Source organism: Setaria viridis, chromosome 1 (genome assembly GCF_005286985.2).
Source record: "Setaria viridis chromosome 1, Setaria_viridis_v4.0, whole genome shotgun sequence".
Lineage (NCBI taxonomy): Eukaryota > Viridiplantae > Streptophyta > Magnoliopsida > Poales > Poaceae > Setaria > Setaria viridis.
Window position 1 is genome coordinate 1,313,124 of NC_048263.2, and position 133,923 is coordinate 1,447,046.

General features: G+C 46.1%; 13 protein-coding genes, 2 long non-coding RNA genes, 7 other non-coding genes and 1 pseudogene across 31 annotated transcripts; 13 read left to right on the forward strand and 10 right to left on the reverse strand.

Moving 5' to 3' along the window:
* Window positions 1–6,848: 6,848 nt before the first annotated feature.
* LOC117849113 (uncharacterized) lies at window positions 6,849–11,619 on the reverse strand. Of its 3 annotated transcripts, none has more exons than XR_004638982.2 (4): window positions 10,956–11,619; window positions 8,529–10,836; window positions 7,951–8,102; window positions 6,849–7,273 (listed from the first exon to the last, which is right to left on the reverse strand). It is a non-coding gene; the product is annotated as an uncharacterized lncRNA (long non-coding RNA). The 3 variants fall into 3 exon arrangements; XR_004638981.2 differs by having other exon boundaries at window positions 8,529–8,632; window positions 9,451–11,016; XR_011897981.1 differs by having other exon boundaries at window positions 8,529–11,016.
* A 2,266-nt stretch (window positions 11,620–13,885) lies between these two features.
* On the reverse strand, window positions 13,886–18,551 carry LOC117850587 (RHOMBOID-like protein 9, chloroplastic). Of its 5 annotated transcripts, none has more exons than XM_034732448.2 (7): window positions 18,245–18,551; window positions 17,478–17,968; window positions 17,282–17,396; window positions 16,347–16,512; window positions 15,233–15,403; window positions 14,663–14,817; window positions 13,886–14,326 (listed from the first exon to the last, which is right to left on the reverse strand). In XM_034732448.2, the coding sequence occupies exons 2-7, from the start codon at window positions 17,959–17,961 to the stop codon at window positions 14,101–14,103; spliced, it is 1,317 nt and encodes a 438-aa protein (XP_034588339.1). In that variant the 5' UTR covers window positions 17,962–17,968; window positions 18,245–18,551; the 3' UTR covers window positions 13,886–14,100. The 5 variants fall into 5 exon arrangements, with proteins under 5 accessions (XP_034588339.1, XP_034588363.1, XP_034588357.1 ...); XM_034732472.2 differs by having other exon boundaries at window positions 17,478–17,919; window positions 18,245–18,508; XM_034732466.2 differs by lacking the exon at window positions 18,245–18,551 and adding an exon at window positions 18,059–18,225 and having other exon boundaries at window positions 17,478–17,919.
* An 11,005-nt stretch (window positions 18,552–29,556) lies between these two features.
* On the forward strand, window positions 29,557–32,348 carry LOC117854891 (uncharacterized). Its single transcript, XM_072293202.1, has 2 exons — window positions 29,557–31,999; window positions 32,139–32,348. The coding sequence occupies exon 1, from the start codon at window positions 29,711–29,713 to the stop codon at window positions 30,065–30,067; it is 357 nt and encodes a 118-aa protein (XP_072149303.1). The 5' UTR covers window positions 29,557–29,710; the 3' UTR covers window positions 30,068–31,999; window positions 32,139–32,348.
* A 294-nt stretch (window positions 32,349–32,642) lies between these two features.
* Window positions 32,643–35,367, reverse strand: LOC117854685 (uncharacterized). 2 transcript variants are annotated; one of them, XM_034736940.2, is made up of 5 exons: window positions 35,057–35,367; window positions 34,077–34,178; window positions 33,804–33,871; window positions 33,240–33,720; window positions 32,643–33,151 (listed from the first exon to the last, which is right to left on the reverse strand). In XM_034736940.2, exons 2-5 carry the CDS (start codon window positions 34,165–34,167, stop codon window positions 32,997–32,999), a joined length of 795 nt encoding a protein of 264 aa, XP_034592831.1. In that variant the 5' UTR covers window positions 34,168–34,178; window positions 35,057–35,367; the 3' UTR covers window positions 32,643–32,996. The 2 variants fall into 2 exon arrangements, with proteins under 2 accessions (XP_034592831.1, XP_034592901.1); XM_034737010.2 differs by lacking the exon at window positions 34,077–34,178 and having other exon boundaries at window positions 35,057–35,292.
* Window positions 35,368–36,136: 769 nt separating this feature from the next.
* Window positions 36,137–43,825, reverse strand: LOC117854830 (uncharacterized). Its single transcript, XR_004640387.2, has 5 exons — window positions 43,170–43,825; window positions 42,964–43,066; window positions 37,985–42,463; window positions 37,783–37,879; window positions 36,137–37,170 (listed from the first exon to the last, which is right to left on the reverse strand). It is a non-coding gene; the product is annotated as an uncharacterized lncRNA (long non-coding RNA).
* TRNAQ-UUG (transfer RNA glutamine (anticodon UUG)) lies at window positions 36,880–36,951 on the forward strand. Its single transcript has one exon. It is a non-coding gene; the product is annotated as a tRNA-Gln (tRNA).
* TRNAQ-UUG (transfer RNA glutamine (anticodon UUG)) lies at window positions 37,805–37,876 on the forward strand. Its single transcript has one exon. It is a non-coding gene; the product is annotated as a tRNA-Gln (tRNA).
* On the forward strand, window positions 38,897–38,968 carry TRNAQ-UUG (transfer RNA glutamine (anticodon UUG)). Its single transcript has one exon. It is a non-coding gene; the product is annotated as a tRNA-Gln (tRNA).
* TRNAQ-UUG (transfer RNA glutamine (anticodon UUG)) lies at window positions 39,855–39,926 on the forward strand. The gene has a single exon. It is a non-coding gene; the product is annotated as a tRNA-Gln (tRNA).
* On the forward strand, window positions 40,837–40,908 carry TRNAQ-UUG (transfer RNA glutamine (anticodon UUG)). The gene has a single exon. It is a non-coding gene; the product is annotated as a tRNA-Gln (tRNA).
* Window positions 41,817–41,888, forward strand: TRNAQ-UUG (transfer RNA glutamine (anticodon UUG)). The gene has a single exon. It is a non-coding gene; the product is annotated as a tRNA-Gln (tRNA).
* Window positions 43,826–43,965: 140 nt separating the features above from the next.
* On the forward strand, window positions 43,966–46,195 carry LOC117854528 (uncharacterized). Of its 2 annotated transcripts, none has more exons than XM_034736780.2 (2): window positions 43,966–45,619; window positions 45,709–46,195. In XM_034736780.2, exons 1-2 carry the CDS (start codon window positions 44,108–44,110, stop codon window positions 45,892–45,894), a joined length of 1,698 nt encoding a protein of 565 aa, XP_034592671.1. In that variant the 5' UTR covers window positions 43,966–44,107; the 3' UTR covers window positions 45,895–46,195. The 2 variants fall into 2 exon arrangements, with proteins under 2 accessions (XP_034592671.1, XP_034592740.1); XM_034736849.2 differs by having other exon boundaries at window positions 45,698–45,824.
* A 6,614-nt stretch (window positions 46,196–52,809) lies between these two features.
* LOC117847038 (uncharacterized) lies at window positions 52,810–56,149 on the forward strand. The gene is given in 5 exon segments (XM_072290780.1): window positions 52,810–53,966; window positions 53,969–54,985; window positions 54,988–55,452; window positions 55,563–55,654; window positions 55,656–56,149. Coding segments are annotated over 5 exon segments (3,030 nt in total). The 5' UTR covers window positions 52,810–52,831; the 3' UTR covers window positions 55,977–56,149.
* A 3,999-nt stretch (window positions 56,150–60,148) lies between these two features.
* Window positions 60,149–63,547, reverse strand: LOC117858512 (GDSL esterase/lipase At5g45910). Its single transcript, XM_034741584.2, has 5 exons — window positions 62,939–63,547; window positions 62,631–62,846; window positions 62,363–62,511; window positions 62,001–62,274; window positions 60,149–60,699 (listed from the first exon to the last, which is right to left on the reverse strand). Exons 1-5 carry the CDS (start codon window positions 63,204–63,206, stop codon window positions 60,464–60,466), a joined length of 1,143 nt encoding a protein of 380 aa, XP_034597475.1. The 5' UTR covers window positions 63,207–63,547; the 3' UTR covers window positions 60,149–60,463.
* Window positions 63,548–67,857: 4,310 nt separating this feature from the next.
* LOC117848865 (uncharacterized) lies at window positions 67,858–74,806 on the reverse strand. The gene is made up of 5 exons (XM_034730438.2): window positions 72,807–74,806; window positions 72,655–72,712; window positions 72,455–72,577; window positions 72,304–72,366; window positions 67,858–68,242 (listed from the first exon to the last, which is right to left on the reverse strand). Exons 1-4 carry the CDS (start codon window positions 74,601–74,603, stop codon window positions 72,311–72,313), a joined length of 2,034 nt encoding a protein of 677 aa, XP_034586329.1. The 5' UTR covers window positions 74,604–74,806; the 3' UTR covers window positions 67,858–68,242; window positions 72,304–72,310.
* Window positions 74,807–80,909: 6,103 nt separating this feature from the next.
* On the reverse strand, window positions 80,910–87,809 carry LOC117851589 (uncharacterized). The gene is made up of 5 exons (XM_034733432.2): window positions 85,839–87,809; window positions 85,709–85,748; window positions 85,500–85,622; window positions 85,333–85,395; window positions 80,910–81,295 (listed from the first exon to the last, which is right to left on the reverse strand). Exons 1-4 carry the CDS (start codon window positions 87,687–87,689, stop codon window positions 85,340–85,342), a joined length of 2,070 nt encoding a protein of 689 aa, XP_034589323.1. The 5' UTR covers window positions 87,690–87,809; the 3' UTR covers window positions 80,910–81,295; window positions 85,333–85,339.
* A 2,374-nt stretch (window positions 87,810–90,183) lies between these two features.
* LOC140221288 (uncharacterized) lies at window positions 90,184–93,910 on the forward strand (annotated as a pseudogene).
* Window positions 93,911–97,646: 3,736 nt separating this feature from the next.
* On the reverse strand, window positions 97,647–97,785 carry LOC117841763 (small nucleolar RNA Z247). Its single transcript, XR_004637350.1, has one exon. It is a non-coding gene; the product is annotated as a small nucleolar RNA Z247 (small nucleolar RNA).
* Window positions 97,786–100,790: 3,005 nt separating this feature from the next.
* LOC117861967 (acyl transferase 1) lies at window positions 100,791–102,695 on the forward strand. Its single transcript, XM_034745478.2, has 2 exons — window positions 100,791–101,312; window positions 101,402–102,695. The coding sequence occupies exons 1-2, from the start codon at window positions 100,791–100,793 to the stop codon at window positions 102,302–102,304; spliced, it is 1,425 nt and encodes a 474-aa protein (XP_034601369.2). The 3' UTR covers window positions 102,305–102,695.
* An 839-nt stretch (window positions 102,696–103,534) lies between these two features.
* On the reverse strand, window positions 103,535–105,136 carry LOC117861978 (cytochrome b6-f complex iron-sulfur subunit, chloroplastic). Of its 2 annotated transcripts, none has more exons than XM_034745494.2 (4): window positions 104,976–105,136; window positions 104,313–104,536; window positions 103,950–104,250; window positions 103,535–103,829 (listed from the first exon to the last, which is right to left on the reverse strand). In XM_034745494.2, the coding sequence occupies exons 1-4, from the start codon at window positions 105,018–105,020 to the stop codon at window positions 103,725–103,727; spliced, it is 675 nt and encodes a 224-aa protein (XP_034601385.1). In that variant the 5' UTR covers window positions 105,021–105,136; the 3' UTR covers window positions 103,535–103,724. The 2 variants fall into 2 exon arrangements, with proteins under 2 accessions (XP_034601385.1, XP_034601378.1); XM_034745487.2 differs by having other exon boundaries at window positions 104,313–104,587; window positions 104,976–105,133.
* A 12,100-nt stretch (window positions 105,137–117,236) lies between these two features.
* LOC117843498 (RING-H2 finger protein ATL39) lies at window positions 117,237–118,593 on the reverse strand. The gene has a single exon (XM_034724108.2). It carries the CDS (start codon window positions 118,163–118,165, stop codon window positions 117,599–117,601), a length of 567 nt encoding a protein of 188 aa, XP_034579999.1. The 5' UTR covers window positions 118,166–118,593; the 3' UTR covers window positions 117,237–117,598.
* Window positions 118,594–123,342: 4,749 nt separating this feature from the next.
* LOC117844434 (RING-H2 finger protein ATL80) lies at window positions 123,343–124,520 on the forward strand. Its single transcript, XM_034725142.2, has one exon. It carries the CDS (start codon window positions 123,473–123,475, stop codon window positions 123,962–123,964), a length of 492 nt encoding a protein of 163 aa, XP_034581033.1. The 5' UTR covers window positions 123,343–123,472; the 3' UTR covers window positions 123,965–124,520.
* Window positions 124,521–129,285: 4,765 nt separating this feature from the next.
* On the forward strand, window positions 129,286–130,238 carry LOC117835891 (RING-H2 finger protein ATL67). Its single transcript, XM_034715219.2, has one exon. The coding sequence runs from the start codon at window positions 129,396–129,398 to the stop codon at window positions 129,936–129,938; it is 543 nt and encodes a 180-aa protein (XP_034571110.1). The 5' UTR covers window positions 129,286–129,395; the 3' UTR covers window positions 129,939–130,238.
* The last annotated feature ends 3,685 nt before the right edge of the window (window positions 130,239–133,923 follow it).

Consider the following 133,923-nt stretch of genomic DNA (forward strand, 5'->3'; position numbering starts at 1 on the left):
TAGACCCCTGGCGCCAAGCTTACACATCTCGGTGCTAGAGGGTTTGGCGCAAGGTCGTTGCGCCGTTAGTAACGTGGGTGCTCACATTTTGGGCTGAAAAGCTGCCGTCAAAAGTTTGTCTGCGACCTGTATTTATTACATGCTGAATACATGCTGATTTTATGCTTCTCCAGGTAAATTGGACTCGGTTTTGCTAGCCAAAAGGAACTGACGAGGTGCTAATTGCGTTCCGGTAGGTGCAGGTGCACCACCAGACCCTTCGTCGCCGCGCTCGCGGAGCGAGGGAGAAAAAAATGTAGCAAAACAGATTCAATGCTGGGGTTCAAACCCAAACCTTTGGGATAAGATGCGCGCATCCTAACCAACTGAACTGCAAGGTGGTTTGTTGCATGCTTCTTGAAATAATTATACTTGTTTCATTCGAAATGCCAAGAGCAATAATAGCTCAGCGCCAAGATCTATGGCGCCAAGCTTGACACCATCGACGCTGGTGGCGCCAAGCCCCCTGCCATGTCAGCATCCACATCACCGATGGCGCAACGACTTTGGCACCGAGATGTGTAAGCTTGACACCAGCGTGGATGGTGTCAAGCTAAAGGTTCAGATTTTGAAATATTTTCGTCAGGAATCTACGTGTGAGAATCTTAAAAAAAAGTAAAAAAAAAAGTCGGGCACCTGCACGTACGTCAACTAATTACGGCGAGTCGGCGACGCGTCGTGCAAAGGCATCGCGGTGTACACACGTATCGCGTGGATCCATGCCGTGTTCTTAGCCTCGACGCCTGTGCCGCGCACACGATAAAAAGCACAGGATATACGTGTGGTCGTCATCCACACCTCGAGATCGGGGGCTCGTACGTGTGGAGAGCTAGGGTTTCGTTTCTGCTGACGCACACTGCCACACAGGTATATAGGAGTATATCTGTATATGTATCTTCAGAACAAAGCAACATGCATATCCTTGCTCTCGTTCTGATCGATGCGTTGCTCCGTTCGATCCGATCGAGGGGACATCATCAACGACCAATTGCATCATCAATCGTATTGAGTGAATTCCACTCAAAAGAAGGATTCCATCATTATTCCATGATGTCTAAGCCAAGTTTTTTTTAGGAAGTGGCCAGGTTAGATTTTTTTTTAGGGCGGGGAGTCCTATATGACTTCCGGAAGTTGTATAGACCACGTAGCTACAAAGCCTACACTGGTGAAAAACCCACCATTAGTCCCAGGTGGTAAGTCAAATATCTCTCCAGGAACCAACCGGGACTAACTATTCGGGACAAAAGGTCCCCCTCTTTAGTTCCGACTCATCCCTTTAGTCCCGGTTGGTATTACCAATCGGGACTAAAAAGGTTAAAAAATAAAAAAGTGTCCGCTCCGCCTACTCCGTGCCAGGCCCTCACCCGCCGGCGCAGCGGCGGTGCCGCTTCGTCTGCGCCGGCTGCCCGCCGCTCGCCTGCACTGCCGGTTGCCCCGACCACCTGCCCGCCGCTCCGTCCGCCGCTCGCCCAACCACCTCTCCGTCCGCCGCTCGCCCGCCCGCCCGCTCGCTTTGTCCGCCACTCTCCCACGCTGCCCGGCCACCGCCCTCCGCTCGCTCGCGCCAACCGCCCGCCGGTGCCGCCCGCCCGCCCGCCCTCCGCCCGCGCCGCCGCCCACCCGGCCGCCGGAGGTCGGCTCGTGCCGCTTGTGCCCCCCGCCGATGAGGAGTGTGCGGCTCAAGGCCTGCGCGAGATAAGGAGGGGAGAGGAAGGGAGAAGATAAGCGAGGGGAGAGGAGGAGATAAGTAGAGAGAGGAGGGGAGACTAAAGGCCCCGGGGAGGCATTTAGTTCCAGTTGAAAACACAACCGGGACTAAAGGCACCTTTAGTCCTGATTGGTGTTTTCAACCAGGATAAAAAGCCCTATCATCCCACTAGCCGTTACAATCAGGATTAAAGGGGGCTCTTTAGTGCTGGTTGATATTACCAACCGGGACTAAAGAGTCCTCGTCGGTGGTGGATTTTTGACTCGGGACTAAAGGCTCTTTAGTCCTGATCCAAAGATAACCGGGAAAAAAACGTTAGATGGAAGGTGAGTTCTCTATCACTCCTACCACGGCCCAATTACGACTAAACAGTTAGAAGCCCGGCAGCGACAGCACAACAGCGAGCAGCGCAGGAAACACAGCTATGCAGCAACAGCAGCATGCAGAAGCACAGGCCGGTGGCAGGTAAGTTTCTTTTGTTTTGCATTTTCTAATATGCGTTAATGATTCATTGTTTTTGCTAAATATTAGTAACACTGCATGTTCAAAATATCAAACTAACAGAGCCACCAATTTAAACTACTAAAGTCAACATTTAATACAACTAAGTTCAACAATTCTAATAAACTATTTCAACATTTTGTATGGAAATGTTGAACATATATATCGAAAATGTTGAAACGTATATATTCAAAATGTTGAAGCAGCATGTTCAAAATGTTGATTTTTTAAAAAATTAAAATATAGTCATATTGGATCTTATCTTATTTTGTTGTATAAATTTTAAATAACATTGTGGTTATACGGTTTGAAAGAGAATTGGAGCCAAAGTTCTAAAACCGAAAAGGAATCCATCCGACCGTTGCAAAGTGAGGTGGCAGCAGCATGCGTCCTTCCACCTCTTACAGCTAGCGCCTGTATGCTTGCCAGCTGCCCCGCTCGTATTGTAAACGTTGGATGTATACATCCGCACGGATCTCAAAGTGGAAGTTAATAAGAAAAAATTTTCCAGAAGCAATATAGGTTTGCCGGGAGTCGCCATCGCTGTATACGTGCGCTTTCCGAGCGCCTCATGGGCCCAGTAGGACCCAGACTGAACCGTGCGGCCTTTGACAAAAAATCGAGGAATAACTAACGTCTCATTTTGATTTTAACCATCAAACTGCAAAACCAAAAATCCTTAACTATTCAACTATTAAAATCGTTCATATTTGGCCATCAGGTAGTTTTGGTGAATGATTTCGCTGACGTGATCGACACATGACGGTGTGACCCACATGTCAGGACCCTCTCTCTTCTCTCCCTCTCCCTCACCCTTCCCTCCCCTCTTTCCTCTCCCTGATGAGCACAGTCTTGGTCCGCCCCATGAACCTCGTCCCCCGCGCACGTCTCGAGCTCGGTGCCGGCAACCTCGGCGTTGAGGAACTCCCACACGAACTCGACGTCGTAGACAGGACGCCGCTCGGTGCTGGGATGGGAGTAGATTTTGGGGGAGGGGTGGCGGCGTGGCGGCGAGATAGGGGTGGTGGGGTCGGGGAGATGGGGTGCCGGTGTGGGAGCAGATGGGGGAGGGGGCAGCAGCGGGATAGGGGTGCCGAGGTGGGAGCAGAGAGAGATGCGGCATGGTGGCCGCAACAGCGCCGCCTCGTCTGAGCTCCTCACTGCACCTCGCCGTCCTGTTCTCTGCCATCGCTGCACGCACGGTCGCCCACTCCCCACACCCTTTGCCCTTATTTTCCACGGAGCAGCCGGCCCTATCTCCTTCTCAATCTCTCTTTTTTTATTTTCCTTGCTCCACCGCCTAGAACAAAACTGATTGGACCTCGCCTGTCGTTTCACTTAGCGTCGGCCACCACCCACAAATCACCGCCACAATCATCTCCTACACTTCCGAGCTACAATCTCGACCATCTCTCACCCTGATACATGGCAGTTCCGGCCGGGGATTAAAGAAATCCGAGCTGGCCAGGGCAGCAACTCAGCCGCCCTTTCTTCCACATCAACTGTTCCTCCACTACTGGCTATGGCCTGAGCAGAGCACCGGCAAGTGGAGCCACAGCATGCCGATTGGCCCTGTGACGACCAGCACCTCGTGTTCCTCGACGTCAAGCTGCTACCTTTCATCTACTACAACGCAACAAGAGAGAGGGGCACTAATAGAAATTGAAGCTTCCATGATATTTTGCGCGTGACGTTCTAAAACTTCGCCATTGAATCGACCATATCTATGACGAAAATCCCAGGTTTGTCATAGTTCATCGGCGGCGGCCCTCAGGCACTACGGAAGTATGACGAAAGTAAAACGTGCGTCAAAGAACAACGTCTCATATCGTCATTGAATGGTGCACCACCAGCATCTCGTATTTGTGATGCCAGCAACTCGTCATAGACCCGGTGGGCCACATGTGGCAGTGGGACCCATAGGTCCACATGTGATGATAGAGGGTCCAGCGTGTCTTCGTGGCTGCCACGTGTAGCAACCAGGACCGCCAGTCCACGTGTTAGGGTTGTGGTAGAGGTGGGACCCAGCCATCCACATGTATGACTGCGGGCCCAGCGAGTCGACGTGGCTAACACGTGTAACTGTGAGTCCCTGTTGACTGGTTCAACATGTCTATTTGGCTGCCACGTGAAGCGATGAGGACCCGCTGATCCCTGTGTCAGGCCGTGGGTCAAATATGTCAACGCGGGGACTACTATAGAGGTGGGACCCGGTCGTTGACATGTACGAGTGCGGGCCTAGCAGGCTAACGTGGCTAACACGTGTAACTGTAGGTCCCGGTTGACTAGTCCAACATGTCTACTTGGCAGCCATGTGTGGTGACTGGGACCCAACGGTCAACGTGTCAGGGGTGTGAGTCAAATATGTCAACGCGGGGTCCACTGGGGAGGTGGGACCCAGCTGTCCACATGTACGAGTGTGGGCCAGTAGGCTGACATGGCTACCACATGTAAATGCTGGTCCCGTTGGGTGGGCCCCGGTGGTCCACGTGTACGCGCAGTTGGTGCAGAAGGTAGTCGTGGCAGCCACGTGTAGATATGGGGCCTGCCTGCCCGGTCCAGCATGTCCACATCGTGGCCACGTGTGATGATGGAGCCTGCAGATAGTAAGGCCTCGGCCTGTTTCAAAGTTAGGTCCGAGATGAAATTTTGGTGGATCCGGTCAAGGTCTAGGAAGACAAATAGGCCCACATTTAGGAGGTATTTGGTTCCACGCACTAAAGTTTAGTGACTAAACATGAGCTAATTATAAAACCAATTGCACAGATGGAGCCAAAGGCAGTGCGGCAGTTGTTGTCCACCACTGTGCTACTCAAGTGTTTTCGACTAACTCCACACTTGCATTCTTTTTGAACACTTGCATACTGACACACGGGTGCGACGGTTCCTATTCCCGTGCACGCTCATCGAGAAGACGGTTGCCATTCCTGAGACATGGTGCCGCCTTAACTTCCCAGTGGTCGGCGGCAGTTCCAAGAGGGGTTTTCAAGAACTCATCATCATCGTCGCCAGTTCCTACGCCAGTTCGCAGAGGGGATTTCAAGAACTCCTCCTCTCATCGTCCTTGTCATTTCCCAAAGAGGGGTTTTCAAGAACTGCTATTGTAGCCCTTGCTCGGATCCCTCCCCTACCTCCCCTCAATCAACGTATGTCACACCGCTCCACCACTCCAGCCCTCTGGCTCACCGCCGTCCATGCACTGCAGCTCCATCCACACTGTCGCGCGAGCCCTCAGGTGGCCTCGCCGCGCTCCATGTCACGTGACGTCAACGCCGGCAATCATGGCGGCGAGGTGGCACCCCCGTCGCTGGCGACGCTCCCTACTGAGGTGGCCATTGAGATCGCCGACCACCTTGCTACAACCTCGGAGCAGCCCATTGACGACCTCCGCAGCCTACAGGCAACCTACTCATTCATGCACCGTGTGTGCGGCGACCGTGCCATCGGCCGATGCATGGCACTAGAGTGGTTCCGACCCGCGATGTTGTGGAACGAGCCTGACGGCTACAACACCCTCCTTGCTAGCGTGACTGAAGTTGGCAACCCGGAGTTTGCTTCCTCACTAGGATCTAAGTCGTATTCGGGGAAGACCGCAGCCCCTGGCCATACCTCGATGATCTCGCCCGCGCTGCCGCAGGTGGGCACAATGTGGCGGCCTATCTGGTCGCCCTCTTCCTCTACAGGGACAATGGCAGCACCGGCGATGACGACACTGCGAGGCGGTACATGAGACGGGTCGAGGGTGAGGAAGAATTGCGGGTGGTGGTGGCGCACCAACAAAGATGATGATACTGAGCAACATGGGATGTCAGCTGTGCCGCGAGCAGGCCGCGATTGTGATCCACCAAACAACGTGGTGCAAGTAGGGCGAACCGCTGCCACTGGCAGCGGTGCGTGGTGATCTTCCATGCGCAGGCAGCTACTACGGCGTTGCAAAAGGATGGGAACAAAGGACTCTATTTTGCAGCAAGGACTGTAGGATTCGCCGCGAAATGATTTTGTTCGAAAGGGCAATTGGAATAGGAAACTAATTCACTCTTTACATGCAACTGTGAATTAGTGTAGCTTTTGCTTTTCTGTTGCTTTTGCTTGATAAGGTCCCGGACCGGTTGGTGGACCTAGTAGCCAATATTGCCAATGTTTAGCCCTCTTTTTATTTTTCCTGAAATTTTCTTTTCCTCCCAATATTTTTAGTTCTCAGAATAATTCCTATCTTTATCGAAATGTTGTTATTTTTTACCCTAAACTTTTTTTGGAACGATTTTCTTTGTTCTAGATTAGTTTACAATTGTTTATCAAGATATGTTTCCATAAAAAAATTTCTTGTGCTCATTACAACAGGAAATGATTATGTAATTAATTGAACTACTACTTGAACTGTGAGACTTTACTATATTGTGAATGTGCTATTGTTTCAAGACTTGGTGAAATGAAATGATAAATTGGACTACAGAGCTGTTTGGTAGAACTTTTACTTTGGATTCTGTGACTGAAAGTGAATTATATGGTTGTCTAGGTTAACTGATTGACTGATTGTGGTTTTATCTTTAACTTTCACAAACATTTTATGAGACCACAGGAGCCGTTCGTAAGACATGTATGTGCAAACTTCCCTCTGTTTACGTTTAACCACTTTGCAACCCTCAATTACATCCAAAGATATTGTAGTATGAAACAAAATACAAGTTCCAAAAACCTGGCTACATATCCAATTGGTCCATACCACAAAACCAACTATATATTTACATCTCGTGCTCATTTCACATTATAGAATACATAGCTGACGAGCTACCTATTCCAGATCCATCAACACTCCTATTGAATTGTGCCCCATAAGCGAAGGTGAGCACGGCAAATGCTAGTAAGCTTATGACAAAGACTGCAGCGGATTTGCATGGATGAGCTTGTCGCCTAACAAGAGCCACAGCCTCCTTTTGACCGTTCTTAGCAGCATTGGCCAATTCCATACTTGGGCAAGTAAGATAACCAAAGAAATGTCCAGAAATAGTTGCCACAAGATGCGCCCTGCAATTAATTTTTTAAAAAAGAAATATTAATAACGTTTGAAGCCATTGGTTTCTGAAGCAACAAAATGGTTAGGACAAGACAAAGCATAAGCGCTACAATATTTAGTTGCCCCTAATGTAGTTCTGTATATTTCAGCTCCTGTACTAGGCTACTAGATCAGACTACGACTGGTCCTTGTTATCTCAATTTGTAAATGCCTAATATTGTTTTCAGAGTACATGGCTTGCAGTTGCTAGGACAAAATACTCTGTAGTTCTAACCTTTTAACACACTTTCATTGTTAAGGTGGGAAAGACTATCATGGCCTCCCAATTATGATAATGACAAATAATATAAAATTATATCAAAGATTTAGTACATTTCAGGAACAACCTAAAATTGAAGGGAATACTTATTGCTCTCATTCAATGTTCTGGTCAAGTTTAATGTTTCAAATTTCAATATACACTAGTTCTGATGGCAATAGTTGCATCAAGACTACTTCTTACCAGTATGGTGTGGGGGATTCTCGGGACTAAGTTAAATAAAATACAAAGGTTTTCTAACTGCATAGAAGGTTATTCTCAGATTAATTGGGACAGATAAAAGTTGTAGAGGTTCTTGAATCATAAAAATGACCTGGAAAGAACTTAATTGCTGTTTTAATAATACAAATGATAGCACAATTACGTTACCAGTTGTCAATTCCCCCAAAAATGCTCAGTAAGCTCAAAGCTGCAGCTATTACGGCCTGCAAGAACATACTTTCTGAAACATCCCTGTCAATGACTTGCTTGTTTTGATTCTGATACACCAGCCATGCTCCAATTAGAGAAAATACTGGGCCCTGGTTTGAGTTTATGAAAGGAACATTAGTGTCTCCAAGATATATTCTTTTCACTTAACAACATGCTATATTGCTACAACCATTCTAACATTTACCTAAAATAAATTAAGTTAATTATACAAGTATGAAGTACTCCTAATAACCATCTGGAGTCAAATAACTCCAGAAAGAAAACTTTGATTCCAAAGATGCTAACAGTATGATCAAATATTGGATAGAAAGTTCAATCTGATTTCTGTTTTCCATTTCTTCTGTAAATTGCATCCGTTAAAATTTTGTAATCAAATATAGATTACTTTTCTTTCCTGCTTTAGTTCAAAAGAATAAATGTCAAGAAAGGGATTAGAGTGAAAAATGAAAATAATAAAGAAAGCATATGGGCTTTTTTTTCATCTAAAATATATACTAGGTAGGTGTGCAACTTACTGTGCCACAAACAGTTATCTCTGTAGTGTGAACAAAACTTGTCACATTTACCGCAGATTCCTCCAAGTATGTATATAAGAAAAAATGCCATTTGACCACATGCTCTGCATACACGAGGTCCAAACGTAAGCAACACCCAACAACCAAGGGCTACATGTAAGAAACCAGAGTGCTGCAGAAGTCAAATTACAGAAACAGTTGAGATAAGCTGAGTAAGTTACAGGGCTGCCTAAATGGCAAAGAATATCACTCCGACACCCATGCTTTGCCAACTTGCAGATATTGCTCCACCACTATTGATGATCACCGAACACTACTCCAATGGTAGTGCCCATTTGAGAATCGAGACATGACTCATACCTGATGGAATCTATTGGCTAGGGTAATTGTTTTATGCAAATAGACTAGACTGTAAACAGCATCCTCTAACATGCAAACAGACAATGAAATTTAAAACCAGACACTTTAGAATTGTATTGTCATGTTCCCAAACTTACAAAATGTTAATTATCAGAATCCTAAATCCTAATTACTAATTGAGTAACAAACTAACAAACCTCAGGAGCTTTTACTTCTTTTTTCAAGAGTTTCCTCCTAAATCAAAAGGTACACTTTGACCTCACAACTTCTCATAATCAATCTGGCATATTGTCAGGTAATTTGCATACTACCAAATTTTCGCACTTTTTTAACAAATCATGAGCTTCAGCTCTTAAACTATAAATAATGAACACGTTGTGAATGGAAAATACAAATATAAACCTGACTAGCTTTAGTTTTCTTCTCTCTCGAACATGCAAGAGACGGTGCGTATAAATTGCGTTATAAGAAAAGAATATAAGAATGCAACACACACACATGAAGACTCTAGATTATATTAGTGCCAGTTGCAGAGAAAAAGACGACAAAAGAACAAACCAACCCTAGATCAAATATGAAGCTGCAAGAGGCCCCAGCAAAGCCCCAAAGCTGTCCTTCTCTACCAAGCATAGACTGGCTGGACACTAGGAGATGCGCACTGAAGCAACCATTTCTATGTTTCCAAATTATCCAGGCACCAAGGGCTATCAGAAAGTTCAACCCTTTTTAGTTGCCGAGCCACCAGAGTTAACCCCAACCCCCCAAGCACTGAACACAACATCTTCTGATGTTGGCGCCAAATCCTGGAGACCAACTTGTAGCAAAGAAGACCAAACTTGTCTGGAGAAGACACGGGTGATAAGCAAGTGTTGCATGTTTTCCTGCTCCTGGTTACAAAGAGGGCATCTCTCCAGGTGTGGTAAACCTCTTTGAGCTAGCCGGTCTGCTGTCCAGCATCTATTATGGACAGCCAACCATAGAAATAATTGAGATTTTTTTTTTAGGGTCAAGCTTTCCAAATCAACTTCCAATGTTCAAAGGAAGCCGATTCTATGAAAAAGGCTTCATAAGCCAATTTAGCTGTGTACTGTCCTGATGAAGAGAGTTTTCACCAGCACTCATCCTGATGCTCGGGCTGGAGGACCACCTCAACCAGAAGGTCCCTTATGTCCAAATATTCAGCCAATTCCACCACTGACAGTCTGATAGAGCCCCTTGTAAATCTTGTATCCAAGTAAGTCTATGCATCCCTCAAAATGTGCACTTTTTAGCTCACACTAGAGCAAACAAATGGGGAGTCAGATCAGTAATTGAATTATTGTTCAGCCACCTGTCTGTCCAAAACAGTGTGTTGGCTCCATTACCCACATTGATCTCCATAGTCACCGAAAACGAAACCCTGGCATTTGCATGTAAAGAGATCGAAGACAGTGCCCAAGGTTTATCCGGATTGGTTTTCTACAACCACGGCCATCCCATTCTCCAGTTCCTTTGGCTGGCAACATTTAGTCATGCAATCAAGCAATGATCTTCGTTAGCTTATTTCCATCCTCAACATAAGAAACTCCGTCAAATCTTGTCAATCACCTTAAGAGCCCAGGTATTCATACCAATTGCAAGATACACTACCACCAAGGTGAGTGCATACTTGACTTCAACTAATCTGCCTACCTTGGACATTACAATCAGCTTTCCACCCTAGGAGTTGGTCAGAGATACTATCAGTGATTGGTAGAATTTGTGCCCTTGTCAGCTTCTAGATAAAGAGTGTCACACCAATATATTTACAAGGAAAATCATTATGTCGCATAGGAGGTGCTGCTGGAAAACTACCACATCTTCTAAAAATGTTTGTTTTGAGTCCTGAAGCTTTCACCAAACAGCTGCCATATATCCAAGATTAATTCCAAATCAGAAGCCACTCGTCTCAGAAATAGAACCGCATCATCTACATAGAGAGACATGCGATGATAAAGCAGTAGGTGAGATAAAGGTTGCAGTAAACTTTCATCTTTCGCCTTCCAAATTAGGCTATTTAAACATCCATAATGATCAGAAATAGCATACCCTCCTCCTTTACCCGGGCTTGGGACCGGCTATGTTGAAACAACATAGGCGGAGTTAGTAGCTAACCTAAACTAGTCAAACCTGAAAAACATAAAGAAAATTGAGATAAGCAATTAAACAACCTAAAAAGAAAAAGCATAGCAATTTATACATAAAGACTAAAACTTAAATGATTAAACAACGCATAGCAAATTACTATATTAAGACAATAATCTAAAATGCTAAAACATTGAGAGCTGGGGCTATAAATTTGTTGCGACGCATCATTAACGATATCGGAATCGGGAGAGAACTAGCAGGAGGGGCGTTACGAAACGCTGGACCGGCGTAGAACTCCAGCTCTGAATCAGAGCTGGAGTCCTCTGACGAAGGTGGAGATTCATACCTCATTTTCTTACCGATGTTATCAGCAGGCGACGTCAAATTCCGCTTGCGACAACCGCTGTTCGCCAGCACATCGGAGCCAGCGACCCTATCCTTCACCCAGCTGAGCGAGACACGGCCGGGGACCTTGAACCCCTTGATCCTCTTCGGCAAGGACGGCAGCGCAAGATTGGCATTCCTCTCCAGCGAGGACGGCAGCGCAAGATCGGCACGGGCCACCTTGTCCCGGAACCAGCTTTTGCTGGCGGACGTGCGGCCCGGGTTGGACGTAGAAGGAGCGGCGGGAGCGGGTGAGGGGGCGAGGCGGGGCGCCGACGGCGCGGGGGAATCCGGCGAGCAAGCCGCGAGGCGGCGGGATGGCGGGACGTACACCAGCGAGGGGGGCAAGCGATGGATCGGCGGCGCGGGGGAAGCCGGAGAGGCGAATAGGCGGCGGGTCAGCGGCGGGCGAACTGCGCGCGGAAGCCGTGGCGGGAGCGGGTGAGGGGGCAAGGCGGGGTGCCGACGGCGCGGTGGAATCGGGCGAGCAAGCCGCGAGGCGGCGGCACGGCGGGACGTACGGGGCCGAGCGGGCATGGATCGGCGGCGCGGGGGAAGTGCGCGCGGAAGGCGTGGTGAGAGCGGGCGAGGGGGCGAGGTGGGGCGCCGCCGGCGCGGGGGGAATCAGGCGAGCAAGCGGCGAGGCGGCGGCACGGCGGGATGTAAGCGGGCGAGGGGGACAAGCGATGGATCGGCGGCGCGGGGGAATCCGGGGAGGGGATGAGGCGGCCGGTCGGCGGCGGGGTGGGGAGCAAGGCGGCGGGCAAGCTGCGAGCGGTCGGGATGGGGAGGAGCGGCGGAGCAGCCGCGGCGGCGACGGCCATGGCGGCGGCGCGAGACGAGAGATCCAATCCAAAACAAAGCGAATCGAAATCGGCAAGAAATCTTACAAACCGAAGCGATCCGCCGGAGGCAGCAGACTTCCGCCGGGAAGAGCTCGAAAGCTAGCTGACGCGGGACGGCGGGAGTGCGCTTTGGACGAAGCGTTTGAGGATGCGTGTACAGATCTACGGCGCAGGGTTGTTTTTACGGACCCGTACGTGGAGGCGGTATCCATACGGTATCGTCGCACCGGGAGGCCGAGAAATTTTGTGGGCCGCTCATTATTGTTGTTACTGTTTGACGGCCCAATACTAAGCCCATTACTGAACAACGTCCTTTCCTTTCCAGTCCAGTCCACCCTGCCTGGTGGTCCTGAAACTGGGTCTTTCAACAGATTGACAAACGCCGGCGAGGGTTCCTTTGGGCTGCAAAACAAACAGCTAATGGGGGCAAGTGCTTAGTAGCTTGGACTACTTCTTGCAGACCCACAAACTTAGGAGGACTAGGCATTATAGACCTCAGGATTGCATCTTATGCACTAAGGATGAGATGGCTTTAGCTCAAGAAAACCGACGCCGACAGATCTTGGAGAAAACTGCATTTTCAGTTAGGCAATGACTCAATACTGCAGCAAATGTTCCAGGCTTCAATTCAGGTACAAATTGGCGATGGAAATTTGACCCTCTTCTGGATTGACACATGGAACGGAGATTCATCCCCACGCATTGTGGCTCTTGATCTGTGCAAGCTCGTCAGGACGCGGATAAAGAACAGGCAGACAGTGGCTGACGGTTTACAGCACAAGCGGTGGATAAGTGCTATTGTTGGACCGCTAACAGTGACGGCCATTCACCAATATGTCCAGCTTTGGCACCGAATGCAGCAGGTGCAGTTAACAGCGGGAGTTGAGGATTTGGTCACATGGAGATGGGAACCATCCGGCACCTTTTCATCCAAATCCGCGTACAGAGCTTTCTTCCTCGGTGCAGCTAGCTCGGCCGTAGGAAAACTCATATGGAAAGCATGGGTGCCTCTTGAAGTGCGTTTCTTCATGTGGCTCGCCACCAGAGAAAGGCTCTGGACAGCTGTTAGGCGCCATAGGCGAGGATTGCAGTCTAACACAACCTGCACACTTTGCAACCAACAACCAGAAACAGCTGATCACCTCTTCGCCCGCTGTCCGTTCTCACAACAAATTTGGCACTCTGTCAGCTCGATCTTGCAACTCCAGAACCATGCGCCGTCTCATGAAATGAAACTGATTGACTGGTGGATTCAAAAGCGCCAAGGGCTAACCAATCCACAGCGAAAAGGGATGGATTCAAGTTTTATGCTTATCTCATGGAAGAATGGAAGGAGCGTAATGATCACGTCTTTGACAAAGGAGCCCCAAAGACGCTGGCGGTCCTACTGCAAGATGTTCTTATTGAAGCAGCGTCATGGTCACAAGCAGGAGCAAGGCACCTAGTTAGTTTAGGATGGCCGCTACCGGTTGGTGTGCAGCAGCATATCTGATCAGTGTTTGGCATCTTTTGTTTTCTTTTCTTTCTCTCGGTTGCTGATTTCCTGTGTAATCTTCCCTAACTCTCGAAACCGTGTGCGTGTGCCCGGTAAGGGCCGCGTTGTAACAACTTTGTTATTTGTTATTTTTCTCCTAAATCCTGCGTATTCACGAAAAAAAAAAGTTTACGTGTAACCACTTTGCAAGCCTCAATTACATCCAAAGATATTGTAGTATGATATACAAAATACAAGCTCCAAAAATCTGGCTAAATATGTAATTGATCCATACCACAAAACCAACTATATATATATTTACATCTCGTGCTCATCTCACATTATAGAATACATAGCTGGCAAAGCTACCTAAATATAGCAAGGAACTATGAGAAACACCTAGCTATTCCAGATCCATATTATTGAATTGTGTCCCATAAGCGAAGGCGAGCGCGGCAAATGCTAGTATGCTTATGCCAAAGACTGCAGCGGATTTGCATGGATGGGCTTGTCGCCTAACAAGAGCCACAGCCTCCTTTTGACCATTCTTGGCAGCATTGTGCAATTCAATACTTGGGCAAGTAAGATAACCAAAGAGAAGTCCAGAAATAGTTGCCACAAGATGCGCCCTGCAATTAATTAAAAAAGGAAATGTTAATAACGTTTTAAGCCAATTGGTTTCTGAAGCAACAAATGGTTAGGAAAAGACAAAGCATAAGGACTACAATATTTGGCTGCCCCCAATATAGTTCTGTATACTTCAGCCCCTGTACCAGGCTACTATCTAAGAATCTAAGATTGTATGACTGTTAAATAAAATACAAAGGTTTTCTAACTGCATATAAGGTTATTCTCAGATTAATTGGGACAGATAAAAGTTGAAGAGGTTCTTTAATCATAAAAATGACCTGGAAAGAACTTACAATGCTGTTTTAATAAGAAAAACGACAGCACAATTGCATTACCAGTTATCAATTCCCCCAAAAATGCTCAGTAAGAAGCTCAAAGCTGCAGCTATCACGGCCTGCGAGAACATACTTTCTGAAACATCCTTGTCAATGACTTGCTTGTTTTGACTCTGATACACCAGCCATGCTCCAATTAGAGAAAATACTGGGCCCTGGTTTGAGTTTAAGAAAGGAACATTAGTGTCTCCAAGATATATTCTTTTCAGTTAACATGCTATACTGCTACAACCATTCTAACATTTACATAAAATAAATGAAGTTAATTATACAAGTATGAAGTAATAACCATCTGGAAATGACTCCAGGAAGAAAACTTTGATTCCAAAGATGCTACAGTACGATCAAATATTGGATAGAAAGTTTAATCCGATTTCTGTTTTCCTTTTCTTCTGTAAATTGCATCCATTAAAAATTTTGTAATCTGTTATAGATTATTTTTCTTTCCTGCTTTTAGTTCAAAAGAATAAATGTCAAGATAGGGATTAGAGTGATGAATGAAAATAATAAAGAAAGTATATGGGCATTTTTTTTCATCTAAAATATATTCCAGGTAGGTGTGCAACTTACTGTGCCACAAACAGTTATCTCTGTAGTGTGAACAAAACTTGTCACATTACCACAGATTCCTCCAAGTATGTATATAAGAAAAAAAGCCATTTGCCCATATGCTCTGCATACTCGAGGTCCAAACGTAAGCAACACCCAACAACCAAGGGCTACATGTAGGAAACCAGAGTGCTGCAGAAATCAAATTACAGAAACAGCTGAGATAAGCTGAGTGGGTTACAGGGCTGCCTAAATGACAAAGAATAGCTAATGTCGAAAACTAAGATGAAAAAGAGCAGTTGTAAGTCATTTGATCGTGATGCACAACCTTTCGATTATTAACCCTCCATAACTTTGATTCTTTTGTATTAACATGCAGCTGAATAGCTCTGCAGGGAGTAAAAATCTAAATGCATTTCCTACTCCCTAATTAGTATATGACCGAACGTTTTGAGTGTTACTGACACTGACAGTATGTCTACTTCTGGTTTGATTCTTATTGCTAAAGTGGTAAAAGGAATAGCTCTAGTTGTTGCATTCTACACAGTATATCTATGATTATCTTATGAAACCTAGAAAAACTATTGGAAAGGAAAACTACAAAACCATTTTACAGAACCTTGGGAGTGGAAACAGATCTGCAGTTTGGCACAGAAGTTAAACTCCTGTCTCGTGCCATTTTATAGTAACATAGTTGGCTCACTTAAATAAATAAATGGATAAATGACATTTAGCCCCATTCAAAGAAGTGAGATAACTGAACCTCTTTTCTAGTCAAGGGCTAATCCACTAGTTGACATGGCAGATATGACATTCTGGATAGCAGTGCACGCACTGAATAACAACATAAAATAAAACATGTGTGTTACTTTTTAGTTTTTCCGACAAATTCAAGCACAACTGAAGTCCTATGCGTACTAACGTAGAGTAAGTTCAATATGACCTACTTTTTGCACAGCAGCTTGAAGGAAAGTACTATTGTAGCTCAGGAACCACAAAATGAACCATGAAACTTATACTGTTTGGAGGGTGGCTAGCTTTTGCCTTTCCAGAATTAACAGATGCAAACCACAATAACAACGTAAGGGAAGAGAATTTTGTGATACTTCATCTAGCATAGAGGTAGAAGAAATACCAGGCACATAGGTGTTAGTAGTCTCCACCACTCCCCTGAAAGTATTAAGTTGTTTATCTTGGCACCATACAACAAAGGGAGAGACAAATATTCATTTTCAGAATTTTTCACTGGACTTGCTATTTCGAATAACAGAACTGCAATATTAATACCAGCCAATAAGTTTCTGCATTATTACAGAGTTCAAAAGTTAGCTAACAAAATGTGGCAACATGAAAATTGTTTATAACTTCTGCTAAACTATGCAGAGGGACAAGTAGTGCATGCATGTTATACTGGAAGGAAACAAGCTGGTACAATGGACACGGAATGGTTTTTTGAACTCTAGCTTGAGCGTTTTCTCCCAGTTTTGTTTGTTTTAATTTTATGGGCATACACATATTGTTAATTTTTTTGTTAATATCACAATTTGAAAAAACTCAACCAAATTTGTAGAACAAAGTTAATCCCAGATTAAATTTATTGGTAGCGGAGAAACTGGCATAACAAAAGCAAGAACCGTTTTAAGGCAGAAGCAAGTATTAATGTGTAGTAGAGATTAAGAAAAGCCACAATTAAACGAGTTCTGGTTTTCTGAACCCTTGATGTGAGAACATATTCCTCACAAAATTCCCTTTTTTTGTTCTTCCGATCAATTCCAATTTAATGTCAATTTCAGGAGATGGCAGTACTAGACTGTCACTGTATGCATGATAAACTAATGTTTCTGAACATCATGATAAACTATGTTTCTGATCACCAAATTTTGAAAGACATAACTTTTAGCAAATATAAATTTTCCATTTCCTCATGATACTATACGAGCAATCTAGCACTTACAACTTTTATCTGCAGTGTCGAATATTTGCATCATGTTGGCTATTATGGTTGGACAGAAATGACAGCAGATTCAGTATGATTTGGAAACAGGAAATGGTGAGGAAAAAAATACTTACGTCAAACAGAAACCGGACGTTTGATCATCTGTATGCATGTCCAGGAAACTCTTTTCATCAAATATCAAGTACTCCTTGTAATCTTCAATGGAAGTATTGCGATAACTCTTGGTACCTAAAGTAACATAGTTCTTTTTTAATAACTAAGTTTTGGTGGCCCTATATCTGTGCTAATTGCCAAGTCAAGTGACTTTACCTGTATCTCCTCTGTCAAACTGTACCTGCAACGAGTCTATCATGTTCTTCACATTGGCAATGATTGCATCAACTTCATTTGAGGATGATGGGCCATTTTTTTGCTTGTTCTTCTGAGGAAAAGAGCATAGCTGCTGAGTGGAATTGAGTTTAGAAAAATAAGACTCCAATGCCCTCAGTTGATTTCCTTCTTTCCTTTGTGATGGACTAGAGATAATCTCACTGTCCTCCTGAGCAAATTCGGAGCCGCAACTTTCATCAATATCTTTATTGCGCACCTTGACGATAACACACTGCCCTGCCTTAGGTTGTGATACTGGCTTCAAAAAATGACAAATGAAATTGCCGCCCTTCGCAAAATGGCCAATATGTCGGGAATTGTGATTCTTGGGGCTATTAGATCTTAATGACAACCTCTCAGGTGTAACTCTTGTATGCTCCATCTGTTCACAAGATAACGGTTTCCATTTAACCACCCCAGCCATTTGATGCCTGAAGTGTAAGAAGTGTTTGTCAATTGAGCAGGACAGAGCAGGGCAGAACGCCCTGGCCAATGCCGCCCAAGATCACGGGGCGAACTACCTGCATCTATATCAGTATATGTACACGTGCAGGTGTTCAACGCTGCGCCGTGGGTGTCTAGGTGGTGGTGGTGTCGCCGGCAGTGGCCGGAGCTCGCCCACACGGCAGCCACAGCTGCAGCGAAAGCATAGATGGAACACGCAGGTGTTGCCTAAATAAACGGGCATCAAGCTGCAGAAGCCTTACCACCAAGTTGCTCGCGTCGCGTTGGTGAATAGCAAAGGTGGCAACTTGTTGGTGAGGATGGGCGACCTCGACACCTCTTCAGCCCGGTGCTAGGGGCCGCCGCAGCTTGCAGTCCGGCCGCGAACGGCACTCGGCAGAGTGGCAAGCGGCGGCGGGCATGCGCGCGCGGCCGAGCCCGAGGCCGCGCCACAGAGGGAGAGCGGCGGCGTCCTGGGCGAGCAGAGGCGCCCGGGATCTGCGGGCACGAAGAGCAGAGCGCGGGAGGAGATGGGCCAGGGGAGGAATTTTAAAGCTTCTGGAAAAGGACTCCATGGTGGATCGGAGGGAGTGGTGGAAGCGGGAGGAGGAGTGGCCGGGGAGAGGAGATAAGGATGCCGCGGTCGTCGTGCGGCCGCTCGAGCTCTGGCAGTCGGCGACGGCCACGTGCTCCGGAAATCACCGTCCGCGCTGACCGGTGGGAGGAAGGAGAAGCTGACCAGTGGGACCCACAGTTAATAATGCCCGAGTTTAATGAACATCTTTCTTTTTCTTTTTCTTTGGTGATGGAATATCGATCTCCTCTCATTCATTATCTCTAATAACGAAATCAGCACCAGAAAAACTCTGGCCTGATTCAAGTCATCCTTAAATTATGGTCTTTGCATGAAGCTTAAGCGCGATCTCGACTGTTGGTTCATGTTGTCTTGCCCATTGTTTATTCCAGATGTGTCGGGTGTGTTCCTGATGATGCCTCGCGAGAACTCCAAACTTTGTCAACATCGATATGCTAAAGCAAACCCACCCCTTTGGCTTCTCACTGGTTCATCTCCACCGCATCGATCTGCTTAGAAAGAAAGAACAACAAAAGAAAAAAAAGCCCTCATTCGCCTCATCATCCACAAGCACCATCATCCCCTCCCACGAGCGCCGTCGCAACTAGCTGCGGTTGCTTTATCTGTCCATCAAAGATTTACGTCGTGGACACCTCTATTGTTTGATTAGCGGTTAGTAGATCAGAACAACTCCATTAAGCCAGATGTCAAATTGTTTTGCTCTTTAATCCTTCGGGCACTTGAAACCTACAGATCCCCTCAATTCCTGAAATCAAATAAAACCAATATATAAGGGGACTACAAAATGTAAGTGTAATTTTGTGGTTATGGTATATTTGTAACATCTGCCTTATATATTTTTTGAGATTGCACAACATCTCATTTAATAAATCACCTCACTTACCTATAGAATCAGCATGGTCCAGGCAACTGCGGACGGCCGTGCCCATGCACCAAAGCGCCGGCGAGCCTAGCGGCACACCCGCATGCGCCTAGCGCACGTGGAGGCCCTGAGCCCCATCACGGCACTCAGAGCAACGCCAACGGCGCCTCTGCCCCAGCGAACACCCAAACTAGAGCCCCTCAAAATACAGTACAATAGGAGTTCTAATCGGAGAGGGAAACTTCTTGAATAGAGCCAAGTTAGAAGGGAGAGTAGCACGGAGCCACAGAGGTGATCAGTAGCAGGATCCACCATTGCTAGAGGTGGATTTGGTGGTTGTTTGTTGCAAGCCCGTAGAGCAAAAAAGTGGGGAATGAAGCAGAGAAGGGAGAGACGTGCTGTGCTGTGCGTGAGTGGATGAGAGGGAGAGATAGATAGGCTAAGGGCTGACACGTGGGCCAACCATTGATAGTCCTGTAGAAAACAAAGGGCAAACAAAACTTAACTAAATGCTGGGTAAATACGCCTATTTTCACAAAAGGTTATTTGTAAATCTTTGCTTTCACTTAAAAGTTATCATTTGCAATGCTTATTTCTATGATCTAGCTACTCATCTATACTTTTTATTGGTGCCCGCAGAACCATAGGACCTACAAATTTACGATGTAGGTGGCTTTTCTTTTGCACTTACACACATATGCTTTCTTTTGCACTTACACATATGCTTCCAGATACACTATTGTAATTCTCTTTTAAAACGTAGAAAACTATGTGGTCAAGATGCATATACTAGGAATGTATGATGACACTAAAACTTCCTATGTCAATTGTATCAACTATAAACCAATTCTTCTGTTTCAATATTATCTTGCCTTGGTTTCAACATTTTTGTTCATAATGTTATGAAATACTAGCCCAACTCTGTATGGCGCGCCGAGCCCAAAGTTTCTAGTTGGCTCCTGAATTTCTACCAATTTTTTTACTTTTTGTAATGTAACACAAGAAGTTAATTTGATTTAGTTTAACCTATAGCTGCTCTCAGTTTTTTAATTAAAGAGCGTAAAAGTTTCTTCTCATTAAACTTTGCAAATGTAATGTGGTCTTTGGATTAATTCCCAAAACTATGGGAAAAGTCAATTACATATAAATTATTTGAATTCTAGCTATTTATAGAACCATACGTGGCCACAAGTCGCACATACGGTTTTGTGGATGTCATTTCCTCCTTGAAAGCATCGCTGTGGTAAACCCTGGTGGTTGGTGTTGTTGCTGCAGTGTGGTGGGCAATTCTTGGTGGGGTTTATGTTTCGGTGATGTTCATCGTGAGATTGCTTTTGTTATATAGTTACATAGGTTCGGTTGTTGTGCGTTGTAGTAGTTGTTTTTTTTTTCTGTATTTCATCTTCTCTATTAATATAAAGACCTGTAGTAAACCTGTTGGCAGCCGCTACAAAAGATATATACGGTTATTAGTTCTCGTTCAATCCATGTCTAGAATTTGAATTCAAATGGATGCACATGAACGGCTCACAAATACTCAATCCATGTTCATGAATTAAGCTTCATAAATTACCCCGGCATGTGTGGGGAGTGAAAAGCAAAACTTGGGTAGCTAATTAAGTGATCTGCACGTAAGCAAATCCCGATCGAGATGGAAACAAATGTTGAAGAAAGGCTGTGGCCATGGAGGGTGGTTGCGATTTGCGATGCCATGGAGAGCGATGGACTGGGTGGGTGACTGGGTGTGCGGCCGACGATACAGGCCCAATGGCAAACGGTGCACAGATTCTCGTGGATCATGTTGCCCACCGAGGAAAGCGACTGTTGGAGCCTTGTGTGGACCTGGGGGATCGGAATTGAAATGAAATACTTGTATTTTCTGCGATGTAGATGCTGACGGGGGTTTAGCATAATGGTGGCTGTTGATATTTCTGCGGACTGGAGGAGCAAGCGGCATAGGGAGATAGAAAGTGTGTGGCCATGGAGAGCGATTGCAAGCGATGGAGCATCTCGTCGGAACTCGGAACATTCTGTGGCATGTGTGTGGGCTTGGGATACTTCTAGTAGTTCTCTCTTCCTGCAGGATAATGGATGCTGACATTAAGGGTTCAGGAAATCAATGCTCAAATTTAATCTCTCCTCTGCAAGTCATTTTTGACATTTGCATGCTCAATGAAATATTTTGTGTGTAATAAGACTATTTTTAGCGCCACATTCTTCTAATACTTTCTGGTAGGCCATTACTCGTATTCACGTTTCTGTGTAAGTTGGCTGAAGCTTTTTCTCTATTGTTTCTTCCATACGGGCGTTGATGGGCCAGGCCTTTTTATATATAGAAAAACTCTCCAGTTTCAAATATTTAATCAACCTGTTCGGTTAAAACATTCGCACAGCTTCCGATAGACACATTTTTAACCGCTGATTTTTTTTATAAACCTTTTAGAGACTGAGCAGGTGAATCTTGGATCGACGACGCTAAGCATCGGCTATGATTAAACGATATAACCATATCATTAAGAAACACATGACCTTAAAAGTTAAAGCTTGATCTTTAGTGAGGAGGAACTACGTACAAACCTTTGCTAACTATCCAAGTCTCCATTTTAGATCTCAATCTACATAAGCATCCATTAAAAAAACTTAATCGGGTTGTATAGAGGAAAAAATAACAACGCAAACAAAAGTTGCTGAAAATTCCAAAGGCGTCACATTGAAATCATGGACCAAAATAAAGCCATCATTTGGAATATCAATCTGGACAGGAAATAGTCCTCATTCCTCAAATCATACAAAACCAGTCTCTTGGGGAAAATAGAAGGAAAGAATTCTTGAAGCATCATACGGCAAACAAAAAAGGCGGCACAAACTAAGCTCTAGCTTAGAAGTTAGACCTGATCATTGGTCCGGTCAGGTCAAGTTTGGATCGGACCAAAAAAAATACCCACTTGGTTTTTCCTTTGGCCCACACCCGACCCGACCACGGGGTCCTTTTTTTTTTTCCGAGCCCTGACCCAACACAAGGTCAGGTTGGGCTACACCCGATTTTTTGTGCACACTTTTCGGATTGGATCGTTTTTTTTTTTGTTTCGGCTCAAAAAATTGGCCCATTCCCAACCTGGTTGTTTATGGCGGGCCGCAAATCTCAGCCCCGTCCACACAACACATTGATATGGTTAGATTGGGTCGGTTGGGTATTTTTTGGACGGATCGGGTTCGTCAGGTCGGGCGGCCCATGATTAGGTCTAAGTACTCCATATCTATTACTTGACTCAGCAGATGCAGCCAGCCGTCAGGCAACAATAATCTCAGGCGTTGGATTTTGGCAGCACGAGGGCAACAATGTGAAGAAGGTATGCATATAGATCAGCCGCCTCGCGGATTAACTATTCAGTTCAAGGTTGTAATATAATTCGGTTGGATCGAATGCAGCTCCAATCAAATTAAAGTACCGGATCAGGCATCAGACGAGACCGTCGAGCGGGTCGTAAACAAATGGATTGATTGGCCAAAAAATAATTGATGAGATAAAAATGTATAGATAAAAAAGAATTGACGAGCAGTAACTTCGAATTTGATTTGGCACTTCCTGGTTCCAATTTGATTTGTTGAGCATCTCTAACTACATTTGAGCATGAATTTCATCTTTTTCATCATTATGCTTTTTAATAATATTTAAATGTAATAAAGCATAACACTCCACAAAATGCACTTATGAAATGTGGATGCTCATGATATGCAGGTGATTAAGGTTAATTACAAAATTTAAATATCCGAGGTGTTACAATCTCTCTCGTCCTCAAAGAAATCCTGATGACGACAGCACGCAGGTCGTATCCCTCAGCACCGGTGGTTGAGCCAAAGCCTGGGTTACCGCGGCAGTCGTTCTCATCAAGGAAGAGAGTACTTTGCGAGCACTGACGACATTGACAGGGGTGGCAGCGTGGGTAGGAGCGGTGGAGAGAAGAAGATGAAGATAGGCCGGTGAATTTCCAATTTTACATTATCCATATCAAAAAATGAATTGGTCTTTGTCTACATCCAAACAATCACTTTGCTGTTGAATCCATTTCAATATTTAGGCTGATTTGGTATTAAACCCAATTCAATGCTAAGGACTCCAACATCTACATCCAAACAGACCATTAAGGAATTTTGTATATTCCACGTTTGAGGCCACGTCATCATCTTCTATTCCAAGTCATCATTTTGTATATCAGTTTATATGCACGGCAACCATCCTAGGCAAGTAGGTAAGCAATTTTTTTTTTGTTGGGTCACGTCATGATCGTACGACGAAGCTTGCGTGTATGAAAACTTTACTACTCCTGGCCGTTGACTCTCTCCGGACAGATTGAAGATGACGATCCTGCAGAACTATAATAAAATAAACACAGCAAGTCAGCAACCAACCCACACGTATGCAACGAAGCAAGTAGGACCTTCGTTCCTCGCGAGCGTAACGAGATCGAGAGAAGTAGCAGAAAGCAGGCAGCCATACGCAATTCTTAAAACATGTGATGAATTATTTTACCATGCTACTGAGGCATAACATGTATACTGTCAGCATGGACTACCGAGGCATGCATGAATCGATATGCTCGCGTGCGTAATTGCAAGTTTTCAACCGTGTTGATTTCACACTGCATCGCTTCAGTTGAGTTCTCACTAGTTCACCCTGACGTTAAGAGAGTCATCTGTCAGTCAGTCAGTCAGCTAGCTGAGTCACTAGTTCACAGCGTTGGCAGCGCTGCACCCAGCGTGTGCGTGCACACCGAAACATCGCTCGCCGGAAAAAAAAATCGCGCCCCGGGCGGACGTGTGCATGTACGTGTGCCCCGGCCCCGCGTGTCCTTCCGGTTCCAAGGATGCATGGTTGCCGTGCCGATGCAGCATCGAGGAAGATGACGAGCGGAGGCGTCCGAGCCATGCAGCTTCCCGCGCGAGCGCTCCACCACCCACCATCCTCAAAAGCTGACCGTTGCCGCTTTCTCTCTCTCTCACACACAGTCTCACTGTCACTGACTCCCCTCCTACAGTCCTAATTGGATCCTTGGCTTGCTGCGACCGGACTCACGACGACGACCAGTCAAACCACCCCCAGCTCGTCTCAACTTGGCTGTGGTTGGAGGCTACCGCGCGCTCAGTCAGTACACCGCATGTGTACGACCGCAGCTAGGACCGAGCCCTGGCTTCTCGCTCTCACTGACACGCCGGCCCCACTGGCGGCCGACGTGTCACTTCGCGACAACTTGCACGGGCCTACCTGCACGTCCCATCCGACCCTATAATAAATAGAGCCCAAAAGGCAAGGCTCTCTTCTCACAAGCACACACCACCACCACGCGGAGCTTTGCTTACTCAGCCTAGCTAAGACTAATCCTAATGCAGGTTTCATAGAGGTTTCATGCACATTAATTAGGGTGTCATATCAGCATTTTTGATGATGTGGCAGTGAGTTAACGAGGAGAGAGGTAAGAGGAGTTTCATCTAGATGAAACCATGTATGCACAGTTACCAACACAGTTTGTGTCTTGCATGTACTGCATATGAAACTACACCATGAAATTTTGCATTGTAGAGGTAGTTTCAAACACAATTTCATTTTCATGTTGCTTATGTAGCTATCTTAGAAACATCAAAATGAAACTCTCCATTGGGATTAGCCTAAGCAGCTAGCCATCAGCTCCCTCCTTGGCTTCTTCAATTCACGGCAGCCATCAGCTCCCTTCTTGGTTTCTTCAATTCACGGCAGCCAAGGCCCGGCCGGTGCAGCGCACTACCACGACAGACTCGGCGGGCACGCACGAGCACGAGCATGTCGAGTAGCCGAGGAAGAAAAAGCATGGACAGGCAGCACGTCGGCGTCAAGGTCACCTACATCGAGACGTAGTTCGTCACCTCCGACGCCGCCGGCTTCAAGGACCTCGTGCAGCGCCTCACCGGGAGGTCCCCCACCGCCGCCTCCGCGCCGGCTCCGGCGGCGCCGCACAGGCCGCGCGCGTGCCGCGCAGGGGAGGGCAGGACGGGCGCTGCAGCCGGAGCTGGGCCGCAGGGCTGCCACTATTACCAGCAGCCGGCCGGTGGGGTGCGGCCGGCCGCCGTCGTCGCTAGCTGCGCCCCGCCGTGCCAGGAGAAGCTGCTGCTCAGCATGGACGACGACTTCTCGGACCTGTTCTACGCCGGTGCCATCGATCAGCGGCGTCATGGCCTCAATGGTGGTTACACCGATTTTCCACTATTGATCGAGACTTACGGCCATGGTCAGAACTCAGAAGATTGGCTTTGTCAGAAGAACTATGATGTACAAACCAGTTTATGTGGAGCCATTCAGTTCATTTATTCATTCTTAGTATATAGTGTGTACATATGTACTCTGGTTCCCTTGTTTAGAGTACAATATTCCTTTGCAAATCAAAGTTTGGAAGCAAAAGACAGTGTTAGCTCCGAAGAGCTAAAATTCAGAGTTTAAGCCTTGTGGTCATTATGGTGCATATAAGATCAATTTTGTACTATATTTGTGATGCTAACCATTACACTATTTAAACTATCGGGGGATACTCATAAGAATTATACTAAGTAGATATGGAAGGATTGGTGTGAGGTTGAGTTGGCTAGTAGGTGGAGTATAATGCAACACACTATGAGATCTTGAGTTTGAAAACCCTTCACTCTAAAATTATATTATTTTTGCAATATACTTCTAGTCATCTAGATGATAGAGACATAATATTGTGCCATTACAAGTTGTCTTGCAAAATATAGAGACACTTGTAAAAATATCTCTTCATTCAAAGAGACATGTGGCATCTCTATGACATATTGGAAAACGACTCTATGACTCTCTAGGGACAACATAACATGTCTCTACAGGATAAAAATAGTGTCTCTACATGTAAAACTGTTTTGTAGTGATACATTGATAGTATATTTATTTGATATATTGTATATGTTATGATCAAAGTTATACAAATTCAACTCAAGAAAAAACTAAAATGACCGAAACACACACAACAGGCAGTGCTTCACTTTTGCCATTTGGCATTTCCGTATTTGGTGTTGTAATACAGCTTTCCTTGGCTTCCCTCGGAGCAATAGTTTCTGTTAGCAATGGCAGTTCGGCCATACCGGCCATTCTTCACTGATTCCATCATACAACTGCTAATGCTAGTCTCATGGCAAGAAGAAACGGAAACATACTGTTTATGGTGCCGCAAACATCTGTTTTCAACCTCTGTTTCTAAATATTTGGTAGTTTTGATCAAAACACGATTACTAAGGAACACACATTTTAAGGATAAAACAAAGCAGTCAAACTGACAAGTATTTGAAAATAGAGGCTAATATAAATGGTGTGTGATGATCAATAAACTCTGTGCTTGTCATTTTATTTCCTTTGGCTGAATTGTCGAGAATGTGTATGGTACACATCACTACAAAATATATTATCTTTACTAGTTTTTAATGAGTGTCCAACAATTTTAATGGTTGGTACTATTTTTTTCTAGTGTATGATGCATCTTTCCTAATAATTTTATCAAATGGCCAACAATGTATACCTGACACACTTATTTTTTATTCATAATTATGATAGGGTTTTATCCAAATATAATATAATAGAAACCATTAGCAAGTGTAAGCGAGCATTTCAGAAGGAACTTGAGCTACATTTCTTTTCAATTTCCATTCATGAGTTTCTGTATGTTCCTCTAAAAAAGAAAAACGGTAATGCTTAGATTTTGACGTCCAGCAGGATTAAAAATATCGGATGCTAGTCCACGGTCCTTACCTTTACTCCGAGCGAAGCGATAGCGGCTTCTTTCCTCATTCTTATCCACCCGTTCCTCATCCTCGTATCCTCCACCTCAAGTCTCCATTAACAGCACTGCCCGCACCACCGCTTCCTCAAGCTCCCCTCATCTCAGCAGCCACACATATGGTGCGGCGCCGCCATCATGCGGCACCTTGCCGGTGCGTTCCCCGCTCCTCTGCCCTCGCCGCGTGCAGCCACGCTGCTGGATTCCTCCCCATCTTCAGCTACACGTCACCAGATTCGATCAAGCCCGCGCTAGCATTCCCACCTGCGTTCCTCGACGAGCGGTCGGGTGATTTCTCGTGGAGGAGCCCTGCAAGGTGAGCGTCAGCGACGCGGGAGGTTGTGCCTGATAAGTAGCAACATGGGCTGCCAAGCTGCTTGAGATGGGCTGTGCGACGAGAGGTAATCGAAGGAGCAAGACGGTGACAACGGCCTGACTTGGTAGATATAATGTTGCAATAATTAATTTTCGGTATTGCTTTATATCATTTTTCATGTGGCGATAGGTGATTTTGAATGTTGTAGAAAAATTAATCAAGATATGGTTACAAAGTTGTTTGCTAATGTTGCAACAAAGGATACTTTTGTTATGTTAGTATTTTCTCGATGTTGCATAAGGTGTTCTTAGAGTTTGAAATGTATGCATATTGTGATGTTGTTGGCTTTTTGATGCTTCCTCTATTGATTCTTTATGTTGCAGTGTTTTGTTTGTAGTGTGTCACTTATATATGTTTAAACTTAATCAATCCTACCATGATTTGCATAAAATTGTTGCAAGAAACAACCAATGATGTTATGGTGGGAATTTTCATCTAGAAATATATAGATATATTTTCTCATATGTCTCGATATTGCAAACATGGATTTTCGATGTTGCAAGTGTTTTATTTTGATGTTGCAACGAATCGTGTGATAGGAAAACTTCCCATCCGACGTCCGAACGCTAGCAGCGTCGAAAGAAAAAAAAAGAATGCAAAAGTTTTTAGAAATCCTTATCTGAGGAAAAATTAGTACTTTTATGGTGTACTGGTACGCACCATTTTTATTGGACCGAAAATACGGTCTCACATTCTGCTATATATAGGGCTCGTTTGGTAGGGTTGCGGCTGTGGCTGAAACGGCTGCGGCTGTAGCTTCTTCGATGAAACAGCTTTTTTGAGCTTCAGCTTGTCTGGATGGAAACACGTTTGGCAAAACGGCTTCTCCTACATGCGTAACATGGATAAAAAATATAAAATGTCCATAATACCCTTCCTTTTTTTCTTTCCTTTTTCTTTTTTCTCCCTTCCTTTTTTTTGTCTTTCCTTCATTTATTTAACTTTCTTTCCTCACGCAACGCCAGCCGCAGCCCAGTGCCTTATCCACTCGCTTCCATCCGCTTGAGAGCCAGCCTTATCCACTCGCCCCTGCTTTTCTCTGCTCTACCGTCGCCCTAGCGCCTCCGCTCCACCGCCAGCACCTAGCGCCGCCGTCCGCTGCCCCACGACGCCAGCTCCCAGCACCACCAGCCTGCCGGCCCTAGCGCCGCCTCACTCCGCCTCGCACCCTACGGCCCCAGCGTCGCCGTACTCCGCCTCGCGCCCTACGGCCCCAGCGCCGCCATCGACCGCCCAACGTCACCGTCTGCCGGCCCCAGCGTTGCCTCCCTTCGCCGCGAGTCATGGTGGGCAAGAAGGTCAGTTGCCCTGCGGCCGAGGGTAAAGCCGCGGGGAGCTAATTTTTTTGACTTCTCCTCCACCAAAGGGCTCCAGAGAGCGGATTTCCCAGAGCTCCTAGACGGGAGCCGTTTTGTTCGTGCCCCTTTAGTAGAGCTTCGGCTTCTGATGATGGAGAAGCCGCAGCCAAAGCCCAACCAAAGTAACCCACAGTTTCCGATGAGGCGTTTTCCCCGTTTCTCCACCATCGTCTCCGAGGATCTTCGTTATCGTGCTTTCATCGGTCGTACGATACGCATACCGCGCCGCACGAGCGCTTGACCGTCTCCCTATCCAGTCCCCAAAAGTTGACCGTTGCCACTGACCCCCTCTCCCTCCCCATCCTTACCTGCAGGCTGCAGGCAGGCTGCGAAAGGCCCGGCGACCGGTCAAACCAGCACCTCAACTTGCTTCCTGTAGCGCTCAGTGCGCCGCATCGGCGCGACCGCATGACCAAACCCCCACCCTCTCCCCGTCTCACCGCCATGCGGGTCCCACTACCTTTTAGCCCCACGTGCCACTGTCCAGATACTATCGGCGCCGGCAACTTGCAAACCTACCAGAGATTAGGTCTTCGCTCAGCCACATCCTATAAATACAGCCCAAAAAAAGAAGCTTTTCATCCACTACCACCACCCCAGCTCAGCCAAGCTTCTTCCACGCGAGCCAAGTCTGCGAGGCGAAGCCCACGGTGCGGCGCGCTGCCACGACAGCTGCAGAGTAGAGAGACGTCGAGCGAGCAGTGAAGAGAAGAGGAAGCGAAGCATGGACGGCGTCAAGGTCACCTACATCGAGACGCGGTTCGTCACCTCCGACGCCGCCGGCTTCAAGGACCTCGTGCAGCGCCTCACCGGGAGGTCCCCCACCGCCGCCGGGGCTGCGGCGGCGCCGCACAGGCCGGGCGCGTGCCGCGCCACCACCACCGACTGCGGGAGGAGCGCGACCGGCACGCAGGGATGCTACTACCACGCGTCCGCGTCGTCGTCGTCACCGGCGGCGAACGAGGCGCGCGTCGGTGGCGGCCGCCTCGCGCCGCCGTTCCTGGACGAGACGTACGGCGTCGGAGACTTCGCCGGCCTGCTCTATGGCAGCGCCAGCCAAAACGCACAGTGGGGGTGTTGAAGACAAATCAGCCTGAGTGCTGGGGGCGTTTAGTTTCTCGTGTCACATTGAATGTAATTCGGAGGTTAATTAGGAGAACTAAATATGAGTTAATTATAAAACTAATTGCACTGATGGAGGCTAAACGGCGAGATGAATCTATTAAGCCTAATTAATTCATCATTAGCAAATGATTACTGTAGCAGCACATTGTCAAATCATGGACTAATTAGGCTTAATAGATTCGTCTCGCCGTTTAGCCTCCATCCGTGTAATGAGCTTTGTAAATAGTCTACATTTAATACTCTTAATCAGTATCTAAATATTCGATGTGACGGGTGCTAGAGAAGCTATTCGCTTACCTGGAAACTCACAGCATGGCCAAGCATAGCAGTTGATTAGTTGCCTTGACATTTAGCTGGCGCTGCACCTCTCCTCTCTTAGGCTGTCCGCACTCGTCGTACTCTATTTTCATATTTAAAAGGAATATTCTATTCTAGTTATCGAGATTCTTTCCTTCATATTAATTTCTCCTGCAAACACGTATGTAATCCTCTATGCCACCTACCCCGTATTTTATTCACCCCTCTCCCCCCTCCCTCTCTCCCCCAACCGTTCCCTTCCCCTTCTCTTCCCCCCATCTCCCGACGCCTCGCCTCCTGGGCCACAGGGCCTCCTCCCCGCCGGCCCCCCTCCCCCTCCTCCACGGTCCGATCCTCCTCCCCGCCGGCCCCCTCCTCCCCTCGACATCGGCACCCTCCTCTTCCTCCCCGCCGGTGCCCTCCTCGTCCTCCCCGCTGGTGCCCTCCTCCCCTTGACGCCGACGCCCTCCTCTTCCTCCCCGCCGATCCCCTCCTCCCCTCCCCACCGGCCCCCTCCTCTTCCTCCCCGCCGGCGCCCTCCTCCTTCTCTCCGCCGGCCCGACGACGACGCGCCCCCGCCCCCAGCTCTCGCTCCCCCGTGCCCGTGGTGGTGGCGTAGGTGGATGCAGCTCGATGGCCCCCCCGCGCGGCGGCGGCTCGCCAACAGCGCCTCCTCCACCCGACGGCGCTCCTCCGCCCCGCGCTCCAGCGGCACCAGCCTCGTGGTACGGTGCTCCCTTCGCGAGCTCCGCAGCCGCATCGACTCCGTCCGCAACACGCAGAAGATCACCGAGGCCATGAAGCTCGTGGCCGCCGCCAAGGTCCAGCGCGCGCAGGAGGCCGTCGTCTCCTCCCGCCCCTTCTCGGAGGCGCTCATGGAGGTCCTCTAAAACATGAACCAGGAGATCCAGACGAAGGACATCGACCTGCCGCTCACCTGCACCCGCCCCGTCAAGAAAGTGGCCCTCGTGGTCCTCACCCGCGAGCGCGGTCTCTATGGCAGCTTCAACAACAACGTGCTCAAAAGGCGGACACCCGCATCGATGAGCTCAAGCAGCTGGGCCTCGCGCGGCGGCGGTCCGACGGCGGAGTTCCGAGCGGAGGCGCAAGGGGGAAGTCGTTTGGGCAGCAGCCTCGGGAGGCGCGTAGCGGGCGTCTTGGGCTTCCACTAGGAGTAGCGGACGGGGTGGCCGTCCGCTTGGTAGAGGAAGCCTCGCAGTACCGCGGACGGTTTGCAGTGTCCCGGTGCGGACAACCTTATCCCGCCCACCTCCCGTGCTCCTATGAGCCTGGCCCGGAAGAAACGAGCAATTCTCCGTATCTGTGGAGCTTGGCTGATGAGGGAATCTCGCGTCGTGCGGGACAGGCTTGAACACTGCTGTACCCATCCAATCACATGTTGCCTGCATGCCGAGAGCCTGGCTCAGCTGAAACCAGCCAACCAATCAGGCCCCAGGCGGTCTGACCAGTCCGGACCTGACAACCTGCAATCGGTCTGACGGGGTACAGACGGTCTGAGCGGTCCAACTCTAGATTTGAGAAATCTTTTGATGTATGTAGATTAATATTTGTAAAACGATTTCCTTGCAGGGTAAGATCTCCCCACCCTATAGATATAAAGGGCCGTGGCTGATTGAACCTAACACCCAATCGAACAAAATATTTAATTTACTTTTATCTTCAAACCCTAATTTTTTCTAACCTCTTGCTTTTCTCTTTCGTCTTGACAGCGGCTGAGGAAGTTCCGAGTGGCCTACTGATATCAGAGCAATCCTAAGCGCACCATCCCTGATGCCTGATGGGTCCCTCCCGGAAAGCGTCAACAAGGGGCATGGTGGATGTTACAGTGATTATTTTCCCTATTGATCTATATTTTGGCTTCTTATTGTTAGAAATATGTCTGTACAAAATCATTTCTACGTGCAGCCATTGTTTTTTCAGTATAGTCCATAGCAGCCATTTCTACTTTCTTGTAGTGCAAGTTTTGAACGAAACGAAGGTGAATTTTGGCATCGCAAGACTATGGGAATGAACTGGCTCCAGTTTCATTCAAACATATAACTGCCTCGCATAAAAAAACAAACAGCCTTTGCTTTAAAGATATCCGTCATCCATATTATCATTCCTTTCAAGTCAGAGACGATATATTTATGCCGACAAACTGACAGCAGCATAACACGCATATGCTGCTAATTCGCTACAAAGTTGGAGCATTATAGAAAACTTCTATCAAGTTACCAGCAGATCAGAACCGTAGTTTTCATCTGAAGAAATTAGATCCACTCATGAAATCATGAGCCATAACTCATGAGATCTGATCATACCATACCCAAAAGACGGGGAAGTTCAAGAAAGTACTCTAGCAGTGCAGCTAAACCAATCCGTAAACTGAGGGTCCACCAAACATTTCCCAGTTTGTTTAGCTGTCGCAGCTTGGTGAAACGTAAGAGCTGATGCTCTAGATGAGATCAGCATTCTTTACAGCTGATAACTACTTAACCAGAGTGCCTAGCCGATACTATTTCCTAGCTACATATATATGTTGTAACATCACTGCTAAGGGATCAAAACTTTGCTTGATTGCGTGGTTACATTGAGCATTCGTCGATCTTGCTTTTGGTCAGCTGAAATGCTGGAATCACCCAGGCTCCGCAGCAGCACTGCATACCGGCCCAGTTGAATTGTCCAAGACGAGCTTTGCATCCCATGCAAAAGAGCTTATTCGCAACATATCCTTCTTCCACTGCAAATAGTATATACAGAAATATCAGAGGTTTATGACTAATGCTCTAAAAAGAAAGAGGTAAAACCATCATGTAAAAGAAACTGACCAGTTTGCATCCACTTCATCGGCTCCACATAGATGCAGGGACATTCAGGTTTTTTGTCATCATCATCCACAGACCGTTTGCCTCGGTTGAAGCACTTTCCACCCGCACCTACTTCATGGGTAACAACAAATTCTTGAGTTGCAAGCATTCTCCGACATTTTTTGCAGCGGTAGATAACACCTGGATCAGAAGTTCGTTTTTCTGGGTTGACATCAGATTCTGCAGATGTCTCCTGACATGTTTCTGTAGGCTTTTGATTAACCTCCAATCCTGCTTCCCGATCAGCTTTCTTGTCTGGGATGATATCAGTTTCCACCACTGTGTCCAGACATGTTTCCATTGGCTCTTCATTGACCTTGGATCCTGAAAGCTCATCAGTTTCCTTTTCTGGGTTAATATCGGTTTCCACAGGATTTTGATCCACCTTTGGTCCTGGCTTCTGTTGAATTACCGGTTCTGGTGCCTGACTGGTTTCCACCTCCTTCAAACCACATAATATCAGTTGTACGAAATTTACATGCTGACATGATACAACCATACGGTACATTATATAAATTAACTTACCATTTTGTTTAAACTTGAAATTAAAGCCTCCATAACCGTACTGAAAATCGATTGGATGTTGCTCACACCTGCAGTGTTCACAGACAGAAATAAGAGACCACGAATAGCACAGGTAACATTTAAAGCAAAAAAAGTTCCTTGCATACTGCAATTAGACAAAAAATTTAAGATGTAAGTATGTAACTGCTCACATATAATTCATGTATCCTCATATAGTTATGGAACCCTAATATTCAGCTACCCTTAGCACCATTTATTTGTTAAGGACATGACCTGTAGAAAATACATTCCATAACTTGCAGAAGCACAGTCCCTCTGTGACGTATGTGCACCATTGTTTTGTGATTGGACTGAAACTCGTCATGACATTGTGTGCTGCGACAACCCCATGAATGTTATATATCCTCTGAATAGTTTCTCTGAAGCAGTATTAAACACAATCCTAAGTTCCTAACAATTGAAGTCATGCAGCAATGCCAAGTACAGTACGTATTTTGACTAAAACCATGTACAAGAAACTTAGCAGTACCAAGGATTTTATCAGACTTTACGCCTCCGAGTAGACTGTAAATTATCTAGCAATAATGTCCATTTGGTTCAAAAGGTGTTTTTTTAAAAAAAATGAACACACTGTATAATTCACAGCTACAGTCATCAGGCCTATGCAGCACAGATCATCTAAGACCAAAATGTCCAGTTGAATCATAGCGCAAATTATATCCTACATTTCCTTTGTACCACTAATTTCTGATAAACCAAAGAGCTTGTATACAAACCAACAAGCCATACCAACGATTCCTTCCAGTGGATTCAGAATGTCCCAATCAAGCAATCATGGAGCCTCCAACAGACTGAAGCACTGCAAGGTTCTAGGTCGGTTGTTCAGGATCTCCAAAGCTATCGAACCCCAAAACCTCACCTAAACCCAACCACAAGACGCAGGGCTGGGCATAGCGCGCGTCATGCCGGTATAAATTGAGCCCCAGAAAATATTCCACGAAATAATTTAGACCCGCACCCTGGATCCCAGTCCTTAGGGCATCAGCTGAGACCCACCGATTTCGCGCGCCCTAAATAAGATGATGAAGAAGCCTAATCGAACAGCCATGGATGGACGGAAACAAATTACGCTGCTAAATGATGCGCGCGCGGAAACCGGGTTGGACCGATTACTCTCACGGCAATTGAAACACCTCCCAGAAAAAACGCAATTAGACGGGGGGAAATCCGTCGAGCGAGTTAGGGTTCCTTACCAACGGTCCAAATCGATCGCAGGCGTGGATGGATTCGTCCACTCCGCGCCAACCCGAAACCGGTGGGGGCGGAGGAGGAGCACGGCGAGTCGACGACGACGACGACAGGAGTGCGACGGCTTCCTGGGACTTGGGAGTGGAGTGGATTGGAGGCTAGTTTATTAGGCGGCGCAGCGCGGGGAAGAGGACTTGAGGACGGCACGGACAGGAAACGTACGCGTACATGGCCGTATCCGACCTTTCTTCCATTTTGACAGACGCGAATTAGACGGAGATTAGATATTGTGTTTCCCAAAATAAAAGTTGTATCAATAATAATGGTATTTCACATATATTTTGATACAAATGTTATTTGATAACATATTCTAAGAGCATTGTCAAAGCTAATTCAAACACGTCCATAATATGCTACGTATAAAGAAAATAAGGTACTACGAATTCGCAAAAAGAAAAGCATTCTGGCGTGTAAAAATAATTGTATTACCTCAAATGCCACTGCAGTTTTGTAAATTTTTAGGACGTTTGACACTGATAACGTGAATCCACAAGCCCAACAAGTGTTCTGGTGTGCACATTGGCGATCCATCAAGCGGGCGCAAAATACATAACACTCGTATCTAGGAAAGTTTCTAGTTCTACTAGTTGATAAAAGGAGGTGATACAGTAAAATACAATGCCAAAACATAATTCGAACGTTCGGCACGGTATATACCATTTTCAGAATCTTTTAGACACATGGATATAAAGTCTAAAGAGTGAGGTAACAACTGTCCAGATACAAAATCAGCATCCTGTTCAAAGAGTTCGGATATAGCTGCTCAAAATGGGGGAGAAGATCAAGCTCCTCGTCTCGTGATACAGCTCGCTCTTTTCCTTGTCCTAAACACTTCTAGTCAGTACTCAGTAGTCACCAAAAGGGTCTCAATAACCGTTTTCAGATTGAATTCATTGTCCAATGACAAAACGAACTCGGGCACATGGTTCAGCTTATCGCACGTTACAATGCCAACACCAAAAGATGGAGTAACCTGAGAGAGCATCAAGATGATTTTCACCACTTGCCAAACCATATCCTTCAAAGATGAGAGAAAAAGTTAGCATGTATCAAGATCACTGACAGACTGCTAGCAAAACTGAGGAAATTAACTAATGTTTCCAGGATGATCACAGTGGATGTTTTCTACAATCCATCAAGCGACGTTGAATGGTGCTATTTTCATGTCACCAATCAAACTAGTTTTCTATATATTACTGAATTGTAAACGAAGTTTGACACACCATGCATTTCTGAATGGAGGGAGTCTTTTGCAAATATGACTAACTCAACCCTAAGATATTGTATCACTTAATCAGTCCATCTAATTGACAAAGTTGCACATCATTAACAGTCCCGTAATCTTGAAAGACTCAAAAGTGGGATAAGAATCATGCATAGTAAAAACCAGTAGCATATTCTTGAAAGACTCAAGCCTAACATATAGCATAAGTTTTGATCTATCTTCTACAAAAGGTGAAAATGAACACAAAGCCCAACACGTTCATGCCAAAACATAACTGGCTTAATGCAAGACATGGCAAGGAATGATTTCAAGAATAAAACATTAAATTGGAGGGAAATTGCCCCTTCCATCAAATTCATTTCCTAAACATTGCTCGATAAAGCAGTAAAGTGCATCAGTTAAAATATAGAGTAGGTACTCCTTACACGGTTTTATTGGCAACTGATAGCTAAAGCAAAAAAAAAGAAAAGAAAGAAAACAGAGAGAGGTGCTATGGAGATGTGCAGTGATAAATATATTATCTAGGGATAAAGCACACAAAATGGTTCCATGGTGTAGTGGTTATCACTCCAGACTTTGAATCTGGCAACCTGGGTTCGAATCCCGGTGGGACCTACCCTCTTTACATAAAAAGAGAATTTGTGACATGCCATTCAAAAGATTCAAACTTTTGGAAAAACCAAATTAGCTTTTCCTGGTTCACTTTAATACCATCCAAAAACTTTTCATCGTTTGCTCCAGAATTTAGTCCATTGCATGCTTAACATACCAGGGATAGAAAACGTAGTAGGAAACAGTGAGATGTAGATCGGCTAGCATTTGTGACTTTCCATCCTACAGGCGGGATTAAGACGGAGGCAACAGGAGTTCGCAAAAAATGGAACATGAGTAGGTTAGCTCGTTTGAAGAGAAACAACATAATCTGAGAGTGAGACAGAAGATAAGCGAGTTGGGTAACTCTGACAACAATGAATGGTGCTGTAATGCAAGTTCGACACACCACACATTTCTGAATGAATTGCAAATATGTCTCACTCAAGCCAAGATATTGCATTTCTTAATCAGTCCATTGACACAGTAGAACAAATTAACAAAATTGTGTCATTAACAGCCCCATAATGTTGACAGACTCAAAAGTAGGAAAGAATCTATAATAAATCCCAGTAGCATGACAAAAAAAAGGTGAAAACAGATGCAAGCACAAGTTCATGCCAAAACTCAACAGTCTGACTGCAGATATGGTATTGAATATATTAAAAAATAAATGTTGAATTGGAGAGGAATTAACCCTTCAGTCAAATTCACTTACTAAAAAGTGCTCAATAAAGCAGCGAGGTGCATTAGTTAAAATACAGATATTAGCTTATTGCTTCCATTTTATTGGGAAAGGCTAGCAGAAGAAAACAAAAATGGTTCTAGGGGGATGTCTTATGATAAATATATTACCTAGGGAGAAAACACACAAAATGGTTCCATGGTGTAGTGGTTATCACTCCAGACTTTGAATCTGGCGACCTGGGTTCGAATCCCGGTGGGACCTGCCCTTTTTAACATAAAAAGAGAATTTGTGAGGTGCCATTCAAAAGATCCAAACTTTTGAAAAAACTCAATTAGCTTTTCCAGGTTCATTTTAAAACCATTATCATACTTTTCATCATTTGCTCCAGTATTTAGTCCATTGCATGCTTAATGTACTTGGGATAGAGAATGTAGTAGGAAACAGCGAGATGTAGATTGGGCAAGGATTCATGGCCTTCCATCCTACAGGTGGGATTAAGATGAAGGTGACAGGAACTGCGCACAAAATAGAACATGAGTAGGACAGCTTGGCTGGAGACAAACAACATACTTGAGAGTGAAACACGAGATAAGCAAGTTGGGTACTCATGACAATGAATGGTGCTATTTTCATGTGACAAAAAAGATAATTTTCTACTCCCTCCGTTTCAAAATGTAGGTCGTTTTGGCTTTTCTAGATACATAGATTTTGCTATGTATCTAGACATAACCCTATATTTAGATGCATAGCAAAACCTATGTATCTAGAAAACCCAAAACGACCTACATTTTGGAACAGAGGTAGTATATATTACTGATCTGTAATAGAAATTTGACACACCATGCCTTTCTGAATGAATTGCAAATATGTCTCCCTCAAGCCAAGATATTGCATTTCTTAATCAGTCCACTGACACGGTACAACTAATTAACAACATCATGTGTCATTAACAGCCCCCTAATCTTTATAGACTCAAATGTAGGAAAGGATCTATAATAAAACCCAGTAGCTAGCATAACCAAAATAAAGGTGAAAAAACATTTGGAATGCAGATATGGCATTGGATATTTAAAAAAAAATAAAATGTTGAATTGGAGAGTTATCCCTTCAGTCAAATTCACTTCCTAAAAAGTGCTCAAAAAACAGCAAGGTGCATTACTTAAAATACAGATATTAGCTTATTACTTTTTATTGTGAAAGGCTAGCAGAAGAAAACAAAAATGGTTCTAGGAGGATGTGCTATGATAAATATATTACCTAGGGAGACAAAAAACATAAAATGGTTCCATGGTGTAGTGGTTATCACTCCAGACTTTGAATCTGGCAACCTGGGTTCGAATCCCGGTGGGACCTGCCCTTTTTACATAAAAAGAGAATTTGTGACATGCCATTCAAAAGATCCAAACTTTTGGAAAAACTCAATTAGCTTTACCAGGATACTTTTCATCATTTGCTCCAGTATTTAGTCCATTGCATGCTTAACATACATGGGATACAAAATGTAGTAGGAAACAACAAGATGTAGATTGGCAAGGATTCATGGCCTTCCATCCTACAGGAGGGATTAAGATGGAGGTGACAAGAGTTGCACACAAAATGGAACACGAGCAGGACAGCTTGGCTGGAGACAAACAACATACTTGTGACTTGAGAGTGAAACACGAGATAAGCAAGTTGGGTAACTCTTATGACAATGAATGGTGCTATTTCCATATGACCAAAAAAATATATATATTACTGATCTGTAATGAAAATTTGACACACCATGCCTTTCTGAATGAATTGCAAATATGTCTCCCTCAAGCCAAGATATTGCAATTCTTAATCAGTTCATTGTCATGGTACAACCAAATGACAACGGCATGTGTCATTAACAGCCCCATAGTCTTGATAGACTCAAAAACAGGAAAGAATTATGGTAAAACCCAGTAGCTGGCATAGCACGAAAAAGGTGAAAATGGATGCAAGCACAAGTTCATGCCAAAACTCAAGAGTCTGACTGCAGATCTGGCAATGAATGATTTTTAAAGAAAAACATGTTGAATTGGAGAGGAAGTATCCATTCAGTCAAATTCACTTCCTAAACAGTGCTCAATAAAGCAGCAAGGTGCATCACTTAAAATACAGATATTAGCCTATTCCTTGCGATCTATTGGGAAAGGCTAGCAGAAGAAAACAAAAACGGTTCTAAGGGGTGTGCTATGATAAATATATTACTTAGGGAGAAAACAAATAAAATGGTTCCATGGTGTAGTGGTTATCACTCCAGACTTTGAATCTGGCAACCTGGGTTCGAATCCCGGTGGGACCTTCCCCTTTTTTACATAAAAAGAGAATTTGTGGTATGTCATTCAAAAGATCCAAACGTTTTGAAAACCCCAATTAGCTTTTCCAGGTTCACTTTAAAACCATTCAGAAACTTTTTATCATCTGCTCCAGTAATTAGTCCATTGCATGCTTAATGTATTTGGGATAGAGAACGTCATAGGAAACAGCTGAGACGTAGATCAGCAAGGACTTGTGGCCTTCCATCCTACAGGCGGGATTAAGATGGGAGGTGACAGGAGTTGCGCACAAAATGGAACATGAGTAGGATAGCTTGGCAGGAGACAAACAACATACTTGAGAGTGAGACAGTAGATAAGCAGGTTGGATAACTCTCATGACAATGAATGGTGCTATTTCCATGTGACCGGGAAAGAATAATTTTCCATATATTACTGATCTGTAATGGAAGTTTGACACACCATGCCTTTCTGAATGAATTGCAAATATTTCTCACTAAAGCCAGGATATTGCATTTCTTAATCAGTTCATTGGCATGGGACAGCTAGTTGATAAATTTGTGCATCATTAACAGCCCATAATCTTGATAGACTCAAAAGCAGGAAAGAATCAGGTATAGCAAACACAGTAGCCGGCATAACACGAAAAAGGTGAAAATGAATGCAAGCGGAAGTTCGAGCCAAAACCCAACAGTCTGACTGCAGATATGGCAATGAATGATTTTAAGAAACATGTTGAATTGGAGAGGAAGTATCCATTCAGTCAAATTTACTTCCTAAATAGTGCGCAATAAAGTAGTAAGGTGCATCAGTTAACATACAGATATTAGACTATTCCTTGCAATTTATTAGGAAAGGCTAGCAGAAGAAAACAAAAATGGTTCAAGTGGGACGTGCTATGATAAATATATTACCTAAGGAGAAAACGCATCAAATGGTTCCATGGTGTAGTGGTTATCACTCCAGACTTTGAATCTGGCAACCTGGGTTCGAATCCCGGTGGGACCTACCCTTTTTTTAACATAAAAAGAGAATTTGTGATATGCCATTCCAAAGATCCAAACTTTTGGAAAAATTAAATTAGCTTTTCCTGGTTCACTTTAATACCATTCAGAAACTTTCCATCGTTTGCTCCACTATTTCGTCCATTGCATGCTTAATGCGCTTGGGATAGATGACATAGTAGGAAACAGCAAGATCTAGATTGGCAAGGATTAGTGGCCTTCCATCCTACAGGCAGGATTAAGATGGAGGCGACAGGAGTTGCACACAAAATGAAACATGAGTAGGACAGCTTGGCTGGAGACAAACAACATATTTGAGAGTGAGGAAGGTGATAAGCAAGTTGGATAATTCTCACGACAATGAATGGTGCTATTTCCATGTGACCAATAAAAGTAGTTTACTATATATGACTGATATGTAATAGAAGTTTGCACCACCATGCATTTCTGAATGAATTGCAATTATGTCTCACCCATGCAAAGATATTGCATTTCTTAATCAGTTCATTGACATGGTACAAGTAATTGACAAAGTCGTGCGTCATTAACAACCCCATAATATTGATAAACTCAAAGCAGGAAAGAATCAGGTGTAGTAAAGCACAGTAGATGGCACGCATAATAAAATAATGGTGAAAATGGATGCAAGCACAAGTTCATGCCAAAACTCAACACTCTAACTGCAGATATGGCAATGAATGATTTAAAAAGGACAAAATGATGAATGGGAGAGAACCCTTCAGTAAAATTCATTTCCTAAATGGTACTCAACAAAGCAGCAAGGTGTTTCAGTTAAAATACAGAAATTAGCCTATTCTGTGAGATTTATTGGAAATGGCTAGCAGAATAAATAAAATGGCGCAAGAGATTTGTTATGATAAATATATTATCTTGGGAGAAAACACATAAAATGGTTCCATGGTGTAGTGGTTATCACTCCAGACTTTGAATCTGGTAACCTGGGTTCGAATCCCGGTGGGACCTACTTTCTTTTGACAAAAAGGGAATAGAGATATTTACTCAAAAAGTCCAACCTTTTGAAAAATACAATTATATTTATCTGGTTTGCTCCATTCCTTTAATCTATTGCATGTTTTATGAGCCCGGGGTAGGGAACGCACTAGGAAGGTGAGATGTAGATAAGCATGGTTTAATAGCCATGCCCCTTTCACCCTGCAACTGGGTTGGCATGGAGGGGATAGGATTGCGCACAATAAGGAACTGTAATAGGACAGCTTATAGATGCAGAGAAATGGCATACATGTGACACACAGAGGGAGATAAAAAAGTTGGTTGATTCCTTTTGTTTTCTTCCTCTGCGAAAATCTCATCCCACTAATTACATATGGATCTAGCAAACTTAGCCAGGGAAAATACAAAGTAACAATATGATTGGTTCAAACTAAGCTGAATGAAAATATATAAAATGTCAATCCTACGCACCTAGATGTTGCTTCACACCCTGATAGAAAAAATCAATGCAGCAATGGGTACATCCAAAAGAGACAAGGTGCAGGACAGTGTCAAGGAACGCTGTTGTACAACACATCGTCGCCAGCCTAAAGCCATAGGCTAGTCATTTGTGTTAGTGATTGTGGCCTCTGTTTTACAGATCATGTTGCATAGAACAATTATAATATTGTTACCAAGTTAGGCAGTTTTGAATAAATTGTTTTGAATAAATTCCTGGGAATTTACAAAGACAAAATTCCAAATTTTCAAGACTCTTAATCTGGTACCATGGCAAAGATTAGTTACTGGCAGTCAATTGAAAGAGAAAAGTTAGTTCCCTACAGATATGTTGAAGCATCTGCAAAAGATTGTCCCGGTAGATATTATACAGAGGTTTGTTTCATATATTCTGTTTTAGTATATGAGCAAGGTTTAAACAAAATAAAGGTCCCTACTGAGAGATCTAGGAGTCAATGAAGCAAACAGAGCATCTACACGAAATATATTGGCATGTGACACAAAAAAGAAGCTGCTGTAACAGGCATACAGGACATGCTGGAGCACAACAGCTATACTATCCAACAAGGCAACAAGCATCAGAAATTACCTAGCACATTGAATTTTGAGCAGGGCCCGAAGAACTAATAAGCTTGGCAGGCACACAGCAGAAAGCTAGAAACAGAGCATGGCACCGTCCATAATCCCGCAACCTGTGAACACGACAAATCCTATCAATGAGCCAACCCAGGTAGCACAACTTTATCGATCCTGAACGCTCAACTGCATATATCGTTAATAAAGCGAAACCCTCACAGGCAATCGGTTGGCAGATCAAACTGGACGCGGCAAGGGCCAACGGCCACCGGCTTGAGATGCGGCCGTAATGGGCGCCCGACCGGAGAGGTCATGGATGACCGCGTCGGCGGGGAGATCCACGCCGCAGGCTAGACGTCGTGGACGGCGGACAGCGGCCTCGGCGCAGAGGAGGACGCCGTGGGCAGGCACCGATCGGTTGTCCCCCTAAAGCGGCGGCGCCATTGGAAGCCGCAGACAGCGAGGCCGTGGAAGCCACGGCGCGCCTTCGTAAGAGAGGAGGCGGAGGCGGAGGCGGCATGGGGGGTGGTGAAGGGTGGGGGGAGGAGGACGCCGTCGCCCGGCGTAGGGTTTGGACTTTGAAGGAAGCGGCGACGATAGATACGGAGGAAGAGGAGAACGAATGGCGGAGAAGAGCGGCCGCCGCCGGCGACGAGAGAGCTTCGTGGCCGTTTCGATCCGCCTTCCTGTCGGCCCAACAGGCCAACAGGCTCAACTACTGGGCCGGCCTCGGTTTGAGCCCACGGCATCTCCGCGCGGGCGAATCTGGAAGAGAGTCCACGCGTGCGATGGGATGGGGCTCGCACGGACTCTCATGTGTCGCGTCGTGTTCGTGTCCCGTCGCCGCCGCAAACGCTGCGTCGGCCGTGGTGAGCCGATGACGCAGCACGAGCTTCCTCGATCCCATCCACTCCGGTCGCACGTGTCAGCTCCTCCCGACACGCGTCCCGCTCCGGCGCCGCCACGGCAACGTCAACGTCAAACCCCGGCCGCCCACCGCCAATTTATAAGCCTCCCGCCGATCACGCTACAGCCCATCACCAAGCCAAAACCGCAAGCCACTACCAGCGATCAGCTCACACTACTACTATTACGCCCAATCCAACACAGCAACCACGCTCTGCTCTTAGCTCTCGCCGGCAAGCTCGCTCGCCGCAATGGCGTCGCAGCAACAGCCCAGGAAGCAGGCCACCAACCGGGCCCAGGAGGAGGTAGGAGGAGGCCAACAAGGCCAGGCGATGAACCTGGAGGAGATCGGCAAGTACCGCTCCGAGGCGCAGCAGCGGTCGGCCGACGCCATCCGCGCCGCCGAGGAGCGCTTCAACAAGGCCAACAACAATCAGGCACCCAGCGCCGCCACCGTGGTCTCGTATCAGGAGACCACGAGGCAGCCCGCGGCGAAGCAGCAGGGTGAGAGCCACGGCCACGGCGTGGGACACGGCTCCGAGCCGCAGCAGTGGCTGGCGGAAACCGCCGCCGATGCCAGGGAGAGGTGCAACAAGGCAATGGGGACGAGCCCCGCCGCCGCGCACGGCGGCAAGGCGTCGCCGGCCGGCCACGCGCCGGCGGGCGCGGCGCCTCCGCACCAACAGGGAAGGAGGGAGCAGGAGGGCGGCGGTAAAGCCCGCGCCCACCTGACGCGGCAGGAGGAGATGCCTGACAGGAGGTCGGCCGCGGAGGCCGCGAGCGCCGCGGTGGAGAGGCACGACAGGGGCGGCGGGGAGTTCTCCGCGGGGCAGGGCGTTAAGGAGAAGGCCGCGCGCGCGGCCGGCGCCAAGCCGAAGGGCGCCGAGGCCAAGGACGCCGGCGCCCGGGGCGCGCAGGCCGCGGCGGGGAAGGCCCAGGAGGCCTCGGGGGCGGCGGCCGACCGCACCAAGCAGGCGGCCGCAACGGCGAAGGACGCCACGGCCGGCGCGGCCGGGACGACCGCCGAGTACGCGAGGCAGGCGGCGGCGAAGGCCAAGGACGTGACGCTGGGCACCAGGGAGGCGGCGGCCGAGTACGCGAAGCAGGCCGCGGCAAAGGGCAAGGACGTGTCGGTGACCGCCGCCGGGACGGCGGCGGAGTACGCGAAGCAGGCGGCGGTGAAGGGCAAGGACGTGACGGTGAGCGCCGGCGGGACGGCGGCGGAGTACGCCAGGGCCGCGGCGGAGAAGGCGAAGGAGGCGGCGGTGGCTACCGCGAGGACGACGGCCGGGTACACGCAGCAGGCGGCGGCCAAGGCGACGGAGATGACGGCGGACACCGCGCGCAAGGTGGCGGAGTACGCCAGGGAGAAGGCGGAGCAGGGCAAGGAGCGCCAGGCGGAGGAGCCCCGCGAGGACGTGGCGTGGGAGGCGGCGGGCAAGGCCCGCCACATGACCGGGCAGCACGAGGACACGACCGGCGCCATGGCGCGCAGGGTGGGGGACACCGCTGGGCAAGCCAAGGACATGGTGAAGGACGTGACGGGATCCATGGCGCAGAAGGCGAGCGACACGGCGGGGCGCGCCAAGGACACGGCGATGGACGCGGCCGGCAGCGTGGCGCAGAGGTCGAGGGACACCGCTGCCGAGGCCGGGGACAAGACGAAGGACGCCGCCTCACACGCGGAGCACAAGGCAGGGGAGGTTAAGGACAGAGCATCGGGGACCGGCAAGGCCGACGGCGGTGTCAAGACGAAGGCGAAGGTATGTGCGCGCCTGGCGTCCGGTCATGTGTGTAGGGGTGCGGTGTCTTTTGAAGTGTGTGCGTAGCTGACGGCTCAGTTGTGATGCAGGGCGGCGGCGGCGAGGACACGACGGTAGTGGGCGACGTCCTGGAAACGGTGGGCGCGATGGTGGTCGGGCTGGCGCAGCACACCAAGGGGCTCATCGCCGGCGAGGAGGAGCTCGTCCCCGTCGAAGGCGGCGAGGAGGGAAAGGTCACCGAGGGAAGGAAGGAAGAGAAGCGCAAGACCGCTTGATGATGCGATCGTTGCTCTGCTTCTTGGCTTCGCCGGCAAAGTTTGGGTTCGCCGTGTACTGGTTCCGCGACACGTCCAGCTGCGTATAGTAGAATAACGTTGCCAGTGTACGTGCGTCGCCATCTCCTTTTAAACAAGGAGAGCTGCCAATTATATTAAGGAGAGCGGTCGGTTGCCATGTCAGAGTGTGATCCTGTGCATGCACGACGCTGTGATCGTGTCAACCTGCTATGTGCTCTTATGTACTCCTATAGTCCTATGTATTTGTACATGTTTGGATGCCGTCTCCGTTTTCTGCCTATGTGCTTTGGAGCCAGGTAGGAAAGCATGATAAGCTTTATTTCTTTCTTTTAAAATAAAAGTATAGATGCGTACACAGTTTCCTGCACATGCGTTTTAGGATAAGGCAGGAAGCCAGTATAATTTTTATTTTATTCTCAAAAAACATGGAATGTCTATTTATGTACAGTTTCCTGAACGTACGCTTTAGGATAAGGCAGGAAACCAGTATAATTTTTATTTTATTCTCAATGTCCAACTGTCGACAGATTTTTAGAGAGGTAAAATTAGACTTTTAGAGGTAAAATTAGAAAAATTTTGTAGTATTATGAGGTTGTTCTGCAATGTTGTAGGTACTACCTTTGAAATATCGTAAAATAGCCTATACAACGGCAGAATTTTTTATTATTCCTTTCCTAAAAATTATGAAATATTTTGAAACACATAATAATGTTTGTAACGTCAGATGACATCATTTGGAATCTAGAAAAATTTTGATTGATTTTTCTAAAAATATGTTCCTTTCCTAAAAATCATGAAATATTTTGAAACATCACGTAATAACATCAGAGGACATCATTTGGAACATAGAAAAATTTTGATTGATTTTTTCTAAAAATATGTTAACAGATAGATGGTATTTCTCAACAAACATATATAGTTTTCTGGGTAGGAAACTATAACAACCTTTGCAAAACAGAATGGTATATGGATGCATATGTACAGTTTTCTACCTATGCGTTTTGGAACTAAGCTGGAGTTCAATGAGCAGGTCAGATCATCCCATCAGGCCACGACGGCTGTGGATCGAACATTGACCATAGGTGAGGCTACTTCTCCCAGGCACGAGAATCAATTTAATATGGTAATTTCGTGAGAGAATCACCACGCACCTGCACGTGCGCCTATGTTTTGGCGTCATGAGCCCCTGAACTAGCCGAGCTAAGCTGGGATTCTGGGAATTGGTGGGTAGCCTGGTTGGGGTTAGCCGGTTGTTGGTTCCGGCTAATGGGCTTCAACGTGTTGAGTCATAATTGTAAGCAGGCTTTGTACAGTTGATGAGCCCGCTACTCTTTCCAGCCAAGCTGGTCCAACATGCGAAGATAAGATCGTCTTCTACCTTGAGATCCATTCTTCATTTATACTGTCCAAAACTGGTGGGGCGAGGGGAGAGGTGGTTCGCAGGCAAGCCCCTAATCCAACATTGCCCACATGGCTTGGCGACTACTGTTAGCGCGTCAGGTTGTGAACCGCAAGTGCACGGATTATCGTACCTTTTCTATTAAAATATTCCATCTAAGATTTATCAATTTATGAATCGACAGCGAACTACCTAAGGTTTCTATCTAGTCTCACGGATCAATCCTAACATGAAACGTTGATTGCATATGGGAGATAAACCTGATGTAAAGATGAATGATAAGAACACAGGTTGATCACATCCACAAATAAACACCACCAAGGGTAACAAGAGCCTATCGCCTTCTAGTTGCAGATCTAGTCAATAAGTAAGCATATCATGCATCTCATCCAAAACAATCTCTAAACTACTACCTCCGGTCAACCTCCCGAAAACTCCCACCTTATATGGAAGCAGACACTATCACGATCTCTCTAAGGGCACGACCAAGTGAACGTGTCTAAGCATCATGAAAGGTCAACATATCAAATCTAATTTTCATGATTACATAAGGCATGCTATGTAGTTTAATTTAGAATTAGATTAAGGAACAAGCGTATTCACGATAGATGAAAAGTATAAAAGGAGGCATTGAGTTACTAATAGATCAAATAACATAAATTGCATTGCTCACATAATAGATGTATTAGATCATAACCTCCGAGTACATACCATCGATAATCCACTACTAGCTTCTGAACTCCACCATAGCACAACCACGTGCGTAGGGAGGTCATGGCGGCTAGGATTTGGCCTAAGCCATCTCCTAGATAACTCTGAAGACTTTGGTGAATGCCCTAGGTTTCACCAACTTCTGATGGATGGATGCGCATGCTGATGGAGAATGGGCATATTTATAGCCTGGAGGTACTAACGGGGCGAAGGGCATGTCAATCGGAGTTAAAAATGGGCCAGACTGATCGACCCAAGACCTAGGTGATTTCACCACCTTGCCAACCTCAAATGCCAAAACTTTCTATGCGAAAGTTGTAGATCATTTTGAGCTATGCAGTTTAGATACCAAATTCGCTCCAATCGAAGTTTGGATGAGGGAGATATACTTTGTGCAAGATCTGCTGCTTCCGCGGCCTTTCTGATTTTCCAATCTTGAGGATCTTTTAGCTTGACCTCGAGATTGACTTGTCAAATCACCACATACTTCATCTCTAAGTTATCCGGAATGATGGTTCGTCGAATGTGGATACATTAGGAGGATGAATTGGGCTAGCCCGATAGGCCTATGGGTCATGGGCCGATCGGCCTACCCTCTTTTAGGCTCCTCTGGTCCTCATCTTTCTCATGTAGACTCCTTGTGTTGTCCAAAGTCCAGGTCCAAATCAATCCTGTACAAAAGCGCCACTTTATGTCGTATTTCCTGCCATTTTGCAATGTAGTGCAAAATACAACACATATACGGATATGGAGTTATTTCAGGTGCCAAGTGGCTGGTTAGTATAAGATTTAGTCCAAAACACTACTTAAATAGCACTAAAAATGTGGCAATAACGAGCGTCAAAGGACCCTATTATTGTTAATTAAAGAGCATGAACCATGAGGAAACTTGCGTCTCTCCATTAAATACTGGATGAACAAATTTATGCAGCAGCCAAGTAGGTGATCATGGGAAAAACAGTATAGTGCACTCCGTCAACTTTGGTATCTACCAGTTTTGGAAAAAAAAATGACTGTTTTACTCTTGAATCTCTTTTTATCGTAGCTTGTGTACGTAGCAAGCCTATTTAGCATCAATTAGCCGTTGCTATGAGTTCAATGAACCAGTTTAGTGATATTAATGCCATGAAAAGTATATATATTTTGATAAAAAAAACGGCCTCAAGTTCTTCGTTAATCTCTATCTCTGCCAAATATTAAAATACGGAACAAATCCTTCGTAAGTTCTGCCACCTTAGTTTTGACATTCATCCTCGGGGCCTTTGTTGCGTCAAAAATCACGCGTTAACCGATTCGAAACCGTACAGAACCAGCACTTGCCGTGCAAAACCGAAACCAACCTGAACACTTCTGCCTCCGAGGAACTCTGACGCGCAAAAAGACCAGCTGCGGCGGCTTCCCGTGCGCGAGGCAAGCGCTCCCAGCTCCTGGGCCTGCTGGGCCGCCTGGCTGCTGCACGAGGCTTGTGCCGCGAGCTGATTTTCTCATCTAGTCTCTAAAAATATACGACATATCGAAAAATCATATCCAATATTATCTACTTGGGTCCTACTTTATATATTTCAACATAATCAGATATGCACCATTTATATGATTTCCCCTATATTTATTTTCAGCATACTTCAAAAGAAACGAGCTAATTTAGGGATCGAAGAAGAAGAAGAACGAGAAGAAAATCAACAAGTTCTGCAGGATCAAAGAAATATAAAAAAAATCCAATGCATGATGCACAAAAAGAGCTCAATGAAAGTCCAGCCTTTAGCTTTCATCCAGCCTTTAGCATGAAGAAGACGACATCTCCGCCTATACACTGTCTTGCCTCAAGGCCATCAAGATGCTTGCCGCTCCCCACTCATATCCATTGCCATTTAAGGACATGCATGGGGCTCCTCCACGTTGGAGGCCCCAAGCACTGTGAACTGAACACAATCCATGGCCCCAAGCACTGTGAACTGAACACAACCCATGCGTAGTTCAGAGGACATGCACGAGGCTTGTGCCGCGAGCTGCCCTGTGTCCAACACATGCCACGCTCTAGCCTTCCAAGATAGAGACGACATTGATCGTAATTCGTTCAAATTATGTTTTGCATTATAGCATGATAACATATGTGCATAGCATTGACCCGTAGCAACGTACGGGCGTATTTGCTATAATCTCTACCTAATATTAAAGTATGGAACAAAATCTTCATTCTGCCACCTTAGTTTCGACGGTCATCCTTTGAAAAGTGGTCTAGCACCATACAACATGAGTTGGGAACGAATTGATGGCAACTTCTTAGATGACAAGGATCCGTAGCAACGTACGGACACTTCTGCTAGTAACTATCATAAGCCAAGTCGATCCAAAAGGTTAGTACTTCACATTCTCCTTGATTTCATAGTTTTCCACATAGGATTTTATAATTATTTATATTTCGTACATATATTAGCCAAGGAAGTCACACGTTAATAAGTACCATGTCAATGTCCAACATATGTTTGAGCCTTGGAGGAATTTCTGCTCAGTGGTAGCTGCGTGACATAATATTTTGTTTTGTAATCTATGACTCAACATGTATAGTTTCAATTTGCAAGTTTCTATTGTGCAATAGCAGAACTTAATTAGTTGCATGAGTGCTTATGAGTTTCACGTAATTTGTGCTAATTTGGGCACGTACATTGCTCCATGTTGACCACCTCTATGTCACCTCATGATGCATTGCACGTAGAATTTTAGATGATGTAGCGAGGGAGAAGGAGGTGAGAGCAATATATAGACCATCTACATTAATTAAAATTTAGCACTATTAGATGGTGGATGTGCTATTGTACCATATTAAATTTTTATGAGGGATGATGCAGGAGTATCTTCTTTCCTTCCATGGACTCACCATTTAAGGGATGTGGAACTATAGAGAGACAGCTAAAAAATAAAATATCGTAGCATTTGTCTGTTTAAGTCATCCATACATTGTGTGGAGGCTATAGGACAGCACCGTTAGAATTGCTCCCATTGGTAGTTATAACAAGGGAACATGTCTGGGGCAAACCATCTATCCCATGCAACTTTGGAAACTATGAATTAAGGCAACAAGATGCTAATCCAATGGATAGGGTTAGTGAGAGGATTTGTGGCCGGCAGGTGGGGGGACTTAAGTGCAAAATAATCATATCCATTGGATTAGCATCCAAGGTTGCACGGGGTAGATGGTTTGTACCAGATACGTTTACTTATAACAAAAGATTAAAGACAGCACATATTTATCAACCTATATATATAAACAAGCCCATGTGAATACACGGGTTGGCGGTTAGTACTAATAAATTAAAACTTGAAAACGGGACTAACAGTAATTTGGAACTTGAAAATGGGAATTACCAATGGAAGAACAATATGGTCAGTTTTCAGATCGGTGAAGATGCTTCCACTTTGCCAAAACCAAAAGAATCTGGTCCCAGGGCCGTTGTCCACGGCCACTGGGCATCGGCCGTGTGCTGCACTGCACTCTCTGGCTCGTCAGGAAGTGATCTGGCATTAAGGGATCAAGCTGCTGGGGCTTTACAGGATGATGGCGTTTGTGAATCGACGAAATCACTGGGCAGAGCTAGCTGAACTGCTGAAGACTAGGCGAAGGTGGAGATGAAGACAGTGGAGCTTTCAAGCATCGTTTTACTTGACAATTCGCCGCTGCTTTACCTGCTGCTCTGCTATCATGGGATGCATCTTGCAGAAAAAAAAGATTAAGGATCAATGAATCTAGCAGGATAGGTTATCTTCTGGTATTATTGATCGTCTTTCCTCATTTGTAGTTTTCTGCCAAGAGGTAGTAGTGCTAAGTGTTCTGTGACCACAGGACACTCAGTGCAGACCCCTCTTGATCATGTACAGGACACTCTGCATGACGACTTCTCTATTTGCAGTCATCTTATCCTTCTTGTGCATAGCAGAGTTTCCCCTGTCATCATCGTCTCTCAGATCAACCGGGGAGACGGGAGACTTGGATCAAATGGCATCGTTTTGAGGGGACAGCTAGCTCCTTTGTCTAGAGGAGTTTACACGGTAAAACCAGCCACATAGAGGGTTTTCATGGTTGAAAACAACATGAAAAATCAGGGAACTTATCCTTACCTCATCTCCTCACCAAAACAAAAGTTTTATACCTCTTACTACATTATTATTTATCTTGCAGTAACTCTATCAAAACTGTTAAAAAACTTATTTTAGAAATATCAAACACAATTACATAGGCCATACAACCTTTTCTTTTAATGTAGACTCTGGAACATAGAGACAAAACCAGTTACCCTCTTAAAACTAGCACAGCCTTTAGACTCTAGACGTCGGAAAAGTGCAAAGTTATCCTCGGTGAGTTGAGAAGGTCAGAAGGAATGCGGGGCCGGAGAATGGGGCAGGGAAAGTGAGGCTGGCACCAAGAAGTTGAGTAACAAAGGTGAGTTGGCAACGGTTCATTTTGATCAATCCTAGGAGTTTTGAATTTCTGGCATAGCATCCAGCAAGAACAATAATGCGAGGGCGAGTATCCTTAGTTATTTCGTAGAAATTTGTTCTTGATGTAACATGTAGATTCTCCTTCGCTTGTCCTTGTCAACTACTTAACTACAGAAAGCAATGCACAGTAAAATTCTTGACCAATGACCCGTTTGAAAGGGTTGCCTCATTTGTCCAGCCGGAGCTAACACGGTAAGACAAGATAACAGCTACCACCCAGGTCCATGGTGTACTGCTCGTCACTACATTCGTCTATGAGCATCTAAGTCTTAAGTCCAAATGAAACACTGCTACAAGCTTCTCCAGTTCACAATGGCCAAGCTCAACCTTCTGCTTCTCACGCTACTCGTCACTCCCCTCTTCCTCACTTCCAGTTCTGATTCGGTGCGGCCCACCGACGCCGAGCTCCGACCTCTCTTGATCATCAAGAGGGATTGGGGCAACCCTACTGCACTCAGCTCATGGAAGAACACCAGTAGCAACACCACTGCCTCTAGTCCTTTCACTCACTGCGAATGGGCTGGGGTTACTTGCAACGACAACGGCCAAGTGACCGCCCTCTCCTTCCAAAATTTCAACATATCCAATCCAATCCCTGCCTCCATTTGCAGCCTCAAAAAACTAGCGTATCTAGACCTCTCCTACAACAACCTCGCCGGCGAGTTCCCGGCGGCAGCGCTCTACGGTTGCTCGGCACTTCACTACCTCGACCTGTCCAACAATCTCTTCTCCGGCGTCCTCCCAACTGACATTAACGACAAACTGTCGATGCAGATGGAGCACCTCAACCTGTCAACCAATGGTTTCAGCGGTAGTGTGCCGTCGGCAATTGCCGGGTTCCCCAAGCTCAAGTCGTTGATTCTCGACACTAATAGCTTCAACGGGACCTATCCGGGCTCGGCCATCGGCAGCCTCACCGAGCTCGAGACGCTGACGCTAGCAAGCAACCCATTTTCACCAGGGCGTATCCCTCATGATTTCAGCAAGCTGAAGAATCTAAAGATGCTATGGATGTCAGGGATGAACCTGACTGGTGTTATACCCTACGCTCTCTCAGCGCTCACTGAGCTAACTGTGTTGGCTTTGTATGAGAATAATCTTGAGGGCGAAATTCCGGCGTTTGTTTGGAAGCTTCAGAAGCTGGAGATCGTGTACCTTTACGCCAACAGCTTCATGGGTGCAATTGGGCCAGAGTTCACTGCTGTCAACATGCAAGAGCTTGACCTATCGGCGAACAGCCTCTCCGGAGTGATACCGGAGACCATCGGTAACATGACACTGCTCTGCTTATACAACAACTACTTCACCGGGTGGATTCCTTCGAACATCGGGCTGCTCCCCAACCTCGTAGACATCCGGCTATTCAACAACATGCTCTTGGGCACCCTCCCGCCAGAGCTCGGGAAGCACTCGCCACTCGGCAACCTTGAAGTGAGCAACAACTCCCTCACGGCGTGCTCGGGGAAACCCTGTGCTTCAACAAGAAGCTCTACAACATCGTGGTGTTGAACAACAACTTCTCCGGCGTGTTCCCGGCGATCCTGGGGGCGTGCGACACACTGGACAATATCATGCTGCAGAACAATAACTTCGTCGGTGAGTTCCCGGAGAAGATATGGTCGGCGTTGCCCAAGCTGACCACCGTTATGATACAGAACAATAACTTGACGGGCTTTCTACCTAGTGCCCTGTCCCCTAAAATCACACGGATTGAAATGGGGAACAACAGATTCTTTGGCAACATACCAGAATCTGCAACCGGCCTGCGTTCGTTCGAAGCAGAGAAGAATTTGTTCTCCGGTGGGCTACCTGCGGACATGACAATGCTTGCCAACCTTACTGTTTTGAACCTTGCCGGGAACCAGATTTGTGGATCCATACCAACATCCATCGGAGCCCTTGAGAGGCTTAATTCCCTCAACCTCAGCAGCAACCAGATAACTGGAGAGATCCCGGCAGGAATCGGATTGCTCCCGGTGCTCATCGTCCTCGATCTCTACAACAACAAACTCAGTGGTAGCATCCCGGAGGACTTCAACAATAACCATTTCTCCTTCCTGAATCTCTCGTCTAATCAGCTCACCGGAGAGGTGCCAACCGCACTACAGAGCCCAAAGTACAACAGCGTCTTCCTGGACAACCCTAGCTTGTGTGCGGAATCAAACTCTGGCCTACCCCTACCCCCGTGCTCCCGTAATTCTTGGAGAAAGATCATCTTGTCAGTTGCAGCTCTCTTCAGCTTCATTGCAGTTTGTGTTGGGTGGAGCATCTACAGGCGCAAGAAAGACCGTAAGGATGTTACATCGTGGAAGATGACACCATTTCATGCTCTGGATTTCACCGACCACGACATACTCAGCAACATCAGGGAAGAGAACTTGATCGGCAGAGGTGGGTCAGGAAAAGTCTACCGCATCCATCTCGGCAGCCAGAAGGCAGCAGGGAAAGGCGCTGATGAGGCCGGTGGCACTCAACAGTGGCCGTGAAGAAGATTGGGAACGCTGGCAAGCCGGACGGTGATATCGACAAGGAGTTCGAAGCGGAGGTGGCATCACTAGCTGGTCTCCGTCATGGCAACATCATCAACCTCCTCTGCTGCATCTCCAGCGACGACACGAAGCTGCTCATCTACGAGTACATGGAGAATGGGAGCCTGGACAGGTGGCTGCACCGGCGCCGCCGCAAGATTGGGCCGCCGCTGGGCTGGCCCACCAGGCTGAGCATCGCCATGGACGTCACCAGGGGCCTCAGCTACATGCACCATGGCTTCACGAGGCCGGTCATCCACCGTGACGTCAAGTGCAGCAACATCTTGCTGGATCGCGAGTTTAGAGCCAAGATCGCCGACTTCGGGCTCGCCAGGATCCTTGCCAGGGCCGGCGAGTCGGAGCCGACGTCGAGCGTCTGCGGAACATTCGGTTACATTGCTCCAGGTCGTAGCATCTTTAGTTCCACACGACCAGAACGTTGATGAGAAGTTTTCTATGTTGTGAACACACAACCATGAGCTTATAACACGCCTGGACTTTGTGTTTGGGTGCAGAGTACGTGAGCAGGGCGAAGGTAAGCGAGAAGGTGGACGTGTACAGCTTCGGCGTGGTGCTGCTGGAGCTCGCCACCGGGGGGGGGGGGGGGGGGGGGGGGGGGGGGGGCATAGGACGGCGGCACGGAGTCCGGCAGCTGCCTGGCAAAATGGGCGTCGAAGAGGTGCGGGAACAGCAGCCCATGCGTGGACCTGATCGACGGCGAGATCCGGGACCCGGCCTACCTGGACGACATGGTGGCCGTGTTCGAGCTCGGGGTCGTCTGCACCGGTGAGGACCCGTCGTCGAGGCCGCCGATGAACGAGGTCCTCAACCGGCTCATCCAGTGTGGCCGGAGTCAGATGACCCTTGATGATGACGACCACTATGCCAAAGACTTGTGTGGCGATGATTCTTTTGAGTTTATGGTATGACGTGGCCTTGTGCTCAGGTACAGTAGCAATCAGAGGCACCTCAGGCCTTGCAAATTGCAATCGCTATCCAGCTTATTCGTTACGTACCATGAATTCTCAGGTCATCAGTCTAAGACGTCAAACCTTTGTTCCGGACCTCTCGGGTCCAGTGAGTGGAAGCTTGAAAAGCGATGATGTTGCCTCCAAATCTCCAATCAAACTACAAATGCGATCTCCTTCAGTCTACCCATGTAATAAGTATGTTTTGAGGGTAAATATTCAGTGCAAATCCACCCTCCAGTGCAATCGTCAAAACCTGAATTCCATCCATTAGATATGAAACATGCGGTCCAGATAAGAGATCCTGAAAACACAACATGCTTTTACAATCAACCCTCGCGATCCATATGGGACATTTAGTAGTGACATCCTGTTTAATGTTACATTTGCACAAAAATCCCTCCTCTGTCTTCTCCTCCACACCTCTTTGTCTTCTCCTCCACTCCTCCCAATTCGTAGTAGGTGGCATACAATATTTGCAACTTGGAGTGTAGACGGATTGTAACTCAAACGATTGGCTAGATGCAACTCCAGTTACAAAACTGTGGGGATGGTATTTATTGAACTGAGCTAGGAATGTCCCAATTTAATGCGAGACAGGTAATATGTGTCCTACAGTATTTGCAACTTGGAGTGTAGACCGATTGCAACTTGAACCATTGGCTGGATACGACTCTAGTTACAACTACGGGCGTAGAATTTATTGCACTGAGTTAGGAATGTCCCAATTTAATGCGATGAGGGGTAGTAGGTGGCCTGTAGTATTTTGCAACTCGGTGTATAGACCGGTTGCAACTTGAACAATTATTTGGATACAACTTCAGTTGCAACTGCGGATGGTATTTATTGCACCGAGTTAGAAATATCCCTTTTCACACTAGAACGGCTTGGGTGTTAAATGCGAAATGTTCCATGTGGTGGTGGGGGGTTAGATGCAAATTTTGCTGCAGGTCTTGGGAGGCTCATTCGGACCGCATATTTTAGAACGGATGGTCTACAGCTGGGTTTCCACAATTGCACTTGGGGGTAGGTTTGCCTGAATATTTACCCATATTTTGATAGGAGAAGAATCTTTCAAATTAAGTTTTGACCATTAATTTCTTTTATTGAAGTATATTATCACTTACTAAAAACACAAGTCTGTCTCCGAATTACTATGAGTACAAACTTGTTGGTCCAATTTTTAGACAGACATGCATATAATTTGATTAACTGTTGGTCCAAACTTATGATTTGAATTTCTTTATTTTTTTCAGAGTCAAGACACGTCTTGCATTGACAAAATGAACAACTACATGTGACGTTGAATTGTCAAGAACTCGACGTAATAATAGCATTATCGTTGCAAGAAATGAGTATCTGTTACAAATCTCACTCACTAGTCACTACTGCACAAAATTCTAATCCCGCCACTGCTTTGGTCTCTTCTTCGTTCTTCTCCCCGTCGCGGCCCGTGTTCTCACGATCCACAACACAAACTGCCCGGCGCAGCCCGTTTACAGACCCGTGGTTGAACACTTGAACTTCACTGAACCCCATGGAAGCCGGAAGTAAAAACTGAGCCAGGTAAGTTGAGCAACCTTTTTTTGAGAGGTAAGTTGAGCAACCTTAAAGAAAAAAGATGCATCGATCCAAGTCAAAAAAAAAAAAGCACTGCTTCGGAGGTGTGCCTGCGCGCGCGCGCGTGCGCCGGCCCGAAGCAGGCGTTTTGAATTTGACTGAAAGCGGCAGAGTACGTACGCAAGTTGCAGCCAGAAAAAATTGCCAAGTGGTGTAGCGCTTTCTTCCCGTTTTGGAAGTTGTGGAGTGTTGTTGCCGGAATGTGGACTACTGCTCCATCGTCTCTACTTGCTCGCGATGTTTCTCGATCGTGTAACAAGTTTTGTAAACTATCCATGTGTACTCACCCTTATAACACTCATTATATACGCACATACGTAAAACACAACAAGAGGCTGAGTTGTACTATATATGAAAACGGCAAGCACATAGCACATGCTTGGTTGCTGGCCTTCAGTAGCCACGCGTCACAGATGTGGCGTCAAATACAACTGCGAAATGCTGTGGCAGCAAAGGTAAGTAAACAACCAAGTAGGGGCTTCGATTAGCGTGGCTGCCAATCAAACACTCAAGCTCATGGCGCCCTGCTAACTCAGAGATTTGACTTTTTTAGATCAATTGAACTCGGATGGCACACAAGTTACAATTTATAATGAATCTTCCTTCATTATTACTTCCGATTTTTCACTATATTAACTCAATGTAATCTTTGAGTTCGAGCCCTATAAAGTATTGATGCTCCAAGTATTACTGATATGTAGCTGTCCATTAGTAAAGAATAACATCAGGCTCAATTGATTGATAATCTATCTGTTTGAGATTGTAGATCATTTTGGATTTTTTAATACATATATAATTATTGCTATGCATATAGATGTAGGTTATGTCTAAATACATAGCAAAATCTATGTATTTAAAATAGCAAAATAACCTACATTTTATAATGAAGGGAGTACATATTATAGGATTGGCGAACCTAAGCATTTATACCACGGGACTATAAAAATGGGTGTTCGTTAGGAAAACGAAAATGGTTTGTGTGGAGTATAATCTTAGTATTGATTTATTCTTTTTAAACAAAGATATCGAGAGCTTTGTCACACATATATTAATAAAAAGAGGAGAAGAGACATCGGCCTACTAGCTAGCCTCACCTGAATTTTATATCCTTAAATCTTTATCAATATCTTATTAAGAACTCTCATTCCTCCTACCTCTAGTCGTTCATCTGTCATACTGCCCGAGTAGTAATTAACGGAGTTGCATGTATCGACCAGTTCGACTTAAAATCTTAAATTAACAAGCACCAATGCTTCCTCTTTTTATCGGCCTCCGGAGACGGCTCTCATGACCGCTCTATGCCGTCAAGCTAGCCCATGCATTAGAGCGAGTTTCTTCGCTTCAACCCCCCTCACTGGCCACCCCGTGCCACCCAGCTGCTCAGCACCGTGACAGCTATTCTTATCCTGATCTTGTTTTTTCTTTCTCAACACAAGAAAACTGAAGCTTGTAAGTTGACTCATGACCTGTACGTACTGTACGTAGCACGCCGGTGCCTTGATGGCTTGATCCAAGTCAAAATTTTACATCTGGTTGCAGCAGATTTTTTTTAGGATCATCTGGTTGGAGCAACTTGCACACAGATCTCTACAGTGCCAATATGGCAATATACTACACATTGCCGGTCCAGGGTGCAGAGCCCAACCATGTTGCTCCTGCAAGTTGCAGCTGGATAAACATTACACGTTTTGCTCTGTTGGACTGATCGTTTGTAAACTGTTGAACAGATTCACAGAGCCCAACCACGTTAAAAGATGCTCTTTTTTTTTAAAAAAATAGAATTTGAATCAAGGCATGTTGAATGTTGTGAAGCATCAAGTTGTGCAGCATCCCTTCTGGAATTTGGGCTACTAGTTCCTTTGTCTCTTCTCTGTTGCAATTTTTATCACAGATCTGGAAGGATTAATTTTGTTTTGTTTGAGCAAGTACAAATGCAGGGAAACTGGCTCTACTTGCTTCCTCATTGCCCTCTCAGTTTCACAGTATTGTCCTAGTCCACATAAAAGTCACACACTCACACTACAATTTGAACGATTTTTTGAACTAAATTTGAACGAATTTCGTTGATTGAAAAGTACAAACGCACTGCAAAGTGGCCGCCATGCTTGCTTCCTTAATACCCAAGAGAGTTCTTTACAACTCGCACATCAAAGCGAGTAGCTACGTATAGGATCACTTGAAAAAGCAAAAATAGGGCTCGTGGTCTGCTAACCCACATGCCAATGGGATAAACAACTCTTGCAACAGATCAGCTCCAGTTCATTGGTTTCAACTCTTAAGTCTCAACTCCCACCTGCATGCACTATTCTCAAATCCTTCCATTCAGACCGTTGCCTGTTTTTTATCGCAGATTCTTCTCGGTGCCATGTTCACTACAAAGACAGTTGTTGGCACTATTCTATTTGTTTACAGCTAGAAATGGAACTTACATGCCTGTGTTAGTATGATTTCACACACAGCCCCATCCATCTCCGAACAACGATGCACACCATGTTCAGACAAAATGTGCAGTATAAGAATCGCAAAACCGGCACATCTTTAATCAGAGAATCAGAAGCTGCTCAAGCAGACAGTCTGTATCACATTTCCGGGACACAATATACATGATCATGTGTGCGTTACATTTTTCATATTTATACCCTCTGACAAATCAAGAAATGAGGCCTTTGACAGCCCCCCTATCCCACCTTTGTACCCCCACCGCAATGAATTCAATCAAATGGAGATGTACATGTATGCAAACATTGGAACTGTATGGAAGAACTACTTTCCCCGCTCCATTTCTTCAGTGCGCTACTTTGATACACTCTACAACAGGAGTGACGTGCTCACGATGACTGGATGATTGGTTGGTCTGCGAAAGGGCCATATAGCCAGCCTTTGGCGATATGGCGGTAGGCTGCCTCTGTCAAGTGAATGCCATCCCAGCTCCAGTGGGTTGTCGGATCAGCACAAGCAGTCGCACCAGGCTCACCACATTTGGCCGTGACATTGAAGTTGTAAGCAGCTCTCTCAGGAGTCGATGGAGCCCCACAACACGCCCTAGGCAGTTGCTTGGCAAAACCTGTACGAAAAAAAGTCATTAGGTCCCTGCGTAGATGTGCATTGAAATCAAAGGATTAATGCTTGAAGCAAAGGTGTCTTCTGTTTTAATCGACAATAACATCTGCCTCCTTTTTCTCTAGTAGTTGAGACAGGAAAACTGTCTCTGTCAGCACATTCATGCTAACTAAAGTAGTCCCCTATAGGGCAACAATGAAATGGAAGTTCAATAAATCAGGTACAGGTGATCTAGAGATGACACAGACATGGCATCGTTCTAGATCCTGATGGTTGCTATCCTCCTTTTTCCTGTTATTTTATTTTTTTAATTAAAAAACTACAAGGGTAAAGCAAAATGGAGGTTCGTTGTCAGCAAGGAAAGAAAGCAACACCTACAAACAAAAGTGATCACCCAAAACGATGGCTCAGCTAACTGAGCAATTTCTAGATGTTTGTACTTGCCGCAACAAGGACTTGTTAAATTTGTAGTTCAGCTATGCTTAGAAAGCGGAGCAGCAAAAGTAAGCACACTAGGTGTTCACCATTTTATTTAATTGCAGCAGTGCATAGATACTTTTGACGTTATCAAATGTCTATCTTAACAACATGATAAGTAAAAATTTCCAATGAGATTTTAATACCAAAAGGCTGTGGCTTCCATTCATAGAATATGCATGCTTCTCGTAGTAGCTAGTGCAGCTCATAAAACAACATTGTAAAAGTATCAGTGGTAAAACGATCATGCGAAAAGGAACAAGGTTGCCATGACCATGAATTTTAACCAAATAAGAGAGCCACTACAGTGTAAGTTCTCATCCATAGTTAGACTGTCTTAAGGAAAATGTTGGGTCCTGGTACATATAGTGTAACCCATAGGCAAAACATCCTCCTGCAAGCCCCAAATGACCCATTCTGATGGAATCTCATTTTCATTGAAAAGGCCTCCGCTGACAACTATTAATGGGAAGCACTCAAAAGCTCAAACAAAAAGTGTACTAATAGTATTGGTAGCTTATAGCCCCTTTACAGACTAGATACAGGTTTCTAATGAGCAAGGTGTGAGCACCTTTGCTTTCAAGATACTCTGACTATTAAGCTGGTCTGACTGATTTTGAACCCAGGTTGTACTGACCATTCAAAACATCATTTGTATATTGTGCAATCTGCTACTAGAGAAGGTTACAGGCATCTATATCGAGATCCAAACCATCTAAGTATAATATGTTGTGTCTTCCAAGGTGAGCAGTAGGAAATAGTTAACTCAACACCTAAGCATCTAAGCAAAAAGTAAGCATAAACGAGATCAAGAATTTAAGAACTCACCAAACTTCTCAGGCCGAAGCATGAACTGGATAACTGGTGTGTAGTAATCACCATATATGATTCTCACATTGGGGTGCTTAGCCCGGAGCTTCTCAAGCATGGCCTTGAGATGTGCATTGTGCACCCAGGAGAATGTGTTGAACCGGCGGACGCACCCGCTGCGTTCACCATATCCATCTTTTGGCTCATCAAGCATGTTCAAGTACACCGGGAAGCAGCCGGTGGGCATGACACCAGGCACAATCAGATCCACCGCCCCCTCGGCAATTAGTGCCTGCACCACACACAAACAATTGCAGTCGGAACCACTTTCCCTCACAATCAACATTGAACAATACACAGCAAATGGAAGCGAGCTCTACCTCAATACCGTCGGAGATGCCCTGGATGACATCTGGCATGAACTTGTAGGCCTCCGTGATGCCCTTCCCTGCAAAGAGGGGTGCATTGTAGTCGTTGCCGCCGAACTCACCGACCACGAACAGTGCCTTGGCAAAAAACTTCTTGCATTCTGCACAAAGGGAAGCATCAATCAAACCGAGATTCACAGGAAATTTCTTAATTCCTCACATCACGCATCACAGGCGGTACAGCTAAGCTACAAAAGGTGAGATTTTTAGACTTCCTTACCCTGGGTGGAGTTGCAGAAGAAAGGCTTGAGCTCGCGGAACCACTCGATTTGGGTCATGAGCGCGCCGGAGTTCCAGATGACGTCGCCGAGCCCCTTGGCGACGAAGTAAGGAGTGTCGAGCGCGGTGGCGCCGGTGATGGCGAAGTTGGCGCCGTGCGCGAAGCTGGCGTTCTTGGCCTTGGACGGCGGCAGCAGCGGCAGGCCGAACTCTTGCGCTGCAGGTAAGCAAAGCCCAAGGAAACCCGTCAGCCAAACCAAATCTGGGAGGAACCCCCGAACCCGAGGCAACCCGAGAAGCAGGCCGTACCGAGGTGGTCGATGACGAGGCGGCCGTCGGAGCAGCGGCCGGTGGCCTTGCCGAAGTAGGTCTGGCCGTAGGGCAGGCGCGCGGTGGCGAGGAATTCCGGCGTGCCGTTCTGGATGAGGTTGCCGGCGTCCGCCAGCGAGTCCCCGAAGTTGAAGAGCGCGTGGTACATCCCCTTGGCCGCCGCCTCCCTGGATTCCGCCGCGGCGCCGGCCGCCGCCGCCGCAAGAACCGCCGCCACCACCGCGAGCATCGCGCCCCTTCTCCCCATCGCCGCCCGGGTCCTGGGGCTCCCCTAGGCTCCTGGATCTCCGGCGGACGGAACGGAACGGGGAAGGTGGTGGAGATGGAGTCGAGGAGGGGGGAGCAGCGGGGTGGGAGCTAGGTAGCTATCGGCGGTCGGGTGGGGGCTTCTTGTAGGAGAGGCGGGCGAGGAGGAGGAAAAGGGAGGGGTTGGTGGTGGTGGTGGCTGCCGCGGCGTTTTCTTGGGCGCCTGGCTTCCTCCCTCTCTCTGTGCTGGGGCTCTGCGTGTGGTGGCGTGGCTCACTCGGAGTTTGGCGGATTAATTTAGTTAGGCGTGGGGAGTTATTGTGGAGGTGTGGGAAATGGAAATGTGGGGGGAGATTGGAGAAGAAGCGAGGAGGAAGGTGACGGATGGATGAATGGGGAAGGAAGAAGAGGGGGTGGGGTGGTCCGTCGGTCGAGGAACAGCTAGCGGAACGTGAGCAGATTGGGGTAGTTTCGTAAGGAAAAAAGTGGACTACACGGTTTGACTTTGAGAGAGGTCCATTTTCCGGCCTAAAATCTAAATGCGTTGGACTTGGAGCGGCAACCTAACCGGACAAGGAAACAGCAGCCACCGTTTAGCATGCGTAGGGCTTATCTGGGAATGCAGCAATTTATAACAGAGAAAAGAAATAGGAATGGAAAAGAAAAACACAATGGCAATAAAAGCATACAAAAATAGTGGCAAAATATATTATTAAGATATAAGAAAAACACGAGATATTGTGTCCGGAAAGCATGCATTGGGAATTCGAGGATAAGAAATATAATATTGGATTATTAGTAGAAGAAAATACTAGAGGAAACCGGAAAGAATATGTCTATTCGAAGTCGCTACGCAAGCTAGCTAGTTAAAACTAAAAGCTAACTAGAGCTCCCTCAGAAATTGATGATAATACTATATTATTATGGAATTCATAGTTTTCTTGTCCATTATTTATGTTTCCTTCGTTGCCTCATGGAAACCCTTGAAATGGTTGGTATGCAGATCTGGGGCCTGCTTCATTTATACTACATCTGTATTTTTACCACATAATTTCATCCTTTGGTCAGTGAGTTGGTTGTATTGGTTTTTGTTCTTTTATTTTAGTTTCTTATTCTAATAAAAATTTGGTAAATCTCTTGCTGTCGGTTAAAAAAACCCAATCCTTTCTTCATAAACTTCGAGACTTTTTTTAATGTTTATTAGACTGCATATAAGTAATGACATGAAATTCTATTTTACAAATTGATCTATTTTCTCCGTTCCAAAATATAGCTAGGTTTAGATTTATCTTAAGTCAAACATTTACAACTTTGAACAATAATATCTCTAAAAATAATTTATTTCAAAAAATAGGAAAAGTTATACTGCATCCATCCCAAATTATAGGTCGTTTTGACTTTTTTAGGTGCATATTGCTATGCACCTAGATATAATATATGTCTAGATGCATAATAATATCTATGAACCTAGAAAATTCAAAACGACCTATATAATTTGAAAAGGGGGAGTATATTATTGGTTGATTTCATAATGAATTTACTAACATCAGTTTATGTTGTCAATCTTTACGAAATTTTTGGTATTCGTAGGCAAAGTTGAAAAGGTTTGACTTATGATAAAACTAAACGTAGTTATATTTTTGAACAGAGGGAGTATTTACTCTACTAGCATGGAGAATGATGATTATGATTTAGGTTTGGTAGTTGTTGGAGTGCTAATGAAGTGAAAAATGGGAAGGAGGGTGGATTCGTATCGAGTGAGAGTGGCTAGCTAGCAAGTGAGGCTTCGGTGAATCGACTAATAGGTGAGAGACACGTGTGGGTGTGGAGGTGTGAAAATGAAGGGAAATGGTGGAAATGAAGGGGGCATGGTGGTACATTGATGGGGTGATCCCATCCAATCAAACATACTCTAGTTGTGAAAGAGTAAAAGAGACAAGAGGCTTCCATGGATCAAACAACCTTAGAGAGTCACTGACTTATTAAGCGATACAAGATACCTGGTTGATAGTTCTGGTCGATAGACCAATCCATTATCGAGTTCGGTTGCATTGTATTTGGCCAACACGTTATAATTGGTCAAGGTGCTCTGGTAACATTACACTTCGTTGTTACATTAGTCTGACAAATAACTTGTGCTTTCTGTTTCTCACTGAAAAGTAACACTGACCACAACACTATTTTTGTTTGCAAGGGTCAAGTCTAATCATATTCAGTACTAGCCGGAAAAAAAAAGGATACAAACACAACGTGCTACCAAACACGAAAACAACAGTTTCTTTTTAAAAACGAAAAGGAACCAAAGCTACTACAAAAAACAGTGACAGTTCATGAATAAATTTTTTAAAACAAACAAGACTAGAAGAGTCAAGAGCAAGTTTTGTCGGTTGAAATTTTTTTGGTGAGGCGATTCTTTCCCAGCTATCATCCCACTCTCTCTACCATAACATGGGCCAGGCCACCGAGTCAGCAGCCACAGTACACTACCAAAAGAATTAGTCCCATGTGAAAGATTATTTTTCATGTAATCCGAGCGTCCAAATCCTTCACAAAATCAATGAGTAGTAGGGGTTTGGTGAGGGGTCAGCAGCCAGCACCGAACCCGTCCAAACCGAGTTGGTCCAACCATAAAAAAGCCCCCGGAGAGTCAGTGGAGTGGTTTTTCTTCCTCCCAGAACATTGTTGTCAGGTCGTTAGCAAATGCACGTCGAGTTTCCTTTTCTTTTCTTTTTTGCCCAATTGGTGCTTCCATGTGCAGCGCTTGTTTCTTTTTCGTTTTTTCAAGATAAATAAAGCTAGTACAAAGCCTAATCTAGTAGTCATAATAATGGTATTACACAACAGCGGCGTGGTCAAATGATTGAGGCATGGAGCATGGCGGCTAAGGCAAATGCATGAATTTAAAAAATGATATGGCAAACTGAGACCGCAACCTTTTGGGAAACTCAACATGTTGATACATGGCCATCGTATCCTCTATTATGTGGCACATGGATGGAAGGGGAACTTTGGAGTCTTTGGTAGCTAGCTTGGAAAGTTTCTCGGATTTTGCTTCTGTTCTAGTGTGTTTTGAAAGTGGAGCTCGATCTCTCTCTACAAACATAAAATAAAATAGATCAACCTAAAAGAAACTAGACGATTTTTTATTAAGAAAAAGAAATAATCATCTAAATTCGAGCAAGAGGGGACTCGGACCTGGATGGTTAGAGTGCACAATCATACCTCCCATCCTAACCACCCTAACCTGGATGGTAGGAAGATAGGAAAAATTTGATGGCGAATCAATCCATAGTAAGTGGGAATTGGGTCACAATCTTTAGGCTCTCTTTTAAATGGAGGGAAAACAGAGGAATTTGCAAAGATTCAATTGTCATAGAAAATTTTTCCAACAAAAGAATTTGGAGCGACGGATTGAATCCATCCTACAAAGTGCTTTTTTAAAAAAAAGAATGTGCTTTGAAATTCTTATGCAATGGACTCTTCGATGGGAGGGCGGTGTTCCGTGTTATACGGGAAGGCGAGCCCCAGCTCCTTGCTACTGGGCAAGAATCCGCACCGCAAATCCAGAGTACATGTGCAGACCTATCCACACCTTTGGACGGTTCTGCGTCATTTGCCTGCACATTTTTTTTCCTTTCGCATCATAATTCCCGGCCCCGTTAACAGGTCACCAGAAGCTTCCTGCTTCCCCGCAGAATCCAAGGCCATGTGACAAGCTAGCATCTCCCGATGCTCGCAAAATGCAGCAGGGCAGCGCACCTGGCTCGGATCGGATGTTTGAATACCAATTATAAGTATTAAACATGAGTAAATAGTAAAAATAATTATATAAATGAGAACTAATTCGCGAGATAAATCTATTAAACATAATTAATCCATGATTAGCACACATGATGCTATAGTAACCATGTGTTCCTCATGGGTTAATTAGGGTTAATAAATTCCTCTCGTGAATTAACCCTCATTTCTGCAATTATTTTTATCATTAATCTATGTTTAATACTTCTGCAATTATTTTTATCATTAATCTATGTTTAATACTTCTAATTAGTATCGAACATCCGATGGACGAATCGGGCTGGTTTTGGCTTGGAGCCTCGGACCGAAATAGAGCCTTGTCCCCAGCCTCTAAAGAGACCTTAAAATACAGGGAGAGCTACCTGCACTCTTCCTAAGATCAACCACCTGCCATCTTGGGCAGTTGGGCTTGGCAGCTGCAGGCTGCAGCCCAGCCTTTACGCATATTCATCACACCAGATGACCAAACAGTTCCTGCACACGCAAGTCGCCAGCCACCTCCTCGACGAACCAAAAGCAACAGCACAAGGGCGCAGGAGAATATTATCGGAAGGACGGGTAGCCATCACAAACGAATCCGATTCATAGGGCACCAACAGGTCATCATGACCAGGGATAGGAAGCCACTCGGCTACCCAACCAAAAAGCTGAACCATCATCACACATCATCTTCCAAGCAAAACACTCATCACTCCGGAGCATAAAACTGGACCATGATGCCAACATCAAGTGCATCAACATAAAATCAACCGGGATAAGATACCGAAATCACAGCACGTCAATCAGATGAACTAGGCGCTGAACATTACCTGGTATTGTACAGAAGATGGCGGCAGCGAAAAAGGCGAACAGGGTGGCAATATGGCTTGTCATCTTTTTTTTTTCCAGTTCACAAAGGAAGAAAACAATGGCTTGTCAATGCATACAGCAATCACAATCCTACATACTGCAATCGACACAGCTAAACACGATTAATGTACAGTCTACTGAGCCAACCAGGGGGCTCCTAGCAACAACACTGTGTACAGAGACAAGGAGTGTCAGCAACAAGCCCAGTCTTATTAGGCGGTACACCCCGAAACCTACAAGTTACTGCCTTCAGCGGGTGAATCCAGATACAATGCTACTTAAAATACAGGGGGTTTTCCTAAGCCAGACAAGGTAAACATGTACAATCTTACGGAGCCATTGTCATGTCAAATACAATTAGACAGTTACTGTCTACTCCAACTTCTGAACCTGCAAACCAAAACAAGGTAAACCACATTACAATAGGAATGACCTCAGGAAATTAGTAAAAACATTGCACAAAAAAGCTAAATAGATCATGTGAGGAAAAAAAATCATTGCATAGAACATTAGCAATGATCCAACGATCCACCCTGTAAAATGTACAAGAAAATGACAGGGTGAACTTTGTTCCATTACAGCATTGGCCCTGAAAACATCTATATTCGTAGTCCACCTCTGGAGACACAATATATGGGTTGAGACAAACTGTCAAGATGTTGACACGAAATGTTAAGATGTGCAAGCACTTGCTCGGGTCTATGATAGACAACAATTGACATATCTGTATGGAGTCACCCAGCTATCCCAGAAAAGATTTAGATCCTCAAATTGCTTATGACAATAATAATGTTATGCATTTCTATTACACTATGTAAGAAATGATGACATCAACTACACAAACATCCAAATATGTTTTGCTGAGAAAAACTGCTTATTCCATCTCCATAAACGACAAGCTATCCATGGAAACATACATCTTATTCAAATCACAATGTTGACACTTTAGACCCAACATGGCTAGCAGGTGTGCTTATCTTATTTGGCACTAGAAGGGATCAGCCATCTCCAAGTTAATTTGGCTAGTTTTGCGATTGATGCGATGTGTTGTGCAAGGGATCTAAGAGCAACTCCAACAGATTGAGAATCCCCTTTCCCTTTATTTCTGGTATAGGGGAATCCCCTTTCACAATTTGATGATACTGGGGAGAGGTACTCCAGCAGATCTCCTTTCCCCTTACCCTTTCTATCTCCTCTGACATGTGGGGCCCACCCATCAGTGGGTCAATTGTTTCTTCTTGCTTCTCCCTCTTTCCCGTGCGTAGAAGGGCCGGTTGCCGTGGATGCCTAGCAACGAGGGTTGAGCAGCGCCCCCAGCAGCATGCGTGATGATGCGTGGTGGTGGCCCTTAGCCAGCGCGTCCTCCATTTGCTGCCCGTCTTAGCAGCCCCGGCGATTGAGGGAGGGGGTCGGCAGGCTGGCGAGCCAAGGCAGGGAGGGAGAAGCCATGGCGGGGCGCAATAGGGTGGGGCGGCGGCCCAGCCCGCCAGCGCGGCGGGATGCCGACATGCAGGACGGGGCAGCTGGCGCGAGGGACGGCACGGACATCTCACGGCGGGATGTGATGGCGGCGGGGGGCTGCCCAGTGGCGGCACGGGGCTGGCCCGGTGACGGCGCGGGAGGGTGCTTGGTGGTGGCGCGGGGATGGCTTCGGCGGTGGCTCGTCGGCTGCCGCGTTCCGCGCGGAGGCCGGGCGAGAAGAGGATTCGCATGGGCAAGAGATGACATGCAGGGAGAAAAAAGAGGAAAGGGGAGAGGGTGTTGAGTCCCCTTTCTAAAGGGGATTGGGAGATGATTTTGCTCAATTGAGAAAAAATTATAGGGAAAGGGGATTGTTTTCTCAATCTGTTGGAGAGGGTTTTTTCTCTCCCAATCCCCTTTATGTCAGATTATAGGGAAAGGGGATTGGTTTTCTCAATCTGTTGGAGTTGCTCTAATTACTACCTACTTGGCGGAATCTTTGTCAACTGCACTAGGGTTTTGAAGCTATGACACCCCCCCCCCCCAACACACACACAGAAAAGGCTAGCAAATAAAAAAATTACAAAGAGATCGTTTTTGGAAATGTCACCATAATATCAAACAGAACCTTAGTGGGCCATCCTTGCAAAATAGGCTCAGCCATCACAAAGAGTGTATATCCCACAAAAAGAAGGGATCTGAAAGGTCCATTTTTGTTAAAGCAAATCATGTTGCTCAATTCCTGAAAACAGGAAGAACCTCTCCTACAGATGTCTCAAGTCCCAAACAAAGAACAGTCACAAAAATCCATTTGCCAAGAAATTTCCTTACAACAACTAAATTAAGCAAGTTTTCACTTCTGAAAGATTTTATTTAAGAAAAATACACAAACCAAAAGTGCTCTGTTACACAGTATAATTGGTAACATCCCATAACATATTTTGTCCCTTAAACACAGTGCATTTGCCCATCCAGCAAGGTATACTATGACCGCATCCTAAAAAATAAATTAATACCTTCTGTAAAAGCATACAAAAGATGTCTAAACTCTAAGGTAATGCCAGCTCAGAGGCTTAGCCTGATATCAGCTACTTCGAATAAAAAGAGCCACTGGATGGTTCTCTAGAATGAGGATGATGCAGCTGCTTACATGTGTTTATCGTTTATTAATCTAATATAATAAGAGTCAACTGTTTTGTGCCTACTGCCAGGGTTATGGGTAAGGGGATACACTAACTCAATGATCTGTGGGTGAGGAGGCTCTTGATCTTGCTGTCAATACAAAGTTCTAAGCCAAGCCTACAAGAAACTAATACAGGCTGGGATGGAATCCATGGATGTATTCGGTAGGTATGATAATGGCAACAGAGCAAAGCTTTGCTAACAACAGGTAAAACAGGGAAACAACGCAAAACGTAACGCTTGAGACCACGTGGTGCAACAATGTTGCCATAAATATGACAAATTACCAATAAGGCATGCATATACCACTGGTCTTGAAAAAAAGGGATGCATCTGCCACGTTGGCCACAACACAATAACACAGCCTGGCTACTGGCTAGTAGCGCCAACTGCCAAGAGGGCAACCATGGTGCTTGCTCCCATGCTATGACCATAAAATAATCCCCAGCTTCTGTGCCAGGCTTATCAACTTTAGCAAGAAGCCTGCTAAATTGAACACTAACTTTCAAGCATTGTCTTGAAACTAGTGGAATGGAACCCAAAATTCATGGGCAAGACCTTACAGCCAAGGATATCATTCATCATTCATAAGTCAGTCACATTGGCCTTTATGGTGTACAAGGCTGAGGCTATATGTGAACAAACAGGGTATCATGGGCAGTCAGCTGGGTCTTATGAACGGATCTGCGGTATGGCAGGCCCATTAGGGTTAAGGGTCAAGATGGGATTGGATATCTTGCTTAGGCGCAAATATCTATATAAAGAGAGAACGAGATGTATCAATCAAAGGTAAGCAAGAAGTAAATCAATCTATTATCCCAATCCCCTTCTCTTACCCCTGCCCTTGTGGTGCGGCTGCCGCCTCCGGTGAGGACAAGTAAATGGCAGTCGCACAAGGGCAGGGGTAAGGGAAGGCACTTGGGATAATAGATTGATTTACTTCTTGCTTGCCTGTGATTGATGCATCTCCTCTCTTTATATAAAGATGCTTAATTGAGCCTAAGCAAGATATCCTTTCATATCTCTACCCTTACCCTAATGGGCCTGCAATACCAGTGATCTGCCCATAAGGCCAGCCAACTGCCCATGAGGCCATGACACAGGGGTAGATGTAAAAGATAACGAAGCGTCTGAAACAGTTTCCTATTCCATTGCTTGGCCATGAAAATACGGATCACCATCTAACAAAGTGGCCCTCAACAATTAAGGAAACTAACTTCGAGAAAACCTAACAAACATAAACTATCTTTTTAGGAACTTTTTCTGAATCAGGTGAACTGAATAAATGAGCTAATTCATTTTGGGAAAAATATTATCCTTCCAATTAATAAACTTCACAGTCATATACACACAAGCATGAAATTTTAGGACACCAAGGTCTGTGTCAGGACTCAGCTTTTTTTAAAAAAAAATTCTTCTTCACACCTCATGGTTCTCTCTATTATGGATCTAATTTCCTAATGCAATTTCATAACATAGTATACGACCTCATACTTAGTAGCACACAACAAATCATCCCTTCGACATCCCATGTAACCGAATAGCCGGGTAGAAAACTGTACAACTACCAGTAAAAGTTCTAGAACATGGCAATTAACCACAAATATTGCAACATGCATGCTAGTGACTATAAAGATTGTTTATTTGGCATGAAGTGTAAAAAATTCAAAAGCATAACATCTAAGAGTTCCCACACAACATAGCATGGATACTACTCGCCACTTTCCATATTATTTGCAACAAGTGTACTTCATGAAAGCTAAATATGTACAATGGTAACAGCATAAAATCTTCGTATTGAAACTCACCTATATCTCAAGAAGAATTGCCAGCATCAGATCCATCTGAAGAGGAGCTATCACTGTCTGAGTCTGCGAAAAGAATGGTAGATGATCAGGCTACTATGTTGTCCGTACATATAATTACTAGTAATGCAAGGGAAGTTGAGGGAAGTATTACCACTAGAAGATGATCCTGAATCACTGCTGGAGCTGCTTGAATTGCTTGAACTACTCGCGTTTTGTCTATTCTCATCATTTTGCTCTGGCGCAGACGCTGCCAGTTGCTCGCCTGCCGTCGAATCTGTTTGCGACGAAAATTTTAAATTCATTCCCTTACTTGTAATGTGCTTCTAAGATGAAGTAGAAAATATAACCAACCTTTCTCCATTTGCTTCGGAGATTTTTCACCAACATTGGGTTCTTGGGTGACTTGGGTCTGCAAAGCATGAAACAATAGTTTTCAGTATTGATTATAGTTTTGCTTAAAAGAGTATTACAATTGCTAAAAGTGAATAGTGGAGTGCTCATACTGGTTGCGGTTGTTGCAGTTGTTGCGGTTGCTGTATAGAGTGCTGTGCACGCAACTCTGCATCTTGTCTGGCAAGCATTGCACGCTCAGCCTTTCTCTTTTGCTTACTCAGGTTCTTCTTGTAGTTAGCCACAAACCTGTCAAGCTCCCAAAGTGTCTCAGCATCCATGCTATCAATTTCAACCTCAATCTCATCATCATGCTGCCTGACTGATAGATTCTTATTCTTAATGACTTGTACAACGGCGTCAAGCTTCTCTGGAGGCAAATTCTGGAGGTTCTCGCTAAGCTTACGCTTCTCATCTATTGTCATGTCCCTCTTATTTGGATCCTTCGCCCTTGGTTTCTTCATCGATGGAGTCCGGGAATATGTGGGAGTATGACTGATTGGCCTTGAAGAGTCCAACGCCATCTGGCGTCTCATGGAATCTGACCTCTCTAGGAAGCGCAGGTCAATCGGTGGAGGTGGAAACTTCTTTGGCAATGGAGGACACGATGCGAGATAATTAACCTCAGCCTCAATCTCAGGCCACTGTGCCTCAAAGATTCCTGACAACTGCTCTGCCATGAAATGCACATCCTGTCCCTTGGGGTTATATGTCATTGCATTATGGAAAGTGAGCCGCACATCGTCCGCAAATTCCTTTGGGTTCCTGTACTGCCCATGGCTGAGCCGCGCCCTTATCGTGCCAAGATCCATCGGGTGCTTAATAATTGTGAAATAGTCATGCAAACCAAGAGCAACTGGATCGACAGGCTTGTTGAACACCCACCCAAACTTGTGCTTCATTAGTCGGCTCAGAAGAGATGAGGACTTCTTGAATGCATGAGAGTACAACCTCCGCTCAGCATCAAAGTCTGCGCCACGAGATTCTTGGGACCTGTGCTTCTTCTTGTGGTGCTTGGATTTCTTGCGCCCATGTGAATCTGAGGCCGGGATCCTATCCTTAGCGAGCAAAAACTCGGAGTTCTGGTACAATTGATTGGCCTTTGGCGTCCGTTTCTCCTTCTCAAAGGCTTCATTATGAACGACCGAAACGGTTAGCGGTCTGCGCGGGAGAAACGAGCGGACAGGTGGAACCACAGGAGTGAGTTGCGCTGACATGTGTGTCACCATATCACCGGCGGAGAACTGCGGCTGCTGCGGATACCCAACGTCCACCACCTGGTGCTGCGGCACCACCACCAGGGGCAAAGACGCGGGCGCGGAAGCCTCCTGCTGCGCCAGGGTCTCGGCAGCCTCCTTGAGGCGCCTGGAGAGCACGCGCACCTGGTCGAGCTCCCCCGCCAGCCGCCGCCGCAGCTCGCTCCTCACCCTGCGCTTCCGTGCCTTCTCAGCCGCCCGGTCGTCGCCGTGGCCGTTGGGAACGCCGCCGCCGCCGCTGCTATCCCGGTCCTTCCCCGACGAGGGGTCCCCGGAAGCGGCACCGCGTCCCCCAGGCCTCGCTGGGGCGAGGGTCGAGGCAGCCGCGACCGGATCGGGCCGCGAAGCAGCTCCCCCGGCCTCCGCGCGGCGGATGGAGCGGCGAATCGAAGATAGGGTTTCGGAAAGGGGATTAGGGTTAGGGTCGGGGGCGGGGGCGGGAGCGGGAGCGGGAGCTGAGGAGGGGGCGGGGGCTGGTTCGGGAGGAGGAGGTTTAGGGTTTTTGCGGGGGTACTTGCGGGCGTAGACCTTGATCTCCGCGGGCCAACGCCGCATGGCGGGAGCGGCGGGAGCAGCCGGCGCCTCCGCGGCCGGGGCGGGGCCCGGCGTCGGCTCCTCCCCGCCGTCGCCGTCGCCGGGAGGGTCCGACGCCATGCATAAACCCTAAATCCGGGCCCCGGGGCGGCGCCGGAGTGAGGAATTCGGAGGATTCTGCGCGGGGAAACCCTTTCTGTGGCTCCTGGCGGCGCCGATTTGATATTTTCCTGCGGCTATGGCGGTGGAATGGAGCGGGGCTGCAGGCTGGGGGTTGGTGGCGGCGTCGGACGCGTCTCTGCTTTTGTGGGGGAGGAGTGGAGGACTCGAGCTGAGCCGAAGAGGAAAGGGGGGAGTGAATGGGCAGGGGCGGCCGCTCGTGCAATCCTGGCCGTTAGAATCTGCCGTTGGATACCGGCTTTTTTTTTTCTGGGAAGTTGTTGGATACCGGCTTTGACTCTGGTCTGGTGCTGTAAGTGACTGACTCTGACAGGTCAGTGTATCTTCTTCAGTTCTGCTCTGCTCCTGTTGATCACCTCTCTTTAGATCCGCGGACTAATTTTGGATCGCGGACTAATTTTTTATTCAAGTCAAGTTGGATTTTGAATACCAATTGGAAAACGAACGTAAACTAATTGCATAAGTCGTGGCTAATTTGCGAGATGAATCTCTTAAGCCTAATAAATATTAACTGTAGCGTTATATGGTCAAATCATGGACTAATTAGACTTAATAAATTTGTTAGGTTTAATAGATTCGTCCCGCGAATTAGCCTTCATTTATGCAATTGATTTTGTAATTAACCTATATTTAATAGGGACAAAATTATCTGCGGCGGTGCCGCACCGTGCTTGGCGTGCGACACCACCCAGGATTTGGATGCGTGTCCGCTGCCCCAATCCAGAGTAGTCTCGCCCGTGTTTTGTCGAGCCGAACAGGCCGTAGAGTCTGCATGAGGAGAGCCGACGAGCCGCCTCTTTTCTGTGCCCACATGAGGAGAGCCGGGCCTTGGGCAATCAGAGATCCATGCGCCGTCCCACGGTTTCGCAAAGATCCACACGCCATCCTGCAGCACCCCGACCTAGACGCCGGCCGCGGCACCCCACCCCCACGTCGCACGCCGGCGGTCGGGCCACGGCGGCGTTGGCTCGAGCTTCTAAGCCCCGCGCAGCTTCCAGGCCTCGCGCGACACCAGCAGGGAATTTTCTTCCACAGATTAAGGCCCCTTCGTAAAAACGGATCGAGCCGATGGAGGATTCTGGCGCTGGACAATCGAGTGCAGCTTCTAGGAAAATGGTCCAGACAATTATGCCATCAATGCCCACAACCAACACGGACACCATCGCCGTGATTTCCTCAACCCTCGCAGTCGAGGCACCAGCTGAGATCACAGTTCGTTGTGCTTCACCATCGAGATCATTGTCGAGCCCCACCATTGAGCCAGTCACAGGTCCATCCATGCTCCCAGAGGTGACGGTGATGCCACCAAATTCAACCATATTAGCTTCAGGGATGCTAGAAGAAGTAGCACCTCAAGATCAAGTAGTTCAAAAGTAACAAAATGTAGTCTTGACATATCTTTCAATATTACAGTTTTATATTTTAATTACTATTTCATTGGACTGCAGGAGGGTAGTAATCATGATCAATCTGCAGTTGTACCTCAAGTTGGGATATCTTTCAAATCAGAGGATGATGCATATGAGATGTACATGCATATGCCAAGACTATTGGTTTTAGTATAAGAAAGAGCACTACAAGGCATAGACCAGATGGAACTATATATCAGAAGCACATAGTTTGCAGCAATCAAGGACAACGAGGTAAACATTCATCACATGAGACTTCAAAAGAAAATGCTACTACAAGGACAAATTGCAATGCTTGGGTTCAGTTTAGTATAAATCGAGAGGGCATTTGGATAGTTCAAAAGGTTGTATTTGACCACAATCACTATCTTGCTAGCCCAGATAAGGTAAATAAGCTGAGGTCTCAAAGAAATATTACAGAGTCAGACAAACAACTAATTACTCATATACGAGGAGCTGAAATACAACCAGTTAAAGTGTATGAATTTTTTAAGCAGTGGTATGGAGGAGTTGAGAATGTACCTTTCTCGCAAATGAATTGCAATAATTTGATTGGTCGTGAGCGGAAGAAGTATTTACCATCCAATCCAATGATGCACAAACACTACTAGAATATTTGAGGAATAAGCAATTAGAGGATCCTACATTTTTTTATATTTGGGGCTGCATTATATAGAAACCATTGAATCATTTGTTTGGCTCTTTAAAACATTCCTAACAGCAATATCCACCAAGCATCCTAGCACAATTTTCACGGATCAGTGTGCTGCCATGTCTGCTGCAATTAGAATTGTATTCCTTAACACGAGGCATCGTCTTTGTTTGTGGCATATTTTCCAAAATGCTGCTAAACACCTTAGTCATGTAATTGAGGACCATCCCCAGTTTCTTGCAGAATTTAAGAAATGTGTCTACCAAGAGAGTTCTATGGCATACTTTGACGAGTTATGGCATGAATTGTTGATCAAATATAAACTTGAGAAGAGCTCATGGTTGAATAACCTATACGCGTTGCTGGTGCACCAGGCTGCTGTCTTCCGTGACTTTTTTACTGCCGATATGACCTCAACCCAAAGGAGTGAAGGTATGAATAATGTTTTTAAGAAAAAGTTTTGAAGAAGACTCTGCCTTTCTGAGCCCATAGAAGAAGGTGAGAAATGTGCTGCTGGACTCCGTGAGAATAAGTTGGATGCGGACTATAAATCACGATCCACTAACCCAATTCTTTATTTGCCGTATTTAGCAATGTTGAAGACTGCAGCTCAATTATATACAAGGAAGCTTTTTTCAGATTTTGAGGAGCAATTTAAAGAGCAATCCCCTTCTCGCCCCCCTATGCCCTTATATACAAGGCTCATAGGGAGGGTTACAGCGTTAATCGTCGTGGATCCACTACACAGTCGGGCGCCTTCCCTTGGCTGGTTGTGGTGGGTCCTGCCCTTCAGTTGTGGCGTCTCCCGGCTCTATCTCCATGAAAACCTTCTATGGGGGCCCATACCTAGACCACCTTGGATATGGAACCTGGCCCCTACACATATCCGGGGGCGGCGCCTGTCCCTGGTCACATCACCTGACATTGTCATCATGGCGAACGGGGCATCGACGTGCCTGACCAGGTACGGTCTGAGTCAACGCTACAATGTCGTTCTTGACTAGAGGTTTTTCATCCGAACGTGGTTGTCCTGCCTTCCTAGGCACGGAAAATGGTGCGCCCGACTGGTCGGCCTGCGCCCCCTTGCCTCGGTCCACGTGGGCGCGTCTGCGGTCGCCCCATCGGGCAGACCTAGCTACACATTGGAGCGATGATAGGCCTAGCCCATCATTATGCCTAGGCCTCTGTGGGATGTCTTGGGCCAGGTCATCGGCCTGTTCTTTTCGATGCCTGGGCCTCCGCCTCAGGTACTGCTGGTCAGTCGGGTGATGATGGGGGTGGCCCCTTATCTGGTCTTGTTTGCTTCGACTCATGGTCTTCCTTTGCTTAAATTAGCTGATGGTTTAGGCTATCCTTAATCTGGATATCCATTAGTTAGGGTTGGGGGTTTGAGCCACAAGAAGTGCACTCTCTCGAGCTGGCGACAAAGTTGATGGGATGGCGAGATGGCGAGGTGGCATCGATAAGGCTAGGTCATAGTTAGGAACATTGTTACTGCAACATTGTTTGAGGCAAGGCTCAAGGGGGCGGCAACCCAGTGAGGTGGTAGTAGGGGAGGTGGAGGCGTGGTGGGTGGCCACGAAGGCGATGGCAGCTATGAGTATATAAGGGGTGCTGAGGTAGAGCCGGTGCACATGGAGCGTTGGAGGAAGACCAAGAAGATTACGAAGTGATGGTTCATGAGGTTAATCTACTCCAATTCTATATGATTGTTAATTTAGTGGTAACTTACACCTTCCAAATTCATGAATCACCATATAAAGACCATTCATAATCTTTTGAATGTCAATCCCCCTTAGATGAACCATATGGCCAGGAGACACTATGAATCATAATAGAAGGGCTTCCCCATCCATAAGCGAACGAGGACAGTGTGAGTATGTCTCCTAGGAGTCGAAGAAGGACACCCTGACCAAGGCTAGCTTTAGACCAAAAGTGCAACTGCCTAGGAACCGACTATGTAGGGGGCTAAAATAACCTATAGAAAGTTTGGCTCAACTTTGTCCTCTAGTGTAACATTCTTATAGGTTTAACTCCACGGTAGCTCATCAGCCCTGGTTGACTTTACCATCTTTCCACTTGTCCATGTTGATATAAACATGTTGCTCGCAATCGCTATTTGCTAGACGTACCGTGCCTATATATGCAAACTCCCGACCTCCACCTTTTCATACGTCTAATTGGGCCTTCTCAAGTCAGCGGTGGGGCCCTTTTCCAAAATCCAAGCGGTCTATTTCTATAATTAGTTAGTATTCAATTTTCTTGTGTGTTGTTTACTGCAGTCAATTTACTCCACAAACGTTCTACTTCCTCAACATAAACATATGTTAGTTAGGGTTCAACTCAACGCTTGTGGGCTCGTGGCCATTGCATGACTTTATTTTGTACGTATGGACGGTTATTAGTTTGTATGTCCTCTCTTTTTCACTTGATACCCTCCTACCTAATAGTAATAGTTGATTGTTGGGGGTATTTGGTGCATGAGAAAATAGATAATCTTTTATGATGGGACTTTGTTGGGCGCTCCTATACATCACGCGGAAGGTAGGAAGTGTTTACATCGCACGGCCCATCAGGCCCACGAAGAAACAACTTGTTTCTTCCCCCTCGGCCCTCGCTATCGTTCGGCGCCGCCATGCCGCACCTTTCTTCTTCAGCTCCGTCCAGAAGCCCCCGCCTCCTCCGTCGTCCCACCCGGCTCCGACGGCGGGGGCGCCGCCGGAGCTGCCGCTAGCATCCACGGCCATCCCTAATCGCTGTGAGCGCCACGCCCCCGTCTTTTGCACTTCCCAACCGGCCTCCACCACCACCGTGGCGGGCGGCGCCCCTGCTGCCTCGCCGTCCCACCCACACACCGCCACCTCCGCCCGGCCGGCGACCACCCCCGGCCATCCCTCTATAACCCTGGGACATGGAGCCACCGAGCAGCCCAACCCCGAACCCTAAGGGTGCGGCTCGACGGCGCAAGGGGCGGCTGCTCGTCAGCGTAAGGCGGAGCTCGCCCGATGCGACCACGGCGCGTGGCAAGGTGGAGGAGGGGCGGCGTCAGCGTCAACAAGTTGGAGCTCGTGCGTACAGAGAGGAGGAAGATGAAGCCTGGACCGTAGATTTCTAGTTTTTGCACGAATCTTAAAGCGGAAGTGTATTAGATACTGCCTTGCAGAAGATCGATAGGTTTTCCGGACTTTGTCTCGAGGCAGATGGAAGTCCATGGCCCTCGTTACGCATCAGGCTAAGCAGATACGAGGTGTTAAACTTTAGCAAGGTCATATTGAACGTTCGGATGCTAATTAGAAGGACTAAACACGAGCTAATTATAAAACTAATTGCACAGATGGAGTCCAATTCGCAAGACGAATCTATTAAGACTAATTAATCCATCATTAGCAAATGGTTATTGTAGCACCACATTGTCAAATCATGGACTAATTAGGCTTAATAGATCCGTCTCGCGAATTAGACTCCATCTTTACAATTAGTTTTGTAATTAGACTATGTTTAATACTCTAATTAGCATCCAAACATCCGATGTGACATGTGCTAAAGTTTAACAGGATGTATCAAACGGCCCCTTAGAAACTTGTGTTGGATCAATGACTTCATATTTTTGTCATTAAAGTTTTCTAAGTAGGGTATTTCTTTGGGCCTCTGGCCTTCTAACTTCACGTGTATCGATTTTTTCCTATATAATTTCCGCTATTCCCTCGCTTGCGTAAGTTTTTGATTAAGTTCAAGCTTGCATTGACATAGATGCTTCCATGCTCATCAGCTCATGATTGGCACGATAACACCTAACCCGCTAGTAGCAACAGTACTCTCCTCTAGCCAGACTGTTTTTTCTCAATAGTAGGCTTACGTCCATTTTGTGCACATCATACGAGAACATAGATTAGCCTAACCTTCTTTGTACACTTCCAAGGAAATTTCAGCTTTCAAGAGACAAATAAGATGTCACTCCAACAATCTTATCAGTATCACACCACGAAATTATCGGACACACAAAAGGCCTACACAAACGATACACACCAGGGTGATCATCAAAGCATGGGTCACTCTATTTTTTGGAAATTGTTCTTACCGCCTGACTTTGAAGAAAGAATAAGATAAGGACTGCAACTTTGGACACTTACCTCAGTTTTCCCTGATTTTGTGCCAGCCACATTTTTTAGGCGACCAGATACAAAATTGAACTAAACGAGCCAATCAAAAAATGGTGCAAGGATGAAAGAAGTGTGCCAACTGCCAACCAGATTGGTGTCGGCTAACCAAATTCTAGCCACTACAAGTCAGAAAAAATTACCTAGTGTTGCACAATCAGCCAAAGAAAAGCTTGGAGGAGGGGAGGGAGGGAGGGACTACACCCATCATACACCAGCACATATGCTTCACACTCATTATGGAAGCGTCAACATCAGAAGCATTGCCCCTTTTCTGGCTTCCAATGGCAACCTAACATTAGCAGCTACCTAGGAGTTTTTCCTAAAAGAGGGGGGATAAACATGTACAACCTAACTGCCATTGGCAAGCCAATAAAATTCTTGAGTTATGGTCTACGCAGCAAGCACCTGAACCTGCAAATCAGCATAAAGTAACCGTTATTACAATTCAAATCAACTCAAAAAATGACAGAGCAAGTATGGACATCTTATTAGACAGTCATTGGATAGAAGTTAACTCCCCGGACCAGTTAGCACTGAAATAGCAGCATAGATCACTAACATGCCACTGATTTCATAAGGCTTCAGTATACCTCAAGACACCAAAATTCAACAGTCAGCCTAGCCTCTCTAATCATATACAAACCCAGAAATTATTTTCTTAAGTTTTACTCTTCATAGAAAAAACATTTAATTGCCTCTAAGATTATAGCACATATTTAGACCATGCTGGACATGATACCAATTCATCATGGTAGTGCTCCTAGCAGGAAGGGAACCAAGTTTGAAGAGTACAGATTACAGAATCTAAGGCTCCACTGATTCAAACGTTCGTTTTACAACTATCTGACATGAAAGCTAACCAAAGAGTTTACCAATCATTTCATCAAAGACTCATGCAACTTACATATCAAAGCAAACAAAGATTTAAAATGATGATGGCGCTCATTGGTCTCCATACACAGGAAAGGAAGGGATAAAAACTTTCCGGATGCTACTTTTGACCAAAAAATGGTCTGCTTAAAGAGATTCACCAAATGAGCTATCGAAGAAATCATATCGAAGCTATTAATAGAACTGACAAGCACCCAGGTGAAAATTCAAAGAGGCCATTCGACAAAGCAACACTAGTCTGCATGTACAAATAAGCGCACGGACTAGTATGCAGCAGCACTGACAAGATAGGACCAACTAGCAACAACTTACTTTGTACACCATCAGCAGGATATACCCAGGAAACAGGTTTCAACATCCGGTAGAGGGTATGCAGGGTCCATCTGGATCCTTTTTATTTAATAAGAATTTTTTTACTAGAAAATTTAGTATTGAAGGAAACAAAAACAAAATCCAGAACAAGCAATGATGTCCCACAAATCTATGCACTCTTTCGACTGAACATCCAAAATGGAACCTTCAAATTACAATAGCATATGAAGGAATAAGCAAAAGGAATCAATACTACTAACTAAAAGGTGCCGTGCAGAAAGGCTCCATAAACACTTTTAACGCGTGGAAAATCAATAAAAAAATGGAATGGAATTATCATTCAACACATGCAATGCCTAGGGAATCTTCCGGACTGCTTGGATAACCATTTCCAGCATAGATAAAATGAGTGGGAGCTAACAATGTATAAAATGAGTGGGAGCTAACAATGTTTTTTTGGATGAATCCTGGATTTGACAATTAACTTCCATTTTTCTAACTAAAAATTCAAGCAAGCAAAAATGGATACCACAGATGGTTTACATGATAAAAGGGATTAAATAAATAAATAAGTCCATAAAAAAAGGAACGAATGAGACAGTATTGAGAAATCAAAGGCAAAGAATCTAATTAACTTATATGGCTGTTTCGCAACCAGATTCTTAAAGAAAACGCCACAATGTTTCTTCCTTTTGAAACTGGAGACCTAATCTGTTCCTTTACAATACCCTCTCCTACATAAGAACCTCTCCAACTCAGCGCAAGGATAAAGGATAAAATCTAATGTGAATGAAACACAAGGAAATGTTATGTTAAGCATTTTTTTATTACAGCTAATTGCCTAATTCTGCCTCTTTGCTTCACCTGGGAGAATCTGATTCAATAAATAAATCAAGTCTTTTGGTTCACAGCCAAATGGGGTAAAAAATTATCACATGCATTTCGTTTGAAAGTAATGCCTGGGGAGTTCGACTTCTCCCACAGGGCATTACTACATTAACAAAAAGTATCACCCTAATTTACTCTTGTGAAAGAAGAATGATAAACGTATAGCAAAGTTAACACAACAGATCTCATGCTTCAACAGATAGACCCACTTGATGGCTCTTAAAATTGAGGAAATAATTGATACTGCAGTTGCATCATTGTGTTTATCCTATTTTGCTCTCATTTACAAGAATAACTCATGGCATGTCTAGGTTAAATCCTTTCACTCTGATGCATGTGAAAGAATGAGGAGACAAGTGTGCCCAGAAAACCTATATGGCTATCTCTAATATATTTAAGCAACATAACATTTTGCTTGTCTTGTGGATAGATGAACAGCTCATTTTTTGAGCTGCGAGCCTGCAATACTGGATGGAATCCAAGGTTGAATGCCTGGGTGATGGATAATGAAAGAAAGCAGGATAGCAGTGCCACAATGCACGAGGAAGCTAGCAAGTGGCAAGGCTCTGAAAACAGGAGTGTGGAGCCCAAAAATAAGGGAATGCTTTAAAGCTTATTGGGCCACATGGTCTAAACAAACAGGCGAAGTTGCAATCTGAAAAGACGCCAGAAGAGTTGGAATGTTTTTTATGGTAGCAAAGATCTAAGAACCAACAATAGCTTAGTTGGTAGAGCCTCAAGTTGGGAGCCTCAAGGTGGTCATGTGAGTTCCTCCTTAAAGGGTTTGGTACTCCCCTCTCTTATGACAAAGCAAGGCCTTCTTCTCCCTGTGGTCAAGCTTTTTTTTTTTTAAGGCAGCAAACATATAGCTTCTCTGCCTGGCTCCATACCAAAGGTCACAAGTTCTTACAAATTGAACATGGTCTTGTTGATCACTGCCACCAAGGCAAAGTTCTGTGTGACGTCTGGCCAAGAATATGGAGCAAGCAACCATAGCGAGCTGGTTTGGCACTCTCGTCCCATCAACACAGGACCATGCAGATGAAAACGGAAACACTTGAAGAACAATAGGATGTCCAAAACCTTTTAAATGTTCATCTCTGCAACCATGAATGCATTTAATCATGGCATTTATGAAGTTAGAAGCTGCCTTTTACAAAATCTCTATCATTTGAAGAGCAAAGAAGCAACAGTTTCCTAACATATTACCTAACTTTCTATATACTAAGTTTCCAAGTCTTGTGCCGGGAGCAACAAGTAACCAGAAAGCATGGAAGCATAAATACAGATCAGGAATTTTTCAGAAATTGAGATCTGCATCAGGATTTATTTCCCTTGTGCCACTTTGATACAAAAAATGATCATGTTACCTCATAGTTGGCAAGACAATTTCCAGCTTGATCAGATTGAATGGTTAGGCCTTACGATCGGTCAGTTTAACTAAGGGTGAGCAACCTGATAACAGCTACAATGTTTTTTCTCAGGATATTACATTTTACCAAATATTCACAATATGCGTGCTGATGACTATCAAATAATATTAATTTCAACACAGAATCAGAAAATTCTGGATTCTTGAAATGTGAAAACAGAAAATACAGATGATTGCACACAACATAACATAAATAAGAAAAAAAAATCCAGATATTGTCCCTCAAGGCTATGTTGTTGTATATTGTCCCTCAAGGCCTCAACTATGAGTGTGGTTAACCTTATAGTCAACTGTGATACCGCTTCTACATGGCACATGACCCTTTCCAGTCCAAACACTAGACGGTAGGCAGTAACGAAACCTAACTTCCTCAATGGCGGCCTGTTCTTCACAAGATCTACAGCATGGGGCACTGCGAAAACAATATCAGCCCAGGCCTTCTTTGAGCACTCCAGGGTTGTCACTGTGAGGCTGTGCTTGACTCATTAGCAGCAGCCACGAGGAAACACCATCACTGCCACCTCCACATAGCAAGCAGCACCAAGCAAGGGGACAAAGAAGAAGAAAGAAGTAGGCAGGAGAAATGGAGCTAACTAAGAATGTAGGACTAACATGGCAACCAAAAGTCAAAATGAGGGTGGTTTATGCAAAGGGATGTTGCTTGCACCAGTTGTGACATTTCGAGGATGAAAATTAAAAGGTTTTGACACTTGGAGGTGTAGATTAAACATGATTATATTATTTGATTAAAAGACCAACAAATGTTGAATGAATGGAACTCCTGTGGAAGGAAATAGTGACATACAAATTAACGTGCACACAGTAAACCACAAATACCTTACATTTATGCACCAAGCAATCAACATGACAGCTGACTAGGTACAACAGCAAAACGGGGGAGCACAACATTCTCAATGGAACTTACCTATATTTCAAGACAAATTGGCAGCATCCGATCCATCTGAAGAAGAACTATCACTGTCTGAGTCTGCAAGAAAAAGAGTGTCAAAATGATTTAGTTATAATGCAATCCAACAATTTTCTGAACGGTGAAACGTCAACACCAAACGTGAAAGGTTAAGTAAATATTACCACTAGAAGACGAGCCTGAATCACTGCTGGAGCCGCTAGAACTGTTTGACCTACTTGCCACATGTCCATTGTTATCATTTTGATTTGGCGCAGAAGATGCTAATTGCCCACCCACCATCACATCTTTGGTACAAAAAAATAATAAATCATTAACTTGCTTGCAATGTTCTTTGAAGATGATTTTAGAAAATAGAGCAAACATATCTTACTTTGCTTTGGAGATTTTTCACCAGTGTTACGCTCTTCAGCCTGCAATGATAGGAAATCTTATATTCAGAAACAATGACAACTTCTTACGATGATGTTACTGCATATTTAAAAATGATTGAATGCTCATACCAGTAGTTGCTGTACAGAATGCTGTGCACGCAACTCTGCATCTTGTCTTGCAAGCATTGCACGCTCAGCCCTTCGCTTTTGCTTGCTAAGGTTTTTCTTGTAGTTAGACACAAACCTATCAAGCTCCCAAAGAGTTTCAGCATCCATGCTATCAATTTCAACCTCAATCTCATCATCATGCTGCCTAACTGTCAAATTCTTGTTCTTAATGAGCTGAACAACTGCGTCAAGCTTCTCTGGAGGCAAGTTCTGGAGGTTCTCGCTAAGTTTACGCTTCTCGTCCATTGTCATGTCTCTCTTATTTGCATCCTTTGCCCTTGGTTTCTTCATTGATGGTGGCCGGGTGGGAGTATGACTTATTGGCCTTGAATTGGATTCCAACGCCACATGGTGTTTCACAGAATCTGACCTCTCTAGGAGACGCAAGTCAATTGGAGGAGGTGGAAATTTCTTTGGCAATGGTGGGCACAATGCAAGATAATTAACCTTTGCCTCGATCTCAGGCCACTGCGCCTCAAATATCCCTAGCAACTGCTCGGCCATGATATGAACATCATGCCCCTTCGGGTTATATGTCATGGCATTCTGGAAAGTGAGCCTCACATCCTCAGCAAACTCCTTCGGGTTCCTGTACTGACCATGGCTGAGTCGCCCCCTGATCGTTCCAAGATCCATTGGGTGCCTGATAATTTCAAAATAATCATGCAAGCCAAGTCCAACTGCATCGACAGGCTTGTTAAACACCCATGCAAATTTGTGCTTCATTAGCCGGCTCAGAAGTGATGAGGACTTCTTGAACGCATGAGAGTATAGCCTCCGCTCAGCATCAAAGTCTGCACCACGAGGTTCTAGAGACCTGTTCTTCTTCTTGTGGTGCTTTGGTTTCTTGCGTCCATGTGTGTCCGCAGGTGGGAACTTATCCTTGGCAAGCAAGAACTCTGAGTTTTGGTACAACTGATTCGCCTTAGGTGTCCGCTTCTCCACCTCGAAGGGTTCTGTGTGAACCACCGACACAGTTAGTGGCGCCTGCGGCGGCAGTGAGCGAAAAGGGGCAAACGCAGCCTGGGCAGGTATGGGCGTCACTGGACCGGTGGGTGAGAACTGTGAGCGAATGTATCTAGCATCCACCACCTGTGACGGCGGCAGCATCATAGCCAGAGGCATGGGCACTGAATCCTCCTGTTGCGCCAAGGCCTCAGCAGCAGCCTTTAGTCGCTTGGAGAGCATACGCACCTGATCAAGCTCTGACGCAAGCTGCCGCCGCAGTTCGCTCCTGGCCCTGCGCTTCTTTGCCTTCTCAGCCTTCTGAACGGCAACCATGGCCCAGTCTTTGCCATGGCCGTTGGGAACGGCGGCCCCGTCCCGGTTAATCCCCGGGGCAATGTCACCCGATCCGGGAGAGGGTTCCCCAGGAGGTGCCGGAGCCAGAGGCGGAGCAGGAGAAGAGGAGGTAGGCGCCGCCGGGTCGGGGAACGGAGGCGTAGTGGAACTCGTCGCCGCTGGGTCGGGGAACGGAGGCGGAGTGGAAATCGGCGCCGCTGGATCCGGGAACGGAGGCGGAGTGGAACTCGGCGCCGCCGCAGCGACCCCATCCTCCGGGCAGCGAATGGGTCGAGGAATCGAGGATAGGGTTTCCGGGAGGGGATTCAGATCGGGGGCGGGCCCCGGAGGAGGCGGAGGAGGAGGTTTAGGGTTTCTGCGGGGATACTTGCGGTAGTAGACCTTGATCGGCGACGCCCACCTCGACCTGGGTGGGGCGGAGGGGGCGGTGGAGGAGGCCGGCGCGGGACCCGCCGCCGCAGCCTCCTCCCAGTTCGCGACGCCGCCGCCGGGCGGGGCGAGGCCATGCATAAACCCTGATTTCAGAACCCCGGTGGCCCGACGGGGACGGGATTGGGTGGGATTCGGGAGCGGGCGGCGAGGGTTTCGCGAAGAACCCTAGAAAAGTTTCATAATTTTGCGGCGGTGCGGGTCCGGTGGTGCGTCGGTTGGCATTTTGGGCGACGGCATCGGCTCTGGAGCGGGGAAAGGCGCACGTGTGATCCTGGCCGTTGGAACTGGAATCCAAGGGGTATTAGGGTAGAATCCAAAGGCTCCATAGCAAGGGAGCGTGACGTGGCTGTGTAAAGAAAAGACTCGTGCTATTTTTTCCGGCCCATCAGCGGTTATTATTGTTTCTGGGCTGGATGCTACTGTACAATCGGGCCGGGACGTGCAGATCGGCCTGGTTCACACAGAAGCGAGCTGACCGAAGCTAGCTGGTGGTGAGGATCAGACCACAAGTGGCCTTGACCATATGGCCATGAACATGATGTAATATGTTTGTCTGTTCCATTTTTTAATCTTTTTTATACAGGGTATAACCTATTGGGCTGAGACCAAATCAATGGAAGAATTTGCATTGCTTTATAATTCCAATGTATGTGTCGTGAAATTCAACGGCAAGATCTTCATGTTCTTGTTTGGTTTGCATTATTAATCGATTTAGTCACCTTTTTAGTGGTGAAATGTATGCTTCTTTTCCTTTCCTCTTCTGTGTAGTTGGTTTATGGGTTGATTGTTGTTGTGTTTTGTCTTATATTTCAATTTCAGCCCATTTATACCTCAGGGATTTGCATATGCAATTTTTTTAATTTTGCATCAGTTATGCGCCGCCAAAGGTTCTCTTGGCGCCTCACAGTTGGCATCATCCCAAAAGTCATCAATCAAATGAGTCCCTTATGTCCAGGACATCCATTTCACTCTCCTCGCCTGTTTGCGGTGCTGCTACTATCGTTGCTCTCGCCAAAGCCCGAATAGCATGATGTAGTGAAGAGAATATGCCAGACATTATAGGTCCGGTTAGGAGAGCTAGAAGTATCCAAGAGAGGAGTCATATGCTATTGCGCAAATATGAGGTACCATTATTGCTTGTTTGTTTGGAGGTAATTGGTGGGATAGAAAGGGAATTTAGACTCGAGAGATAAATTTTGTTTTGGCGGGCATGAGAGTTTTAGTGGGATGAGGAATGGAAGTTTAGAGGAACAATTCCAGCCAATCACTTCCCAAGGAGAAGGTACCAATTGGGTGGGAATTTATTTTTAGTGGAAAATGGATGCATCTACACCGTTAATCATAACTTAAGATATAATTTACTACCTCTAAACCTCCACACCAAACAAAACAAAGGATACGAAGTTTCACTTAAACTCCCATACTAATTCCCTTCCGAAGACAAACAAGAGAATGGAACTAAAAATCATATTCCCAAAATAATTTTCCTCCACCAACTCCGATCCCACCACTAATTCACATGTCCCTTTTCTATTAGTTGCCAAACGCACCCTTATGACTTCTTGATCCGTTTACTTTTAGCAGGTGAAACATGCCGAATGGACAGAAGTAAACTCCATTGGCATGAGAGTTTTAGTGGGATGAGGAATGGAAGTTTAGAGGAACAATTCCAGCCAATCGCTTCCCAAGGAGAGGGTACCAATTGGGTGGGAATTTATTTTTAGCCGAAGATGGATGCATCTACACCGTTAATCATAACTTAAGATATAATTTACTACCTCTAAACCTCCACACCAAACAAAACAAAGGATACGAAGTTTCACTTAAACTCCCATACTTAATTCCCTTCCGAAGACAAACAAGAGAATGGGACTAAAAATCATATTCCCAAAATAAATTTCCTCCACCAACTCCGATGCCACCACTATTCCTATTAGTTGCCAAACGCACCCTTATGACTTCTTAATCCATTTACTTTTAGCAGGTGAAACATGCCGAATGGACAGAAGTAAACTCCATTGGCAATTTGACATAACGGAGAACGCGTATTGACAATCAGTAAGTTGCATGATAATTAATGACACCTGGAATTCACGCATTCAGACCGAAGAAGAAAAGTGTCGCAGGAGATTATAATAAGCAAAGGCCAGTTCCACAGCCATCACTTTCAACGGAATATGAAGGGGAAGTTCACCGAGAGCACTCTTGACGCGGACAGGAAGAGCTACCTGATCAGCTAGCTAGTGATGCTGAGGGTTGGGTCCTCCTGGGCTGAGCCTCTTGGAGCTCTCGAAAACCTCCGGCGGGGGCTGATCGGCGGCGGCGAAACTTGCGGTCATGCTTGCCGCCGAAGTCTGCGCCTGGCCGACAACTATGGCGGTGACGTCCTCCTCAGGCGGCCGGCACTGGACGGGGCAGCGGTCGGAGATGGGGACGGGGGAGGAGGAGGCGACGAGGAGGATGCAGATGCAGAGACACACGGTTAGCTTCATGATCGCCCTTCACTGAGCTTGATTGGTTAACGGCTGCTAGCCCTCTTCTGGCTGCTGCTACACGCCTGCATTTTAACTGGATGGAGACACCTATTTATAGGCAAACCGTTCCAGTTGGTGATGATCGCACCTGTATGACCTCCCGTCACTGTGCACGCACAACTTCTACCGTCAACCTCTGATGCGCTCATGCTGGTGGACTGGTGTGGTTTAAAACCGAAAATCAAAATGGATTTTACCTTTCAAATTATGTACTATTTTGGTTCCAGTACTGCATGCGCACATCTTGCATCATAACTTCTTCAAAGTTACAAACGATCAACAATCACTTCATTAATATGCTATTTATGTGATACAAAATCATAATCATAAGTAAGTATTTGTAATACAGATTTTTATTTTTTTAAAAAAATAAGTAGGAGAGCAGGGCATCATTGTATTAAGAAATTTTTTGTTGTTGAAGTACACACAACAGGTGGCCAACCAAGCCGCACGCCTATGGCCATTACGTAATATGAAATCTAGCATCAAATTTGTGATAGAATAAGCCGGTAGAAGTTTTGTCGTATCCCAGTGAAATGAATTACGTCTTGTTTCGAAGGGGTACATTGGTTTATAAAATATTTCCTAAGAATGGGAAAACAAAAGGGCATAATAAATATATGCATTATTATATAACTCGGCTAAGACATCCCATCTTTTTTTAAAAAAATATTTTCGGAGCCCTGCATTCACTTAATAAGAATGTTCGGCCCCCCATATATTTTTGTTCTTAAAACACAACTACCCCTCTCATCTTCATCTATTTGCTCTCATTTTTCATGTCTCTCTTGTTCAAAGGGAGAAGGGGAATTTTTCTTTCATGCATGCTTCACGTATCATCATCAAACGAGTACGTAGCTAGTGCTTTCCAGTTGCAGCATCTGACGTGAGATGATGTCACTTGAGAGTGAGACATACCTGCCAAAACCGACGGAAAACCTAACCGGAGGTCCAATTATCTTGGGCAAATGGTTTATTTTTCTGGAATGGTATCTGCGGCAGATATGATGAAAGATGATCCATATCCAGATTAAGCATTTCTCAAGGCTAAGTACCGTCAAATCAAATATAATGGAACTCGAGTCAAAGCACTACTCCTAATACCCAATTCGGTTTGTGCAGCTGCCATGTCATCCTGCATTAGCCATCGTGTCCTGTGTTTCATTGGAGCAACATGAATAGTGCCGGTTGGCTTGTTCCGGTAACAGTTGCCTGCAATGCAAGTGAGCGCGACGGTCTGCAAGAGGAGCACTTCTGACTTCTGCACTTGGATTATATACATGTTTCTGTCCTTGTTTACTTCACCCCCAACTCCCAACTTTGATACTATGCAAAAAGAAGATTCTCCATCACTTCAAACTTGCGGTACATGCATGGAGTACTAAATGTAGATGAAATTAAAAATTAATTGCACAGTTTTGTTGTACTTTGCGAGACGAATCTTTTGAGCCTAATTAGTCAATGTTTGGACAATAATTCACAAATACAAGCGAAACGCTACAGTATGCTACAGTGCCAGCACAGTAATTTTAGCACTCCCAATTTTGGCAACTAAACAAAGCCTCTGTCCCTTGGCATACGCCAGAAGCTGGAGTTGTACGGCTTTTAGAGCCTCCAAGGTAGGCCGGCATTTTATTCCATTATCTTTTTTTAAAAAAAAGATGCTGGAGTTGAATTATGAAAGCACGTAACTAGCCCACCGTTTGATATTGTTCCCTAGTGGAGCTCAAGTGTATATGCTCGGCGGCTCGGTGCTAGTGCAGTTCCCGCTTGCTCAGCATTTGTAAGGAAATACTCTGAAAAGCGTACACTTGTGTGAAGAAACAGAAAACCTTTGGCAAAAAACGCAAAGTCATATTCTCATGGATTTCACAAGAAATGCAATGTGTTTTAGCCTTCCCCAAAAGAGCAAATGTCATGTGAAAATTCGCGGAAATAAAAGTTGACGCCACTGTTTCCGTCAACTCTCACGTCCCCGTGACGCTGACAATGAAGTCCAACGCCTACTCCCGATGGGAGTCCTTCTTCAAGTCCATGTGCGGCAAGTTCGGCCTCAAGTCGCACATCGATGACACGGTGGCGCCCTGACCCCAGGATCTCGACTGGGATCAAGCGGATTGTTGCGTCCGCTCCTGGTTCTTTGGCTCCGTCGACGACTCCGTTCTCGACCTCGCCATGACCGACGACGATCAGACCGCCCGGGATCTTTGGCTCGCCATCGAGGGCCTCTTTCGCACCAACAAGCAATCCCGGGTGATCTTCCTCAGCCACGACTTTCACTCCATGACGCAGGGCACCTCCTCTATCGCCGAGTACTGCAGCCGCATGAAGACCCTCGCCGACGCCCTCCGCGATATCGGCCATCCCGTTCAGGACTCCCAACTTGTCCTGAACCTGCTCCGCGGCCTCAACCCGCGCTTCTCCAACACCGCCGACAACATCGCCAACTCCTCCGCCGGCTTCCCGTCCTTCGCCCAGGCGCGGGACATGTTCGCCCTGAAAGAATTTCACCTCGCTAACAAGGAGAAGATCTCTAACTCCACTGCCCTCCTCGTCGGGACCTCCTCGTCTTCCGGCTGTACGGGCGGGTGTCGCTCGGCGTCTGGTTCTGTCCAGACTGGCGGCAGCGGCAGCAGCAGTAGCGGCGGCCGCGGCGCCGACAGTAGCGGCAAGAAGAAGTAGCCGAAGAAGGGCGGCGGCGGTTTCCAGGCATCCCATGGCGGCGGCACCTCTCACGACGGTGGGTCCCCACGGCCCACCGGCCTGTGATTCTGTTTCAGTCCCGGAGCCGGCCCCTACGGCGCCACGGGTTTCCCGCGGGCTGGCGGCGGTGGGGGCTGGCGCGCCGGCGCCCCTGGTCTCCTCGGCCCCCCTCTGCAGGCTCACTCCGCCTTCTCTACAATGAGGAAGAACACCCACCAGATCGTTGATTAGAGAGAGAGCTCAGGAGTGTCGCACAGGAAAGTTTTCTATGAACTCAAAGCTTATGTTTCCATTTCTCCAAACTTACAGTTTTACTCCTCGTTCCTCCGAGAATGTTCTTACCCGTTCCTTTGTTCCAAATGCACGGTACTATCAGTAAAATGGAGGAACAAGGTTTCTACGAAATTTGTATAGAAAACCTATGTTCCAAAGGTACTCTAAGGCCTTGTTTGATAAAATAGGCGGATTGAAAGAGAATAAAAGGGATTGAGTCTCAAATGAACTAATTTTCTCTCCAAATAAACTTCCCATTCCATTTAATCCACTAAGTAAAAAACAAGCCTAAATTGTTTGAGCCCACGACGCTGCTTGGAAACGCGGTATGTCCATGAATCTTCATCGTCAGCGTGTCCAGGACACCACCGACACCTCTAGTTTGCACTTGCACCGCACAATCAAGGCTACCTGCTGCCAGTGCTATGAGATCCACATGCAAAATGTTATCGAGGCATGCATGCAAGTCTTTGAACCGCACATGCATCCTTTTTTTAGAACTGTGTAGCTCTGTGATGAGGAAGAAGACCCACCAGATCGTTGAACGTGCAAATCTTATCGAGATACATGCATGCAATTCTTTGAACCGCACATGCAACTGAACTCTGAGCTCTCTACGTACGTGTGGGCCACCTTAGGGCCTGCTCGTCAGGTCCCTGCGTTTCGGTGACAGGCGGTCCAGCGATGCAACACATGTTGATTGTTGACTTGTTCAGCATGCATTCACTGAATGCAGACGATGCTGGGATATTTCTCTACGTCTCCTTGCTGGCAGCCAGCAATCTTTAGTTGTTAGGTGATGGGCTGGAGTGCCAAAATGTATGCTTCCTTTCGGGTTGACCAATGACTTCTGTCGAAGCTAGTCATCCGGCGTCAATTTCTTCAGTCCGGTGAAAGTTACTTTATACCTACGGCTCACACGATATCTAGGTGTGTTTTGTTGTATATACTACGATCTTATTTGGATCCCACCAACTAAAGCTCTCTCGCTGGATTGCAGGTTCTAGCTAAACTTTAGCTAAGAATCTAAATAGATTTTGATTCTAAACTAAATTTTAGCTAGCTAAACTTTAGTTGGTGGGATCCAAATATAACCTATATACCATTTGATTCGTATGGAATGCTTCAAGTTAAATGATGATCTATATATTTATTTAGTTGAGTGAACAATATATACCAACTTATTCACGATGAAATCCATCCCATTTTATGTAGTTTTCTATTGAGAGTGATAAACCATATGAATGAAAAAATTGATTGAACCATACTATATAGTATTATTTATACATGAACTATTTGGTATGTGCAACAACCAAATACATCAGTATTAAACGGTTTAAACTAGATAGTATTTGGTTAGGTGAACATACAAACTTATCCATACTCACTTGATATAATTTTCTTACTGACAATAGAAACTAAATGGACCATACTTACATAATATTCCATACATTCACGATTGGAAAAAGTTCATTTTTAACCATAAAACTATCACCTGAGTTAGATTTTGACCATCCAATCCTAAAATCAGAAATCTTCGACCACTCAATTATCAAAATCGTTTACAATTGACTATCTACCTGTTTTGATGGGTGGTTTTGCTTATGTAGCTAACACGTGTGGAAGTGGGGCCTGTGAGATGGATGAACATGTGATGCCCTTTGGGGCTCACGGTTCCGTGTTTATATGGCCGGGAATAGCCCCCGGCGTGGCTTGTACAAGGAGCTACTTGATGTACAAGATACAGAAAATAGGAAACAACAATTCTACGCTAGCTTGCCTAAACTAGTTGATTACAAGATCAATTACATGATTACAGGAACCGTGATATGGTAGGGAACCTTGACATATTCCAACACCCCCCTGTTAACCACAACTGTCAGTCAAATTGAGATTATGTCGAAACATCAGTAATCGCTGGACAAGTAGGGCCTTTGTAAGCCATCAGCTACCTGATCTTCAGAAGAAATAAATCTTACTTCCAGCAGTTTGTGTGCTACTTGTTCTCTCACAAAATGATAATCGATCTCAACATGTTTGGTGCATGCATGAAACACTGGGTTCTCATATAAATACTTTGCTCCTATGTTATCACACTAAAGCCTTGCTGCTCAAGGATGAGGAATTTTCAGTTCATCTAATAGTTTCTGTACACACATAAGGTCTGCAGTGGTATTAGCAAGTGCTTTGTACTATGCCTCTGTGCTAGATCTAGAAACAGTTGCTTGTTTTCTAGCACTCCAAGAGATTAAATTGGGACCTAAAAAGATTGCAAAGCCCCCTGTTGATTTTTTATCATCTAGGCATCTTGCTAATCGCATCCTGCCCAGTCTGCATCTGCAAATGCACTGAGTAACATGGATGCTGATTTCCTAATTTCTAGTCCAACCTTTAGTGTCCCTCTTACATACCTCAAAATTCTCATTACAGCAGCCAAATGAGTAGTAGTGGGACAGTGTGAAAATCAGCACAACTTGTTAACCGAAAAGGATATGTCAGGATGGGTCAGGGTGAGGTATTCTAGAGCTCCCACTATGCTTCTATAGCGTGTGGAATCTTTTGTTCCTAGAGCTTCACCCTCTGATCTAGGCAACTTCTCGGTTGGGGCAAGAGGAGTGTTCATAGGTTTGCTTGACATCATGTTGGTACGCTGAAGTATTTCAGTTGCATATCTTTCTTGACTAAAGTAAAAGATCAATTTTAGACTTTTGTACTTGTATGCCAAGGAAGCACTGGGAGGCGTGCCCCTGCTAGGTGCACCAAGAACACCTCCAGGGAGCATGAAATGATGCTGAATTTCTTCCAAATTTTCACCAGTGTCAAGCAAAATATGATCTGCAGCTGCATCCATAGACTCGGTAATAGGATTAAGAGAGTTAGCAGATGGCACATAAGTATTGTCATCCCCATCAGGTAAGTTTCTTAAGGTGTTTGGAAGAAGAAGAATTTTAGAAGGCAAACAAGCACCGGCATTGGGATGAAGTTTGGAGAAGGGATAAATTGTTTCATCAAAAACAACATCCCGTGAGATGTAAACTCTTCCTGTAGCAGCATTTAAACACTTGAACCCCTTGTGCATTGTACTATACCCAAGAAAAACACATTGTTTGGAATGGAATTGAAGTTTTCGAGTATTATATGGTCGTAAGTTGGGCCAACAAGCGCATCCAAAAATGTGAAGGATAACATAATTTGGGGTTTGATGAAACAAACTCTCAAAAGGATTTTGATGCTGAATGATTTTGCTAGGGAGTCGGTTTATAAGATATGTGGCTGTTATAAATGCTTCATCCCAAAATTTTAATGGGATAGAGGCTTGAGCAAGAAGTGAGAGCCCAACTTCAACTATGTGACGATGTTTACATTCAACAGAACCATTTTGTTGATATGCATGTGGGCAGGAAACATGATGAGAGATGCCAATGTGCTGAAAGAAATAATTCAGTTTTTGATATTCACCTTCCCAATCCATTTGAATAGCTAGGATTTTTCAATCAAAGAGCCTTTCAACAAGGTTCTAGAAATCGTGAAAGCAACGAAAAACCTCAGATCTGTGATGCAAGAGATAAATCCACGTGAAATATGGAAAAATTGAACCAGTTTAGAGCACTGGTACTGAAGTCGTCAATGAAGCTCACATAAAAACTATGTTTCCCAACAGAGGTTGGTGCCGGTGCCCACACATCAGAAAAAATAAGTTCAAGGGGATTGTTAGACACACTTGAAGAATGTGGATAAGGCAATTGATGGCTCTTGCCTTGTTGACATGCATCACAAATAACACCATTGTTTGACTCAGAAACAAAAGGAAGTTTATTTTTATTACGAATCTACTGAACAATTGAAGAAAAGGGGTGGCCAAAATGATTGTGCCACAATGAAGACGACAACTTGACGGAGGCAAGCAACCTTTTATTTGGGGTAGACTTCAAGTGGTAGAGGCCTCCTTCACGTCTACCTTGCAGAAGAACCCTTCTCGTTCCTCGGTCCTTGATGAAAAAATAATGCGGATGAAATTCAAAGAAAGCATCATTATCTGAAACAAGTTTATGAACAGAGGCTAAACTTTTGTTGGCCTGAGGGACATACAGGACATTGTTTAAGATGAGATCATGATTGGGGGTATGAACAATACTATGACCAATCTGTTTAATCTCCGTACCTGCGCCACTAGCAGTGTGGACTTGATCACCTCTCTGGTACCTGTCCCTCATGGTGAGCTTCTCAAGATCGCCGGTGACATGATCCATCGCGCCGGTGTTGATGTACCAGTTGGTGTCGATGTTGTAGGCCGAGGAGGTTGTAGAGGAAGTAGACTTCTTAGGGTCACCTTGGAAGGAAGCATCAAAGAGCTTGTAGCAACGGATGGCAGTATGCCCCTCCTTGCCACACAGCTGACAGGTGGGCCCATCCATGTTGGATCCCTAATTGAAACCCTGTCGCCTAGTACCACCACCGCGTCCTCCACGGGCAGTGAGGTTCGCCGAGGAGTTGGAGCCGCCACCTTGCAGCAAATCTAAATGATGCTCAAAACCAACAAGCTGGGTGTAAAGTTCACCTAGGGTTAGGGGCTCAGTCCGTGCGGTGATGGTGGAGACAACCTGGTTGAAGTCGAGATCCAACCTGGCCCGGATGTACGAGGAGAGCTCCTCGTCATCCAGCTACTTCCCGGCAGACGCCATTTCATCGGCCAGGGTCTTCATACGACCAAAGTATTCAGCCATGGTGCTGCTCCCTTTTTGCGTCGTTGCAAGCGCCATGCGCGTGTTGATCACACGCGCGCATGTTTGGAATGCATACATGAAAGGATCGTGTGATGCCTAGAGGGGGGTGAATAGGCTCGATCTTTAAAACTTGAAAATTCTTCGCAGCGCTGTTAAATGGGTCGGAACTTCCGACGCTGTGCCGGCACTTCCGACAGGGTCGGAAGTTCCGGTATAACTACTCTACGAAATTCAAAAACTAATAGGTTTCAGCAAAATCTATTTGAATCAAAACTTCAGCAATGATATATAGAAACTACTGCAGGTGATCTTTACAAGAGAAACTTCACCAAAAAGTAGATCGGCACAAATCAAGCTCTAAGTCAACAAGAACTTGAAGAACACAATAAGCACGCGAGACAAAGGATTTGTTTACTGAAGTTCACTCCCACAAAGGGAGCTATGTCTCTGTTGAGGAGCTCACAAAGAGCCGGGTCCTCATTAACCTTTTACCTCTCTCAATCAACCACAAAGGAAGATTGAGTCACTTACTATGAATCCTCCAAGAGGATGGGCAATACAAACTTCTCGGGTGCACCACAATGAGAGTGTGCTCAAACGGGCAACACCGAACCGTCTAGAAGCAAGCTTCAAGAGTAACAAACACGAATCAAAGGCTGAAGATGCTTCAAGTGCTCTTGAAATGAACTTGGTTGACCTCTCACTCAAAGATTGAGTCACACACCTCAAATCCTTCTTTCACCCAAGCCCTACCTCAAAACTCTCAAAGATTTAGCTCAAGGAGGGAGTGGGGAGGAGTATTGAATGCTCAAGGGGGTGTTTGTCTCGTGGTTGGTCACCAACAAATAAAGTGGGGGCTGAGGGGGTATAAATACCCGAGCCTCAAAAACTAGCCGTTGCAGTTCTATTATGTGCTTGTCAGAACTTCTGACACAGTTCAAATAAAACGGTTGGGAACCCCCTGCTGAAAGTTACTGGAAATTTTCGGTGCCTATTATCGAAACTTCCGACATAGGGTCAGAACTTCCAATACTATTCAATTAAATCTGCTGAGCACCCCTAGTCGGAAGTTTTCAGCAGGTGTTGGAACTTCCGACCCCATATCGGAACTTCCAACACTCACAGAAACTGTGAGAAACTAAACGTGCAAGTGTGTGAGTGGTGTCTCTCATAGGTGGTTAGCATCTCAAATAAGCACTTTGATATCTTCAAGCTATCCATTCGTGTCCCCCTTTATAGTACGATGTTCCTATACTCAAATTCAAAAATAGAAATTATAAAAATCTTCCTTTATGCTTCAACACCGTCCTTCAAACAAATTTGGGGTCCTTTCTTGCATTTTTTTCATTTCTTAACATTTGAACCTGTCAATTTCTCGATTCCTTAATTATGCATGTCATCAACACCAAAACCTACTCAGGGGGCCAAATGCACTTTCAATACATGGCGTCAATTGCATCCCAGGCTTCAGCAACCGTCAACACCGCTGCCACCTGCATGAGGATGTCATGCGAGATGGAGGCGAAGAGGAAGTTCAGGACCTGTTGGTCCTTGATGACCCAGAGATCATACTTTGGGTTTGGCTCCTGCTCGGTTGGCTTGGCAGGATCCTAGCAAAGGTCTTGGGTGGCGGCAGGACCTTGGAGTACACCTGCGCCTTCCACATCGCATGGTTGTTCCTCGCCAGCCGCTCGATGACCGGACAGCCGATCAAAGAAGCGACAACAGACGATCTGGAGGATCTTGAGTTGGCCATGGGAAAGCTCGGTAAAGAACCGGGCTCTGATTACCATGTGAGTTGGATGAAAATGTGATGCCCTTTGGGGCCACGGTTCCATGTTTATATGGTCGGGAACAACCCCCGGTGTGGCTTGTACAAGGAGCTACTTGATGTACAAGATACAGAAACAAGAAAACAACAATCCTACACTAGCCTGCCTAAACTAGCTGATTACATGATCAATTAAATGATTACAGGAACCGTGATATGGTAGGGAACATTGACATATTCCAACAGGGTCCACATGTCAGTATTATCTTCTTCGTCCCTCCCTCTCTGTCCCTCATCTCTCCCTTTCTCGCTCATGGATTTATTTGTTTCCTCACCATCCCATCTCTCTTCCCTCTTTGCTAACCGAGTGGAAGTGGAACCCTAGGCACTGGGAAGGAGCGGGTGTGGTGGAGTAGCTCGACAGGTAGACAGGGCGCGAACCCATAACAATGGTGGGTGAGATTGCCTTAATAGCTGGGGCTGGGATGGTCACCAAGGCACCCGGCCTAGCATAGCGGCGGCATGGCCCAAGTGGCAAGGCAAGCTCCGTGGGTTCAGCCCCGATGCGGTGGTGCCTTCATACGGCTCGTGCGTGGTGTATATGCTCAGCCGGGGCAGGGGCAACCTGCCTATGCACAGTTGCGTAACCAGCGGCGGAGGAGATTCTAGGGTGGAGGCGAAGGATGGCGGTGCTTCGAGCAGAAGGCCGTGAAGTGCAGCACGATACCCATCGTAGCCAAGCTCAGAGGACCTGGTGATGCCCCGCATGGCAGCGCATGAAGGGTTTGGCGGGAGGTGGTGGGCCAGCGAGTGGGCATGCCATATCATGCAGGAGAGAGAGGAGGGGGAGAGCCATGGAGGCTAAGAAGACAATGCGGACAATGTAGGCTCAACTGCCACGTGGTGCCATGGTGTCGGCCGCGTCAGCAAAATCACCCACCAAAATAGTTAGATGATCAATTGTGAACGGTATTGATAGTTGGGTGGTTGAAAATTTTTGGTTTTGGAGTTAGATGGTTAAAATCAAACTCAGACGATAATAGAATTGTTAAAAATGAATTTTTACGTACACGATTTGGTACATTCAACCAAACACAATAGTCCTTGTGCAAGTGTCCATCAAAGCCATCTAAAGTGAACCTAGGCTTCTTGTCCTTGCCTATATATAAACTAAATGTGCTCGAAGTTTCCAACTAAGCAATCCACCAAACGCAAGATTTACGCACCATCGTCCACGCTTACGTCATCTCACCTAACACAAACCATGGTCACCATCATAGCACGCCGGAGCAAGCCCCACCTAGTGGCACCAGCATGTCCGACGCCATGCGAGACGAAGACCCTCTCCGACATGGACGACCACCCCGGCAACCGGGCTTATGTTCCCTTGGTCGAGTTCTTCGTCCGCGACGACGACGGCCTCGGCCCAGAGGACCCGGCGGCGGCCATCGAGGCGGCGCTGGGCGAGGCTCTGGTGTATTACTACCCCGTCGCTGGCCGTATGCAGGAGACAGCCGGGGGCAAGCTGGCGGTGAGCTGCAACGGAGAAGGGGTGGCGTTCGTGGAGGCCGACGCCGCCGTGCGGCTGGAGGAGCTCGGTACGCCGCTGCTGCCACCGTACCCGTGCGTCGAGGAGCTGCTCTGCGACGCCGGCGACGCTCACGTCGTCGTCGGCAAGCCAATCGTCTTCATGCAGGTAGGTAACAGATAATCGTCGGCGTCCCCGGCCGGCAAGCCAATCGTACTAACCCCCGCCACAACTTCTACTTGATCGTTTGCATGAAGGTGACAAGGTTCCAATGTGGAGGATTCGCGATTGGTCTTCGGATCAACCACTGCATCGCAGACGGCTTCGGCATGATCCAGTTCCTCAGAGCCGTAGCCGACGTGGCACGCGGCGAGGCCGCTCCGGCGGTGCTGCCCGTGTGGGAACGGCACCTGCTAATGGCCCGCGCGCCGCCGAGCACAGGCTACGTGCATCGGAAGCTGATGTTGCTTCTCAAGGACCCTCCTGCCGCCGGCGCCGGCGCAACGCCGCCGGCGGCGAGCGTGGTGTGCCGGCACTTCCTCTTCGGCCCGGCGGAGATCTCCGCGCTGCGAGGCCGCGTCGCGGGGTACGACGACCTCGGGGCGTCGTGCACGAGGTTCGAGCTGCTGACAGCGGCGCTCTGGCGGTGCCGGGTGGCGGCGTGGGGCCTGGCCGACGACCAGCGCGCCGTCCTCGTCTTCGCCGTGAATGTGCGCCGGAGGTGGGTGCGGATCCCGCCGGGTTACTACGGCAACGCGCTCGTGTTCCACGTCGTGGAGGCCGACGCCGGCGAGCTGCGCGGGAGGCCGCTGGGCCACGCGGTGGTGCTCGTGCGCGAGGCCAAGGCGGACACGAGCGAGGAGCACGTGAGGTCCACCGCCGATTTCATGGCGTCGATGCGCGAGATGCCCCCGGCGACGTACCACGAGGAAACCTACATGGTGTCGGACTGGACGCGCCTCGGCGAGGACGAGGTGGACTTCGGGTGGGCAAGGCGGGTCGGCGGCGGCGTCGCGATGCCGCCGTCACCGTTGGTGAGCTTCAACGCAAAGTGCGTGAATTCGGATGGCGACGAGTCGGTGATTGTGACGATGGCGTTGCCGGAGGCAGTGATGGAGAGGTTCGAGAAGGAGATTGATAAGATTTGGTCAAAGAATTAAAGATGTCGATCGAATGTATCCTTTGGGTTCTACGTACCATGTTGTTGTACTTTATAGGATGGTGAAATGCATGTGTTCTTACAATAAATGGCAAACTGCCTTGAACACTTCTAGTTGGGATGAATTGTTTAGTTTGCAGGCTTCACTCATCACTCTATTTTCTAAGTTTTTAGGACATTAGTGAATAGGCGGGATGGAACGGTGACTTGCTTCGACTGGTGCACGAATGTTGGCTCTTTTACTCTGTTTGCAGATCAGTACCTTCTGCTGTTCATTTGCTGATGTCTTTTGAGCGAGTGTTTGAGCCGAATGCACTTGTGCTGGCAGATGTTTGTTTTGTTTGGTAATCTCGTTTTGTGCAAGCTCAATTCCAAACAGTTGGTACACTGGATTTTCCTTGCTTTTATCGACTGGTATACTGAGTTCGTTCTGGCTTTCGATCTTGGAGATCGTGCTTGTCTTGTTTACATGTGTGGTATCATTGTTTAGGGCGGTATTTTGTTTCCATGATTTCACTGGTCCCTAATTCTTGTTGGTAGATTGCTCTGCACTTGCTTCTCTCTTCCTTTTGCTAGAGTCAATGGAGCAGTAAGAAATTCCATGTTTTGGGCCATGCCCTGTAGCCGGCTACCTGCTGCTGTACCCAGCAGCAGTGCCATGAGTAGAAGGGCAGTATGCCCTGTCACTTTGTAATACTAAGAGTAGGTAGATAGTTGGTAGAATCACTCATGTATTTGTGTAATCTACATTGACCTTTGGTTCTATAAAGTAGGAAAAGCAGCTGCAGCTCTAATCAGTTCAGCAGCAAAGTGTTTGAGTGCCCTGTTCTCTCCTATCTCCTCCTACCTCCAGCTCAAAGTGTGTGTGCGTGTGGGTGTGAGTTCCAGGGAGCTCACCTTGGCCATTGCCAACAATTCTGGAGTCTGAGTAAAATGCAGAGAGGTTGCTTTATAGTTTATTTGATGAGAAAGCGATTTTGGTGCCTGAAGAGTTCTTGATTTCCATTGCCTGAGAGTTTAGCTCACAGGGACAGGAGTGCAGCAACTTGTAACATGTATAGAAAGACCAGGAACTTGTACATGTATAGAAACAGACCACCAACTGTATTATCTTACACAGAAAAAATCGCCGTCGCTCATATTGAAATGAATGTAGATGCGAAGCTCAGCGGATGACCTGCTACTGGCATTGCAAAATGGTCATCATTCCATTCCAGCAGATTTTAGAGTCTTCAATCAAAAAGGTTGTATATGCAGAGATGAGAAACAGAGGTGTTCTTGTTTCATACAGTGTGTTGTGTACATATGTAATAGTTTGGAGGCATGGAGTAAGTGAATTTATAGCCCTCCCTCAGAGAAGGAACACAGGAACTCAAGGCTACGAGCAGCTGATGACAGACAGGAAGATCGAGGAAGCCCCCTTATGCCTTCCACCACGGGTCCTCGCCGGTCCTGAAGTCGGTCTCCACCCACGGGACGAAGAGGACCTTGCCGTCGTCGACGTCGGCGTGCACCAGGGCCAGCGACTGTTGTTGTTCCGATCAGATGAGCAATTCAACCAAGATCAGATTCAGTCAATTGATGAAGGCAGATCATATCATTCAGCTAGAATCAAGGAAGCAAAATGAATGAAATGCATTGCTCACCAGGGGCGCCGGGCCACGGACGACCCTGCCCTGGTTGTTGTACTGCGAGCCGTGGCAGGGGCAGATGAACTTGTTCTCGGCGCTGTTCCACGGCACGACGCACCCCAGGTGGGTGCAGACGGCGTTGATGCCGTAGGTGGCCAGCGTCTTGTCCTGCTCCACCACCAGGTACGTCGGGTCGCCCTTGAGCCCCTGCGCCAGCGTCCGGTCGTTGGGGCCGTGGGTCTTGAGCCACTCGTCCACCTTGATGTCGTTGCCCAGCTTGTCCTTGGCGTACGTCCCGCCGCCGGCGCCGCCGGACCTGCAAATTATTACCCGTTGAGCTGCTGGCCGGCCGGTGACAGACAGGACTAGGCAGCTTACCCGGCGGGGATGAAGAAGGCGCCGTAGGGGACGACCATGCCGACGGTGGGCAGCGAGATGGCGCCCAGGAGGAGGAGGTTCATCAGCTTCCGCTTCTCCATGTCGGGGACGCGGTCGGCGGGGATGCTGCTCGCCGCCTGGCACGTGATGCTCCGCCGGCCCATCCCGAGGCCGAGGCCCTTCACCGGCTTGCCCAGCGAAGAAGCAGCGCGGGGCCGGCAGAGCTGCCATTGCAGGCGCGCACATCGCATGCAAACGGATATATGTGATCCAGACTTAAACATAGATAACAGATCAATCGAGCTGCAAATTAAATGTATAGCAAACCTGGATTCTGTGGTCAACTACTCCAGAATCCAGATACAAATGAGTGTCTACAACGTATTTGAATTGTTCGTCAAATCGTCAGGTAAATCCAGTGGACCACGGATCAGAACCAGGAGTGAAATCGATATAGTAGTGCTACACTGCTACTCCATTACTTTGTAGGTAGTATGATCCATGTTCTTTCAGTTCTAACTTCTACGTTGCGTTAACGAACTCATACAGCAAAGACGATGAGCACGCCTTTCTCGGAAAAAAAGTCACAGCAGTAGCCAGTAGGGGAGGGGAGAGAGGAGAAGCGAGGCGCAGAAGAAGTAGAAGAGGAAGCTGGGCGCTTACCTGGGTGGGGTTGGCGGCGGTGGAGAGCGCCGTGGAGGCCGCCATGGCTGCAGGGAAGGGAGGATCGGATTGCTGGGGGAGGTGTCGAGCGAGGCTTGTGTCGCTGGCGTCCACAGGCTTGCGGATGAGCCCCGGGGCTATATGTGTGTGTGTCCCTGGTGGAGGGGGGGAGGGCGGCCGGTGATTGGTTGATGCGCAGCGACCGGGCCGCGACGACCACATGTTGCGAGGGGCGCGCGGCCGTGGCACGCGCGCGCACTGTTACGGCCTTATCAGTACGGCAAGGGAAATCTCTCGGCTTCGGCTTGGCGCCCTGGCATAGTGGCAACTGACAACAAGAAGTATCTTTGGGTCTTCTTGGCTCGGTGAACGTGGCTGGCACAACCGCACAAGGCTTCTGCTTTTTTGGCCAGATTGTAGAGTCTCCAATTTAGTTACCTATTCCCTCAGTTCCGATTTAATTGTCGCTTGGGAACCGGGATTGTGAGGGGAACACGGTTCCCAAGCGACAAGCGACAGTTAATAGGGGACGGAGGGAGTAGTCCAGTGCAGGCTCTGTCCATAGGTGCTCCCATACTCCCGCATGAAAAAACCAACCAAAAGTTGAAAGATCAAACAAAAAATATGGACAGGTAGAGGATGCAAAGCTCGTGCAAAAATTCGAGATGGAACAAAAATTGCGCAATGAGATTTAAAAACAAAGTAAAATCAGCAGCCGATTTTACCTTTTCATATCTTTGTACAAATTTTTATTGCATCTCAAATTTTACACGAACATAGATCTTTGCATCATCCATCCATTCATTTTTTTTTGTTGGATTCTTCATACACTTTTTTGTTCTCCCATTTACTGTAGTACGAATTTTAAACGGTAAAAGGTGTGTAAGGTAACTTCTTTCGGAAATCTGCTTGTTTTCTTCCCTACTTGGGCCTTGCGTCGCAGGTTTATTAGGCCTTAAGCGACCGAATCAAGTCCAGTCGCTTTGGGCCGACGACCTCATCATTAGCTAACAAGCCCATAGGGGGGAAGGTATTGTAGGGCCCTGAATCTGTCACGCCCCATCCAACGGGTTTGAGGCCCTGTGAAATTGCTTTCCTGAGCGGCCCAGAGTGAGTACATCACAGGCAGTATCGTTTTGCTGAGCTTAATTGTACAAAACAGTTTGCGACTTTTTTTTTTTTGAACTAAGATGGTTTGCGACTGTGTTACAGTTTTCACATTCAACTGACGACAAACTTTTTTTTTTCTGGCATCAAAACCAGCAGATACCACGCTCAGTTGTCAGTGACTCAGTGCTTGGCGGTGTAGCACTGGCAGGCTAGCCCTCCCAAAACGGTTCAGGGAGGAGGTGACTGGCACTGCCGAATCGGCACCCTTTTTTGCAAAAGCAATTTCACCCGTCAACCAAAAATGCAAAATGGAAGAGAATTTTGCTCGGGGCCGCACCATTGTGGAGGTCAAACTTGCTCGATCCCATGGCGGATAGCGGAGGCCTGATGCTGAGAGGAGATCCGGAGATCCAGCGTCCTGCTGCTCAGGGAGGGGTTTCAGTTCAGTTCATAGCCGCACACAAGAACAGCTCGACCTCGACGGTCTCGAAAGCTTCCATGTACCATGTTTCATCCATCAATGGCCGCTCGCAGTCCTCGCACTCAAGCCAGGATGGCCAGAAGCGAAGAAATCACAGACAAGAAGGCGCCAAGCTCAATTGAATCGGTTTGTGCTCCACAAATTCATCTCAATTGTCCTAATCCTATTCCTACCTCTGTGTGACAAGAATCCACGCCCGAATCAACCAACACGCAATTGAGTCGGTTGCGCATACAGGAGAATTGGAAGAGAGAGAAAAAATTGAAGAATGATGATGTGCCATTGCCGTCTCCCGGCTATCTGAACCCCTTCCTGAGCGAGTACCTCCCCTGCTTCGCCGCAGCCCCGTCTGGGGCTCCAGCCCGCGCGCGCACGGCCTCCGGCAGCTCTGCCTCAGCGAGCGCCAGCAGAGCGGCCGGCGGAGGCCGGGACGGTGCGGCGAGGAAGAGGCCCGTGATGTCGCGGAGCGGCGGCCGCCTCCGCGTCGCCTTGCCGCCCACGCCCGGCCTCTTCATCGTCACGTGGATCTTGACGGCGATGCCGCGCGCGGCGGCCGGCGGCGCGTTCTCCTTGTCGCCGCCGCCGCAGGAGCCGAGGTTGAGGACGGCCATCTGGGACGGGTCGATTGGATTCCCTTCGAGCTACGTAGGGTGCTCGGGTGGAGGCGGCAGGATAGGCGATCTTGCGGCGGAGTGGAGAGGGCGTGATGGGATGACCGGATGAGGATCAATGAGCAGGAGGCGGCGCTCGCTTGTATTTGTAATTGGGTCGTGGGGGCGGAGGTGGGAGGAGGGCATGCCGCCATGGCTCTGAAATTTTGGGGCTTGGGAGGGAGTGGGAAGTGGGAAATGGCGGAGCCCATTCCATTTCCACGGGTCGTTCAAGTTTGCGGGGAATCTTTGGAAGCGGAGGGCGTGTGTACTCGTTTTTCAGATTTGGATTCGAGAGCGCGGAGGTGGGTGACTGGCGAGGACGAATATGGAGGGAGGGAGGGAGGGAAGGAGGCGGAGGCTGCAAAAGTTGTCTGCCGCCTCGCGGGCGCGGCAGCGGTGGGGCTTTGCCTCTTTGGCCTCTGGGAAGGTTCGAAATTTTCTGCCCGGTTTGGGAGACTCCCGTCCCTAGGATTTGCGCCAAATTTGGGCGCGCCAACGCCAACAACCAGCACGTGATACGGCGCTGCTGATTGATGCCGGGGCGGTGACAAGGGCACAAGACAAATTCGGAAATCCTGTATTCCAGTTGGACTTCGGACAGTGGAGGAGACTGGAGAGTTACTTCACTTGTGTGCAATTCGAGAGTACGCAGGTGAGGTGGAAAAGAAGACTAGTGTGTAAACTTATTGATTTTACTATGCTCTATCGTTCACTCTTTATTTTTCTATATATCCATGGAGTTACATTTCATAAGATTTGGTCGCTCAATATTTTATAAATCACTAGCCAATATGCTTGTGCGTTGCACGGAACAAAAATATTAAATTTAAAATAAACTACTTAAATAATTATATATCTGTCCAAATAATATATCACATGATTATTATACTCAGAAAAAATGATGGGGCACTCATTTACTGTTAGATTTTAATTGATATGATCGAAAAAGATGACATATAATATATGTTTGTTGCAGCTATGAAATACGAATTCCTCTACTCAAATATTAAGAAACCTAGGATCTTTTTGAAGATGTTTATTCAAAATTGCATTTTAGGATTAGTCAGCAGCACACGGGAGCTTTCATGTAAATATGTTGAGTCTTATCTCTGTCACGCTTTCACCGTCCATTTTCTACAATTGTGAACCGTCCGTCCATGCGCATGCCTCGCCGCCGCTTCGATGGCCGGCACCATTGTGAGCAGCGCTGGCGAGCAAGGTGCCGGGGCCGGTGGAGGCCAACAAGCTGGAACTCCCAGTATTTGCCTCCCCTCTGTCGCGTTCTTTCTCCTGGCTGGCAAGCACCGCGGTTGCAGCGGACCAGCGCGTGGGGCCAGAAGGTCAAGGGCCTCGGTGTTTTGGCCCATGGCACATGGCAGAGTGCCGGAGGAGCACATCAGGCAGGGAGGAAGAGTTGTTGAGGGGCGGTGGTCGAGCTGCAGGTCCATAGCAGCGGTGCTCGATTCCACGACTACTGTAGCCTGCAGCTTGATTCGCGCCGACAATGCTCGATTCGGTAGGTGGTAGTAAAGCCAACACCTCCCTGCTCCTCTTCCTTTAGCAGGAACACGCGAGCACCACCAAATCCGGGTCGAGCAACCAATTCACACAAGACAAATCTTCCTTCTCTCTGATCCCTCTTAGTTGTATTTCACATCAAGCAACGTAATCAGATAAGCCCCAATCCACCTGCAGATTGACAAGTGCAGCTGCAGCTCCCAAATTCGATCTCCTACCATTGTGTCGCGCATCCTCATGCAGGGAGGTGAGACGCAGATAGGTGGCGCAGGGAGCAGGAGAAGGGAGGTGACGAGCGCCGTGCGGTCGGCTAACGGATGGGGCAAGGGGGAGCTTGCAGACCAGGATAACAGATAGAGATTTGAACTCGTAAGCGGGGCGGGGGCGGTCCGCGGTTGATGCAGGAACTGAGATGGAATGGGAGGTGACGTTGTAACAACTCTACCTAAATTAAGTACTTTTCACTATAAACCAGTGATAAATCCCTGATTAAAGAAGTGAAATGACCCTTATAACCCTAAGAAGCTCTTTTTGGAGTTTGGAATAAAGCTTGAAATTTTATATGCAAACTTAAGTTTCTGCCCACGTACGAGTTGTAAAACTTTTTAATTCAAACAACTTTTGTTAAAGACACTTTGACTAATTCGGAGTGGAAGGGAGTCAAAAATAGCAATCCAAAACCGGTTTACTAAAGGATCCTAAAAATCTCTTAAGTCCTGGAATTCGAGTTTTCCTCCATCTTTGCAAGCTTTCATCTCCCGAGTTCCAATCTAAACTCAAATCAGGGCCTGAATGAAAGTTGTAGTACCTCGAGTGTGTTCCAACTTTGTTACACTGACCCAGATCCAAATCGGGCCCAAACCTGTTCAAAACCCCGATCAAAGTGAGGTAAACCAGTCAACTCACTCCTGATGCCTTAAAAATCCTAAGTCTGAAATTCCAGATTTTTGGCTAGCCTTGGCATGAATTATCTTTGAATCCTTTCACGATCTAAACCAATGCCTTAAACAAAGTTTGAAGAACGATCAGAGTTGAGCAAGTTTGTTTAAGGGAGTTTCGGAAGTTGTGTTGAAAGATCCGGAGGAAGATCTCCCCAAAGCTGGTCAGGCTTGCTGCCCGAAGGGAGCCTCGACGCCCGCGCGCCAGAGCACGTTTGCTCACGCGCCGCGCGCCGCGTGGCCGCCGGCCACCGGCAGCTCGCCGGCGCCCTATCACCAGCGCGACAGCGACAGGACATGAGCCACGGCGCCCAACCCGCGCCCGCGACAGGACGGAGCGAGCACAGGGCTAGCCAACCTCCGGCCGCGCGCATGTCGCCTTCCGCCTGCCACGGCTCTGCTCCGCCAACCCCGTTCCGCCCGTCCGCCGGGAAAGCTGCCACGACCATGGCGTCCCGCGCCTCCGCCTGCTCGCCCAACCCCCACGGTAGCCCTCCACCTCACCCGCCCGACAGACCGGAAGCCCCAGACGCGCGCCGCCCAAGGCCAATCGCCGCCGAAGACCACCCGGAGCTCCGCCTCCTCTGCCCAATGGCGCCGCCGGCCAATGGCCGCCTTGCCTGCGCACTCGCGGCTCCCGGGCTTATCCTTTCCCCACCGGAGCCCCGCCTCGACCCTTCGTGCCACCCCGGCCCTATAAAAGGGACCCCCTCACCGGCAATGCCACCCCTTGCCACCGCCCGCACTCGCGCCCCCGCTTTCTCCTCTGCGCCGCCGTTGAGCTTCCGTGGAGCTCACCCCTTTGCGCCACCCCACACTCCGGCGATTTCGCCACCACACTCTTGAGAAAGTTCCCCTCTCCGCTCAAGCCGCTTCTTCCAACTCACCAACCGCCCGCTCCTCCGCGCGGTACTCGAGCTTGCTTGTGTCCGCAAGAAGCACCGCCGCCGCCGGAGCACCGTCGAAGCACCACCGCCGCCGGAGCACCGTCGAAGTCTCGCCGCCGCCCAAGCTTTCGCGCGTACGACCTTCCGCCCCAGCCTACTCCTGTTCGACCCCAAGGCTTCACCGATAGACCTGGAGGTAAGCGACCGACCCCTTGTGTCTCGTCTCGGCTGACCCCTTTTGTTTCGTTTCGACCGACCCCTTTTGTTTCGGTTCGTCCGACCCCTCTCTGTTCGGTTCGTCCGACCCCTCTCTGTTCGGTTCGTCCGACCCCTTCTCGTTCGGCTCGCCAGACCCCTTTTTCCTTCATCTCGCCCGACCCTGCCAAGTTTCGCCGACCCTTTCTCCGCCTCGCCCGAGGGCTCGGCTGCATCTTTTTCTTTGACCCGAGGGTATCGGTGAATTTTTTTTTTCCGGGGATTTCTCTGTGTTGAGTCTGAGGGCCTCGGTACGGTTTTTCCTTAAATCTGAGGGTCAGACCATAAGTTTCTCCCAATCAGACCCTTTCATCCTGTTCCCCACCAATAGAAGTTGAACTCCTGACCTTTCCTGTAGCTTTGCTACAAGTGTCCGAGTTAAAACATGAGTGTGTTGAAATAACCATCTAAAATGTTTAACCCCTGCATTGCATTTCCGTGTAGAGTTGAATCTCGCCGACGGAACGTATGAGCTTCACCCGGCACTGGAAGAAAACCCCGCCGAGGAGCTGCACCCCTTCGAAGGAGAGCCCGAACCAGAGCAAGACCCCGAGGACCCGCAAGCTTTTCCTGAAGGCAAGCCCCGGTGCATGAACTCACTGTTTTACTTTCATGCCACTTATTGATTACTTGATTGCGCATTTACGTTTCTAGGAGTTGTAATGAAACCTTAGATGCATAAACTTATTACCTTGTTTGATTACTAGTTGCTAAGGTCGAGTGGTGCAATGCTTAATAGGTTTCGGTAAAAGTCGAGTGATTTTCTATCACTCGCGAGTTATAGGAGTTGAATGTTCCAGTTATGTCGCAACTATAAGGACGACGGACGGGGTCAGGCTTATGTTCGATACTTGGTGGATTGCCCCGTCTGTCTAAATGAAAATGGACTAAGGTCGAAACGTGTCGGCGTTCGTGATCAAGTGTTTGAAAGTACTAATCTCATACCTAGTATGAGATGGGGAAGCCTAGTACCTGATTGAACTGGGGCGTGGCATACCCTCCGGCTGTCCTTGGAACGTCGTTCCCATGGTGCATCATGTGGGTGCAAGTGCGGTCATAGTACGGCAGAGGCCGGGATTATGGAGCATTGCACGCCAAAGGCAGTTGGCCCTGACACGTGCCTAAGGGATCGATGGGGACGGCGGACAAATGAAGCGACCCTTCATGGTGCGCGGATGTCGTGAGATTAGGTTTGCCATGCATGGTTAATAAATTCGAATCGATTCGTCTGCCTCTCACAGTTTGGGACTACTTGATCGCTATTCTGCACTGAGTAAAGATGGAACATGATGATGATATTAATCTTGATGCTTGTTAAGTAATTGCTCGGAAATCATGCTTGTTTAGCATAAGTTGCTAATCTAGACTGGATAAAGAACGTAGAACATGAGCTAAAATGTTGAAAGTAAGGACTGACTTTAGACGCTTTGGCAAAGAAAACCCCAGAGCCAGAAGGCCTTGCATGTCTAGGTCTCGGTCGTGTCTTCCCGATGGGTCAGTCTTGCTGAGTACTAGTTGCTCAGCCTTGTTGTGGCTAATCTTTTCAGGTAATGCCAATAGTTTGGTTGCTGGTACCACTTGGCCGGCCCAACTTCCTCCAGGCTGGACAGTCGAGTGGGATCCCTCCTCGGACGGCGAAGGAAGGAATTTTTGATGTCATGATCGGCTCCGTCGTGATGTCATGTATCGACGTTTAGCTTTCGCTAGTTCTATTTGACTTCGAACCTTGCAAATTTCGGTCTGAATTTCGAAAACTCTGATGTAATAAAATATGGAACTTGTTGTCGTGATGGAATGTTGTAACCTCTGTGCTACTCACCTTCACGTGAGCAATGCTTCTCGATCCTGTTTATGTGGTTAATCGGATGAAATCCGACGGTCAACCAAGTTGACTTGCTTAAAGTGCATAATCGCGTGTCAGGCGACTTCAATGCATTTTAGTCAGGTTAATTTGGGCGGTTCCGCCACAGACGTCAACAGTCAATGATGGATGGATGAAACAGTCGATGATAGAGTTGGATTGCGGGTTGATTTCAGTAAAATTCGAGGGTTTTTGGCAAAATAATCACGACGGTTGGAAGAAACAACCGCACTTTAATATTAGGTATAGATAAAAAAAGTACTATATGAAAAAAAGGGGGAAATGCTAAGCTTGGAGCGTTTTATTGAACCTCGGGCCCTTGGCACAAAGGCGGATCTAGTGCTGGGACAGGCGGGGCTCAAGCCCCCCTACCGCCGCTCGGACAATGGAGTCCCCCTTAGCCCCTCCTTGATTTTTTTAGAAAGAATGAAGAAGAAGGTAAGGGAAGGAAGGAAGGAGAAGAAGAGAGAGCCCCTCCTAACCTCATAGGCTAGATCCGCCACTGCCTCGGCACTCTATTTTCTTTCTCGTTCCATGCCGCGCCCCAAATAACTTCTTTCTTTTTTTGAGTAGTTCACCATTGAGATTTAGGACTTAGGTCAAAGTTCACCGGAGTCTGGTGGGCTTCAAGGGAGTATTGGTATATTTCTACTATAAATTTGGTTGAAGTTATCTAGGTTTGACTTAGAACAAACTTGAACGACCTAAATTTTGGAACAGAAAGGGTATTTTTGAATCAGTCCTCTCAAACCTTGTAGATCTTGATGCCTAACCCAACGGACTTGCCATTATCTTTTCCCCTGTAAGTCTATAATGGGCACCTCTAAATGTGACATGCTTAAATATGATTTTCCTGACAATAGATGCCACCACATGCGTTTCTTAAATATTTTGATTCATGTAATTCTTAAAATTTAATTTTAAAGACATACACATGGATTTGTTCTTTATCATGTCATCAATGACTTTGTACTAAGTGTGGAACCACCTACCAGCGATGGTGTATGTAGTGGAACGAGTATGGTTGATCTGTACTATTTGCACATAGACACATGAGTTTTAATCGACAAAATCTATAGGTGTATAATTAAAAAACATATTTCTACATATATATAAACTTGTCCATAAAAAACTCATAAATTTGCAATTAGGGGAAAGCTTTGGGGGTGTTTGGTTACAGGGACTTCATATCGAATGTTTTGATACTAATTATAGGTTAATTATAAAATTAATTGTATAAATGAAGGCTAATTCATGAGACAAATCTATTAAACCTAATTAGTCCATGATTTGACCATGTGATGTTACAGTAAATATATGCTAATTATGGATTAATTAGGTCAATAGATTCGTCTCGCGAATTAGCCACGGCTTATGCAATTAGTTTTATAATTACTTCACGTTTAGTCTTTCTAATTGGTATTCAAACATCCGATGTGATCTGAACTAAAAATTAGTCCATGGATCCAAACACCCTGTGAAACTGAGTGGAGCATGAGTGTCCATTGTGGATGTACTGGTCCACCGTACCGTCCGCGGTTCTTTTCTCACCTTTTTCAGCTGCTGGAGGCCATCAAACCGGTGGAGGTCGATGGCTACTCGTACTAGGTGAGTAAAACGAGGCTGAAAACTAGAGAAGTGGTGTGACATCCATGATCACAGAGTGGAGAGAAAAGCACCTGATTGGACATTGGTCAAAAGTATGGCCTAAACAGAGGAAGGAGGTAGTGTAACAGATGAGGGAAACCTTTCTTACTTCGTACAATTATTAAGACGGGCTTCTGACCTCTTGATGTCCAAGATGTTGACTTTGCTTTTTAGTTATTGAACTTTTTTCTACAAGGAGGTAAACGCTGGAGTTGAATCAGCACATGATACGAAGATAAGTTGTTCCATCACTCCAGCTTTGCCTTGTGGGTAAAGGTAGTTCTGTTTTATTCCCTTCGGCCATACACAAATGATGTCCTGAGTTGTCTTGAGCTAATAATTTTAAAATTTTTGAGTATTACTTTTGATATGTCAAGTTTGAATACTTTCAAAATTATATGGATATATTTGTCTTGAAATATAATTTCCTAAAAAGTATATTTTTTTCTTTTTTTTCTAATGTAATAAAAGTATTAGTCAAAATTGTATTTTGAAGACCGTGGTGTTAGGATCCCATACAGATGTGTGATGATCCTACGATGCCAGCTAGACAATTATGATCCCATTTTGAATTGTAATTCCACATTATCATATATGATCTGAGGTGAGAATTCTGTTACTTTGTTTGAGCCCCATAGGATTAATAGGATCCTACAAAGCATTTCCTGACAACAAACTTTGTAAACATATTATAAAATAAGGTAATAACTATGAGAAATTAAGTTTATGTTCAGTCAACATGTTGTAATATACTAAGTAATATAATAATTGATTCATGGACCTTTTAAACGAGCTATGATGAAATATTGTTTGATTAAGGAGAATAAGTGCACTCAAATTTACAAAATAAATTGTTTATAAAAATAAATGTTATGCCTTAACTTTCACAATATATTTTATTTCTATATAAAATATATGTATTTTTCAAAATATGATATAATCATGATTCTGTGATCTTATTCTCTGGTTCTATCAGGCAAGGCAAAACTGATCCTACATAGGACCCCTATTTTGACAAACTTGACCGCCTGCCTTCCTAGATTCGAGTTTAAAGGCTGTTTTGCCCCAAAATAAATCGACATTATTCAATGATGAAATGTCCTTGGTGGGTACAAATGCTGTTTTGTCGATAATGGCTTAAGAGTATCCTATGCCGTACACAAGGGTAAACAAACACTTGATGTCGCTGTGACAGTGCTGCTGATGCCTCAATCTCATCGATCTGGCCACAAGTGAACGATGCACTAAAATAATTCATCAGTCAGTGGTATTGCATTCTCCCCTTTAGCCAGGCAGTGGATCAGCTATCCACCTGATTATCCAGGATGCAGGTAGCTAACTGCTTGTTGTCAGCTTGGTTAATAACTCCCACTTCAATTGTGCAGGTTTTGATGGAAGAATCAAGGGATTTGAGTAAGATGAAATCATCTCTGGGGTCAATTAGATGATCCAGAAAAGGTTTGGGGGAACAAGTGAACTAACATTGACCTGGATGCTTTCTGGAACACAGAGAGAAATACAATAAAGTAGATATGATTATTGGGTTGAGGAACGTCTTGACATTCAGGCAATTGCGAACAAACTTTCCGGACATTTTTCAGAAGAATAATCTTGACACAGAAACTGAAAAGCTAGTGTTCCTCCAAAAAATTGTTGTAAAATGCTAATTGGCATTATAATACAGAGTGATTTCAGAGAAGATTTTCACTGAGAAGCAACGCACAAACGGGAGGAATTACATGCCATGGTTCAGCCATTGTTCATGTGTGTGTGTGGGGGGGTGTTTGGTTCTTCAGGAAGTCCTAAAATTTCTGTCACACCAAATGTTTAGATACTAATTAAGAGTATTAAACATAAACTAATTATAAAATCAATTGCACAGATGGAGACTAATTTGCGAGACGAATCTATGAAGCCTAATTAGTCCATAATTTGACAAAGTGATGCTACAGTAACCATTTGCTAATGATGAATTAATTAGGCTTAATAGATTTATCTCGTGAATTAGCCTCCAGCTGTGTAATTAGTTTTATAATTAGCTCATATTTAATCCTCATAATTAGCATCCGAATATTCGATGTGACACGAACTAGACTTTAGTCCACGGACCCAAACACCCTCTAGATATATCGCTGAAAGATTTGGAGGCATTGGAGTTCGGAGAGCTCAGCGCGGCTTCGCCTGTCACCTCGCGCCACATGTCCACGGAGACCTGCCGCCTGCCTTTTTTAGGGTGTAACTCATGTCACATCGAATGTTTAGATATTAATTAGGAGTATTAAATATAGATTAATTACAAAACTAATTGCACAGATGGAGGCTAATTTGCGAGACGAATCTATTAAGTCTAATTACTTCATGATTTGACACTGTGATGCTACAATAAACATATGCTAATGATGGATTAATTAGGCTTAATAGATTCGTCTCACGAATTAGCCTTCAAATATTCGATGTGATATGAATTTTAGTCCGGACTAGAGATCCAAACACTGCGTCCGCTTCAGGCGATGGGAGCAGCTGCTGCCGGCCGTACGCTTCGTCGTGGCCTCTTGAAGAAATCGAGCAAGTAGGCTGGCCCATACAGCGCGGTTCGACCGTCGCTCTTGCCGCCGCCGCCGCCACCTCCTTCTTCGTCCTCCTCCGCCGGCCATCGCACCCCCTGCACCGATCCGGCCACGCCAGCCCCACGCCCCCGTGCGCCACCCCGGCTTCGCGGCCGCCGCGGGGCCGTGCGCCGCCGCGGGGCTCGTGCGTTGTGCCCGGCCGCATCAGCCCTCGCACTCCCATACGTTGCGCCGGCCGCCGCGGGGGCGTGCGCTGCGTCTGGCTAGTGGCCACGCCGGCCCCGCGCTCATGTTTCATATTCATTTAACAAAAAAGAAACATTGGGAACTTGGTTTGTTCCATCTATTCAATTTTTCCCACCTATTTGGTGGGTCCCACTTTTTCATTATTATATCAATTCTGCAGTGAAAAATGCTAAAAATTTGGTGCCATATCTCTCTTCTATAGGATTCTCTACATGTATCCAGTATCCCAACCGATCCATGCACGTCCCAGCTCTTCCGCGCGTAGCAAGCGCGGGCGCGGCAAGGCGCGCCTCGCGTCCTAGTCCCATTACAATTTACAAGAAATTGACACCAAAATTATGTACGCAGGGAGCCTATCTACAGCAATCATCCATGACCTCTCTTCTAGGAGGAAGAAGAAGAAGAAGACAGCAGATTGAGAACAAAACGCAGCTCGCACACAGTCCGCGCTGTGCCCGCGCTACACTTGGCTCTCCAGGTCCGGCTGCCGGCGGCCGGAGGACCCCGCCGCCGACGCCTTGGCACCGGCCTTAGGCGCCTGCTGCGGCGGCGGCAACGCGGGGCGCGCCCGGCAGACTGGGCAGGTGGCGCGCGCGCAGAGCCAGACGTCGACGCAGGCGGCGTGGAACGCGTGGCGGCACCCGGGCAGCGCGCGCACCGCGTCCCCGTCCTGCATGGCGCTCAGGCACACCGCGCACTCCATGGGCGAGGCGCTTCCGTCTCCGCTGCCGTGCGCGTCCGCCTTGAACATGAGCACCGGCATGGCCGCCAGCGCCGCCTTGTCCATCCCGGCGGCGGGCCTCTTCCGCGCCGGCGGCCCCGCGCCGGAGTCCGTCCGGTGCACGCCGTCGCTGCCGCTCCAGCGCACGTACAGGTAGTTCATGTACAGGATCACCCCGTACAGCACCAGGCACACTGCCGTGAACGCGCCCACAAGCTCCAGCGTCGCGCCGGAGGTGCAGCACCTGCCGCGCCCCGGCGGCGCCGTCGCCGCCGGAGTCCCGGCTGACGCATCCGCCGCGGACATGCTTGCTCAGCTCGCTTGTCGATCGGCTACCAGCTTGGATGGGATGCCACTCTGGAGCGCAGCGCCCTGGCGCGCGTTTCTTGCTAAGCTCGACTGGTCGCCGGCGGGTTGGTGCGAGGAGGGAATTGTTATGGGATTTGGGGAGTAATGGTGGGGCTCGGATTGGTGCTCTGGAATGCTCCGGAGGTTTGGAACTTTGTATAGCAGCGGGTCCTGATTATGCAAGCGATTGGGGTGAGGATTAATTAAGTGATTAGTTAATTGCGGTTTGGTGTGCGCATCAGTTGCTCACTGCTCATGGACGGAGAAAGGTAAGGGAGCGCGGGGCTTTTGTTGCCACGAATGGTGCGGTTGGGTACCATTCATGCTGCCATCCTGTCAATGGGTTGGAGTGGCAGTGAGCTGAGCACACGGATTTGGATCTGGAAAAAAAAAAGGCACATAGATTTGGAGATTGACCTGATCACTGATAGCTCGCCAAATTAAAGTAACCTAGTAGGGTTATCGTTAACTAGTCTGCTTTAGTTTTTTTCATCGGTAGTGTGTGTTTTTTGGGAGTGAGCCAGAGGGCCCTACTTGCGAATGGTTAGGCTGGTGACTTTTACAACTAGATTTTACTTACATTTTTATGAGGGCCTATATTTTCACAATCGTATTAAAAAAATTCATTTTCATTCTTTAGTTCATTTGGTTTTAGCCCTTTTTTTGTGTTAAAGTACGTTATGGTCCGACAATGCTCCAGTGTGTGAAGCCTATTAGTGCTTGCTAGAAGTAACTGAAATAACCTAAATTTCTATCTTGGTTTATTTATATTCCAAATCCACCCTTAAACCACCTATTTTTTGCAATTGTTTTGTTAATATTCAGTTCTATACTTTTTTTCTAGATTATCATTACCTTTTAGATTCTATATGTTGACCTTGTCAATGGTAAATTCTACTTTACTAGTTTATTTCTTTTCAAAATCATCATTCGTGTAGCAAAAAAGAAGAAAGACAGAAGGTCGGCCACATCAAAGACATACTGATGGCCATGCATGTAAAATTAATACTTATTTGCGAACCTGAATTAAATCCTAAAAAGATAATAATCCATCACTCTAAACATGCCCTTCTTTAAATAATCGATTTGTCGAAGAACAGGGTCACCAAGGGGTGATTGGGGCCTGTGGTATTTTTTAGTCAGTGAAATATTGTAATCATCAGAAGGTTTCTGCATTTCTCTTTACCATCCTAGCGGCGGCGCCTCCGGATTCTTCGTCCTGTTGAAGTTGACTCGTGGAATTGTAGAGATGTGCCAAGATTGCAAGAAACGAAGAAATGGGGCAAAATTATTTGAGTGATGATGGGGACAAGGGAATTAGGCACAACTGGGCCAGAGGCATATCCAGAGAAAGTGTACAATAACACGATGCCTATCCACAAGGAATGATCAAGCAACCCATGAGCAGCACCTGCTCATGGTCTCTCATTGTCTGGAAGGTGGAACTGGTCTCCAATGGTAAAAGGTGAAGCTGAAAACTACTGACAGAGATATGACGGTTCTACTCGACGAAAAGATCTGCACGAGAAAATATTGCTATAGCATCTCAGGCACAGTACAGAGGGTTTTAGGAAAGTTCGTAATTGGAGGAACTAAAGAACAATCGAGGGTAAAACAGAGAAGGTAACATCTTGGTCATTTTCATTTGTCTGAATTTTGTTCTGCCCCGATGTCCTTTTGAGCAGCCATGGCCAAGTTGTGTGTTCAGTTAGTGTAAAGAGCTGGAAATCTTATCCTTATGCACCACAGCACCAGCTTATGTATTTTGGGGCCACTAAGATGGGAGATGGCAAACACAAAGATGGCAACGATTCGTCTATTTAAGAATATCTTGAAAGCACATGACATGTTGCATTATCCTGTTTGTGACTATAATATTAGGATTTCACACGTTAGCTTGTTGAATGTATACGACGTGGATCGATCGATCTGATCACATATGCATTAGTTATAATGATGAAATTTTTATAGATGTTGGTGCAGTTTTTATTCTTTTGTTTTTGTTGCTGCATTTTGTACCTCTTACACACTGGTGTATTGATGTGATGCAAATGACGCTTCCAGAAAGTTGATCTTTATCTGCAAATAGTCATTGCATTTGGACTTGTAGTAGTTCTTTTTTTATAACCAAATGCCAAATTGATTCCTTATTGGTACAGGTATGATACAAAATTTACAGTAAATAGGAACAAGCTATCTCGAGAGGCTATGTTCAATTGCCTTCTTGCTATGCGGAAATGTGTGCCTGTCATCATTTCTAGGTTTCATTCTCTGCACGTAAGCTGTCGCATTTCAAGATATTTTACACGACGGAGACACAACAAAGGGGTAGTACAGGCATACGTGGCGCCGAAACTCGCAGCACAAATGGATCAGGTTTGGACAGTGACCCAAAGTGTAGGATGTGGTCATGTGGAAAGGCGGCTACCAAGCAAGAACCAACGGTTGCATTTTATCTTCAGTTGGTCTCAGATACCCGGTCAAGTTTCAGCAGGTTTCAGCTAAGCCATTTCCAGAGAATTCCTTGCATTGGGTGTTTGTGTATGCGGTATGCTGCATATGCATAAGAGAATTTGAAGCACAGTTCCAATAACGTTATTGCTAGTTCCAATCATACTTGAGACGACAAAAGATGATCAAAATTTAATTCTCCAAACCAGATTTTATTTGGCGTTGGCCTCTATTTCAAATCCATGACCTCAGGCCTCGGGATCACCGCTGCTACCTGCTGCAGCGTGCTGCCGAACTCCTTTGCCGCCGTCGCCTGACCAGATGGAGGATGGAGGTATATCATTGTGAGAGCTGGGCGGCGAATCGACGCTGGTGCTAGGTATGGAGAGAGGGATGGGGGTGATTATTGTGTGAGAGAAACAAGATTAGGAATTGTGGACGGTACGGTAGCGATGAATGGATGATCCAGTTGAAGCAAGGCATTCCATAATGTGCATCATTATTTATGTACAATCGGTGGCAACATGTCGTTTCACCCTGTGTTTTCGACCTTTTTTTTTTGTTAACACGGACACACATATGCACTCGCAAATGCTCACCATGTTTTCTAGTCTTTTTAACTTTTTAGTGAAATAATCTTTATTAACAAAGTTTCAACCTCTACTAAAACAAGAAACGACGCAACACAAATCTCAAACTCAAGAAAATCAAACATTTAATTCTACGTCCCAACTACTAAGAGCTAGCCTGATTCAGTAGCGAATATTCTCTTACATCACGAAATATGTCAACTTTTTTTTCATATGGGGCTCACCCTATTCCCATTCATAGCACGGAAATTCCACATGTCCGTTACACGAGAAAGGAAACGATTAGACGCTTACCAGGCTAGTCTATCTATCGGGAAGATAAACTAGTGAAACTTTAAACCTCCAGGATTCCCAGGGAACCCTCAATTCGGTGTTGACACTGGTTTGACAGAGGTGGACACAACACCTTAAGACTACTGGAAACTTAACAGAAAGACACACAGCAAAAGACATTTTCTGCAAGCGCCAAGCAGATGAATGCCGTCAGCTTCTCTTCGGACCTTGTTTTCTTCTCCTCTATCAGTTCTCTTCCTCTTCTTCCTGACTCCCTCTTGGTGTAGATGGCATCAGTCTCGCCTGCTGCGGAGCTTGTTGTACCATCACCTTGTGCGCGCAAGCCAGCAACATCTTGACACCCTCCATTAGCTTGTCCTGTAAGTCGGAGCTGCAGAGACATGTCCAATAATTCATAAAGGCACAAGCATGAATCAAGATTTCCATCAGGTTTCTAATTATTTTTTTATCGAAACAAGTTTTGTTTCTACTCTTCCAAATAGCCCAACATATTGCAGCAAGACCCAAAGTGTAGACTGCTTCGTCCCTATGCAACCATCTCCTTACCCAAGCTCTGTAATAAAATGTGTCAACTTATATTTTAAAATTCGTGAACGGGTGGACTTCATTTATCAGTGGAAGTAAAATTAGGCAAAAATAGTGTCCAGAGCTCGAACCTGACTTTGGCAAAAATAGTGTCCATAGCTAGAATCAAACTCTCACCCTCATTCTTTTAATACAAAGGGTGCTCACATAAGCTTCTCCAATATATGTAACGACACTTTAGTTCAAATTTACCTAAGTTTAGTGACCGAAAATTACGTTTTCTTTTTCATTCTTTGAAATGTTGAGCCCTGCTCTTGACCCATTTGTGTAATGTTGCAGCTTGCACAAGCAGTTTCAGTTCCCTGTCGCCCGGGTATGCAGTTGGCAGGAACTGAATTGCAAACCCACACGAATGCTCCTGTATCGATTGAATGCATAAAACCATACATGCTCGTCCTGCACAGCCCATGGGTTTTACATACTAAATGTTCAAATGCATCCATCATCAAGTCACATCATATCTTCCTTTTTTCGCGACATCCTAGTTGTAGGTACTTAATTCCCTGTCTGGAGAAGAAAGATGCTTCTAGGCGGTCCACAGGTTTTAGAAGTTATTGTCAAATGACAATTCTGAATATGCATACCTGTGGACCTATTGGTAATCAACATTTCCTTTGCGCTCCACATGTTTTAGTAGGTGTTTCCTTTGAAACAGAGATGGTAAACGGCTACACGCTCAAGTCGCAGTTACTTAGTATTACATAGCTTTGGTCATTAGTTTAAATTAAAGAAATCAAATTATGGTAGTAAATTTCTAAAAAAAATTCTGATATGATTTTAAAGGTTTTGAACCTGTGTATATTATGAAAAATATCAACAGTTAGAATGTGAAAAGTTTGAGGAAAAATTACCATATACTCCCTCTATCCCAAAAAGAATGACGTCTTGGCATTCAAAATTTGTCCAAAAAGAATGACGTTCTAGGATTTAAATCTTATGCATGCGCAATTTGGCGCGTTGATCTCATGCATGCATAATTAAATTGAAACATATTTTCTCCATTTTCTATATGCAAACTGAACTAACTAGGTACATGTGTTTTTTTCATTCACCTCTAAATTCCAAAAAACTATACTTTTTTGGTTGGGATGCAGGGAGTGCTGTATTTTTTCACTAGAGAGTAACCTAGGAGAGAGTAGCATATTTCCACGTTTTTCTACTATTATACGCTAAATGCGCAAAATCTTTGGTTGAAAAAACGGGTAAAGTGGCAATCAAACGCCCAAAAGTTAAAGCCCGTGTCTACTAGACCCAAGGCCACTAGGGCGGCTCACGGAGGCCCAGACTGCGGCGCCTCACCAACCAGCAAGGCAACAAAAGCACCCCGCCGCCCGGGCGCCCGGCCATGTCGTCGTACGGGTACGGCCCCACCGCCGCCACGGCGGACGCGTTGGAAGTTGCCGCCGGCGGCGGCAGCTACCGTGTGTGCGACACGGTGGTGCTCGTCTGCCTCGCCTGCGCATCCGGCCTCATCGTCCTCACGGTGGCCGTCTGCTTCCGGCGCGCCTTCGCCCACGGGTACGCGGCCGCCGCCGTGGGCGGGAACGGCGCTGGGCCCGCCGCCGCCGCCAGCGGCAGGAACCGGTGCGGGCTGCCGCCGTCCGTGCTCTCGGCGATCCCCATGCTCGCGTACCGGAGGGGCGCCGCCGGCGCTGGCGCCGGGTGGGCGCAGTGCGCGATCTGCCTCGCCGTGGTGCGGGACGGGGAGACGGTGCGGCTGCTGCCGGCGTGCGGGCACCTGTTCCACGTCGAGTGCATCGACCTGTGGCTGCGCTCCCACGCCACGTGCCCGCTCTGCCGGCGCGACGTAGGCGAGGCGGCCGCCGAGAAAGTTTGAGCTCGCCGCCGGCCTCTGGCTCAACTTCTTTCCCTCCATGATATCCACATCTTGGTACTTGTACGTGGTAGCTAGGAAATTAGGCATAGTTTCATTTTGATGCTAGAATTAAAGGATTTTTGTAGCCATCTGATTGGGGGAAAGCTCATTCTTCTTTTTTTTATGCACTTGGTTTTGCCATTTTCATAACCTGCAATCATATGGATGCAAGATGCACATTGAAATATTAGACGTGTCTAAATCAGGAGACCCTGCAAGTAAATCCGATAAGGATTTGGATTAGATTGGGGTGTAAAAAATACAGGATGATGATGAAATGGTGGCAGCGTAGGTCAACTTTGGAAGGATATTGCAATGATCTATATCTATCGTCAAGGATATTATAAGGACAATAATTTTACTTCGTCATGCATCCTGATTTGATAGTAGCCAATATAAAATAATCTGCGAAATTGGTACTTCTGCCTTACTACATGTCCATCTGTGATGTCCTTATCTGGAACTCATGGTGTCACTTCTTGCCAATGGCTCAATATATCATCTTGATTTTATAATACCCTCTATCTATAATTTATATATGTGCTTCTTGATTTTATGGTGTCACTTCTTGTGTGCTTCTGGTGATGAAACTTCTGTGCACTAAATTTAATATATGTATAGTATATAATCTGACTAATAATTGTTGGTCAAAATTTGCAAACTTTGACCATTTCAAATCAAAATACGTCTTACATTGTTGAGCATAGAGAATACTACCATGTTTACTCAACAAATGGTGAAAATAAAAGTAGAGAACCTTGTGTTCTTAGACTTTAGAAAAAAGGACAATAAAAAACCACATGTTTTAAAGACGTTTGCACTGCGGGTAGATTGAAATATCTCAAATTTCGTGGCGAACTAAATGGACCACTGCCTAAAATATCTTGTGTCATCGTTACATATTTGCTGTCACTTCTGTAGTTCTTTCAGTTCGACAGAGCAGTTTGTGCAGAATCCTGCTCGAAAGTAAACCGTGTGGACAGGGCCGAACTTGATGGAAGCAGAGCACCACACTTCCATCCATCACAATTCCCAACCGGCAAGTACTCATTAGACAGTGACATTAATATCTATGAGAGATCTTTTAGAAAGAAGATAGAGCAAATGCCATATAGGAAATCTGCTTCTTTAATCTAAATTTTGGTATCATCATTTTATTACGCAAATGTGTTAGTGTTAACTGCATTGTGTTTAGACTGTATCAGCACAAATTGCTTTTCTGCCAGGTGGATACATCATTTTAATGGAGGGGAGCTTCCCATATAGTAGTGTGGTGGCGGATGTTCGAGGGTACAACTCTACCTACCAGAGCTTAAATGTTGATGGCCCCCGATCTAATTACACTCATGCGAGTTCTTCTAATGGGTTTATTTGTAGGCGTGAGTCGTGGATATGTGACACTATGTGTGTTTGTGTGCGTTGTAATAGCAACGAGAAGAGGTACATAGGGGAAGGAGCAGTCATCTTACAAGACGACTCATGAGATGCACATGCTAAACTTTATGTGGTAGTATTTCATCTCAAACTAGCAACTAGGAACGTGTGGCACGCACGTGCATAATCTTGACATTGCACACAGGGAACGTCGCTAGATTTCTACAATTTGCCATCGTGCTCTTTAGAAATATAAAATGTTTCCTTGTGTGCATTGTTATTAAATTAATTAATTCCAAATTTGCAATTAATTATCTTCCAAATCAAACACATTACCTAACAAAATGTACTAATTGCCTTCCAAATCAAGCTTATGGTTTCCACATATAGTGCACGGTTAACCCATCAACTATTCGAGGTATGTGAACCATATGAGTAGATATGGATGATTGAGATATCAAATAGACTAGCTACAAAAAAAAAACTAGATGCATTTATAGTTTAGAGTTGATCTTGAAAATAAATATATAGTCAAATAACTTTTCCTTCAACTAATTCTAAGAACAACATGATTCTTTGTGTAAATATATCTATACCTAATATTAAAGTGCGGTTGTTTCTTCCAACCGTCGTGGTTGTTTTGCAAAAAAAAACCCTCAAACTTTACTGAAATCAACCCGCGATCCAATTTCATCATCGACTGTTTCAGCCATCCGTCATTGACCGTTGACATCCTCCCACTCCATCTTAGTTCCCGCATCAATCGCGGATCACCCCCACCCCGCTTACAAGTTCAAATCTCTATCTGTTATCCTGGTCTGCAAGCTCCCCTTCGCCCTATCCGTTAGCCGGCCACACGATGCTCGTCACCTCCCTTCTCCTGCTCCTCGCGCCGCCTATCTGTGTCTCACCTCCCTGCACGAGGACACGCGACACAGCGGTAGGAGATCAAATTTGGGAGCTGCAGCTGCACGCTTGTCAATCTGCATGTGGATTGGGGCTTATCTGATTTCGTTGCTTGATGTGAAATACAACTAAGAGGGATCAAAGAGAAGGAAGATTTGGCTTGCGTGAATTGGTTGCTTGACTCGGATTTGGTGGTGCTCGCGTGTTCCGGCTAGAGGAAGAGGAGCAGGGAGGTGTTGGCTTTACTGTCGCCTACTGAATCGAGCATTGCTGGTGCGAATCAAGCTGCAGGCTACAGCAGCCGTGGAATCGAGCACCGCCGCCCAACTGCTGCCCTGGACCTGCAGCTCAACCACCGCCCCTCAGCAACTCTTCCTCCCTGCCTGATGTGCTCCTCCAGCACTCTGCCATGCGCCATGGGCCAAAACACTAAGGCCCTTGACCTTCTGGCCCCCACGCGCTGGTCCACTGCAACCACGGTGCTTACCAGCTAGGAGAAAGAACGCGATGGAGGGGAGGCAAATACTAGGAGCTCCAGCTCGTTGGCCCTCCACCGGCCCTGGCACCTTGCTCGCCAGCACTGCTCACAATGGTGCCGGCCACGAAGCGGCACATGGACGGACGGTTCACAATTGTAAAAAATGGACGGTAGAAGCCTGGCAGAGATAAGACTCAGCATATTTACATAAAAGCTCCTGTAGTTGTTCTAAAATGTGCCACTGACTAATCCTAAAATGCAATTTTGAATAAACATCTTCAAAAAGATCCTAGGTTTCTTAGTATTTGAGTAGAGGAATTTGTATTTCATAGCCGCAACAAACATATATTATATGTCTATCTTTTTCGATCACATCAATTAAAATGCAAATATATGCTCCATCATTTTTTCTAAGTATAATAATCATGCGCTAATATTATTTGCACAAATTTATAATTATTTAAGTAGTTCATTTTAAATTTAATATTTTTCTTCCGTTGCAACGCACGGGCATATTTGCTAATATTTTTTCAAACATGGCAAGGTTTAGGATAATAGATCGATCATCTTTCTTGTTCTTTTTAATAAAGTATAGTCGATGCGCACCATATTAATAGAGAGAGAGAAAAGATGGTGCGTGGATCAAAGGGGTAGTTCCACATTTGATATCATTTATATGATAGTCTTTCCATTCTCTAGTATTTGGACCCTAGGATCATTTTTATGTATGGATCAAAGGGGTAGTTCCACATATTGAGAAGACTAAAAGCACAAAACTGTGACCCCCCCCCCCCCCTAACATCTCATTGAGCTCTAGTAGGATAACCACAATACTGTGGCCATTTTTCCCACAAGTTGTGCGACCAAACTGGCTTTGCGTTCAAGTATATGATATTTTCAAGGTTTTTCCCAACTCAAAAGCTCTTCCTCCCAAAATTGGAAGCTTATTCGGATCAGTCAAACGTTTGGGCCGACAGACCGCTTCGTTAGTTTCATGGGCCATTCCTTTGCTGCACACACACCTGGGCTGATCATAAAACAGCACACATTGGGCCGAAAGATTGCGCCCAGTCATTCGTTAGTACTCCTTCCGTCCCAAATTACTATTCGTTTCGTCTTTTCTAGATGTAAGAATGATACAACACACATTGGGACGGAGGGAGTATCTGTTTTAATCTCATTCATTTTTGCTTGTAATGATACCATTGTTTTTATATTTTAGTCTTTCACTAATGATGGTGGAATTCCATATATATAACCGCATTAGTCTCTGTCACTGGTTTTGTCAAAGCTCAGCAAGGTGCATTGTTAATCAGATGGTGGCCTGGCTGCCTACTTGGAGGAAGAGCCGGCCGTCGAACACCCTTAAATAACGCAGCCGTTGCGCAATGCAAACGGAAAGAATGACATGAACTTCGATCTCGAAAGATTTCACACGCACCCAAGTTATCCACGCATGGGGATTCCAGTTGGTGACTGAGTTATCCATGACGCACATACGGGAGCATGGACGCAAGAACAGGCCAGATACACGCACAGGAAAGTGAATTATTTGACCTTCCCGTTGTGCACTTGTGGGAGTTTTTTTTAATGATTTGACCTACACGGATTTGTGAGATGTAACTGTGTGCTGCAATTCACAGTGACCTACTCCTGCTCATCACCTTTTGTAATTAGTTTCTCTGAATAATCTGACTCACAGTTTAATTGGACAAACTAATAGGGTATATATCCATATATGTTCTATTTTCATGAAAAAAATACTTCATACTAAAATACGTATATAAATAACATATACACTGCATATGTTTTACTTTCTACTCCCTCTATTCCAAATTATAGGTCGTTTTGAATTTTTTAGATTCATAAAGTTTATTATGCACTTAGATATACCCTATGTCTAGATATATAATAATATCTATGCATCTAGAAAAACTAAAATGACCTATAATTTGGAACGGATGGAGTAATTATTCCCCCCTCGAAACAGAAGAGAAATACCCCTCAAATTCTAACAAAGAAATTTGATCCATTGTCATCGCCAATTCTTTGACTGAACAAATACAAGATAATTTGTGAGAGATCTAGCCCATTTCATGCCACATTCTTGGGGATCAGAAATTCTGAAGTCAATTCCAATACCGTGGGCAAACAAGCTGCGCCCCAGGATATATTCTCATCCAAATAAACTCTCAATTATGACATGCTCTAACTACTTTTTCCGTTCCTCCGTTCCAAATTGTAGGTCGTTTTAGCTTTTTTAAATTAATAGATATTATTATTCATCTAGATATAGTGTATGTCTAATAGAAAAATTAAAATGACCTACAATTTGTGATGGAGGGAGTAACATACTAGATATAGTGTATGTCTAATAGAAAAATCAAAACGACCTACAATCTGGGATGGAAGGTGATGGAAGGAGTAATATGTTATTATCCTTAATTACATCCATGAACTTCAACGCGAAAAATTTAAAAATTTTCGCCCAACTTGCGCGGCTTATATATACACCCGTCACTAAGCAAATTTAGTACTCCAAGAATCTAAGATACCGCCACCATCTACAGCTAGCTCAGCTGCCTGCACAGCTGCACTGCGCTGCAGAAAGCTACGACCTCGATCGAGTGAGCCATGTCGCTCTCGTCCAACACCAACTCGCTTCCCTACTCGACGGACAAGGGCGGGTACAGCACCCACGACACGCTCGTCCTCCTCGGCATCGGCTTCTGCGCCACCGCCGTCTCAATCCTCATCATCGTGCTCTGCGAGTGCCTGTGCTGCCGCCGCCGCCGCGCGGGGGGCACGGTCGTGTACGTGGCGGCCAGGCCGTTTTTTCTGCACGGCGACGGAGACGGCGGCGGCGGGCTGAGCCCCTCCGCGGTGGCCGCGCTGCCGTCGTTCGTGTTCCGCAGGGGCCTGGCGGCGGTGAGCAGCGGCGCCGGCCGCGGCGAGGGCAGCGGCAGCGGCAGCGGGCGCGGGTGGGCGCAGTGCGCGGTGTGCCTGAGCCTAGTGCAGGAGGGGGAGGTGGTGCGGCGGCTGCCGGCGTGCATGCACCTGTTCCATGTCTGCTGCATCGACATGTGGCTGCGCTCCCACTCCACGTGTCCCCTCTGCAGGGCCACCGTGGAGCCTACCAAGCAGGCGTCTTCAAAGGAGCAGGCGCCACCGGTGTAATGCAAACATCGCAGTTCGTCAGTGAAAACAGAAATATCACAAGATTTTGTGTACTATAAGTACTAGAATTATAGGATGTAAAGTATGCGTATTGTTATGTGTACAATTGTACAAGTTTACTTTGTACGTTTGGAACATGAGTTTTTCCTCAATCGTACCAGAGTCTAACCGAATAATCTGTTGAAATTCCTGTAGGATTCATGCATTAGGAACTTCCTGGTTGCTGCTAGTCTATGTACGTATACTTGTTGCTGATGTTTGAAGCTTAACATAATGCATGATTACGCGATCGATGTCTAACTTGTTTTGGTTGTACACTTGTCCATTTCTGATCCCATATGCAAATATTGTGAGGTTAGTGTTTTGGAAGTGATCCCCGCGATGATGAAAGAGTTAGAAGCTTGAAATGGTCAGACCACTCTGGTGTGGTTCTTGAGATTGACCTGTTACAGAATAATTGAGAAGCCATCTTCAGAGTCAATGAACTTCTTTATTTTTTATCTTCTTGTTATTTAGTGAAAAGCACTTCAACATCAAAGGAAATGAGCATCTATCCGGTGACGATCTCATTGTTTCCCTTAGCTAGGCAAATCAATTGAAATTGTCGTGCACTATATGACATTTACAGGGACGTACGTAAGCCAATGTGCATAAACTTTTGCGTTCATTGGCTCGTTGCAATACAATCAACTGTCAGCTTCACAGGAGATAAAGGAGCAATTAGTCCCAAATACTACTACAGTGGTACTGAAGCAGTTCCCAAACTATTTAAGATGCTTTCCCCAACTTCAACCCTTTGTTATCCAAGCCCGTAAGTCTATAAGAGCAACTTCAAGAGTACTCCAAAAAATTCTTCCCCAAAACTATGTATTAGGGTTCTTCCAAAAAAAATTTCCCCCAAAAACATATCAATCCACAGCAGATCGCTAATAAATAGCCTACAATATTTAAAAACAGGCCACGTCATTGTATTGGGCCCATCAGAAGGGACGCGCGAGCGTGTGGGAATTAGGATTGGGGGAGGAATGCCAACGCTAAAATATACGCGGTGGTAGGCTGTTTTTTAGCGTTGCTAAAAAATTGGGGAAGGTTTGGGTGGACTGTTGGAGTTCGTTTTTTCTCCTTTTTTCCCTAAAAAATGTATTAGAGGTAAGATTAGGAGCCTCTTGGAGTTGCTCTAAAGATGCTTTTGCAGCCCACTACAAATGTTTTTGTGAATCCGTTTTTAGATATTATAAAACTCATTCCTCATGCAGTAATTCTACGAGAAAGGAAAAAAAAAATCCCACTGCTCTGTTCATGTACAACAATGTAAATAGAAAGTTCCAATCCCAAAAAGTAAACTGGAAGCAGTATCAAGTAGTTATGATTGGGCCAGTTGTTCCATGCATAGACAAACTTGATGGGCCTCATGATCTAAAATGCCAAAAATATTTTGAACGTCCATATAAGTTTTGGCCCAACCTGCCTGACCACCCAAAAAGGCGCCAAAACTCACTAGCCCATCAAAGTTATTGCACAGTCACTATGTGTAAAGCTGAACAGATCATACATGGTCCGACACTTCCACCAATTCAACTGTACTACGCCCTCCGTTTCATTTTAGTGACTGTGCAAACAATTTTTTAATTGATTAACGATACAGGACGCACTCCCGTTTCATAGCAAAAATATACAACTAGTATACATGAAGGAAAAGAGCAGGGATAGTTAGAGCTCTTACTATAGCTGAAAATGAGGCAATTATCACCCTATCCGACAGTGAGGTGCATGTGGTGCTTTATCGAGAGTTAAGTGTGCATGCGTATGCTCGTAGAGGTGAGCGTATGTGGTGTGTGAAATTGTGAGCGTCTGCATTAGTATTGTGTTTTGAAAATAAGACTTCAAATGTATTCGCTATTTTACAAAAATATAACGACCCTTTCTACCTTGTTGCCGTCGTTTACGTCGTTCTGCAAACTAATACACCATGTTCTAAAAACAAGCTAGCTTGGACGTGCTGCAGCCGGTGTTCGGACGCTGCACGGTGACAGACACGTCAAGGAAACATGGTTACCTCCGTTTCGGATGCTGGCGGTGGTGAACAACGGGATACCAGATAGCAACCCATATCCCTTTTTTAGGAGCTCATCAAGATAAATGACAACGACACCTCCAAAGGAAAGCTGAAGTGCAATCAGAACCGACTGCCCTGTGCTAAGTTTGCCAGCGATAGTTGAAACTACGGAGCTGCTTGCACCCGGATGTCTGAGCCGCTAGCATTGAACGCTTCACCATCCATCCGAAAAATTCCCACCGCAACATTGGACCGACGTTGCATGCAACATCACCGGTTGCAACATTGAAAATTTTCATATGTAACATCAGAATCGAACGATTGAAACATAGAAAATATGCACAAAAATAGTTTATAACTGCATCTAAACCTCACGACTACTTGATCCATCTCAAAAGGGAAAATACTGTGAAAATGATTTGAAATATTACAAAACCAAGATAAATCAAGACATTAGCCGCAAATATTGAAATTTTGGGATGGCAACAACTCAAAACTTCCACTGCAACATGCCAAAACAGTAGATGAAACATGAAACAAAAGTAATCCAGTAAAATATTATGTAACAACATCTTGATCGGTCTGTTTTGACATCTCTAATTATCTTATGCAACATTCAAAAATCAACAATTGAAACATCCAAAATTAGTAGTGCAACATCAAGAAATACGAATCACAACATCATAAATGAATTACTGCAACATCAAAAAAATCCAACGCCCTGAAATCACCTATGTACCTCCATCCTCCAGCTTCTCACCACCCAAAATTAATCTCAATCGCTAGAGTCGATCTCCTAGCCGCTTCAACTGATGATAGGCAGTCGACATCGAGCTCTTCATACCTTACAAAGGGACTCGAGCTCTTCATCACCGTGCCATCAGGATCGAGCTTCTTGTCGCCTGAATCGACACCTCACTGTTGGAATTGAGCTTCTGTAACTCAAATCGACACCAGAGCTAGAAATTGAGTCGCTTGGACCACCCCTTGCTGTGCAGTTGCGTCGGTGCTACCGGATGCGCCGCCGTTGAACATGCACCATCATTCGCTTGATTTCGCATCGCTTAGGCCGCTAAGCTTCCGACGGAGTCACTGCTGTGCTCTTGGGCCTGACGAGCATAGCAAGCACAGACGCGAGAGGTGACTCCTTGCGCCTCTGTGCCGCTCGACAGTCTCCGCCGCTAATCTTGCCGGCTTGTGTGGTCACACCGGTGGGGATCGTAGCAGTAGCAGGAAGGGGAGAGGAGGAGGCTTTGCTTGCAGAATGAATGGTCGCGAGCTTGCAGCGTGGACTCTGGACTGAACCGGTGTGCCATAGGAATGTGGTCCGGGAGATATAAACAAGCATAGAAACGGCAGCAGGAAAAAAGATGTGGACCATGTCACGCCACGCGTCCATCCGGAGGAAGTTGTTGACGTTGGATGACTTGCACGTAGCATTACCGTTGAAACTAGCACATTGCTGATTGGAAGAGCAGCGGCAAGAAGTATCCCGAATAACCTCTGCACCCCGTTCCTGATAAAATAATATTAATTTGCTCAATTAGATGTATTGCTAGGGCAAAGAAACAAGTTGAGGAGAAAGCATCAATCAGCCTCGAGCATCATGAAACCAAGCTATAACTGAATACTTCATCTAATGACACAAACAACAATGTACAATGGATCACCAACGTAAAACTGTGATGAATAATTTCTTATTGTAAATTTGTAATATGGTTATAGCACAATGGAACCACTTCACGAAAAAAACATATTGATATCATTTTGAAGCAATCATTGAATCTCATGTTCACATAGAAATATAGAATCAATTAGCAGATTATATGGTACCCAATGTTAGTTACGGTCAAGTTCTGAATTTGTGACTGAATGGAGAGTGAGGCGTGGTATACTCAGTGAAGTAACCAATCGGACAGGAGGAGGGTG

Coding starts and splice junctions, on each gene's coding strand:
- LOC117850587 (XM_034732448.2), bottom strand. CDS start 17,961: ATGGCTGGGGTGGTTAAATGGAAACCGTTATCTTGTGAACAGATGGAG. Junction 16,513..17,281: donor ACGTCCGGTTTCTGTTTGAC/GTAAGTATTTTT, acceptor GTAATAATGCAG/AAACTTATTGGCTGGTATTA. Junction 15,404..16,346: donor TACTAACACCTATGTGCCTG/GTATTTCTTCTA, acceptor TGATTTCTGCAG/CACTCTGGTTTCCTACATGT.
- LOC117854891 (XM_072293202.1), top strand. CDS start 29,711: ATGGACGGCGTCAAGGTCACCTACATCGAGACGCGGTTCGTCACCTCC.
- LOC117854685 (XM_034736940.2), bottom strand. CDS start 34,167: ATGACGAGTTTCAGTCCAATCACAAAACAATGGTGCACATACGTCACA. Junction 33,721..33,803: donor TTTCAAGTTTAAACAAAATG/GTAAGTTAATTT, acceptor TGTGGTTTGAAG/GAGGTGGAAACCAGTCAGGC. Junction 33,152..33,239: donor GATGAAGTGGATGCAAACTG/GTCAGTTTCTTT, acceptor TACTATTTGCAG/TGGAAGAAGGATATGTTGCG.
- LOC117854528 (XM_034736780.2), top strand. CDS start 44,108: ATGGCGTCGCAGCAACAGCCCAGGAAGCAGGCCACCAACCGGGCCCAG. Junction 45,620..45,708: donor GTGTCAAGACGAAGGCGAAG/GTATGTGCGCGC, acceptor GTTGTGATGCAG/GGCGGCGGCGGCGAGGACAC.
- LOC117858512 (XM_034741584.2), bottom strand. CDS start 63,206: ATGGGGAGAAGGGGCGCGATGCTCGCGGTGGTGGCGGCGGTTCTTGCG. Junction 62,847..62,938: donor CCTCGTCATCGACCACCTCG/GTACGGCCTGCT, acceptor GCTTACCTGCAG/CGCAAGAGTTCGGCCTGCCG. Junction 60,700..62,000: donor GCTTCGGCCTGAGAAGTTTG/GTGAGTTCTTAA, acceptor TTTTTCGTACAG/GTTTTGCCAAGCAACTGCCT.
- LOC117848865 (XM_034730438.2), bottom strand. CDS start 74,603: ATGGCGTCGGACCCTCCCGGCGACGGCGACGGCGGGGAGGAGCCGACG. Junction 72,713..72,806: donor AACTGCAACAACCGCAACCA/GTATGAGCACTC, acceptor CATGCTTTGCAG/ACCCAAGTCACCCAAGAACC. Junction 72,578..72,654: donor TCCGAAGCAAATGGAGAAAG/GTTGGTTATATT, acceptor CGTCGCAAACAG/ATTCGACGGCAGGCGAGCAA.
- LOC117851589 (XM_034733432.2), bottom strand. CDS start 87,689: ATGCATGGCCTCGCCCCGCCCGGCGGCGGCGTCGCGAACTGGGAGGAG. Junction 85,749..85,838: donor ATTCTGTACAGCAACTACTG/GTATGAGCATTC, acceptor CTATCATTGCAG/GCTGAAGAGCGTAACACTGG. Junction 85,623..85,708: donor TGAAAAATCTCCAAAGCAAA/GTAAGATATGTT, acceptor TTTGTACCAAAG/ATGTGATGGTGGGTGGGCAA.
- LOC117861967 (XM_034745478.2), top strand. CDS start 100,791: ATGTGCTCGAAGTTTCCAACTAAGCAATCCACCAAACGCAAGATTTAC. Junction 101,313..101,401: donor AGCCAATCGTCTTCATGCAG/GTAGGTAACAGA, acceptor GTTTGCATGAAG/GTGACAAGGTTCCAATGTGG.
- LOC117861978 (XM_034745487.2), bottom strand. CDS start 105,020: ATGGCGGCCTCCACGGCGCTCTCCACCGCCGCCAACCCCACCCAG. Junction 104,588..104,975: donor CCGCCGCCAACCCCACCCAG/GTAAGCGCCCAG, acceptor TCTATGTTTAAG/TCTGGATCACATATATCCGT. Junction 103,830..103,949: donor TCCGTGGCCCGGCGCCCCTG/GTGAGCAATGCA, acceptor GAACAACAACAG/TCGCTGGCCCTGGTGCACGC.
- LOC117843498 (XM_034724108.2), bottom strand. CDS start 118,165: ATGTCCGCGGCGGATGCGTCAGCCGGGACTCCGGCGGCGACGGCGCCG.
- LOC117844434 (XM_034725142.2), top strand. CDS start 123,473: ATGTCGTCGTACGGGTACGGCCCCACCGCCGCCACGGCGGACGCGTTG.
- LOC117835891 (XM_034715219.2), top strand. CDS start 129,396: ATGTCGCTCTCGTCCAACACCAACTCGCTTCCCTACTCGACGGACAAG.